This window comes from Pteronotus mesoamericanus, unplaced genomic scaffold, assembly GCF_021234165.1.
Source record: "Pteronotus mesoamericanus isolate MK-2021 breed Mesoamerican mustached bat unplaced genomic scaffold, CSHL_Meso_final contig_90, whole genome shotgun sequence".
NCBI lineage: Eukaryota > Metazoa > Chordata > Mammalia > Chiroptera > Mormoopidae > Pteronotus > Pteronotus mesoamericanus.
This window is the reverse complement of record NW_026555277.1, coordinates 4,990,631-5,134,809: the sequence shown is the minus strand read 5'-3', so window position 1 is coordinate 5,134,809 and position 144,179 is coordinate 4,990,631. Positions and strand designations below refer to the sequence as shown.

The following is a 144,179-nucleotide window of genomic DNA, read 5'->3' as shown; positions in this document are numbered from 1 at the left end:
GGAATGCTAATCATTTTGAGCAACAGAAATTTATGAGTCATATTTAAGCTCAATAACCTTTAGGTCCTTTGCCATAAAATTAGTACGTAACATTTTTTGAGTATTAAGCACGTACCAGGCAGAACGCTGTGTTCTTTATATACTTTATCTCACATTATTCCTCAAATTACTCTATCATTGTTCCTAGTTTCCAAGTGAGGAAACTAGATTTAACACACTGGTTCAATTGCTTGCCCAAGATCATGTAGCAGGGGTGTCCAAACTTTTAGCATCTCTGTGCCACAAAGGAAGAAGTAGAGTTGTCTTGGGCCACACACTAAATACATTGCAGCACGTAATCACAAAAACGTCTCATAATGTTTTAAGTAAATTTATGATTTTTGTGTTGGGCCACATTCACAGCCATCCTGGGCTGAGTGCAGCCCACAGGTCACAGGTTTTAGCTCAGATCTTTCAGAAGACCTTCCCTGCTTCAAGCTGAGGATTTGTTAGTACAAGCCATTTATTTAAAACGTGCTCCTAGGATTAACGGGTAAGAGAGTGGAGGAAGCAGAAAAGATAAGGGAAGAAACTTAAGCAAGGGTGCAGCTTTGGGAAAGTTTGGGTCTTAACCTGATTGTCAGGGGATCTCATGAGTATTTGCACAGAATCGTCCAACTTCAAGGCAATACATCTAGGTTTTTACAGTCTGATTCAGGCAGTAAGGATCATCCCACTCTAGAAGGATAAATTCTCAGACAGGCTTTCTACCGGTTTTGCAAGAGGCTTTTGTAGCTCCCAAGAGTAGTACTCCAAAGGCAGCCACAGGTTCATATCTTTAAAAGAAAAGTAGGTCGAAGCTGGAGGATATGTATACAGAACATTTCAAAAAGAACCAGGTAGATCCGAGTGGGACATCGTCAGTATTTGCTACTACTACTAAATGGCATAACCAGGATTAAACCCAAATAGTATGGCTCTAAACCCCATGCTTTTCTTATACTAGACTATCTGAGATAACCAGCAGATCTCTGGATAGGAAATAGATGTACATGAGCAGTCCCCAATTATTTACAAACACTATTAATATTTTACTCTGTTTTAATGGTATTTTTCTGATAAAATTTACCTGATCAATGACATAACATTTGGCCCTCCTGACTCAGCTTTTTGCTATAATGTCTATGAATTACACATCAGATGAATTTTACATGGGATGTTATCTATGTAAATTACCACCAGAATTATTTTTAAATTCCAATCAAAGGACAACCAATGTAACTGAGGAAATATCTTTGTTTCCCAGTGTGAATTAAGATGTAGGTCATTCAGAAATTGACTGTCAGGTGTGTATGTATGCTCACCTAATGCAGTCTACTACATACATAAAAGACATCCCTGGATACACTGTGTTATTTCCTTCTGTAGAAACTTATACCTCAGCTTAGAAATCATTTCCTCAGGGAAGACCATTGCTTTCAAGATTAAGTAAGGCTATTTCATTTTTTGTTATTGTAACTGAGCAAACTGATTCTCTGCCACCTGGCATCTTGACAGATGACCCAACAATTAGTGTTAAAGGAAATAGGTTTTTATCAACAAGGCTCTAACCTTGGGGTGATGGGGGCTTAGAACACTTTTGCTCAGAGCCCTCCTCTTCTCCAATACCCAGAGCCTCCACTGTTTCTCGAAAGGCTACAAGCCAAAAACATGCCCAGACGTTCCCCATATCTTTATCTGCCCATCAGCTGGTCCCACGAACGGACCTCCATCCTCTCAGGAATGTCACTTGTGGGTCTCAGCGTCGCCATCCTCTTGCAGCAGTTCTGGGGTATATTGCCCTCAGCCTCCATGTAGCAGTCTAGGAAAACATGCACCATATTACACTGGATCATGGTGGAGTCCAGGGAGGCACATGTCCCAAGAGAGTGGCTTCTTCATACATCCTTCAGAGAAGCAGAAGTACCTCCTCTGTCACTACAGACTGCATGGCTTCTCCTCATTTCTTTTTCAGCTCACCCTCATTTAAATGCTCAACCCAGAACTTCCTGTGTGACCTCATATCAGGACTCTCCTATCATGTGCTATTTTTGTCAGTTTCCCTGTATCTTTTACCTTCTTTTGGCTGCCATCTTTAGTCAGGGCAAAGGTTCCCAGCAACTTCCAGGGTGGGCAACTGTCCCCTACCTCTCCCATAGGCACCCTATCCCAGCTATGTCACAAGTCCCTGAACGTTCTCAGAGTCACACACACAATTTGCCTTGGGCTGTGGCCCTCCTCCCTTCAGGAAGGCACAGCTATTAACTAGCAATTGTTATGCAATGTATCTTAAACACTGTGCTTTCTACTCTTCCCTTCCCCTAATCAAGAATTGTGGGGGTTTTCTTTTATTTTCAGGGGACCCTCACTCTGTACTCCATTATATTATAGCATTGTTCCTTCATAACATTTTTCTCACTTTGAAAATTTTAAAAATGCTCAATTATTTTGTTTGACCTTTAACCAGGTATTACCTTCATGTGGTTTAAAAAAATATTTTAAAAATACAATTAAATAAATATATAAAATCTAGAATGCACCCTAATATAAATTATGGACTGTGGATGATAGTGATGTATGTTCAATGTATGATAACGATGACAGACAACATATGTTCATTAATAACAAATATAATACTCTGGTGCACGATGTTGAAAGGTATGAGCTACTGCATGTATGGGGTCAGGGTGTGTGTGGAAATTCTCTCTTTTTTCCATTCAATTTTACTGCAAGCCTAAAATTGTTCTAAAAATAAAGTTCTTTTAAAAATACAGTCAATTATCCTTTCCTACTCCTCATCCCTGTGTCTTGTTTTTCTCAGTCCACATACCACTCCCTTTGCCCAAATACTGAAAAGATGCATGGAAAGTTGTGATGTTAGATAGAAAAACACAATGACACCAAACCATAGCCCAGGAAGGAGGGATCTCACAGTTGCTGGTGCCTCACAGTAGCTGGAACACTATAAGGAACTAGGAACAACAGAGCTCAGGGTATGATCTGTAGAGGTAGATCTACAGGACAGAGAGCAGGGTAGAGAGAAGCAGGGGGTGGATCAGGCAGGGGTTGGCATGCTATCTGTAAAGTCCCAGATAGTAAATATGTGATGCTTCATGAGCTATGGTGTTTCTGTTGTAACCAACCAACGCTGTCAGCACAAACGCAGCCATATGTTATATGTAAATGAATGGGCGTGGCTATGTTCCAATAAAACTGTCTTATGAAATGAGGCAGGAGGTGAGATTTGACCTGCAAGTTGCAGTTTGCCAACCCCTGGATGAGAGGAGCACCCAGAGGATGATTCATTCATCATATAAAGGGTGTTTCCTCCATCTTTAAAAAGCTGAGTTGTATTACATTGTACATTTGGAATAAAAACATTTTTTTATCCTGTTTCTTACTGATTATATTTATATTGTTTCTAATTGTTACCACCACAATCAATGTATAATAAGTAACCTCATACATGCATTATATTATATGTGTAGAAGTAAATGTAACATTAATTCTTAGAAGGGGAATTGCTGGGATAAAGTATATACTCACATACATTTATAATTATGAGAGAGTTTAAACTTGCCTTCCATAAGAGTGATACCAATGAAAGCTCTGTGCAGCAGTATATGCGAGTGTCTTTTCCCCTATCGTCTTAACACAGGCAGGATAATATAAAAATTTGGATTTTTGCCATTCTCATAAGTGAAGAAATATGTACAATTGTAATTTTAATTTGCATCGCTTACATAATGAGTAAGTTAAGCATCTTTTCTTTTTTTAATTTTTTAAATCATGTTTATTCTATTACGGTTGTCGCCATTTTTCCCCCTTTGCTCTCCTCCCCAACCCCCGCCCCGCCACAGTCAATCCCCACTCTGTTTTCCATGTCCATGGGTCATTCATACCTGTTCTTTGTCTAGTCCCTTCTTCTTTCCACCATTGTCCTCTCTTCCCCGCCCCTCTCATCACTTTCAGTCTGCTCCATGTTTCCATGCCTGTGGTTTATTTTGTTCATAGTTTATTTTGTTGAATAGATTCCACTTATAGGTGAGATCATATGATATTTGTCTTTCACCAACTGGCTTATTTCACTTAGCATAATATTCTCCAGTTCTGTCCATGTTGTTGCAAAAGGTAGGAGTTCCTTCTTTCTTTTTTTATTTAAATGCAGATTGATTTCATTTTTTAATTTTTTTAAATTTCAAAATCCATTATAAAAATATTAAAAATTTAAATCCAATATAAAGTCTCAGCAATTAAAATAACATGATACCAGCACAGAAATAATCAAGTAGATCAATGAAATAAAATGAGCATTCTAGAAACAAACGTATATATCTAACAATGGAATATATGATTAAATTGATGTTTCAAATCAATGGGGAAAATAAGGTACATTCAACATAAGGTGCATGGACCACTATTACTTGAAATAAAACAAATATAGACCCTTATTTCATACATTATACAAAAATATTCAGGTGAGTTAAAAATCAATATGTAAAATGTAAGGCATTTTAGGAGAAAATACAAAATAATATTTTACCCTGAAGTAGAATATTCACACCCAGAAACTATAAAGTAAAGTAGTGACAATATGACTATATTAAACATTAAAGACTACATAATATACATTTAAAAAAAGTTAAAGGACAAGTAATAGAACAGGAAAGTATTTGCAGCACATCTAAAACAAAGATAATAGGGTTTTTTTAGGGAAAAATTTCTACAAACATTTAATAGAAAAATGGATAAAGAATACCAAAAAGTCATTTAAAGCTCTTTAAAAATAATAGAAATAGGCAATAAATATACAAAAACAAGTTTAGTTTCAACAAATAATAAAATGACAATTAAAATAGCACATCATTGTCACAATCAGATTAATAAGTATTAAAAATATTGGTAATATCAAGTATTGGTGACTGAAAGGAACTGGGTATTCATAGACTCTTTTTCTTCACCTTTATAAAGCAGTTCCTTTGTCATATCTTGCAATGCTGATTTGGTGGAGGTGTATTCTTTTAGCTTTCTTTAGTCTGGTAAACTCTTTATTTCACCTCCCATTTGAATTGAGAGCCTTGCTGGGTACAGCAGTCTTGGTTGCAGGCCTTTGCTTTTCATGACTTGGAATATTTCTTGCCATTCCCTTCTGGCTTGTAGTGTTTCTATTGAGTAGTCAGCTGCTAGCTGTACCATGGCTCCTTGTATGTTACTACCTCTTTCTCCCTTGCTTCATTTAGGATTCTGTGTTAGTCTTTGATATTTGCCATTTTAATGATTATGTGTCTTGGAGTGGGCCTCATTGGGTTCCTCCTGAATGGGACCCTCTGTGCTTCCTGTACTTGTATGACTTTTTCTCTCCTCCAATTAGGGAAGTTTTCCATCATTACTTTTTCAAACAGGTTCTCTATCCTTTCCTCTTCTTCTTCTCCTTCTGGTATCCCTAGTATACGGATATTATTGTATTTCAGGTTGTCCTGCATTTCCCTAAATGCCTCTTCATTCTTTTTGAGTCTTTTTTCATCTTCTTGTTCTTTCTGGGAGCTTTTTTCTACCTTATCCTCCAGCTCACTGATTGGATACTCTGCTTCATCTAGCCTGCTTTCGATCCCTTCTACTGTGTTTGTCAATTCAGAAATTGTATTCTTCATTTCCTCTTGTCTCTTATTGATAGTTTCTGTGTCCTTTTTTCATGTTGATATAGCTTGCAGTAAGTTCCTCGTAGTTTCCCTGTAGTTTTTTGTAATTCTCTCTGAGCTCATTGAGCTTCCTTAAAACCATTGTTTGGAACTCAATATCTGATGGTTTACTTGTCTCCATTTCATTTAGTTCTCTTTCTGGGGATTCCTCCTTTCCCTTCAACTTAGGGGTATTTCATTGTCTTCCCATTATTTGTGAGACTCTTCTGTTTTACTTCTGCTTCTTTAATTAATCTGTCTTAATTTCCTGACTTTGTGATTGAACTTCTATGGTAGGAGACCGCTGTTTTTACTTTCTGGATCTGCCTCTGATGATGTCAGATGTTGACCCCGTATGACATTAGACAATCTGTTTGAGGCTTCCAGGAATCTACTGTTTGTGGCTGTCTCCTTCACCTGTTAATATAATCCCTGTGCACTCAGCAGGCCAGCTTAGATACCACACAGCAAGGCAGAGTCCCTCCTAGGGCGGGGCTATTGCATCCTCTTGCGCTGTTGCTGCTCAGGGGAGTGGTCTGCCTGAGCAAGATGGCTGCTGCCATATAGGGGATGAATCAGCACCAGGATCCTGCTGGCTACTCTCTCAATTCTCTCCCCAAAGCCTCCTTCCCCAGTCTCTCCCCAGGCATCCCCAGCCCACTCCACCCCCGTCTTTGCCAGAGACCAGAGTAAGTGGCTGCAAATAAAAATTTATGCATTGGCCCTTTAAATGGCTCTTTGCATCTCCAGCTTCCTATCTCTGGCAGAGAGCAACCCTGCTGCTTTTCACAGCTGGCTGCTATCTGTGTACTTTTTGGGCTCTGGTACTGTAGGCTGGAGATCGCCACTTATGGTTTAGACCCCGCTCATCTCAGGTATCCAGCTGGCTGTTTCAACATCCTTCTGGTGCACCTCGCTCGCCTTCTCGAGTCTCTACCGCACTCCTTACCAGTTAGGTTGTGCTAAAACTGAGTCTTCTGTCTGTCTGAGGTTATAAGGCTCCTCTCTCACTATTGTTCAGTTGTTTGTCCCAGGTGATTTCTCCACAATTTAGTTGTAATTCCAGATTGGTCCTGGGAGGAGGTTAGTGTGACTTCCACTCACTCCTCTGTCATCTCGATTCTCCTAGCATTTTTTCTTAAGAGTCATTTTTATGCCCATTCCTGTGAACTGTTAACCATATACTTTGTCCATTTTTCTCTTGGGTTGTTTGTTATTTTCTCCTCAATTTTTCAATATTGGAGAGATTAGCCTCTTGGGATTATGTAGCAAAACTTATTTCACTGCCATGTTATTTGCCTTTTATTTTTTGTGGTATTTTTTTTAATATGCAAGAGTATTTTAATTTTCATTTAGCAGAATTTATTATCCTTTCCTATTATAACATCTCATTTTTTTTTTTAGTTATCAGAGTATCTTTTTAAAAAAGCATTTAATCTTTGGATTCACTTGGAGTTCACCCTGGTGTGTAGTGTCCTTACTGCATTGATCACTCTATTGATCCAGAAAATGACCCAGATCCCCTGACAGTGTTTATTCAATGGCCTATCTTCTCTTTAGCTATTTGTGGGTCCACTTCTACCATGTTCTGAATTCCGGTATGTATTTAGGTCTATTTATGAACTTTCTATTCTGGTCCACGAGTCATCTGTTTATTCATGTACAATTGTCATCCTGTTTTAGTCAACAACATCCTTTCCTCCTACTTGATTTTGCACCATGAATTATTCTTGTAGGTTAATTAATTGAATTGTTGGCTTTATATAATATCTTTTTATATTCAACTAATACAGATGAGGCACCTGCAAATTTATTCAACCTTTAATGTATTTTCTACTTTCTCTTCATTTTCTTAGTTGTAATAATTTCTACATAGTGCATACAATGCTTTTATATTCTTGTCAGTAATTCTAAATTCCACATTTAAAAAAAAATCTTAGTTCTATCATTAAATAATTTAACATTTAGCACCAGTCATTTTACCAGTATTTTCAGTCACATTTTATTTGGTTCATGTGGCCTGAGAAATAGACAAAAATGGAGAAGTATAGAGGATGAATCTGGAGGTGTAAAATGAATACATCCAGTGTCATAATTGGCACGGAAATTTTGCACTCTAAATCACATAGGGAAGAAAGTGAAAACCAGAAGCAGTTCAAGTACCTGAAAGAACAACAAACACCTGTGTATTAGAGGTTCTGGTAAGAAGTGAGGTCTTGATTTTTTTTTTCTAACAAGCTCCCAGATGATGCAGTTGCTGCTGGCCTGCAGACCACACTTTCAGTAGCAAGATCACAAGGTATGCTATGGTACACTTCCATTCCCTGTGTTTTTTTTTTCTCACTATTGAAAAATCAACTGGAGAGACACCAGACGTAAAACTGAGGCACCAGACGTAAAGCCGGCGCCAGACATAAAACCTGGGCAGCAGGCGTGTATAAAGCTCTGCTTCCGGAGACGCGGGCAGCGTGACATTGCCGGCCAGTCTCCACAGTGAAGAGAGCCCTACCAGGCTCCCCAAAGCGAGTCCAGTCAGGTGCCCGCCCCTCAGACCGGAGCTCCAAGACAGGCCAAAGAGCCACCTCCGCACCGAGGCCCGTGTCCCTGGATCACTTCCTCTCAGGGCGCTGGGGCGATGCTGGAACTGGGACATGATCTCCTCATTTACAAGCCAGTATAGCAGAATCAGGACCAGGTAACCATTTCATCAAGATTTTCAAGTTTATTTGCATAAAGCCCAGAAAGAAAAGTAAAGGACAAAAATACTTAACAGACTCTCACAAAAATGGGAAGAAAAAGAAGTTCCCCTCAAATGAGTGGAAAAGGGGACTCCCCACAGAGAGAGCTAAATGAAATAGAGGCAAGGGAACTATCAGATATGGAATTTAAAACAATGGTTCTAAGGAAGCTCAATGAGCTCAGCCAGCTCAAAGATAACTATGAGAAACTGCAGAGAAACTATCAGGATCTTACAGCAAGCTATATCAGCCTGGAAAAGGACATAGAAACTATCAAGAAGACACAAGAGGATATGAAGAATACCATTTCTGAATTGAAGAACACAGTAGAAGGTATCCAAAGCAGGCTGGATGAAGCTGAGGATCGAATCAGTGAGATGGAGGACAAGGTAGAAAAAAGCTCCCAGAAAGAACAAGAAATGGAAAAATGGCTCAAAAAGAATGAGGAAGCATTTAGGGAAATGCAGGACAACCTGAAACACAATAATATCCGTATAATAGGGATACCAGAAGGAGAAGAAGAGGAGCAAGGGATAGAGAACCTGTTTGAAAAAGTAATGATGGAAAATTTCCCTAATTTGAGGAGAGAAAGGCTCTCATGGATCCAGGAGGCACAGAGGACCCCACTCAAGAGGGACCCAAGGAGGTCCACTCCAAGACACATCATCATTAAAATGGCAAATGTCAAAGACAAAGAGAGAATCCTCAAGGCAGCAAGGGAGAAGGAGAAAGTAACATACAAGGGGGCCCCGATACGCCTAGGAGCTGACTTCTCAACAGAAACACTCCAAGCCAGAAGGGAATGGCAACAAATATTCCAAGCCATGAAAAGCAAAGGCCTACAGCCAAGGCTGCTCTACCCAGCTAGGCTCTCCATTAAAATAGAAGGAGAAATACGGAGTTTCCCAGACAAAAGAAAGCTAAAAGAATACATCTCTACCAAACCAGCACTCCAAGATATGCTAAGGGGACTGGTTTAAGAAGATGAAGGAAAAGAATGAGACAGAGAGGAACACAAGTACAAAGAGAAAAGATGAGTAAGTTTCTATCAGTAATATCTCTCAATGTGAATGGACTAAATGCCCCAATCAAAAGACACAGGGTAGCTGAGTGGATAAGAAAACATGACCCACACATATGCTGCCTACAAGAGACCCACCTCAGAGCAAAAGACCTACACAGATTGAAAGTAAAGGGATGGAAAATAATATTCCAAGCAAATGGACATGAGAAAAAGGCTGGCGTTGCCATACTTGTATCAGACAAAGTCGATTTCAAAGCAAAGGCCATAAAGAGAGACCCAGAGGGGCACTTTATCATACTTAAAGGAAGAATCTATCAAGAAGACATCAACATTGTAAACTTATATGCTCCCAATATAGGAGCCCCCAAGTTTATAAGGAAATTGTTGGATGACTTCGAAAAAGATATAGACAGCAACACACTGATAGTAGGGGATTTCAACACCCCACTGTCAAAAATGGACAGATCTTCCAAACAAAACATTAATAAACATATCGTGGCGCTGAATGACACACTGAATCAAAGAGACTTAACTGACATATATAGAACCTTACATCCCAAAGAAGAAAAATACACATTCTTTTCAAATGCTCATGGCAGTTTTTCAAAGATAGACCACATGATAGGACACAAAGCAAGCCTCAGCAAATTCAGGAAAATTGAAATAATACCAAACTTTTTCTCAGACCACAAGGCCTTGAAACTCGAAATCAACCTCAAAGAGAAACTTCAAAAACTTGCAAACTCATGGAGACTGAACAGTACACTATTAAACAATGAATGGGTCAATAATGAGATAAGAGAAGAAATCAAAAAATTTCTGGAAACAAATGAAAATGAACAGACAACTGCCCAAAACCTATGGGACACAGCAAAGGCGGTCCTGAGAGGGAAGTTCATAGCAATACAGCCTTACCTAAAAAAGATAGAAACATTTCAAATAAAAGACCTAACACTACAACTTCAAGAACTGGAGAAACAACAACAAATAAATTCCAGAGCAAGTAGAAGGAAGGAAATAGTCAAGATTAGAGCAGAACTGAATGACATAGAGACAAAAAGAACAACTCAGAGGATCAACCAATCCAGAAGCTGGTTCTTTGAAAAGATTAATAAAGTTGACAAGCCTTTAAGCAGACTCATCAAGAAAAAAAGGGAGAGGACCCGAATTAATAATATCAGAAATGAAAGAGGAGAAATAACAACTGATACCACAGAAATACAAATGATCATCAGAAACTATTATGAACAATTATATGCCAAGAAATTTGAAAATTTGGATGAAATGGACAAATTTTTAGAAAAGTATAATCTTCCAACACTGAAGGAGGAAGAAACAGAAAGCTTGAACAGACCGATAACAGTTGGGGAAATTGAAGCAGTCATCAAGAAACTCCCAGCACACAAAAGCCCAGGGCCAGACGGTTTCCCAGGAGAATTTTACAAAACATTTAAGGAAGAGCTAACCCCTGTCCTTCTCAGACTATTCCAAAAAATCCAAGAGGAGGGAAGACTCCCAGACTCCTTTTATGAGGCCAGCATCACCCTGATCCCAAAACCAGATAAAGTCCCTACAAAGAAAGAAAACTACAGGCCAATTTCGCTGATGAACATAGATGCTAAAATCCTCAACAAAGTATTGGCAAACCGTATCCAGCAATACATTCAAAAGATTATCCATCACGATCAAGTGGGATTCATCCCAGGGATGCAGGGATGGTTCAATATACGCAAATCAGTAAACGTGATACACCACATAAATCAAAGAAAAGACAAAAACCACATGATCATCTCGATAGATGCAGAAAAAGCATTTGACAAGGTACAGCACCCATTTATGATCAAAACACTCAGCAAAATGGGAATAAATGGGGCATTCCTCAACGTAATAAAGGCCATATATGAAAAACCTACAGCCAATATCATACTCAATAGGCAAAAACTGAAAGCTTTCCCACTAAGATCGGGAACACGACAAGGATGTCCGCTCTCACCGCTTCCTTTCAACATCGTATTGGAAGTCCTAGCCACAGCGGTCAGACAAGAGAAAGAGATAAAAGGCATCCAAATAGGAAAGGAGGAAGTAAAACTATCATTGTTTGCAGATGACATGATAGTGTACATAGAGAACCCTGTAGACTCTACCAAAAAACTCCTCAACCTAATAAGTGAATTTGGCAAAACAGCAGGATACAAAGTCAACATTCAGAAATCAAAGGCGTTTTTGTACACCAGCAATGCAATAGAAGAAGAAGAAATCAGGAAAAATATACCATTCGATATAGCACGAAAAAAGATAAAGTACCTAGGGATAAATTTAACCAAAGACACAAAAGACCTGTATGCAGAAAACTATACAACATTGAAAAAAGAAATTAAGGAAGACACAAATAAATGGAAGCATATACCGTGCTCATGGATTGGAAGAATTAATATCCTCAAAATGTCCATACTACCAAAAGCAATTTATAGATTCAACGCAATCCCTATTGAGATACCAATGATGTATTTCACAGAAATAGAACAGACATTTCAAAAATTTATATGGAACCATAAACGACCTCGAATAGCCGCAGCAATTTTGAGAAAGAAACACAAAGTAGGAGGGATCACAATACCGGACATCAAACTCTACTACAAAGCCACTATACTCAAAACAATCTGGTACTGGCACAAGAACAGACCCATAGACCAGTGGAACAGAATAGAAAGCCCAGAAATAAGCCCAGGTCTCTATGGACATCTAATATTCGACAAAGGGGGCAGAAGCATAAAATGAAGCAATAACAGCCTCTTCAACAAATGGTGTTGGGAGAGCTGGATGGCTACATGCAAAAAATTGAAATTGGATCATCAGCTGACACCATACACAAAAATAAACTCAAGATGGATAAAAGACTTAAATATAAGTCGCAACACCATCAAAGTCCTAGAGGAGAACATTGGCAGGAAACTCTCAGATATCCCACGCAGCAATTTTTTCACTGATATGTCTCCTAAAGCAAGGGACATAAAGGAAAGAATAAACAAGTGGGACCTCATCAAAATAAGAAGCTTCTGCACGGCTAAAGAAAACATCAGCAAAATGAAAAGGGAGCCAACTGTTTGGGAAAATATATTTGCTAATGATACATCAGATAGAGGTTTGATCTCCAAGATATACAAAGAACTCACTCGACTTGACTCCAAGAAGACAAACGATCCAATCAAAAAATGGGCAAAGGACCTGGGCAGACGCTTTTCTAAGGAGGAGATACAGAGGGCACAGAGGCATTTGAAAGGATGCTCAGCATCACTAGCCATCAGAGAAATGCAGATCAAAACCACCATGAGGTACCACCTCACTCCGGTCAGAATGGCCATCATAAACAGATCCACAAACAACAGGTGCTGGCGAGGCTGTGGAGAAAAGGGAACCCTAGTCCACTGTTGGTGGGAATGCAGACTGGTGCAGCCACTATGGAAAGCAGTGTGGAATTTCCTCAGAAAGCTGAAAATGGAACTGCCTTTTGATCCAGCGATTCCCCTGCTGGGACTATACCCTGAGAACACCAAAACGCCAATACAAAAGAACCTATGCACCCCATTGTTCATAGCAGCACAATTTACAATAGCCAAGTGTTGGAAGCAACCTAAATGCCCATCAGTAGATGATTGGATCAAAAAATCATGGTACATATACACAATGGAATACTACGCAGCAGAAAGAAAAAAGAAGTACTAAACTTTGCGACAGCATGGATGGAACTGGAGAGCATCATGCTAAGCGAAATAAGCCAGGGGGCGAAAGACAAATACCATATGACCTCACCTATAAGCGGAACCTAACCAACAATGCAAAGAAGCAAGGAAAATATGACCAGCAACACTGAAAGGAAAAGAAATCAACAGAGACAAGAGGGAAGGGGGGGGGGGGCAGGGAAAGGGAAGGGAAGGGGAAAGTCAAGGAACATATAGCAAGGACTCATGGACAAAACCAAAGGGGAAGAGCTGAGGGAGGGAAGGTGGGAGGAGGCAAGGGAAAGAGGTGGGGGGAAGGCAGAGACAAATGTATTTAAAAAGTAAATAAATTAATTAAAAAAAAATCAAGTGGAAAAAAAAAAGAAGTGAGGTCTTCTTCTTATATCAGCAAGAACCATTCAAGATACCAAATGAAAACAGCAAATTCTCTGGGGAAGGAGAAGTGATGTTGGCATTCTCTTCTAAAGCAAAATTGGGCCATTTCATTAAACAGAACATCAGCCATGAAAAGCCAATTTGGTCTGCATTATGCAACAACATTGCTTGAGTCACTGTCATCTAACAACATTTGTCTTTGGGAATTTTGAGAAATTTGCCGTAGAGTGGCAATGAAGGTAGAAGAAATTAAATGGCTGCTTCCTTTATTGGGCACCTGGACCTGGCCCTGCTCCCACCTCTGTATCCCATGCCTCTCCTCTTTGCCGCTGTGGGACCTTCCCTCCTTTCCTTCCTCCACCTCTACTTCCCTCGCTGCCTGCCTTCCTTCCCGATGGTGATCCTGTTCCCCTGATCAGGGGCAAACTTCTCAAGAATGCCTCTACTCCCTCTTTTCTCCCCTCATTCTCATCTGCTAATGCCAATTCTCTCTTCCCCCACCAAGGACTTGGCAGATTCCCTCCCTCTCTCCCTGTCAGTTTTAAGGAGCTCAGAATGTGAAGAACTGTGCTGGCGGTGGTGGTGTGCTGTGTGCTGAATACTGAGAAGTGGACAACTGGCAAGGCTCATGCACAAGAGGCACTCACAGCTCCTAGGCCTGGGGCACGCTGCACAGAGGATGGCTGTGAACTCTGTCACTCTAAGAACCTTAGAATTGGAGGAATCTTGGAGATCGACAGTCACACTGTCTCATTTAAGAGATGACAACACTGAGACCTAGCCGTTAAATGCTAGGTGAAGGTGGCTCTGTGAATATAAGTGAGGGTTTTCTGCCTCCCAGACCTGTGCTCTTTGCACATCAAACTGCCATGTTTAGATGTACTTTGAAGGCATAAGAGGAGGACTGGGGCATGGGGGGACTACAGGACTTGGTGCACTTGTGTGGACCTGCCATTCACTGCAATTTACTGATGAGAGTAATTTTTAGATATTCTCTTTTGTTAAGGTACCCCAAATGCAGTCCCATCGAGGGGGCAATTTTACCTCCAAGAAATACTGTGTGGTTTTTGTTTCGTTCTGATTTATATTATCATCTACCAGGAAATATCATTTGTTTCTTTTTCCTAAGACACTGCCTTTTGGAGCCCTTTCTCTGATGATCCCAAGATCTCTTCCCACATTACATTTCTGTTTCTATGCCTCCTTTTTTTTTTTAACCTCTTAATTTCTTTAGTCAGCTCTATATTTTTATCAAGTCCTGACTGGTGTGGCTCGGTTGGAGTGTCCTACCACAAAGCTAAGGGTTTCCAGTCAGGGCACATGCCTGGGTTGCAGGTTTGGTCCCTGGTAGGGTCAAGTGCAAGAGGCAGTTGATCAATGTTTCTTTCTCACCTGGCTGCTTTTCTCCCTCCCTTCCCCGCTCTCTAAAAATAATAAATAAAACCTTTTCAAAAATTATATGAACAGGTATTTCAACTTGAGGCTAATTTGAAGCTCTTGACGCTGTGCATTTGATTTGAGGCTTTCCTGCCCCGCTCAGGCTCTCTGGGAGGGTAGAGGAGCGCTCCGAAGAAGGCTGCGCCGCGCCACTCCTCCACTGGATCTGGCCCCCCAGCCGGCAGCCTGCCCCAGCACAACCCCTCCGGAATGTGGACAGGCGGAACCCAGGCCAAGCGAGCAGATGATGAAACGGTTAGTTAAGATGAAAGGCATTTTTGTAGCATAGAAAAATTGGAAAATGTTGAGCCACAAAACATATACATTTTTTCCAAATATAAGAACAGAACACATGGTCTGACATGCTCATTGTCTGACGAAAGGAAGATGTAGTTAAAATTCAGACTTTCCCAGAGAACCCTGTTTGAGAAGTCATCGTACAAACAGGTTAGAGAGACTAGGGGAAACCAGCTGGCAGGCGGTGAATCATGTCGGATTTCTCAAATGTTCAAGTGCACACGAATCCCTGGGAATGGTGTAAATGCATCGATTTTGATTTTGTAGGTCTGGGGTAGTGTCTGAGATGGTGGATTTTTAACAAGCTTCCTGTGATGCTGGTGATACTGATCTGAGTATCTCACTTTGAAACCAAGGTCCTCAGGGACATGCCTTACTTGTCTTTGTAGTCCTGACATCTCATAGTGGTACAACTGGCAACAAATATTTGGTAACTGAGTTTTAGGCACTTGGCACGCACACTAACCTATTTAATGTCAGTGGTATTATAGCACAGGTATTCGATCTTGTTTTACTGATAGGTAAACATGAGTTCAAACAGTAATCCAGATCTCTGAGTGATTCTGAAGGTAACTGCACATCATTGGCATACAGGGCTCAGAATGGGTCGATGCATGAAGCATCTTTCTTTCCAACCTACTTTCCTAATCTGTCAACATGACTTCAGAAGGAGACTATACTAAGAATACAGACTCTGGAGCCAGTCAGGCTGGTCTAAATCCCAACTTCAATCCTTACTAGCTATGGAACTTGAGCAGGTTTATTATCCACAGCAAGGCTTACTGTGCCCTGTAAAATGGGAACAATAGTGTTTCTTTCCTCATAGGGATGTTATGAAAATTAAATGACTTACTCCTCATAAAGCAATTAAAACAGTTCCCAGCATACGTCGTACGACAAAGCCTTGGGCCCAGTAAAGGACTAATGACCTATTTCCTGGAGACTAATATATACAGTGCTTTTAAGATCATACTTTTTCTTAGAAATGTGTCCTAGGGTTTCTTGTGGCTTTCAGTTATTGGATGGATTTGTTCTATAAACAAAATTGCATGCTCTATTGCAGTGCTCCAAATCAAAGTGACTCCACCTCCACTTGAAAAATAAACTAGCTTTCTTCTACTGGATACTTAATAATATACTCAGAAAATAGTTAGGGTATTAGTGTCAAAGGGGAGATTAAAATTCTTATAGAAATCCTTTTTGAGAACAAAACACATACTTGCTTAAGTACCTCTCTAACATTTTTTTCTCTTTCTTTTTAGAACAAGTAGGACATATGAAGTTCCTTCTCCTAAGTCTTTTGTCTCTGGCAAGAGGCACATTGTATATTTCCACCCACTGATTTTTAATAACATGCAGTGAACAATGATTCACCCAAGTCAACATTTTAATATTATTGAAATATCTCCCTTAGTCCCCGACACAATTTTCAAAACACGTGAGTCAATGAGAACAAAGGGCATCAAACTGTCTTTGCTAAATGATTTTGTTTTTCTCCCTCTACCCAAATTCCTTCTGATCCATAGCTTATCGGCCAGCAAGAAGACAAAGGATATTCCTAGTTAATTAATAAAAATCAATTCATTATCATGTAGTAATGTCCACCACCAGTTACAGAGTGGCCACATTTGAACCTGTTCAGTTGGGCTTTCCTGGATTCAACTGTACTTTAGCTATGTGCAAAGAGTTACATTGGATCAACTTCACCCCAGCATTTGCACTTAATCTGATGAATCTTGGCCTCATTTGGAAATGATCATGTCATTCTCAAGACACAGTGAGCATGCATGATAAGGAGCTGGATGATCCAAGGAGGCACTGACCAGCAGGCCCTGATTCTCTGATGTCCAGCCTCTGAAAAGGCAAACAAGCCAGAGGAGGGTTTCAAAAAGAGTGCAGCACACCGAGTTTCCATAATTCAGCCACTCAGCCCCAGGAGAAACAGTCTTTCTGTGCCTGGGGCTGATCAGCTTGTGCCCCAGGCTTAGGGCTTTTAAATATTTTAATACTCCTCTTTTGGCCTCCAGCCCTGCAGATTGTTAATAGAAGGCTCAAGTTAACAATTAATTAGCACTGTCACACAGGACTGAAAGGGATTTGGACTAGTCTGAAACAAAAGCAGCTGGAAGCAAGTGAACAGTGTGGAAATTACACTCGTGTGTGGCCATTGCGCTCCTGTCCCTGGGCCTTTGACTCTCTTTATGAAGGGGCTTTGGCAAGCCAAGGAGGAATTTGCTTGTTTGCTTTCTCTTTTACTCCCTTCTCTTCCCTTTCTTATTTCCTTCACTCCCCTTCCTCCTCTCTCTCTTTCTAAATGATGGTAAGAGATATTTTGTCTTCATTGGTGAGTGCTTTGGCCAGTAAAAATAGGAAACTTAGGAGTTTAATAGGATTGGACTTTTTATCAACACTCTGTGTCATCTCATGCAAGTCAGTTTTTGAGGCCAAGAACTTTATCTGTAAATAAAGGAGTTGAATTAATCTCTGAGGTCTGTTCTAATTCTGAGAAGTTATTACTCAGAGCAAGATGGGCACCAGGACAAATGTGGTATATTAATAGTTTGGGGGGACTCTATAAAAAAATAGGCTACGACAATCTCCCAGAGGAAAAGCAGGTCTTGCCCTTGCTTGTACATTGTCAGAAGCAAGAAGAGTGAGGAGCGCAGTCCAACTGATCAAAGCCTGGGATACATGGCCCAACTGGGGTTGGGAATTCAGTCTAAATAGGCTTTGCTTTACTAGATCAGAAGTTCATATTAGGTGTATTCATTCGTCTGTTCATTTGTTCATTTAGTAAAATTCATCAGCCTTATTGCATGCTGACCTGAGCCAAGGGTCCAGAGTGAATTGAACACTGTTCTTAATGCATTTGGTAGCATATCTCAAGGAAAATTGGATTAGAATTGTTCTACCAACTTCCCTGACTCCTCTTTTTTGTTTGGTCTGTATAATTCTCTGTATTGTGAGAATAGCACAACATAAGATGTGTAATGTTTTGTACCCAAAACTTATAAAACTGGAAAGACTTGAAAGACTTTCCTGTCTCATAAGGAAGATTGTTTTTTTTTTCTTTTCTCTTTTTTAAGGCTAAGGCATTAATTAAACTAATAAATATTTAACACTATTTGCCACCTACTGTGCTGTGTATTATTTGATTAATGTTTTCCATTTATTAAACTACATTGAGTTATAATAAATTGTACATATTTTAAGTATAAGATTTGATGAATTTGAAATGTGTTTATATCATGTAGCTACCAATGCAATTAACATATCGACCATTTATTTACCGACAAAGTCCTCTCACAACCCTTTGCAATTAATTACTACCTCTTTGCCCCCATCCCCTGCTCGAAGAATCACTAATATAAATTCTATCACTATGGATGACTTTCACTTGTCCTAATATTTCATAACAATTAAATCATATAGTATGTATTAGTTGGGGTTGTTTTTTAGTTCAACATAATGTCTGTGAAATTCATATTATTTCACATATGAGCAATCTATTCATTTTTATTGTTGAAAGGTGTTCCATTATATAAATATACCATTATGTGTTTATTCATTTATCTATTGAGGAGCATTTTGGTTGTTTCCAGTTTAGGATAATAATAAAGTTACAATTAATATGCATATACAAACTTTCTTGTCAATATACATTTTCATTTCTCTTGGGTAAACACCTAGAGGTGAAAAATTCTGGGTGATACTATAATTTATGTTTAATTTTTTAAAGTATAGATTACAGGTCTTCAACAGTAGTTTTATCATCTATATCTCTGCCAGATATGATGAGATTTCCAGATGCTCCACATCTTTCACCAACATTTGATGTTGTTAATCTTTTAAATTTTACCCATTCTAATGTGGGTAATGTACTTATGGTGGTTCCAGTATGCACTTTCTTGATGACGAGTGATGTTGAGCATTTTGTCATGTCCTCAATAACCATTTATATAATTTTGTCAAGAGTCTGTTCACAAAACAGACCTTTGAGTTATAACAGTTCGTAATACGTCCTAGATACAAGGTCTTTCTGAGACATATGTATGTACAATATTTTATTCTAATTTGTGTCTTGCTTTTCTATTTCTTAATTTTATTTTGATGAGCAGGAGATTTTACTTGTGATGAAGTTCAGGGTATAAATTTTTCTTTGCTTCTATGTTTAGTGCATTTATTGTTTATCTATACCTGCATTCATCAAGATTACAGATTTGTTATTGTTTTCTTTTAGAAGGTTTTAGTTTAGCTTTTACTTATGGGTCTATGATTTATCTTGAATTATTTTTTGTGTATGAATAGAGGTACAGCCTCTTGTTTTCCTTTAAGGATATTAAGTTGTTGTATCACAATCTGTAAAAGAAATTTTTCTTTCCCCATAGAACTGCTTTGACCCTTTTGTCAAAATCAATTAATCATGTATGTTTGGGTCTCTTTCTGGACTCTTGATTTTATTCTATTGATCTAATTGTATAACTGCATGTAAATACCACTTCCTTTACTACTAAGACTTTATAGTAAGTCTTAAAATCATATAGTATAAATTCCACAAATTTAACTATAGAATTCTGAATTGATATTTTTTTCTTTCAGTGTTTTAAAGTTGTAATTCTATTATTTTTTCCTATTATATTCATGATGAGAAGCTGGCCTCAATGCAAATACTCTTTGCTCTCTACGAAAAGAGTCATGTTTTTCCTGGTTGATTTCAGGATTTTTTTTTAGATATATTGGTAAATAGAGAGAGAGAGAGAGAGAGAGAGAGAGATGATGGATAGATAGAATATACTTAATATAAAGTATACAAAATTATATACATATTTCTCTTTAGTGTGCCAATTATAGAGAAATGAATAAGTTCAGTATAACTTTCCAGATGTTGGATTTCAGGATTATTTGAGAAATTCTTTCAGTAAGAATATGACATTACAATTGACATTCAGAAAGCCTCAAACAAAATTAATGCAAACGTCTTGCAAGATTTTTGGCTCTATTGATAAACTAGTATTAATTAAAATGCCTAAGTTGTGTTTGTAGAATCTTTGAGAGCAATTTTTGAAGAAATTCTAAAATTTTACATTCTTAATATGTAACAGCAAATATATTGGTATTTATTTGAATCACTTACTATATCTAAGTAAAATAGACCAGAAAATTACATTCATAACCTTTTTAATGATTTAGTGAGAATCAGATATTCATGAAATTTTATCATGTCTCATTCTCCAAAGTCAAATGCCTTCATTTAGTGAACTGTTTAATGTTTACAAGTAAATGCATTTGTTAAATATACATGAGAATACATTTACTCAAGTAATATCTTTACATTGTGTATTTCATTTTTGTTATAACAACATTAAATGCATTTATGGATTCCCTGTCATTTTTATAGGGAACAATTAATGACGAGAGTTAAATTAAGCTTTTTAAGATCTTCTTCCCAGCACAGTATTGATTAACTATGGACATTTGATATGACTATTGTTTTTAGTAGCTCCCACAAAGTTCCCCTTTAAAATGAAGCTTCGGCATCAGCATGATTTGTATAGCAGCTTAGGTCTGCCTAACAACTCAAGGACACCTTACATGATAAATGCCCTTAAATTGCTCTTCAATATTTTCTCCACAGATGAAGTTATAGTTCTGGCTTTCAAATAAATTGATTCATTGGCTGTATCTGGGTGGAATTTTACTTACCTCTCCCAGTTAGATCGGAGATGGTTTGACAAGCTCCTTGGGAAATGAATGGACAGCCCCTATAATGGTGTGAATATGTCTTGAGAAAGCCAGATCTTTGACAAGAGGCTTTTTTACTTCCTCTTCTGTTAACTAGGAGGAACTTTCTGAAAAGAAGCCAAAGGGAGCACTCACAGCTTCTTACACCAGTAGCCCTGTGAGCAGTGTAATCTAGAAAGATGCTCAGAGAGCTAAACACCTTTGGCAAAACCTCTCTCAAGAACATATTTCAGAAGATGCCTTTATTCATTAGAGGTGTGTCTTCAATCTTGTAATTGTGGCCATTTCTCAGGGGTTATTGTAAATCATGAAGAATCCTTGTCTAAAGATGGTATAAATTTGGATTTCACAGCCACGCAAATAACCAAGATCTCCTAATGCTAGGTTACAAGAATAACTACACTAATTCTTAGACTTCAGATGAATGGATTTGGAAGGCATATTTTCTCAAGGCTTACCTGAGTTCTGTAATCGACACCCAGCACTGCTGAACCTGTTAGGTAGGATAGATAGTAAACCAGGTGGGGAGGAGGAGGGGGATGTGTCTCACCCACTCACTCAGCAGCCCTGCACCTGGTCCCATCATATTGCCAGGTGTTCCCAACATCCCAAGAAACACCATGCTAACATGGGAGGAGGGAAGTCCTTGAAATTCTCTGTATCATTTCCCCTGTTTGGGAAAGAAAGCCTTGGAACTGTACTTTCATCCCAAGGCCTGGGAGAGGAGGGGGTCCACAGTGCCCAAAGAAAAAGCCCATAACACAGCTCTGGTTAATTGGCTGCCTCTGGTTACTATCTGTTTTATGAGCGAGTCCCTCATGCTTACAGGAAGAGCCCATAAATAACTTTGGGTAATTGCCCCAGCTTTAATTAACTGCCTCTTGTCATGTACCTATTTTACAACAAGATGAACAAATAGAGTCTGGAGCAAGATTGAGATTCTGGCTAACAGACCCCCACACATACCTAAGTTTGTTTAGTCACATCCCCCTGGAACACTGGCACCACCTTTGCCTGTCAATCAGTATGTAACTTATTCACCCCCTCCCACCAACTATAAAAGTCCTCAGAAGAAAGGACCTGAGGCTCTTGCCACCCCTGCTCTTGCCACCCTTACCTCGCCATGCTCTGCACCTATGTCTTTCACCCCTATCCGGCAAGACCTGTTCTCTTCCAGGAGAACCTATCACTAATAAACCCTGCTTGTACGCTAACAGACTTTCTAATCTGTAATTCTTTACTGTATCGCAAGAAGAACCAAGTTTCTCCCCCAACAAATCTATAACCCATGCAAAGGCAAACAGTCAGAATCTATCAGCAGATGTTCTAGAAAGTGAAATCCCATAGACACTTGCCATGTGAAAAACAGTTTTATGTTCAGGTGTTGTGGATGAGTTGGTATTAAAACACAGTTTTTTACTTCCATTACACATACTCATGTGTAATTTTAACTTTCTCTTGGAGCAAAATAAGAGACAAATACGTTGCTATCAACATTTACAATTGCACAGGAAGGAGGTCCTTTTTAAACTTTCGGTTTTTGATGAAACTTTATTTTTACCTTTATTTTATTTTTTTCAAAATAGACTTTTATTTTTAGAATAGTTAGAAGATCAGAGAGATATAGACCAGAAACTACAGTGAGTTCTCATTTACCCCTCACATTTGTGAATTTCTAAAAAGCTTACTTCTGTTTTTAAATATTTTAAGATTCATGGGAAGTTTGAAATAGTACAGAAAAGTTCTCACATACCGTTCACCTAGCTTCTCTTAATGATAGTATCTTATGTAACCATAACTGTAGTATATTATTAAAATTAGGAAATTGATGTTGGTACAGTACTGTTAACTCAGGTACAGATCTAATTTCACCAGTATCGCATGCACTCTTTTCTCAAAAAAAAAATGGTGTTTAGTTCTATGGAGCTTATTGTATGTACAGATTCAAGTAATCTTCAACATGGTCAGGGTATAGAACCATTTCATCACTCCCACGCCCACGAGCGCACACACAGACAACCTCACGTTGCCCCTTCATAGTCTTAGTGTTTTTCCAACCTTAACGCTTGGAAACCATCAATCTCTTTTCCATTACTATAGTTTCGTCACTTAGGGAACATTCTATGAATGGAATATATAGCTCCTTGAGACTGGCTTCTTGCACTTAATATAGTATTCTTGAGATCCATCCAAGTGTTGTAAATATCTGCAGTTTTTCATTTTTATTACTGAATAGGATTTCATTGCATAGATGTATTGTACCATAATTTATTTATTCATTTATTCACCCATTGAAGAACATTTGACTGGTTGCCAGTTTTCAGCTTAATGTTGCTATGAATATTTATGTACAGTTTTTTTTGTGTGTAAACCTAACCTTTTATTTCTTTAAGATAAATGCCCAAGTGTATGATCGTTGGTTGTATAAGTGTGTGCTTCGTTTCAATAAACTGCCGAACTATTTTCCAGGGAGGCTATACCACTTACACTCCCAACAGCCATGAGGGATGAAGTTTCTATCTGTTAACTGATTCTTTTTTATTTTACTTTTTATTCAGCTCTTTTTTTTTTTTTAAATTTCAGCCAGTCTAGCCATTCTAGAATTGGGATCTCACTGGGGTTTTAATCTGTGTTTCCCTAATGGCTAATGATATTGAATACATTTTCAGGAACTGATTTTGCCATCTGTAGATCTTCTTTTGGGTGGATCTCCTCTGGATTCTTTATTCTGTTTTATTGATTTATGTGTCTAGTCCTTTGCCAATACCACACTGTCTTGATTACTATAGTTTGACAAGTCCAAAAGCCAGGTAAAGTGATCCCTTTAAATTTATTCTTCAATTTTTTTTGCCTTTTCTTATTCCTTTTCATGTCCAGATAAATTTTGGAATAATTTTGTCTGTATCTACAAAGAATCCTTCTGGAGTTTTGATAGGAATTGTGTTAAACCTGCATATCAACTTGGGAAGAATTGAAATCTTTTACTATGTTGAATCCCCCAATTCATGAACCAGTATGTCTCTCCCAATGGATATAGGTCTTCTTTGATTTCCTTGACTAGCATTTTGTAGCTAATCAAACAAGCATTCTAACACACAATCTAATTCACATTCTTCTCATAATTAAAATGGCAGTGGCTCTGTTGTTTCTCTGCCTGTCTCAGGCTTAAGCTCCTTTCCTCCGGGTCTTAGTGTGCAGGACCCCAGTTCCTCTGGGCCATCCTTCGGGGGTCTGGCTACCTCTGAGGAGTTCTATAATGACCAGGGGATTCAGTGGTCCTCATGCCCAAGAAGAAATGGCAGGAATCCTCTGTCTTCTCCATCTTGAGGAAATTAGCCTTTCTTAGCCTCACTCACCAGTACAAACGCTGTGCGATACCCTCTCGCCCTTTGGCCTGACCCTGCAGTATTTCCCTTCTTTAAACTTTTGGAAGCCTTTACTGGTCTCTCTTTCCTGGAGGGTGAGGTGGGAAAAGCAGCTGCCAATACCAGTTACTTTTTTCTTCCATTTTACCTCTTAATAAAAATAAACATTGACCATGCCCTTTATGATATAAAGGGAGCCAGTGAAGATTTCCCCATACACGCACAATGCAACCACAGGTTAGGGCTCTATCCATAAAGATGCCTACACCAGGTTGGGGACTCTGAGAATGCCTGATGGTTCTTTTGAGATGTGCTTCTTAAACACTTCCACAAATTCATCAATCAGTGCCTGGTTTTAAGTAGAGCAGGACAGAGACATAACTCCTAGGCCTGCAGGCTGGCAGCCAAACAGTAGGCTTCTGTGCAGGCCTTTTTAGATTTTTGCTTTAAGGTTAAAAACTATAAATCAGAATATGAATTCCAGCCAGCAGAATGACTGACCCTAAACTCTTTACTATTCTAAAACACCCAGTTCACCCAAATTCAAAGTTCATGGTGAAAGTGCATTTTAACTGCTCACCAGTAAGGTTTTTAACACAAATAATTTGTGCTGTTGTACAGCTTTTTAAAAATAGGCTTTTATTTTCTTTATTGAAATATATTGATGGAATGGGAAGACGGTCATTAATATCGAAAGTGTTAATAAACCCTTCAATTTGAATTATTTATTAATTGAAAAAATATTATGAATTGTAAGAGACTGACAGCCACCAACCACAGTTTAAATCCTTGTTCTCTTTATTACATAGTGAGTGACAAAATGTGCCCCCAAATTTATGACCCCCAAATGTCTATCTGTAGTCCAGATCTCCATGTCCAATTCTAGGCTCACGTATACAATTTCTAACCTTCATTCCCTCTTGCATATCTTGGAAATATCTCAACTGGACATGTTCAGAACTGAATTCCTCATCTTTCTCTACAAACTTATCTCAGAAGAAGGCAACCCTGTCCTTCTAGCTGACTCTGCAAAATAGTTTTGCTTTTCTCAACTCCTCCCACTTCTCCATACCCCCATAAAATCTTCCAGGAATTCCTGTTCACTCTGACTTGGAAACAGAGCCATGCAGGACTCAATACCTCCAGCACCCCAACCGCTATCATCTGTCACGGGATACCTGAAGTAGCCTTCTAACGGATCTCCTTGATTTCACCTTTGCTTTCCTGCAGTCTATTCACAACCAGAAGCTTAGAATGACCTACAATTGTAAGTCAGAGCATACCCCTCCTTTTTTTCCCTTAAGACCATCCAAAGCTCCTGGTTTCATGTAGAGGAAAAGCCAGAGTCCCTACAATGGTCTGGAAATCTTCCCCTGATATGTCCCATTTCCTGTTGACCGCGTCTCTACCATTATTCTACCTTCCTCACAACCTATGCCAGCTAAAGCTTTGTTTGCTCCTAGAATATTTAAGACGCATTCCAGTCTGTGGCCTTTGCCATGGCTGTTCCCTCAGCCTGCATCTGTTCCCCCACAATTTCATGCAACCAACTCCTTCATGAATTTCAAGTCTGCCCAAATGTCTCTCTTACACCAAGGCCCACCCTGAACATTCCATTTAAAGTCACAACCTTCCTTGACAACCTTCCATTTAAAGTCACAACCTCTCCTCTTATCTTGCTCTACTATTTTTTACATAACTTATAACCTTTTAGCATACCAAATATTTTATTTCTCATATTCTTATTTATTTTATGTTTTTCCTAAATTGTAAGGACCATGAAAGTGGAACTTGTCCGCTTTGCTCACTGATGTAACTTAAGCACCCAGAAGAACAACTGTCACAGTGTAGATGCTCAATACATATTTGATTAAATGACCTTGGCAAGTTCCCAGAACTCTAAGCTTAATTTACAAACTTTGAGCAGATTAAAGAAGGAAAAGCATTATTATCATTATCATCATCATCATCATCATCATCATCATCTGGATGTTGTTGCTGCTGTTATTAACCCCACTTTTATTACCTGTAACAACTGAGCATTTTATGGTAAATACTTTGAAGATTGCTAGAGTTTCATTCAAATTGAAAATAAATAATAAAGTCTGAGAAGCTTTTTCTAGAGTAAAACAAGTAAGCTTCATTGAGAGGATTTGGTGATTTCTGTTTTAACTCCCTGACCCAAAGATTTTTAAAGTGCATTTTCTAGTTCATGCCTATGCCTAGGTAACTGACATTACAGAACTGACATATGGTGAGACGCTGTTGTATCCACTTTTAAATCCTCCCTGACCATGGCTGAGTCTGTTAGATTAAATAGACCTTGATTGATGAAGCCATCCCTGTCTCCTTAATAAGAACTCTCAATCTTAATAAAATTTCCATTTATATTTTGTAAATTATTCTTTTTCTAACTGTCTTACATGAAGAGAAATAAAAGCTTATTTACTTCAATGCACTGTGGTGTTTCAGAATTTTAGAAACATTTATTTAACCATAACCAGAAATGTTTCTAGTTAATATAAATCTTTCTGACAGAAAATAAATAGCTAATATTTCTAATCTTAAAAAACGTGACTCTCTTAAAAAATAATTAGTTAATTGGGTCACGCATACTTCAACTCCTTAGAAATGTGTGTACATGTGCCTGTGTTTAACTTCAAGATATACTTTGCCATTAACTTCAAGTCCTAAGTGAATACTACTCATACAATTCATACATAAATACTATTCCTACAATTTGAACAGTCCCAGTTAATTCTCATTTGTATTTACATATAAGTGCTACCACAGTATAAAAGACAGCCATTAACAATAAATAAACTGAATAAAGATTTTGCTTTTTACATTAAAGTTGGTTCCTTTTTTTCAGAAACTACAGTCAATATTTAAGTATTTTTGATGACTGAAAAACAGAGCCTTCAATTTATTGTATAATTTATTTTTAATTCACATAATTTTTAGAGTAAAGAAGAAAACAGGAGAAATAAAATAAATAGAAATAGAACATTGATTTCTTTTTTAAATTCCTATTGTTTTTAGTTCTCTGACATTACTTCACACGTATCCCCACCTCTCATATCTCTATTGTAAAAGGTGCTGTTGTAAAGTTTAGAATGATTGACTGTGCCTTGAGAAGTCAAAATTCAATTCTATTTTAAAACTCAAAAAAATCACATTACTGCTTCTACTAAGATGTTAACATAGATCTTTTAGAAAGATCTTCATGGACAAATGTTAATCTTCAGGCAACCAACTAAAATATATGTCAAAATTATTAAATTCCTTAACTTTCTTTTCAATTGGAATTCAAAAATTCTATTCTGAAAAAATGTAAAATATAAGTAAAAAGGTGAAATAGTCTAAGAAAAGGAAACAACATTAGCTAAATACCCAAGAAGTGCTAGCATTATCTAACTAGTGAAGTCATTTAATAAGCCTGGAACTTCATGTTCTTATTGATGTAAGCTTTTTGAAGGAAAGAATATGTATCTGGCAAAAAAGACTTGAATCAGAGAAAATCAACCCTGATGAAAAGTGGTTTCTCTGAAATCCTAATTTCAAACTTCATCATTTCACTCTTCTGGCTCCTCTACTTTAAAAAAAAAAATTTCTAGGCAAAGGCAAAAAGATGCACATATTCTAGTTTATATCTGCCACAATGTGATAAAAATTGGAAATAGTGAATCATTTCCTATCTTTTCTGAAGAATATTTGGAAGAGATGATGCTCATCTGATAGAAATGAGACATCATTTTTATTATTTTTTATTATTAAAGTATTACAGTGACATTAGTTAATAAAATGATATGTTTTAGGGGTACAATTCTACAACACAGCATCTATGTATTGTATCATCTGTTTACCACCTCAATTCAAGTCTCCTTCCATCACCATTTATTCCCCCTTTACCCCGTCCTACCTCCCCAAACCCCCACCACCTTCCCCTCTTGTAGTCACTCTACTGTTGTCCGTCTAGGAGGTTTAGGGTTTTTTTTTTTTTTTGCTTAATCCCTCCACCTTTTTCACTCAGCCCCCCACCTCCCCTCTGACAGCTGTCAGTCTGTTCTCTGTATCTATTAAAGTATTTTTGGTAAAAGGGACTTCAGATGTCAACATGATATATTCAAAGTAACACATAACCATGTCCAAATGTTTTGCTAACATAATTGTGTTTGTAGACCTTGGAGCAGATGTGCCCTTGGTATTACTATAGCAACATGAAGACTTATGCTCTTAATTCTCTATGAGCTTGTATTTGTATATTTTCATGACCAACCAGAGTGAACATGCGTAGCTCTAAAACTCAGGCTTTAAGGGTGAAAAAGTTGAAGGTAGGAAATCATAACATTAAATATCTCACTTTAAGGATGAAGAAATAGACAAACACAGAAGAAAAGTGATTTGACAAAAATTATTTTTCACGCTTAGGATATAGCAAGAATCCTGAATCACAGGGGAAAAGTGTACATTGTAAGATAATTATGAATGTATAAAGTCACATTTATAAAACATGCATCTTACGGACAAAATTATGATGTAAGCCTATATCATGTATGTATTGGTATGTGTGATAAATATGCATTTATTTTCAAGCCATGTCAAGAAATGTGATAATCTGGATATTCACGGAGAAAGGTGGCCTCCAGGTCATCAGTGCACTGTTAAATGCCATGGGAATGGTCATTATCTAAACTGAAAAACAACAACAACAACTTATTTCCTGAATATATCCTATTGACTTGTTAGCCATTCATATGAGCTGATCCTATTCCAGAATGGCTCCCCGTATATCCTTCCTATTTCTTTGACTTAAACTTGAAAGAGAAGAAAACTTAGAAGTGCCACAGTTTTTATATAGATCAAGGGTCCCAAACCCTAGGACATCACCTCGCCATCAAGAGCTTGTCCCTTGCACAGTCATCCAAAACTAACCCACTGAGTTCTCTGTTGACCGCAGCAACAGACTTGAGTTTGTATTGCCTGGGCTGTTTAAACCCTCTGCCTTACTTCCTCCCCTTTAGACTCAGTGTGATTTGCTTCAAAACCAGACCAAAATGTTCTTGTAGCTGAGTCAAAACAACCTGCTCACAATGTCGTTTAGATTAAAACAGCCATATCAAAATAAAGAAGCATCAAAGTGTCATCTGTCTCTGATACAACACTGAGTAAAGACCATAGAAGAAATGAGCTTTATTCTTTAGTGAGCATGAGTATCTGATGCCAAAGAACCACGCTCATAATCTCAAGGTAGGTGTCCAAAATGTTACCTGTCACATTTTTGTGACAAGTGAACATTTAACATGTCCAAATGCTCACGGGGTCTGCACAAAAATTTGTAAGGAACATCAACCACCAGTCTGCTTGGGCTTCACCAGGCCACTGGTTGAGAACTGCTCGGTTGACCCTTGATGGTTACAAAAGATACTGAGAGTCACGTCTCACTTTCCTACTGCGTGTCTGCCTCTGAACACATTAGAGGTCAATTCACAGAATTAATGAGGATGTGATTAATTAAGACTGACCTGCATGTAATGATTAGCTATAAACTTGGAAATCAAGATTCCTACTGGGAAGCTGGACAAGTTTCACACATGAGTGACTTGGGTAGTTTACTTTCAATATGTGTAAAAACTCCCTAAATCAAAATATCTCCCTTACTGAACATCTTCTAATATCTGGAATTCACATACTGGTCATTCCTTAAATTCCAGGCATCTTGTGTTCTTTAAATTGAATAAAAGGTAAGGGCTCTTGGAGTCAGAAAACTCTGAGTTCAGATGCTGACTCTGCTGCTTACTCACTGCGTAGCCTATATAGCAAAATACTTAACCCCTTTGACTCAATATTCCCATTTATATAGGGTGGCAATAAAAACAGCTAGGATTGTCAAGAAGAATATGTAAAACAATGTAATGAAAGTCTCTAGCAAAAGGTAGGTGCCCAGCCAATGGTAGCTCTAGACTTTGAAAGATTTTGGACAGCCAGCACGCTGAGCTAAGAAAGAGATGTTACCATCTTTATTTACCAGTTCCTTAGAGAAACGTGTCAGAGAGGCTAGGGTAAAACCTAAGTTTTGAAGAAGGGAGAGTAAAAACTGCCTTGGGACACTTCCAAATAGGAACTTCTTCCTCCATGGAGACCCAAAATTCTTCTAACACTTGACCCCCCAGGAGAAAAGGGAAAGCAGTAGAATATTAGGCTTGATCGAAGAGGAAAGAAACGATAAGCAAAAACACTCTAAGATACACATTAGTATTACATGAAATAATTACAACTTTTAATAAATAGTTCTACATGAAACCAGGTAAATAAATTTTGTCTTCTCTAAAGCAAGAGTTCATAGAAAAGCTCAAAGGAGAAATGAAAATAGAAGGAGACCGTGGGAACTTTGCAGATTTCAGAAACAATTTGTATAAAATAGAGATTATTATTTCCAGGAGGTTTGTTAATTTCACATTATAGTCTCTATGATTTACTGTAAAAATTCATAGACATGATATGATAGATTTCCTGCAGATAAATCACTAAATAAATTCTGTCCATCAATCTTTTGTGCAATTTCTAATGAGTACCATTTCCTGAAGTTGCATTTTATTATATTTTCTCTGTAGACAGACAAGTGATTTAATGATTTTCCTAGTGCCAATTTATAATTGACAATTTGCTGCGAAAGGTAGCACAGTCGTCTTTGCTTTTGATTTATGGCTAGACCTAGGATTAATCTTTGCTCCAGAGTTTTATTGCATTTGAACTGAGCTGCAGCTCACCCCACAGCAACTCCCTTGTTTTAGAGGGTGTCAGGTAATGGCTGTGGTGGGCCGGGGAGTGGGTGTGAAGGTTGCAGAACCAGCATTTACATCTAGCAATGCTCCCTTCCCAAGTATACTGTGTGGAAACAGAGAGAAAAGCATGCCCAGAATTTAAAACACATTCTTCTATTTTCACTACAATGGCAAAAATACTTATTATCAGATACATTGTAAAGAATAAAACTTTACTCAACATTGAAATGCACATGCAAGGGAAGGAAGGGCTTTGTCAGGGGGTAATACTGCTCAAAGGTGGGGATGAGTCGGAGATGCCTGCTCTGCCCCCTTTACTTGGTAATAAAATAGGGCTTTTACATTTTGAAGCAGCTGCTTTATGTGATCAGGATAAAATGATCACATCAAAATGTCATTGCTGTCAAAATGCCATGTCAAAATGACCTAGTCAAAGTGTCTTACTGCGTGTCAGGCTGTTCTGGCTCCAAGATTTCACTATCTGACCCTCAAAATATCACCGTGTTCCTGATAAAAGCAAAAACTGTCTGCCATCTACCACCTTGACCTTTAGAATCCCTGCTCACCATTTCCCACTCAATTCACCCTTTGACCTCCAGACATTGTCAAAGTATCCAATATTGGTTAATTTCTTCTTATCAACAACAACAAAATTAGCAAATATGGGATGCCCATACCATGTGCCAGATACTGAACAAATTTATTTCATGCTGTACAGTTCTCAGTAGGAGGCACTATTTTTACTCCAGTTTTAAAGGTGAGGAAACCGAGACAGAAAGTTTTGTTTGGTATTTTTCTTAAGCTCACCATTAGTATATGGTGAAACTGAGACTCACACTCATAATTCTGGCTTCAGGATTTAGGCTTTCGGGCACTGTTGAAAGTATCATGTACTAGCCTGCACTAGCCTGTATTCACTAAAGAACAAGTACGAATGATTCCAGCCCTAGCCACGCGCCAGCTCACTTTTGCTCGTTGACATTAGGTAAATCTCTGGTGTAGGCCAATTCTTTTTCTCAGATTATTGGTAATGCTACAGATTATTTTGAGGTAGATAAGTATTACGGACTGGATTGTATTTCTCCAGAATTCTCATATTGAAGCCATACGGCATAGTCCCTTAGAATGTGACTGTATTTGGAGAGAGCCATTAAAGGAGAAATTAAGGTTAAATGAGGTCAGATGGGTGGGTTCTAATCTAACCTGACTGGAGTTCTTATAAGAAGAGGAGATCAGGACACATATAGAGAGATACCAGGGATGCACTCACAAGAGAAAAAGCGGTCATGTGAGGCTGCAGCAAGAAGGCGACCACCTGCAAGACAAGGAGAAAGGCCTCAAGAGAAGCCAAACCTGCCAGCAACTTGACCTGGGACTTCCAACCTCCAAAACTGTGAGAAATTGAGTATCAGTTGTTTAAGCCATCTAGCCTGTGGTGTTTTGTTAAGGCAGCGCTAGCAGATAAATAAAATTGGGAAACCTATTTGGAGGTATGTAGATCTATTACGAATGTCTTACAAAATGTATTTTTTTAATTTTTCAGTTTCAGAGATGCAACCTATAAAAATAAGTTTCTCAGGCAACTGGTAAATAAGGTCAGTTCTTTTTGCCTGATGATTCTGATTGACTGGTGTATGTGAGCGTAAGCATGTGTGTATTACATGTATGAGGTTCTAATGAGAGCCATTATTCTATTTCCGGACTGGCTTCCAATATGTATGGTAGTGGATAAATATATTAAATGGATAATATTGGCATTTTAAAATGCAAATTATGTAAGCTGTTTAATATAATACTTGGTTCTATTTCACTTGTGAATCTTGATAGTTGACTTAGCTAATGTAATTGTTAGGCAGTTTATTGTCAGCATTTTATTTCAACAAAAATAAAATATATACACATAACAGTGAGCTGTGTTTTATTTTTTTCAGAGAAGCATCAAAGGTAAATGTACTTAAATTGATATGACGTATAAAAATTCATTTGGTGACAATTAAGTAAACATTATTCCTCTAAAACAAGATTTTCCAAAGTATATATGATTTCTAGTCAATATATTTTGTTTGACTAAGAATATTTTGGTATCCAATGTAAAATGCAAAGAAGAAAAACATATTTGGAAATTGTCTTTCTCATCACTAAAAGTATCTGTAGTTAGTGTCAAAAGTCTTTATTGAAAAGTTAAAAATTTCTTTTTACATTTAAGAACTCTGTACATTTGAATAATAAAGACAATCATATACCTTATCATATCAAAAGACCACTCAGGATAATATAGGCTAAAGTACCTAAATTATAAATAAATGCTCTGAAGTGAAACTTCTTTATTAAAAATTCAGAGGAATTCTATTATAAACAAAAGTTCTGGACTTGTGATTCCAAATTAGCTAGGTATTTCTTTATTTCTCCATTACTCTTAGTTTTGTTTCTAATGTAACAAAATTAGTAATAAAAAGCTGATACCCATAAGAATAAATTAGAATTGCTACTTTGGAGGAGAATTCAATAACATTTTAATAACTATGAGTTTTTATGCTTTTGACCCAGAAATTTCTATTTATCTTTGCACATACCCCAAAATTATTTCAAGAAACATACATATGAGAACGTACAATGCAACATTATTTGTATTATTAAAAATTCCATCAATATGGGACTAGGAAAATAAATTAACATGCAATCAAATGAAAGAATACTAGTAACTGTCAAAAATTAGGTATGAAATATTAGGAATACTACATCCGTCTCAAAAAAAAGGTGGTATTTTGAAAATATCTCTGAGAACAGATGAAAAGAGCAAAATGCAAAATATTTTATAGAGATTGAGCCCTTAAATATAAATTTTTACAAGACAACACTCTAGATAGATATGTGCATGCTGGAAGGGACACAGGATTTTGTTTGATTTTCCTGAACTTAAGTGCGAGGCATTAAGGAATCCCTTTAGAAGAGTGAGTCTGAAGGCGATGAGAGAGGAGGCTCTTGTTTTGTGCCTGTCTTTCCAAGTCTTTGAATTTCTACCAAAACACATAAATTGTATGGAATTAGTGAGCTTATCAACAATTTTATGCATTTCCTTTCAGATACTTTATTGTATTTGAAGAAAAAAAACCAAAAAACAAAACAGCATTGAACGTAAATGTTCTCTCCCCCCCACACAAAAGATGAATATGTGAGGTGACAAATGTGTTAATTAACTTGATGGGGGGATGGGATCCTTTCACACGTTAATGTAAAATAAATAACCGAGTTGTACACTTTAAATACTTTACAGTTTTATTTGTCACTCGTATCTTAATAAAGCCGAAGAAGTAAAGGAAAAATTTTAGGTATTTTTAACGCATAGTTTGCAATTAAAAGGTTTCCCCTGTGCATTCGAATCCTCTTAAAAATGTTTCAATTGTTACTTTCAAATTGAAAGTTGTAGTATTTACTACCATTATCAATGGACTTTATTGTTTTTGGACACTAGGGGGAGATTAGAAATGAGATAAAATACACTGAAGAAACAAAATGGCTCCTAAAAATCTGTGACTGAATCTCCTTATTCCTACTGAGAACCTTTCTAGAACTAAAGCATTACTACAACCATGGTTGACTTTCTAGACATATTCCTAAGAGCCTGTGTATAAATTGAATCATATTTTAAGTTCTCCTAGGGAGATTGCTATTAAGAAGAGTCCTACTGTGAATTGCCTTTAAAAAAAAATGAAGCTGCCATAAAACAGAAAATCACTTCTAGTTTATCATTAGATACAAAGAAACCTGTATTTTATTATCTTATTTACTAGCAGATATTGTAACCTTGAGGTGTGATTATATTGGTACAATCAGTTTTGTAAGCCTTAGAAAATACTGGTACTCAATAAATGCTTAATAGTCGAATTTCCTCAGGTTAGTGGAATAAACAGTTACTGTGTCTGGTTTTTTATACTACCCAAATTTTTAATTTTTTGAATTAATAATTTATTTTCACAGATATCAGCAGCATGGCTATTCATTACCCTGTAGGGTTCTACAAACTTTTTAAAAAATTTTATTAAATTTACTGGGCATGACATTGGTTAATAAAATTATATAGTTTTTAAGGGTTCAGTTCTATAATACATCACCTATATATTCCATGTGTTTAAATTTAAATGACTTGCTGTCTGAATCTTGTCAGACAGCCCTCTGTCTTCATTTACTTATTCAGTCAACAATTTCTTTGAGGGTTTTCTATATGCCAGGCACAGTAATCTTCACTGGTGATAAAACAAATACCTCAAAAATGTCACATTTTAGTGGGAACAGACAAGAACCAAATAAGCAAATAAATACATGACCAGCAAATATAACAGGCAAAAATTAAGTATTCTGTGCTAAGCACTAATAATATCTCGTTCTTCTGTACTTCTGAGTAAACCTCTGCTATACTTCACCCTCTTGAGATTGTGCATGGCCATTTGACTAAGTCTGGCTGATAAGGTGAGTAAAATAGTTATGAGGCTGCCATGCTGAATGACTGCTAGTATTTGACTCTCTAGTTTTTTCTCCCCCTGATGTGGCAATCAGGTAAGCACATGCTGACACCAAGGTGTCACGACACAGAAGGAGACTGAGCCATCGCGTGGAAGGTGGCTTAACTGAAAAGTTACCTGGACTTTACCTGAAAAGCTAAGTTTGTCACTGCATCATAGCCAAGCCTGTCCTGACTGACACGCAGGGAAAGTGATGGGGGAGAGCTTCTCAGTTAAGGTGCTCTGAGAAGGGCTTTCGACAGAGTGGCAATAACAACACTGTTATTGTTACTTGGCGGAGAGGGGAGTTGAGCCAAGAAGGGTTAGCCATGGAGAGGAACGGTTCTTAAATATCGCCCAGTGGAGCCACTGCTTCAGAATCATTGGAGTATTCTTGTCAAATGCATTGGTAGCGTGGCCTCATCTCAGCTTGTTGAATTAGAATCTCCAGGGGGCATTCTCAAGATTCCCTAATTTTAATAAATTCCCTGGGTTATTTTGAGGCACAGCCAGGTCTAGAAACCATTTAATTCAGCTTCAAGTCCTGATTGTTTACATTCTCAATCTTTTTCTTATTCTAAAAGGAAGAAAATAAAGAGAAAACCACATTTTGATTCTCATCAAAAAAACTTTCTTTCTGTAGTTCTGACAGACTACGATTCTCTGTGTCTGTCTTAATTTTATGGAATCTACCTTGTCTTCACATCATAATACTACCAAAACCAGATTTTTTTTTGTTTGATTTATAGTGACAGGATCAAACTGTAGCATGCACAATGGCATTTTGAGAGAAAGAAACATCAAGGTAGTTCAGAATGTTTTTGCTGTTTGAATCCAAAAGCAATAAAGCCTGTTTATTAAATGTTTATCACATGTATGCAATCACCCTGCAAGGTGACATATATTTCTTAATGACATTTTGTTTTCAGAAAAATGTTGGAGCTTTAAAATTGTTGCTCTTTTTCTTTCAGTGATATACTGAGAAAAAATTATAATTTTAATAACTGCATTTTAGGGTGAGGTAAGTAATTTAACCAAGGGGCTATTAAATGATTGATTATTGAGCAGTGGTGAATTTGGTGCTATCATTCTAGTGTTTTTTTGTGTACAAAGACTAAATGAATGAACCTGTATTCAAAGCTCTAAATTTGGGATGAACATTAAAAGCTGGTGCTGGGAGAGCACTTACCATAGACAATTACTTTTAAAGGATGTCCATATTAGATGTTTCCTGCTTTTCTATGCAAAAATATAAGGTAAGTAGCAAACCTAGGCCACATACCTTATTGTGCCTTATTGTTGCAATATTCTATAACAGCACATTTTTATTTAAAATGGAGAGTGAATCTATACAGGGCAGAATGATCAAGTGTTTATCTCTGCTCCATTCCAGAACCCTTTTCAATAACAGTAAAGGATATGAGGTATACCATTTTATGTCCTTATACAAAAACAAAAGAATAGGATAAAATCCTGTTGGCTGCAAATAATAGGAGAGAATTTGATAGCAGTAAATCCCGTCACCAACTACCACAAAGACACTGTGTGTTGTGTGTGTTTGCCAATGAACAATGGCGTGGTGAAGAAAGGGTCAGTTTCTCAGCACCTCGGCCCCATCCCATAGGACCCCCAAATATGCCTCCATAAAAGACGCTCATTGAGGGAGTGAATGCATGCATGCTTCTACATATTTTTCCAAGAGGCCGTAGACAACAAAATAATATCACTGGATTTCTGAGTCAGCTTTTTACTTTATGTACCAGATGAGTCAAGCAAAATAAATAGATAAATATTCTATGTTGATCTACTTGACTAGACCAGGGACTGGGGAAGAATCTAAATGGTAATTTGGAAAGGCACACAAATGCTGATTATTCAAAGATCTTTTAAATCCTGTCTGTTTTTTGGGCTAAACAATAAAATTTATTCAATTACTATTATTGTTAAAATCACCACCAGAGGAAGCTTAACTAACCCCTCCATCAAGAGACCAATAATAGGCTCCAAAGTAGCGATGACATTTCTTCTGATTTCGGTATTACAAACATACTGTATAATTTCTGCCTGGGATAAATGTTGCAATGCTTATTTAGATTTATGCTATTCTAGCTGTCTCAGAAAACAGCCAAGAAACCTTAATCAACCACAAGTTTGTTCTCATATTTATAACCTCCTCACAACTTCCCCCAACTGAAAACCAAAGCAAAAACTAATCTAGCTGGAGAATCACATTTACTACGTAAACCTCTCCAGAATCCTGAGATCCATTCTCTTTAATATGCTTTGATTTAAATTTTACTGCATTTTTCTAAGAAAGCATCACCGCATCAGGATTTCTAGGCCCTTTGAGTCAAAATACAGATGAAGGGTCTTTGAAGGAAAATGATTGGCTGGTTTGTAACTGATAAGACATTTGAATGAAACTGAGGAATTGCTAATCATTAAGGATACAGTTCCAGTAACATAAGATAAATAAGTTCCAGAGATCTATGGTACAACACTTTTCCCTTAATTAAGATTATTATATTGGTCACTCAAAAGTCCTCTACAGGGGTACATCTCCTTTAAGTATTTTTTATCAAAATAAAATAAAAACTAAAATTTAAAAAAAGCTCTGGATATCCCAAACTGAAGTCGTTACCTGTGGTGACATAAAATAAATCTATCTTTGATATTAATGGTCAGTTATATTAAGTGTAAAAGGGAAAAGATCTTACAACACTTATCATTGACCAAATGACTTAATCTGTGACTAATAAAAAAAATGAAGTCAATCTTTTTGTGGGAGAGTAAATGATCTCTGAGGGTAAACTAAAAACAAGACATGGAAGATTATATTTTAGTTTTCTTTTAATGCTTGACACTGAAAAGCAAGAATTTGATGTATCTATGTTCCTTTACCTGCCAGTGGCAAAGATAAGCCCTTTAGGAAGCAGGAATGTTTTTTATATTTTTGAAAGCTCAGTGCATCCGCTATGCCTGTAAATATTTGACTACTATAAATGTCTGGCGCTGAGGAAGGAAGGATATGCTCTTTCATTATTTCCTCCATTTTTATAGTGCCTGTGACCATGGCAACCAAATGCTACACACTGACCCCGATGGAGGCCGCATTGACCACTTTATCTAAATTGCTACTGGAAGCACACAAGCTTTATAGGTTTACTGAATTGCACTTGGATGATGGGCATTTTCTTGGAGGAGTTCAAAATGAGAGAAATGGCTGTGTTTATCCGCAGAAGTGGAATTATGTGTGCACTGTTTACTGCAGGGAATATTTATATGTGACTTGAGGTTTTAAGAAAGAAAGGAGATTTGTAGATGCGTAAGACAGATGGATCACATATGGGTATCTCTACTCCATCCCCAAAATCCCTTCAATAACAGTAAAAGGATATAAAATGTACAATTTTGTGCCTTTATACAAAGACAAGAGAGCAGGAGAAGAGATGACAGCAGGCTAGATTGTCAACAGAATTGTGCAGGTTAGAAAATAGATGGATGAGTCATAACTTATTTAGCAGAACAGAGATGCTGAAATCCAACTGACTGTTGAGGAAGAAGGGGATGGCAATAATAGGGAGGCTGATTCATGCTATGGATTCCTCAAAGGCACAGTGATTGAGGGGACTAGAATCTTCCAAATGAAGTCCAGGATATGGAGTGAAGCTGAAAACAGAGTGTGGGGGGCTGAGTACTCACAGTCTAAAATTCACGCCCCAAACCTTGGATTGGGTTACTCTCCTGGAAAGGGAGGAGGAGGGAGCAGTGGGTCACAAGGCTAAAAACAGGGTAATGAATGAAAATTTGACCACCAAAGGGCTAGACAGCCAGCCTCCCGCCTGGTCCGCTCTCAGGTATGCACCAACCAGGCTGGCTATAGGATGAGACTTCTATTTTAAATGATCAGCCTCATAGGAGTGTTAGTTTTTAAACTATGTAGACATGCCCATCACTAAAACTGAGGGAGTGAGGGGTGGGCTGAGTGGAGGGGGGGCAAAGGGAAAAAATTGGGACAACTGTAGTAGAATAAACAATAAAAAAGCAATAAATAAATAAAACATGAAAATCAGTGATTAATGTCAGGAAGGAGCTGCTTTGAAGATGTGCCCGTGCCCCAAACCGTGTGGATTATGCATGTGCTATATAGTTAGCATGTTTAGCGTTCGGCCCACCCCTGTGGTTACGCGAACCTGACAGCATGCTGCGGGGCTTACCCCATTACCTTGGTGCTAGGCCTGGAGAGGCTTGAGAGAACAGGAGCAACTCTGCATCAGAAGGAGACCCACAAGTCATGGGGGCCAGACATTCTCCACGGTGGACCAAGATGTAGCAAGATGGATCCTGGTGCCCACATCCGCTGTATCATTATATACCCCCTGTCTTTCTATTCCCTCCCAGAGATAAAAGGACAGGGGACTTGGGAGCAAGGATGGAGGGAAAGAAAAGCATTGTTGGGATCCTGAGCCTTGACCCAACCTAGAGAGAAGCACACGGCTTTGGGGAGGGGTGATCTCCGCCTCCGTCCAAGCTAAGGGAGAAGATATATTAATTTCCTACCACAAATCTAGTTGTGCAAAACCACACTGGTAGCAGGAGAGTTTTCCTGGGCCTCTTTTAGAAGGGCACTGATCTAGTTCATGAGGGCTCCTCCCTCTTGACCTCATCACGTCTCAAAAGTTCTCACCTCCTAATGCTACCATCTCTCAGGTTAAGATTTCAACATAGGAATTTGAGGGGACACATTCAGACTGTAGCCCCTCAGTAGCTATGGAGTGAAGTCATTCCAAGTCTACTGGTGACTCTCTGCCTGCTGGAATTAGCTCTTGAATTCTGTGGCATGAGGGCTTACTATTTGTCACCTCTCAGCTTGGTACCCCGGTCCTCTCTGCTGACTTAGCCCGCCTGGCCTCTTCTTAGGGATGGTATTTCCCTGAGGTCTGGTTGTGATGCTCAGATGAGTCTGGCCTAGGGCATCGCCCTGCAGTCTGTGGCCCAGATTCATTCTGACCCCCACTTAATGGCCAATCTGGGAGGTTACAACCCAGCACCATCAACTACCTTGCATATCCCTCCAGGGAAGGCTGAAACTCTCGGGACCCCTCCATTACTGTCACCGAGAACTCGAGAGAGAACTCAGGGGCTTTGACTGAGAACTTCCCTCCGATTTAACAGCTCATGCTGCTAATCTTAGAGCCTCTTTTACTTTCCGCAAGTCACGCGGGGGTCTCCTCCAAGAAACTGAAACATGAATCGGGACAAGGCCCTATGGTTTCTATTTCCTTTTCATTCTATTTAACATCCTCCTCCAACGGCAGAAAGAAGAGACACAGGGTAGGAAAGGGATCATGACCCCTGTGGAAAATTATTTACGAAAATGGCCGCTGTTATTCCCTTTCATCCTCCCTTGTAATATGATTTTGCGGCCTCCCATCAAGAGCTGGGGGTATCTTTCTCTACCCCTTGAATTGGCACTGGCCTTGTGAATTGCTTTCACCAATAAGATGCAGCAGAAGTAAAGCCATGTCATTTCTGACTGTAAGCCTCAAAAGGCCTGGTGCGCCTCTGCCCTTTTCCTTGGAACGCTGCCACCAGCGTATGCGTAAGCCCAGGGAAACGGTGACCAGCCGGTCCATCTGAGGCCATTCTAGGCCAGCCAGTCTACCTAGCAACTGATCACAGACTGGAGAGTAAGTCCGTCCAAGACTAGAACCACCTCGCTGTGCTCTATCAGATTAGATGACAGGCAGAATCTTGAACTAAATAAATTATTGTTGTTTTGAGACAGTAAATTTTGATATGGCTTATTCTATAGCAAAAGCTAATTCATCTCTCACTGTCTCCTCCTTCCCACACTTCACTGGTACAAAGAGGCAGGTTTTCATCTTCTCTCCCTTCTGCCATGGACTGTACTTAAGTGTTTTCCTGATGGCCATTCATCTTCCTGGGTACACGAGGCCTCACAGTGCAGCCTTAATGGCAGAATCAATCTTGTCTCCACACGGGGGAAGGAACTCTGTGATCTAATCTGTCAGGCCTAGTTCATATTATGTTAATGCTATCCGAAGGAATTTTTAAAATTACTTTCTTTTTCTATGAGGGCTGGCTTCGAAGACAGTTTTGTTGTTGCTGACTCAAAAATTCTACTTTGTACGCATGAGTCACCTGACTCCTCTTTCTCTTTGTTTCCCGGCTTTAATGTCCCTGATCCTCCCACGGCAAATGGATGCCCCGGAAAGGATGGGAGTGGAGGAGGAGATCGTCTCCCTGGCACTGATACAAATAGAAAAGAATATTGAAATATGTTTAAAACCATTGTCTGCCTAACATGTATGATGTATGTTTCCTCAACACAATGGGATATGTCTTAACATTCCTCATTCGCTGGAGGAGAGGATCGGAATTCATGGTCTTCTGTTTCTAGCTGGAACATTCTATGACTTCTTGGTGCTTACTGTGAACCAGATGGGGTGGCAATGGGAGAGTAAGTCACAGATTCACCCACCATTACTGACTTCTTTCATATGCTACGATGTCCAATGTAGTGGTGAATAGAAGGGCTGACATTTGACATCCATGTCTTGTTTTGGTCTTAAGAGGGAAAGGGTTCAGTCATTCTCTGTTGAATCTGATGTTAGCTATAGGTTTTTCATAGTGCCATATTACAGGTTGAAGGAGATACCTTTTATTTCTAATTTGCTGAGAGATTGTATCATGGATGTCTAATTTAGTTATATTTTAGATACTATACGTTTCATTTTTTGAATTTCTATTCGGTTTTCATATCCTCCATTCTCTTCTCATGATCATGTTTTTCTGTGACTCTGAGCTTATTGATAACGGCCATTTTAAAATATTTGCTTTGTAATTCAATTATCTTATTTCTGGGTTTGTAGCTATTGACTTTTTTTTAATATCCTGATCATAGGTCATAATGATCTGCTTCTTGGTACTTCTGGATTTTCTTTTTTACATGATCCTGGATGTCATGATTGAGTGTCTGGATTGTGGTTTTTGTCCTTTAAAGAGTATTAAACTTTGTTGTGGCCAGCAAATAAGTTCCTCGCTGAGTAGCTTGATTGTTTCAGGTTTTGATTTTAGCTTTGCGAGGGAGGCTTCTGGGTTAGTGTTTACTTTAGGGGCAAGCACAGCTTCAGTACTAAAACACGATGCCCCGGTGTTGTCCCCGGGGGTGCCTTAGCTAGTTGCAACCTAGTGTCTCCCAGCTGGGCGTGAGTCCTACGCGTAGTTTTCGCTGGTAGTTCCCCAGGTGTTCCTTACCTGCCCTCAGGGGCTTTTATCCTTGGCCAGTGTGGTTTAGCATTCAGCCACAAATTCAAAGGAAGCCCCATGGCCGGGCTCTAAAGCTCATTGTCTGTTTTTGTCTTTTCTTTGGGTCTCTTTTCCCACAAATTCCAGCCTCTTATGGGCTCTTAAACTACTTCCCTCTCTTGTACTAACTGAGCCCATTGTAGTCTTCTTCAGCTAGCCCGCCTCGCCTTTTGCTTCAGAGAGTGCCTCCAGGCAGAAAGCTGCCTGACTCTAAGTCTCCCCACATTTAATTTCCTTTGCTCTGGGGTCCCAGCCTCGTGCTGCCTGTTGTTCATTTTCTTCAAGCAGGTGTTGGATATATTTTATTTGGTTTTCTAGTTGATAGGGCAGAAGGCAAGTTCAGTTCTAGTTACTCTGTTGAAGTAAAAAACAAAATTTCCTTCTATATCCTTGCAGGTATGTTTTTCCTACTTTGTCACTTAACAAGAAAATCTCCAACTATTGTGGATTTATTTCTCGTCTCAGTTGGTCTTTTTTTCTTTTTGTATTTGAAACTCTGTTACTAGGGCATATACATTTAGGGTTGTTGTGTGCTCTTGGTAAATGAGCTCTTTATCATTGAAATATCTCCCTTAATCTCTGATAACATTTTTTGTTCTACAGGTAATACATGACATTAACAAAAGGGAAGAGAAGGTCTATTTTGTTTTATATTAAAATAACTATTCCAACTTTTTGAGTATTCTTTGTATGAAATGTCAATTTTCACTTGTTAAGTTTTAAGCTACCTGTGTGTTTATATTTAAAATACATTTTTTGAAGACTGTAGTATTGAGTCTTGCTTTTTTAATTAGTCTGACAATCATTGCATTTAAATGAAACAATTAGATTATATCTATTTAATACAAGTGTTGATATTGTTGTATTTAAATCTAACATAGTTCTTTGTTTTCTGTTAGTTCAATCTGCTTTTTTACTTCTATTATTCTTTTACTAGCTTATTCTTAATCAATAAAAATATATTTTTAGTATTATATTTTAATTTTTCTGTTGGCTTTTTAACAATAACTTTTGTTTTATTTATTTAATCGTTGCTTCAGGTATTAAAATATGTGTCCTTAATTTATCACATTCAACTTAGAAATAATATTATAGCACTTCACATAAAATGTTAAAACCTTGCAGCAGTATAATTAATCCCTTTTACTCTCCCTTAATGTAAATTATAATTGTCAAGTTTTATATAAACTTTTGGTAAAAATCTCAAACATGATATTAAGTTTTTGCAATAAATGGTTTTTTTAACTTTGAAAAATAAAAACATTCTTTTACTTTTCCATGTGCATATGTTTTACTCTGTTCCTCATTTATTTCTGTATAGCTGACTTTCCCTTTGGTGTTATTTCCATTCTGCCTACAGAATTCATTTTAGCATTTCCTGTGATGTAACTTTGTATGTTGGTAAATAATTCTCTCAGCCTCTGTTTATCTGAAAATGTTTTTATTGGCTTCATTTCTGAAAAATATCTTTGCTAGATGTTGAAATCTGTGTTGATGTCATTTTCTTTTTGTACCTACTGTTCCCTTCTCTTCCGCCTATCCCTATGTCTAGTGAGATATCTGCTACATTCTTACCATTGTTGTCTAATTTGTGATGTCTTTTGTCTTATTAAGGTTTAAGACTTTTTATTGTAGCTTGTTTTCAGCAGGTTGCCTATGATTTGTCTAAGTGTTGCTTTAATTGTATTTACCCTGACTGGAGTTGCTTGAGCTCCTTGAATGCGTTACTTTTATTTTTATGAAAGCAAGAAAAAAATCAGCCAGGATTATCATATTCTCTTGTCTATCCTCTTTACTGTGAAACTTCACACAGGTACCAGCCTTCTGGAAACTGTCCCTTGATGAATGAGTTCACTTTATCTGATATTGAAGTCACGCCACTCTCTCTACCTTGGGCATTTTCTCTGGAATGAGTTTTCGAACTTACTCTCTCTGACTCAGATTGTGATCATTTATAGGGGCCCACGCCCCCCAGGGAGGTTCCAATAATGTAGTATTTACTTCAGTCAATTGTTATTAAGTTAATTATTATATTGAAAGGGCTTATCACATTGCAATTACTAAGCACACAACTAATGATAGCTACCATCATTCACTCTTACAGACCATCCCCAGATATAGGAACACAGAGATTGTTATAAACATTTTGTGGCTGAGGAAACTGAGTCTCACCAAGGGTCACAAAATTAATCAATGAAGAGCTTGGAATTAATCCCGGATCTTAAAAATGCCATATCCTTTGTACTTTTCACTACTGACTTTTTTTCCCCCCAGAGATTCCTATTAGCACAATGATGGCAAAGTTCTTTAACAGACAAACCTATACAAAGTCACATCTTCTGAATGACACAACAAAGGAAAGCCCACGGTGGAGAAGCACAGACCTTTGGTACTCAAAGTGTGGTCCCTCTGCCAATAGTGTTCATCTGTTCAACATGCTAGAAATCAACCATGTGAGAAATACAGATTCCTGTGTTGTACCCAAGGCCACCCATCGGCATTTAGCAAGATTCCCAGGTAGTTCATATACTCTAAAGTTTGAGAAGCACAGCTTAAAACTTCTGCCTGCCTTCTCCATCCACATAGGGTCTCCAAGTGAGTTCAGCTGGATTTGAACTTTTCTTCAAGCTAACTAATTGCCTCTGCATATTATCCTTTTGTTTTAATAATAGAATTCTTTTATTCTAGCAACTCATAGTATGTTTCAAGTTTTTCAACATTTTTCAGAGAAGGAAGGAGTTGGCTTCACTTATTATTGGCTTTTTCATATTTAAACAAATTTTAAACATTACATTTTCAAACATTTTTTCCTCTGCACTCATATTTAGGGCATCCCAGACAATATAGAATAATAAAAGTGCAGCCAAAATACAGGTCTAAAGTGACTTGGGGGAAATACCAAAGTAGTTTTGTGTTATCCTCGAGTTAATGTGGTCGTCCCTTCCCTTGTTCTAGTCCCATCTCAGCTCTTCCTAATGCACAACAGTAGTTCACAGTCTGCTTTGACTCCCAGGGCCGGAGGGCCGTGACGATCACCCACGGCTTCCACCCAGAATCCCAGGGAACTTCAGGCACTATTCTGTCTGCCCCATGTAATGGGCGATAGTCCCCGAACACACTCAACATGCGTGCTGTTTCCTGGTCCCTTCATATTAGATCTGTTTGTTCATGGTTAAAGACACTGGGTCCCAATGCTCCAGCCCGATGACTGGAATACACAAGTCATCTCATTTGATGATGCAGTTTATTACATCGGGACCAATGTGTCTCTCCACCTGCGTACAGCAAAAAAAGCTTTGCTTATATCACTGATTATTGAAACTGGGCCTGGCTGAATAAAGACATGTCTGTCCTCCTGGGAGTGCCCTTGGGAGAGGAGAGTTTTCAATGAAGGGGAAATTGACAGAAAGTTCCCCACAGCCCGCCCCCACGACACACACACCGGGCTCAAATCGAGATAGAGGGGGAGGGTTGCCTCAAGTGTCCTTCTCATTCTGAGTCCACATCCCTTGGTTACAGCGGCGTAATATATTAGCATTTCCACAGCTTTGAAGCTTGAGCAAATAAATTAAATATGAACAAATTAATAGGAAGTGAAGCCAACATTTTCCTTCCCAGGCAAATGTTTAAAATGTATGAACTTTACTATTAGATGCTAGAATAAAGAAATTTTGCTGTTACAAAACACACTTATTTTACATATATGGGACATGATCCCGTATGTTGGATTACTGAGCTTGGTTTGCCACTCTGCTAAGGTCTGACTTCCAAGAAAGCTAAACCCTGCCCTTGTTCTCACCATTCCCGTATGGATGAAATATTTGATATGGCAATATGCGTTTGATAACCTTTGTTTCCAGGCTTATCCATCCATCCCGTATCTCCAAATTAAATATTTATGCTGTGCTTCTAATCTCTGAAAAGGCATTAGCAACAAGATGGTGTTTTCCCAAACCTCCCACGGTCTTAATTAACTTCTTCTGTCATACCAAAGGGCCTTCTTTTTAATTGGATTGTGACATTTATCAGAGGACATTCCAATTGTCTACTTACACATTTGTCCTCCACAGTAGAACATGAGCTTTTGAAAAGCAAGGAGATGTCTTCCTTTTTTTTTTTTTGTAAAGCCAGTGAATGAATTGGGCTGCCAATTAATTCAGAACCTATACTTCCCTTTAATTGTCCTGTTTACTGCTTCTCAATACCTCACACTGGGTCTGTCCTTTATGTCTAGTTTGCTGGAAGGCCATTGTAGTGATTATTGTGTTTGAATCTCTTGCTGGGAGAAGTCCCGGCAAATTACTTGCAACATTTATGCTGAGATAGCCCAAGGTTTGTCAGATTTCAAGGGCCATTGTTTTCATCTTATTTCCCACCTCAGTCCAAATATTTGTTGCCTCTAAGCCATTGAATTACTTGGAAAGTGAATTTGTCCCTTGATGATTATGCTAGTATGAGGGTCTATTCTTCTGGGTTTTTCTAGGTCCATCAATTGCATTTGCCTTTGATGCAATTCCATTGTAAGTTTCTTTCTCCTCCCCTTCCACGATCTTTCAGCTGATGTCTCCCCTTCTGATAATACCTTTGTCTAATACTTCATAGCTTTGTGTTTGGTTTGGAGTATATGGCTGGGAACAAGCAAAAACAGTTTCTATATGTTTGTTTGTTGTGAATAACTAGAATAATTTGTTAAATGGTCCCTCTGTGCATCCATGTCTTATGTAAATCCAAAGATGTGATGTGATTTCTGTTGAGCCTGTGCATGGCATACGCATTTAGAAATAAAGACAGACTCATAGGTAGAGAGCAGGATAATAGCTAAGGGAGGGGGAGGTTAGGGGATAGAGAATTGAGCAAAAAGGAAAAAGGACTCATGGACAAGAACAACAGTGTGGTGATTGCAGAGTGGAGGGTATAAGGGGACTAAATAGTAATGCGAAATATACAGTACAAAATTTAAAAAAAAAAAAGAAATCAGAGCTACTCAAATGAAGAAAACGTAGCATTACTGAAATTCGGTAACTCTTTCCAAAGTAAACCTGATGTTTTACTATTACATTATGTTATTGTTTAACCACAGCAGAAGCTGTGAGTGTCCCCTCTGCTCACTCCTCAGGTCACTGTCCCTGTCTGGGTGTCACATCTTGTTCAACGTGAACATGGAGAAGATCAGAAGCTAGGGGGGTCGATGGCTCAGGGGTGACCCTCAAGCAGTCACATAAATTCCCTAGCTCCCTGAAAAAGACATTCAGGTATTTTTTAAGCAGTCTCCCAGAAGGACCCCAGTAGGACTGAACCCCAAATGTCCAGAGCAATGGCTCACTTATTAATCTACACGTTAATGAACTTTTCCCCTTTCCTTATTACTTATTCATTCTCCAGATAAACTACTTGCATCTATAATCTTATCTCAGGATCTCCTGTTAGTAGAAACAAAAGTATTCCTATCTGTCCAAATGGAAAGGAAATAGCAAAAGCTGCGCGGTCCAACAAACCGCTCACTATTCATGTATAAGTAGGTTGTGGACCAGGATTGTGAACCTTCTTGTTAAAAGAGAGGGACCAAATTTATTGTGCCACTCTAGGTGTGCTGTGTATGGAATATGCCTCATACACATGGTTTTATTTATTCCTAAAGGTACTTTCCTCATGAAGTCAGTGTAAGAATTAAATGAGTTAAAGTGTCTGAAGTATTTAGAATAGTGCCTAGTCATTATTAGTAGTACTTACTTTTTATGGATTAAAACATGAGGCTGAAAGATATGAAATATGTTTCTAAGGTAGTGGATGGGGATTCCAACCCAGCTCTGCCTGCTGCCTCTTGTTTTAGTGGTGGTCCAACCCAACTCTGAGTCTTGAAAAGACTCATTTAATTTACAAGTAAACGCTTCTCTGAAATATCAAATATACACCAGGATTATTCAGCATTTAAATAATACGCTGTCCTCATTTAAAAGGTTGACATCCTCACATGAATCATCACACAACATGTTTTTTTTTTAAATTTCCCTTATAAAAGAGCAGCCTTCACCAAATTCTCCACCGGCAGGGATATCTTTTAAAATGTCACATCTCTAAGGGAAGAAATAGATCTACCTCTATTTTTGTCTCCTATCTTAATAAAATCCAATTATGGCAGCAATAACCGCTCATCTGCTCACTATCAGGATCAGCCAGAATTGGACTCACAGGATGACAGAGCATCTGCACCTCCTCACATCACCATCGCAAAAGGGCCTTTCTTTCTGGCTAACATTTAGGCCAACTTTGAATAATTATTCTCAAGACATTGCAATTTCCACCAAAACTTATTTACGTGTTTCATGTGACAGATAGCCCTCAACTAATTGATCTGATACAATGATCTGAATGTCTTTTTTTTCTCTGTGTTGGTGGTAAATTTTTAATTCTTGTTTAGAGACTGCTAGGAAAGAAGAATTAATCCCATATCCTTTTTTTTTTTTGATATTTCATTTGTTTTAATGTTTTTATTTAAAAAAAAAATTAAAGACCTTCATGGCACAACTTCTTCCCAGCACAGTTATGTTTTAGTTATACCAATTACAATATGATTACAGCCAATAAATCGAGAGGGAGAGGGGGGACTTCTGACTTCAAACTTAAAAATGGGGGGAAGCCCACTTAAAACAAAGTTAAAAATTACTTAGAAAACCTTTCAGAGTAACTGCCAACACAACTGTTTTATATTGGCATTCCATTTCCTGCCATCTGATCAAAACAGACACAGGTAGTGCTGAGAAATAAAGTGTCCCAATACAAGGTATACAGATGAGGTAACTTACACCAACAAAGAAGTTGTTACTCTGTAAACCCTTGCCCCCCACCCACCCACCCAATTGAGTCTTTTTTTTTTCATGCTTCTGCAGTGACTCCTTAAGTAGCATTTTAAAAACTTCTATTTCTTTTAAAAGGCTCTTGGGCGGCATTTCAGAGTCCTCTGCATTCACCTTCAATTTCTTGCAAGGTCTGATGGGTGTTTGGAGGTTCATCTGTCTGTAGCTCCCCACATCAGCCTCTGCTACACCTAGATTCTGAGCTACAAGGATGGGGGTGTGAAGTCTTGATTTACAACAACCCTCCTCCCCACCTAAAAAGAAAGAATTTTATTAGTCATAAGTGTCCTGTTCAAATCACAATCCAGTGCTAATGTAATCACAAATTGCATCTCTGGCACATCTGGTGCTTTTAGCTTCTGCACAAATTCAACATGGTAACTAACCCCCACAGCATTCTAGGGCATAAAAGGGTCAAGAACAGTAAATATCCACTATAAGTGGCCACAAGGAAAAAACCACCCTGCCACACAGTCAGAATGTTTTCCCTACAGTTAAGAAGCATTATAAAAGGAGGCTTCAGCTTTCTCTAAAGTTCACCATTATATTCACTAAAGCCATCACCTTGATAACGTTACTAGAGCCAAGATGGGTTACAAAGTTAGGTAAATTCATTAAATTCAACGCCTCATATAATTACATTTACCTATGATGCCCAGGTGAGAAAGGCTTATGAATCTATAAAGGTAGGAGAATGGGGAACTAAGACTTTAGGCTTTAAAATGTTGGAAGAATTTTTCCTAGTCCCCACAAGCAGCTACTGTAATGAAATTAACAGGAAAAAATACAGAGCTGATGGTTTTGCTATTGTGCTTAAAAAACTAGGCTTCCTCAGTGAAGCACCCGATAAACTTAGGTGGTTGGATTACAGTGGAAAATCCACTTTACATACACACAAACACACAAAAACTGATGACTTTTTCCATCCTCAATCCCTGCATTGCTGAGACACAAAATGAATTTTATAGCAAAGGATCCTTAATCCCCAGAGACGCTTTGGCTTGTGGTGTTTTTTTAAGGCCTCTCTGCCCTTCCCGGTACCATGGGTCAAACGAGGGGTGTATAAAAATGGGGGCTTAGGAAGCCTCCACGATACAGGGCTGCAGGCCCCTCAGATGTGAACGTGAGATACCCACCCAGCGAGACCTTTACACAGGGAACTTAAATCTAACCTTGATAAATAAAACCAAACGTTTATTTACACCAAAGAATTCCAACACTGGATCTTTCACATAATGAAGGACAAAGTATTATATATACACACAGCAAGGGCTGTAACAAGAGAGTTTATAGTTTTCCCATAATTACAGGTCTACCATTTCAGTTTCACTGGAGACAGTGGCTCTGCTCCTACCTCTCAGATACATTTACAAGACTGAGGGGCAGGTCTTCTCACTGGATGGCATGTGAGGATAGGGGAAGGTAAGAGGAAAAGAAGGTAGAAAGCTTAAAATGAAACAGTGTGGCCACATCTCCCATTAGCTCTTAAAGCATTGTTAGCAAGAAACCCATATAAACAAGGTTTTTTCTTTTGTAAAAAGCAGTAAGTTACACCTAGTAACTACCTGAATTCAAAATGGCCAAGTCAAAGAAAACTGAAAAAGATTTTGCCTTCTCCCTCCTACCAGCTATATAGGTTGGGAGACAAAAGAGGAGAGGACCAAGGTAAAGAGCCTGGAAGGGAAGGTTATTCAAGTTTTAAACTAAACTGAAACTGAACTTATAAGTGAGTTAGCTTTAGGGTCAGGTCAATAAGACATGATTTATACTGAACAGAAGTTTTCAGGACTTGGGGTAATTTTTCAGCATTTCAATTAACTATTAAGACATATTTCCATTAAATTCACTAGGAGAACCCCACTGAAGCACTTTTGGAGTTAGGTGATGGAAATGACTAGCAGGATGCTGCTTTTATAGTTGGGTCCCCCTTCCTTCCTACCTCCCTTGAAGAAGCTACATTTTTGTAATCTCTGAAAAACAAAATGAGGTACAAAACCCCCAAAGTGTGGGATGGTAGGGGAGCAATGGTGGGCATGGGAAGAAATCTCCACCCAACTGCAGCTGCTGGAACTGAGGCTGGTTTATCTTTGTTCTTTAGTGATGAGGAACTGAATTTGGAAGGGGAGAAAAAAATTTGTCCGTGAAATATTCCACCTGCAGGTAATTTTTCAGGGAATCCCCTGAGTTATGAAAAGTTTGAATTTAAAAAAACAGGAAAAAAAGATACAGAAAATCAGCCTATTATAATTTTTTTTATGACTGAACTACTATAATTCCACAAGCAACAGTTCAGACACGGTGCTTCTTCAGTATTTCACCCCTCCCTGCCAGGCGCAAGCTGCATCAAGGAGAGAGTGGACTCCTCCACCTCTGCTCAGGCATCAGGAGACAGAAGGAGCCATTACTGCTGGGCGCCAGCGGCAGCTGGGACAGGCATCCCGAGGGGGCTGGCAGCAGCAATCACTGGTGAGCCCGCCAGAGGTCCGAGGGGCGAAGGGGTTGGCACTGAAGAAATCCCTGACATCGTACTGGCGCTGCTGACAGGCGTACGGCCTCCTGGCATGCTAGATGAGCCCGTTCGAGCCTGGTCCTTAACAACAGTATGGAAATAGGGGTGCTCCGTGGCTTCCCTTGCAGTGAGCCATGACTGGTGATGGTGTCGCAGCAGCTTGTCCAGGAAATCCAAGGCCTCAGGGCTGACAAGGTGCTGGTTTTCACTGTGGACAAAGTGTTCCCATCGCTTATGGGAGTGTCTGCCCAAGATATCATTGAAACGTGGATCTAATTCAACGTTGTATTTGTTAATATAGTCATATAAATCTTCTCTCCCCAGTACCTTGGCTATCCTCACCAACTGATCGTAATTGTCCTGTCCATGGAAAAATGGCTCCTTCCGGAACATCATACTTGCCAGCATACAACCCAAGCTCCACATATCCAAACTGTAATCGTACATCTGAGAGTCTACAAGTAGCTCAGGACCTTTGAAGTAGCGAGAAGCAACCCGGACATTACAGTCTTGGTCAGGACGGTAAAACTCAGCTAAACCCCAGTCTATTAGCTGTAGCTTTCTGTGCTCATGATCAATCATGACATTATGGGGCTTCACAGCTCTGTGCATAATTCCCATGCTATGACAATAATCCAGGGCCTTCAGAATCTCATACATGTAAAATCGAGTATCATAGTCTGTTAACGTCTGGTATAATTGCTTGAAGTCTGTGTTGTTTACGGGTTCAAAAACCAAGGCGGAGGTTCGCGACACAGGGTCTTTTACAACGTCTGCCAGTGTGATGATGTTGGGACCGCCTCGCAAATTCTCCAAAATCTTTACTTCGCGCTTGATTTTCTTCTTCTTTACTGGCTTGAGAATTTTAACAACACCTTTTTCATTATTTGTGATGTTGATGGCTTCAAATACTTCACTATATTGACCCCGGCCTCATTTCCGAACCGGCCGGTAGCCATCTTGATTTCCCCATTCCACCCAGTACTCCCGGGGTCTGGGCGGGTTACCGGCCGCGTGACAGAACTCTGGCCCTGCCGGGCACGGGTCCCCACACGTCAGACAGCTTGGCGAACACAGCTGAACGTGAGGTTTGGCGATCTGGCGGTCACCGTGTCCAGAGGCCACGGGGAGCGAGGGGTGTAAGACTTCGTTTCAGAAGGCTTTTCCTCAAGCTGTGGTGCAAGCGGCGGCCATAGCGGCCGCTCTCCCCTCTCCTCACACAGACAATATGGCGGCGGCGGCGGAGGAGGCGCACGGCTCCGCCGCCAGCCGCAGGGACCGGAGCGAGGCTGCCTAATCCCGCATCCTTGACCCAAGGGATCTCTCTTGTCTCTGGGATGGTTGTCATTGATTAAACGCAAAACTTCCAGAGCAAATGAATAAACCTGGCTAGCCTTGGGGGTCCAGCCTTGGGATCATAGTGATGTTGATACTCAAATAGTTCCCATAACAAAAATCACACTGGCTTATTAAAAAGCCTCTGGAAAGTACAGATTGTCAAAAGAAATAATTGATGAGGTAAAGGCAGGGGGAGAGGTTGATCATCTATAATCCCATCAACAAAAAACATTGATATGCCCCAGTCAACATGTTAGTGCATTTTTAGTGGAACAATCACTCTAAATTTTGTATATTTTTAGTTAACTTAACTTTGTATCATGAACATACTTGTTATATATTCTTTAAAACATAAATGTGAAAGTATTTGCAAGATTTAATTGAATAGAGAGACATGGTTTACTCAGTAATTAGCCTATGGTTGGACATTTTGATGGTTGCCAAGTTTTTGGTATTATAAATAATGATGTGAATTTCCTATGTTTAGATTATTATATTAGGCTCAAATCTTTAAAAGAGAATTATTATATCAAAGGCGTAAACAAGTGTAATCCTTTTGATAAATATTGCCAACTTGACAACTCTATCTGTATATACTCAAGCTTGACTCTTGGAAAAATTTTAAAGTTGCCAGTATGGCTAACGTTTCTTTCAAAACTCTTCCCTCTGCCTCTCTTCCCTCGTTGTTTCTTTGCTCTTCATTTTCCACCTTGACTCAGTCCATCTTCTTGCCTCCAGTTGCCCACCCATCTCAAACCCTCCATCCTCACTTCCCTAAGTCATGTCTCTCCTGACTCTGTTACCAGTCATAGAGTTCCTTTCTCATGAAAACTTAGGTATTTATTATTACATGACCTCAGTTACTATCCCTATCAGATCTTTACATTTTAATGCAAAGAAATAAGAATATGGGTGTTGTACACTTTGTGCTCAAAACTATGGGAAAAAAATTAGGACGAGGATCTCTCCAATGGTGTTATTTATATTCTACTACCTAGAAAGTTATTAATCTGCCTATTGGTTTTGAAACAACCTTCTTTTCAACAGGTCAGTTTTGATGTATATTGACATTTTTCTTATGGTCTCTCCTCTTATGGGTACACATCAGCAATATTTAAGCTGAAGGAAATTCTGATTCTCCAGGTGGGAGACTTGGAGGTATACTGTAGAATATTATGAGTTCTTTTTCCCTTTGTACAGTTTGTCAGGAATAGTCAATGACTGATGTGGGTGTAAAATTATCTAAACCAGCTTTGATTCACAGTGTACTCCTGATGGACTTCTAAGCTTGTTCAAATGTCAGGGAACTGGTTGGTGGCTGTTAATGTTTTCCTAGCAACAACTCATATCTTGTTTCCACCAACATGGAGAAGAAAATAATAACAGGAAAATATTAAGGCAAACTTTGAAATCTGTTATTATACAGCTAAAGTCACTTCTAATAGAAGAAAGGGGAAAAAGCCCATACTAAAACATTAGGGTAAATTTCAGACCATAACATTTATCAGTTAGACTATGATTAGAAATGATTTCCCTCTCTATTCCCTATTCCAAACTGTTTTTAGATCCATTTACAGTGTAAAATGTTAACAAATTATATTGAAGTCCATATTCAACTGTAAATCATGTCATTAAAGATGGAACACTGAGTGCTTACCTAATCTAGTCACTAAGTACCCACTCTTTATGACTCAGGGGCCCATGTAGATAGGAACTGCCAGAGACCCTGTGATAGAGCAGATGGAGAAACAACAATACCAACCTGTTGAAAATGGATGAGGGGAAAGCTGTCCCAGGATTTTAAGGTGGTTCCGACAATTGAAGCAAGGAAAATTTATTCCACACTTAAAGATTATAAGACTATAGCCCATCTGGAACATGTCTTGAGCTGCCAAAGGATATTTCAGGCACAACATGTTCATGTCCTCATGCTGTGTGATTTTCCCCTACTTGAATGCCTAAATAGAACCTAAAATGAACAGGTTGTTTAACCTACCAAAATTTTTCCTATGCAAAAACCTACACATGTAGCTCCACGTAAGGCAGGAATCATAGTGGTTCCACTATGGGTCTGGAGCCTAAACTCATAGTTATAACCAGCTCTGTGATCTCAGGCTGATTGATAAGCTTTCTAGGCATCAATTCACTCTTGTAAAATAGGCTTGTGAGTGAAGATTAAACAAGATAAATTATGGGAAGCCCTTGGCCCGGTATTTGTTATAATATAATGAGGTCTGTCCATAAAAAGTCCAGTCATTGTTAATGTAACAAGAATGGTTTGCATGACAATGATGTAACCTGGCAGCCAGGGAGAGTAGACTGGAATGTGCATGAATGAACAATGACGACTTCACTGTACTAGTCAGTGGGGGTTGTGGATGCTATTGAGTGAACATGTATATAGTGTTCCTGTCACATTCAAAATGACTGAGTGAGTAGAACAACAAATCTGCATCAAATTTTGCATTAAGCTTGAACATTCCTCCATGGAAACTATTCAGATGGTTGAGTTCACAACTATGGGCAACTGTGATTGGCAGCATCATCATGACAACCTGACTATACATGCATCACATCTCCTGCAGAATTTTTTGGTGAAACATCAAATCACCCAGGTGACTCAGGCCCACTATAGCCCAGATTTGGCACTCTGTGACTTCTGCCTTTTCCCAAAACTAAAATCACCTTTGAAAGGGAAGAGATTTCAGACCATTGATAAGATCCAGGAAAACATGACAGGGCAGCAATGGTGATTGGGAGAACAGTGTGAGGTTCCTAAGGTGCATACTTTGAAGGGGACTCAGGCATCATTGTCCTATGTACAATGTTTCTTGTATCTTGTATCTTCTTCCATAAATGTCTGTATTTTTAATAGTACATCGCTGGATACTCTATGGATGGACCACATATATAAGCAATCAATGTTATTGTTACTACTATTCCTTTCTGAAAGCACATAGGCAGTCGATCTCAACTTCAAGCATTTTCTATTTAATTCAGTTTGTCCCCCTAGCCTCAGGCAGGAATATTGTAAGAAGGATACTATACATATTTGCCATATTGAGAAACCTGTGCTTTGGACCTGACATGCTGCTCTTCAGGTATACCAGAAAACTTCAAACAAGAGCAGTGAATTTGTAGATAGTTAAAAAAGAAGGATAATGTGCTAGCTAAGAGCTGTGTTCCCCAAATTACAAAGAGCTAAATTTAAAGTCCTACTTTGCCATTTGGGCAAGCTACTCTACTCCCTCCCTGGTGCTTCAATTTCCTCACCTGAAAAATAGAGATGATGATGGCACATACCTTATTATGTCTTGTGAGAATGTATGAAATAATGCATCCAGGTTCTGTAAAGCCTGGAACCTGGGATATAATAGATTCACCACAAATGTTAACCACTTTTATATTAGGGGTACAAGGAGGGGAGGGAGGAAGTTTAAACAAGGAGAGCTATTAGAAAGAATTGCCCTCCCGTGCCTTTAAATGACGACTGTCTATTAACTGAAAGATTTAGCAATATAAAGTCATCACATTTTTTAATCTCTTTATAAATATTTTGTCACTTTAGGTGCTTGCATATTTGACTTATTAAAGAAGTATCTCATCCTGGGAAGATCTGTTCTAAGATAAAAAAATTCTAAGTATTGGTGAAACTAAAAGTTTTTACATATATTTTATCCACTAAATTGTTACATAATTGCTGTTATTTAAAATAGTATCAATATAGTCATGCAAATGAGTATGAACTTATTATTTTTCCTTTTTTTTACCTGTGTCTTATTTTTTGAAGAAAATTGAACACTTATCATCTAACAGTTTCTTCTTCTTCCAAGAGACTTTGATTCTAACTTTCAGTTCTCAAAAAAGAGGAGTAAACTGTGACACTTCCAGGTGAGCTCTGCTTACAAACTAACATTTACTTCAATGTTTCTTTTTTTTAATGCTGAAATCACTGAATTTTCTCTTCATTTTCTCTTTACTATCCAGTTTAAATTTCACATTCTCTGTCTTTTTCAGTCCAATATGACAATGTTTCTACTGATAAAAATTCTCAAAAAACTTGTGTGTCTCCTGTGTATATCATGGAGATTCACTCCCTTAGACAAGAGGTTCCCTAACAGATCTCTTCTAGCTAATCCCATCTCAGTTTTTAGCTTCTCCTGAGATTTCTGAGGGGAACTAACCCTAATCTCTTCATGTAGCCTTTGGTGTGACTGGACACTGACTGTTTGAATAAAAATAGGCTAAAAATATCCCAAATCATCAAACCCTGGTTATTTTGTGTTTAACAGTTATTCCTCCATTTATCACCTCTCAAATTTTACTACAAGATGCAAGAAGACACAAAACCACACCATTGCTTAGAATTTTCAGTTTCATCATTACAAGTTCTGCTTTCCACACTACTAAAGGACACAATTCTGCTCAGTTTATTGCCACTGTATAATGAAGATACTCTTTCCCTCAGTTTCCAGTAATATATTTCTCATTTTCTTTTACACTTTCATTAGCAGAGTCATTAACACCCATATAGTTGTATTTTCAGTCTGTTTAAAGCAATCCAGGCATTTTGTATCTGCTTCTCAAATTTTTTTCAGCCTCTTCCCACTGCACAATTCCAAATCCACTTCCACATTATTAGATGTTTGTTACAGCAGCACCCCACACTCAATACCAATGTATTTGTTTTGGTTTCCTATTACCGTTATAACAAATTACTACAAACGTAATGACTTTACAATACAAATTTAACCTCTTACAATTCTGTCTGTCAGAAAACTGACATCCCTCACTAGGCTAAAAATCAATGCACTAGCAAGCCTCATTTCTGGAGGCTTTAGTGGGGAATCTATTTTTCTTACCTTTTCTAGATTCTACAGGTTGATGCATTCCTTGGCTCATGACCCTCTTCGTCCATCTTCAATGCCAGCAATGAGAGTTGAATACTTCTCACACTGCATTACTCTGACCTTGCTTCTTGTCATTGCATCTCCTTCTCTGAGACTTACTCTCCTGCCTCCTTCTCCTGCGTGTAAGAACCTTTGTCATTGCATTGGGCCTGCCTGGAGATCCAGGGTAACCTCCAGCTGATAAGCAATCCTAATTTTATCTGCAACCTTATTTTCCTTTTGCCATATCACCTAATATAGTCACAAGTTCCAGGGATTGGGACACGGATATTTTTCAGGGGTCATTACTCTGCTTTTCATATCCTATATTCTACCAAATTCCAAGTCATTAATGCCTTACAACCAATCATCCAAATAGTTTAATCCCTGAAAGCTGATACACTCTATTCTGGTGGAGAACTATATAAAATGGGATTGAAGGGTCAAATTTTACCAAGCCCCTACTCTCTGGGCCTGCGTGAAAGTGCACTAGAGTGTTTTAAATGGACAAATGAGGGCTCCGAAGCAATCTCCCATGTTTGTCTCTCCCCTTGAATCTTTGATTATATAGCCTTTGTCTATTGAAACATGTTACATATCATCAACAGCTTTATGTGTGTGTGTGTATAATTCAGAGTTCAGGGAAATCTGAGAGGAATTGAAAAGCTAAATCTTGCCTAGCACTCAGAGTGAAAATTCTGACTCTTTGGAGAAGCACACTTATTGTGTTTCTTGAAAGGTCAGCCCTAGGTAAATGCTGAATTTAACGTAAATGCATTATAATCATTTTTATAATTATCTGAATCCTTTCTCTCTAAAGATAGTTTGGTATACTTAAATTTTTCTTCACCTGTACAACTTTTCCCACTCGTCCTAGGGGAATAGTGGATACTTATTGTAATATTGATAGGTTAAAAGAGAAGAAAGATTTTTTTCTAAAATGTCTTTATTTTATTTTGTTCTACTCTACTTGAAACACTTTTTAAAAAATGGACTTTTAAAAGGCAGTATGATATTAAGAAATACCTGTAATGTGAAAGTACATAAATTCAGAATGGGTTGGGTCCAGAATGTGATAGTCAACTGATTCTAGTGAATTAGCCAAGTTAAGCACTGATTTCCACCAAATATAGTTTTGTTCATGTGTTCTGACATAGTATGCTATAAATAAATTTGGTAATGCTGTAAAGTATTGATTAAATGAATCATAGTATTTATCATGTGTTTGAGTAACAGCATAAATTCTTCATGTGAAATCAGCAGTTATTTATTAATTGCCAAAGCTTTAATAAATCACTTGATCTATTAACCACTGTTTAATGATTAGGTGAATCCCAATGGGCTGCTACATTGCTTTATATTACTGTCTGTGCAACTTGACACCTACTCTTCTAATTTGAACAGCCAGTCGGCTCACATTCTTGTTTTAAGCATCTTTTTAAAATCTCGCCAATGTGAGGAATTATATGAGCATTCATAATGCAATCTTGGACCTACGTCACACCTCTCGTTGCATGAGTTTGAAGTGTTGTCTTTTCTTACTAAACTGCAGGTATCTGATATTGAGAGATTTTATTGATGAGCCTACATTAATAAAATGTGAGAGTATTTTGATTTTATAATCTCAGTCATTTACATTTCTGGGATGGAAGTGCTGTCTACATTTTCTACCCTTATCTCATTAGCATTTTGATTTGTTTTGATTATTGAAGGCAACTCATTTCTCTCTCACCTGTGTCTCTATCTACATAGGACCCAAGACAGAGAACCTTAACGGGTTCACAGGAAAGGCATTTAATCTTGGTGCTTGAAGTCTCCCGGGAGTCATTTTGAGGAAATTATTAAGATCCTTATCCTTGAACTTCCTCACTTTCCCTTTTGCTCTTAAATGCCTACCTATCTTAAATTTATCACAAGAAGGCCCGGGACAGTTTTACATTCCTCATGCACTGGAGGGAGTAGAAAATCCTTACTCTATAAATTCATTTTACTGCCATATAACCATTGCTAAACTTGTAAATAAAAATACCCTAGTTCTTATGCTGGTTTCTAAAAATGAATTGTACCACCCAACATTTAGAGACTTTTGGACTATTGGATAAAAAATTGGTCTGCTTGTCTGCTCAAACATTACAGCTCTCAAGTTAATTATTTTGTAGCAAAGAATATTGAGTAGGAGTTTTAAAATTGTTTCATTGATTTTAGCCAATAGGAATTTTCTACAAAGAACTCAGTAACTGCTCAGAAACTGGAGATGTGAGTCAGGGTGGGAAACTGCAATTTGACGTTCTTGAAAACAGAACAGATTTTCGGATTTTCCCCTTGAATGAGAAAAGCATTTGGGGAGAATCTGGTCTAAGCTATTTAAAATTCAGTTCCATGTGGCCTGAAGAACACAGCCACCACAGTTTAGTTAATTCATTTATCTTAAAGATAAACTGCAGGCTTGAGTTGCTCTAAATAGATTTTACTTAGTTGTTCAACAAATATTACTGCATATTTATGCAACTGTGTTCACAATATATTAAATATTACTAAGCTATAAGTCCAAGACCATAGCTTTAGAATAATAAATTTACTGAAATAAATATACTAAAATAAGTAAATAAATGAGAAAATTACATTTTTTACGGTTTCTGTTTTAAATTCTTTTTTAAAATTTATTTTTGCTGAGAGAGGAAAGAAGGGAGAAAGAGAGGGAGAGAAACATTAATGTGTGGTTGCCTCTCAGGGGCTCCTCACTGGGGTCCTGGCCTGCAATCCAGGCATGTGCCCGAATGAGGAATCAAACCAGCGACCCTTTGGTTTGCAGGCTAAGACTCAATCCACAGAGCCACACCAGCCAGGGCTCTGTTTTAAATTCTTAAGCACCAACATTTAACTACCCTCGGGTTCAAAAATAGAAAACAAACTACATTAGCATCAAAGGACCTGCCCATCCAAATACTATATTATAGTATATAATTGCCTTTGTTGTATCTACAGTGGTCCCCAACCTCTTCAGGGACCGGTTTCATGGAAGACAATTATTCCACGGACTAGAGTGGAGAGATGATTTCATGATGATTCAAGTGCATTACATTCAATCTCATCTCCTGCTGTGCGGCCCAGCTCCTAACAAGCCTGGACCAGTACTGTCTGAGGTCCAGAGGTTAAGGACCTCTGATCTACAATCAACACCAGTAGTTCTCTAATTGGATACTTCTGTTTATTTTTTTTGAATGACAAAAAAGAGCAATTTATATAGTGTCCAAATTAATGAATGTTACTGACAATGAATTATTATACAAAATATTTGTACTGAACATTTTCATGTATAAGAACCTACACTAGGTGCTAGGGAAGGTATAGGGATTAACAAGGTCAAGAAATCAATAATCAAAGTCTACTCAAATAACTCTAATATATTAGAAAAGGGAATGCTTAGCATGGCACTGATATACAGGCTTGATGACAGAGACCCACACCAGAGGACTGAAACAGTGGGGGAAGCAAGTTTGCAGGAATCCAAGAAGAGAGGGTACAGTCATATGAAAAGGTCAATTTTAGACTTCAACCCAGGAATAGCACGTTGGTGTTGAAGAATTAAGTATAATAACAATATTCAATTCTGGCAAGAGCATGGTAAGAGTCATACCATCTTAAGTAGTAGTGGACATTTAAATCCGTGTGTGTGTGTGTGTGTGTGTGTGTGTGTAATATTTCTGGAAAACAGTTTAGCAACGTATGATGAGATTCTTGACAAAGTTCATATTCTTGGACTCAGTAATGCCTCCTCTGGGGTTGTATCCTCATGAAATAAAATGAAACGGTCAAAGATTTATATATAAAACAACTTGATGTCATCATAGTATTATTTATAATATGGGAAAATTGAAAACATCATAAATATTGAACAGTCAAAACATGATTAAGTAAATTATGGCACATCATTGTATTGAAATATGATACTAGATAACATATACTTAAAAAGGAATCAACAAAATAGAAATACTCAAAATATAACATTAAGTTTAGAAAACAAAATACATAATTATATATTTAATTTGATCTCAGTTTTGTACATTGTACACTGGGAAAATAGATCAAAATGTTAAAGGCTCTTTTCTTAGACTGAGTTCCTAGAGACAGACTTCCTGCACAAAGATTATTGGGGTGTGCCCTCCAATACAGCTGCATGGCAATGAGGGAAACAGGGTGGGATAGAGTGAGCACCTTACCTGGAGTGGGACTGCTATGCGTGCTTCTGTCAGCCCCATTGGGTGTTTCAGACCTGGAAAGGCCCTTCGATTATTCCGAAGTTAGGCAGTGAAGCCAGAACGTTGTACAATTTTGTCAAACAGTCATTGGCTTGAGCTACCCCCAGAAAGTGACATAACCTCACTGAAACAATTTCTGGCAGCTGAGTAAAATTTCCAGTGAGGGACAAACCCATGAGCGGTCAGCAGCCATATTCCTGATAACTGGGATCTGGGTATACAAGGTCTGTCCATAAAAAGTCCAACCATCATTAATATAATGAGAATGGTTTGCACCACATTGATGTAACCTGGCAGCCAAGGAGAATGGATTGGAATGTGCATGCATGAACAATGATGACTTCACTGTACTAGTCAGTAGGGGCAGTAGATACAGTTGAGTGAGCATACTATGTAGCCAGCACATTCAAAATGACTGAGCGAGGAGAGAAACAGATCTGCATCCAATTTTGCATTAATCGTAAACATTCCTCCATGGAAACTATTCAGATGACTCAGGAGGGTGCAGCTCTGGGCAATTCGTGATTGGCAGTTTCATGACAACAATGCACCCACTCATGCATCGTATCTGGAGCAGAGTTTTTCGGCAAAACATCAAATCTCCCAAGTGACTCAGCCCCCCTAAAGCCTAGATTTGGTGCCTTGTGACTTCTGGCTTTTCCTAAAAATAAATTCACCTTTGAAAGGGAAGAGATTTCAGAGTATTGGTAAGATTCAGGACAATATGACAGTGCAGCTGATAGTGATTAGGAGAATGGTGTGAGGTCCCAAGGTGCCTACTCTGAAGGGAACTGAGGCATCATTGTCTTATATACAGTGCTTCTTGTATCTTGTACCTTCTTCAATAAATGTCTCTTTCATGCTTCATGACTTGATACTTTCTGGACAGACACCATCCTATAGCCCTGAAGTAGGCATCTGGGCAGATTACGACAGTTATCTATCATAGGTGGTCATTTCTAAAAGTGAGATACAAATGATTTCTACTTCTCGCATTCTCTCTTTAAGAACGCATTTTGATACACTCCTATTTTTAGTACCATTTAGTTGTACAATCAGAAAATAATCATTGGATCTTGGTAAAAAATACCAAAGCATCAGGCCTTTTCATTTGGACTCTTATTTGAATCTCTGTAGTCCTATAAAACACCAGAATAAAAGAGAATCAGAGCTTGGCTTAGTTATTTTTACCAGGTGTTATTTGCATAATGACAGAAATTGCTTTCTTTTCCATAAACAAGAAAAGAATGACATTTATGAATTATAAAAATTAAATTCAGTCATTAAATTTAGTTTCAGATACTATTATAAAGATTTTCCCCACTTTTATCTGAGAATAATCAGTTAACCGTCCATTCAAGATTAGGGCCAATAGCCATGAAGAGCAAATGGGCATGAGATGGACGTGAAGGGTGAGTCTGAGATGTCCTCCTGCCCCACTGTTCTTCTGATCCACATGTCTTAGCCTCAGGCCCTTTGTCCTGATGTTTCCTACAAATATTTGTGCATCAATGCCATCCTTCACTGAATCTTTATGGCATTTGGTAACAATCCTCTGGCCATTACTGAAAATAGACTGACTGTCTATCCGGCAAATCAGGAAAGGAAACGAAAGGAAAGGAAAAGGCAAAGGAAGGGCAATAAACACATTTTTTTTCATAATACCTAAAGGTGCTAAGGATGAGCACTGGCTAATAAGACAGAGCATACTATTTTCTAACATGAACTATTAAAGAATTTTATATTTGAGCGAGAAACAATGAAAAATTCTGAAAAAGCAATTAAAATAAGAGCCACCTATACTGACCTTTAGCTCTTTTCCATTTTTATGGGACAGATAGCAACAGTGACTTTGTTGAAGGATACAGGAAGGCAATGATGAGAACAGGCAAGGGGAACACAATTTGAGAAAGCATGTCAGAATCTCCAGGATAGACAACAGAGTGATATACCTGTCCTTCCAGAAGGTCACCGCCAACCACACTTTTGAGTAATTCTAAAAAGTAGCAACAATCAGAGTTGAAAAAATGGAATATTTGAATATTATCCTTGATTCTCACATTGATTTTTTTCCCCTCAGCATTCCTAAGGGCAAACGTTCTATGTACGGACATGTATCTGTTTGTCTAAACTCCTACTAAAGGGAGAAGACCTCTCAGCCCTAGTGTAGCTAATATTGGTTTGATCCCCTCTCATTCCAGAGGAGGGTGAACATCTTGTAGCATCAGGGGCCAAACACTGAGGGTAAACAGCTCGTCTGCCTTGTAGTGGGAGACAGTCCCCCCTAACTCCATGTGATTCTATCTTTTCTTAGTGGAAGTGAATGCCACTTGATCAGTGATTGTTTTTCTAAAAAAAAAATTGTAAACTGCAGTGACTAGGATTAACCTTGAAGAACTACATCTCTTGGTTGCGCTTTTATTTATTATTTAGACCGCATTTTAAGCCTGTTCTTTTTGGAAAAATGTTATGTTCTTTGTGACCTTTTCCAAAATGTCACACTCTAGAAAAGGAGAAGTCTTAATGCTCTGAAGGTCTCCTTTTATGTTGAATGGTTACCAGGGGACCTTTTACCAAAAACAAAATATCAACCTGATAGTCCTGATTCTTACTGCAAGGTGATACAGACAAGTTAGAGGTCAGAAAACTGAAAATTTACTCCCAAGAGCCCAGATAACCTTGTAGAGTCTTGTTAAGTGCAAACCTAAGTTACAAAGATTTGGCACTAGACAGAGAAGGATAATGTGTTCTTATTGGATTTCTGACATTGTTTGCTTAAGATACAGGCATTTTTGAATGCTCAAACAACTTAATGTAGTCTTGGGGAAAAACACTTTTCAAAAAAAAAAATTTCAGTGGAAGGACAATCTAATTCTGGGCAAACCTAAATGTCACAGTGTTGTTGTTTGCTATTTTTTAGGTAAATACCTTAAAAATGTAATTTTGAATGAGGTTGACTTGCTTAATTTAGGATTTAGTAGACATAACCTGAAAAATATAGAAATGCCCAGTAGATGGCAGATCCAAAGAGTCAATTTTGGTGAATGAAAGATACTAAGCTCTTTCTAATACTAAGGAGTATTAGAAGCCGCATGGATATAGAATTTATGAATCAGATCATTAAGGTTCTGTTATGATACCAGCTCTAGGAAAGCATTTTAAATACAAATTATATTGCAATGAGGGCAAATACTTCAGTTTTGCGGAATCTAAGCCAAAGATAAGAATGACAATTTGCATTCTGATTCTATCTCATATATTCCATGTGGCTTTTTGGGAAAAGATCAGGAAGACAGAGAGTGTACTGGTCAATTGCTTTGGGTCACAGTCCCTGGGTTAGAGTCCCATTTTTGTCACCGTGGCAAAAATGACTGGCTTATCACCAAACCATGTCCTTTCTTGGCACAAGACTAGACTACGTGTCCTGGTCTCCCTTACAGTTACGTGTGGCCATAACGAAAGTCTAGCAATGAAACATGAACGTGAGTGTTAAGCATGTTTGCTTTGCCCAGAAAACTTGAATTATTCTTCATGTTCTCTTCCCATCTGTCCCCTTGAGACAGACAAGTATGGTGACCTTGGAAGCCAGATGCAAAAGGCAGTGGAATCACAACACAGAAACAACCCAAATTTTTGGATCACTGCTTGGAGGAGGGCTTCCTACCAATCAGGAACACCTATTTTGGATTTTACATGAAAAGTAATATTTTATTATTTTAAGCCACTAAGATCTCTATGTTCATCTTTTGTTGACGTTCACATGATCACAGTCACTAACAGGTCCAGTTGGTTTTTTTTTTTCTGACTTTGGTCAAATTACTTAGCTTCACCATGCTTCAACATTTTCCCATAAAATAAGGATATTATTAGTGCTTACCTCAAAGAGTTGCTAGGAAGATGCACATAAAATACATTAACAATGTCTGATATGGGGTAAACTCATAGCAAATGGTAGCTGCTATCAATCATGCTTGTTGGGTGCTTAGTTTGTGTTCAGTAAGATGCTAAACATTTGACATACATTATCACATTTAACCCTAAAATGACATTGTAATGCAGGCATTACCATTCTCATTCTGTCCATAAAAATAAGTATGATAATAAAACTCACTGGACAATGTCTACGTGTTTAGTACTATTCCCAGCACTTTATATGCACTAATCTCACAAGCAACACTGTGAGGTAGGTACCATTATTATCCCCACTTTACAGATAAAGAAATAGAGACACTGAGCTTACTTTTAATTCCCAAGCCCATATAATTAGTAAGCAGCAGATCCAAGATTCAACTACAGAATTCTGGCTCTTAACTACTGCTGTCACTGAGGCGCCAGAAGCTTAATAAGGTCAAAGGAATTATTTGATATCCTGTGTATGAGAACTCATGGCCTTCGAACTTGAGGGATCAAATAAGAAATGATGGCAATCACATCCGTCCATCCTAACCAAGGGATCGGTGAAATAGGTTTAAATGTCTTGGAGCAAAACTGCACAATGGTACTCAGCAGCAGTCCCATGGGTTTGGCTGGAATGGAGGTCAGCAAGTCAGTGGCGTGATGCAGCAACTATGCAACGTGGCCAGCTCCAAATACCGATGTCTTCTAGAATCTCATTTTAACCTTAGAGCATGTTCCAAATTCCACAAATTTCTGCTGACAAGGATATGTGGGTGGCCTTCAGCTTCTGTGAAGCTTTGTGATGGGTGTTACTTTTAACCCAGATATGGCTGACAGATCACTCCAGCAGCAGGACCCAGAACAGGTACCCAGAGACCAGACTTTTGCCTTCTGCATCTCTGTCATTTGATCTAAGATGAATCATTGCTCAAAGCCTGCAAAGCAGTCTGGTCCCTGGATTTCTGGGGAGATTCTAGAACTTAGCGATGTTTAATAATTTAAGCACAGATGTTGCATGGACTGTAAGTGTGACCAATTAGCTGAATATAATTTTTCTCAAGAGGAATGTTATGACGTTGCAACAGTGGTGAATGTCGGCCTTACAGCTCTTGCATAACAGGTCCATTTTACTGGTGAATGTTTTTGCTTTTATTAAGGCAGAGAAGGTTTCCTTCTGTGGCAAACCCTGCATTTAAATTACCCATTGAACATTACAGAATGACTGATTCATTGTCTAAAATATATGATTAAGTTTCATCATTTTGAGTGAGTTCATTATCTGCCTGCTGCTCCATTTCAGGATAAAAATAGTATGAAGAATAAGATGCGTTGAAATATAACACCATATTATTCCGTTCATGAGAAGCATGCTGTGCAAAACCATTCCATCAGTCCCCCCCAGGTTCACACAGCAAAGAGATATTACTCTGTTATCAATTAAAGGGGCAGCTGAGCTCTAAGTTTTGTAGGGAATGGCTCCAACCACTATCTAGGTCACACAAAACTGTATTTATTACAGGACATATAAAAATTAGGAAAGAGGTATCTAGGGCCAAGATTATATTAATGTCTTTGTTTTATAAAATAGGATTATATACCAAATATATTATTGTGCTCTTCTGACACCTTTTATTTATATATTAAAAATCCAAAGTATATAAATATAGACTGTTAACAGCTATGATGTTTGCTTGGGATGATGCGAGGTACCCCCTTAGAGTTCATAGCAGAGCCCTAGGGATGGATCTTGTGCTCTGGGACCTGTGTAACCTTGGGCAAGTTGCCTGGATTTTCTGTGTCTCAGTTTTCTCATCTGAAAAGCAGAAATAATGTTATCTCCTGCATAATGATGCTGTAAGAATGAACCTCATCAATATATATGAGTTTAGAACAATACCTGACCTAATGTAAGTGCTTGATGAAGTTTGCAAAAAGAATCAATGTTAGTTTAGCTTTTCTTGATTGAGCATGCATTACTATTTTAATAAAAAATTAAGACTTGTCTCATTAAAAATAAGTGCACTAATTAGAGAAGATGCTTTGGCTTCAATATGTGTGAAAGAGATAATAGGACAAATAAAAAAATCATCTACCTTCTTTAAAAGAGACCATATATGAAGGGAAATTAAAACCAAGATGGCAGAGAGGTCAATATCTTCTATTTCTCATTTGTGATTGTCCTGGAAGTGTTTTGAGAAATGAAAAACAATCTAGGTATTACTCCCAAGTTCGAAAAATTAAGATTAATTTGGGAAAGTTCTATTTTTAAATGTAACTTGTCTCTGGGAGAGTCATCAATGTCTTATAGGAACTTACTTTACCTGCTCAGTTTTTTTTTTTTTAACTAACCCATTCAGAGAGTTTGTGCTGTCAAAGAATATCAACTGTAAATTTTATAGTGGGAAACTCTATGTAAAATTATGAGAGAAGGTCAGAGTAGCATTTTGGGCAGTATGTTATTACCACTTGCTACTTGCAAAGCCTCCTCAAGATTTATAAGCATGAAACAACAACCATTAGCTGAGGTCATATTTCTGCGGGCAACAAAGTAGACTGAATTCATCAGGGTAATTCTTCTGGTGTAGCCTAGTTGTGAACATTTTTGGCTGGTTTAGGTCACATTTATAAACCTTAGTTGGAACAACTGGGTTGACTTCTCTCTATAGACACTAATTCTACAGCAGTTTAGCTCAAGTTTGTTCAAATGAGGCACATGGCAGTCCAAGAACAAGGGCAAGCATGAAACCTATTTTTGGTTCTAGGCTGAACACTGGAATCATGATGCTTCCACAACATCTCTTTGGTCAAAATGAGTCACAAGACTGGCCCAGGTTCTAAGACTGAAGCAACAGATTCCACCACTAGAAGGAAGGAGCTGCAAAGTCACATTGCAAAAAGTGAGGATGGAGGCAAGGGTAGACTTTGTGCTTGTTTCAACAATCTACCACAGGCAGCCAGTCATTTCTATATCATGGAAGAGACTGCTAAAGATAAAAAATAGGGTCCCTCCAAAATTAGAAAGCATCAAAAGTCATTTTACAAGTTGGCTAAAACTCTCATACATGGCATTACTGGTCAAACCACAACAAGCATGAATATATGGTTCACTCTAATCCAATCCATGTAATTAGAGAGTCAAGAAATTCTTAATTTCATTGTTATTAAGGAAAAATTAATAATTCTTTAAAAATACAGATAATAAATAATTTGCATAATGTTCTTGCTCCCGTGTGGTCAGCTGAGAGACAACTTCTCATGAACTACTTCCTTACATCAGAGAGGGCTGAGAGCAGAGCAGTTTCAGCAATTCCATGTATTAATTTATTCGTACAGTGTAATTTCCTAAAGTAAAGACACATCTTCAATGGGCACCTTTAGAACCCTCACTTTTGAGAGGGTTACATAATTGTGTTATAAATCTTATTAGGTTTATTTTTAGAATTTCAGCATTTTAGCAACCACATCTATCAGTCAAGAGACTATAAGGCCACATCTTTTGAAAAAGGCCCCAGGAACATACAAAATTAAGGTTGTTGGTAATGCCTTTAACTGAGCCACATCAACACCTAATAAAATGAAAAAATAATTCTTCAAGTCACACACAGACAGAAAAGATAAGCTTCAAAGGTTTAGAAAATGTCAGGTGCTTTAAAATTAAATTGTATTAGAAAAAACTAGAGGCAGTCCAGAAAAATAGTAAGAAAAATCAACATTTATTAAAGTAAATAGAGACAATAATATTAATCTTGGAGTTGCCTGTGGATCTTCTCCCTGGGATAATAAATGTAGATTAGGTTCTCTTTGTCTCTTCAAATCTCACCATACAGAAAAAGAAGTAGGAAAACTTTAGAAGTTATAGATGGGTAATTTTGATAGTGAGAGATTCCAGACAAACTTCTAATGTAATTTTTTAAAAAAATACTCAAGCCAATTTCACTGGTAACAGATGACTCATTTTCCTAATAAATTTTCCTCGGGCCTGATCACAATTGCAAAGTAAGTCCCTAGTCATGTTCATGAGCTTTTATAACATTATTTTAACATGTGCAATATATTAAAATGGATTTCTGAATATTTTAATAGATTGGAACATTATGGGCTCACAACTGGGGTAAAAAGGCTTTCTCGAACTTCTGCTTCAAATCTCAATTTACCTCATACTGAGTTTTTGCAGATGAGGTTTGGCTAAGTTTGGATTACCAGAAAAATGTTGGAAAGGCTTCAGCTTTTATATGCATATTCAGGTACATTCCTCTTCCTGCTCAAGGTCCCACCCTGCTTCAAACTGGATAAATGAGCCATAAACTCAGGCAATCACATGGGCAAAAGAGGCCTTGAACTTTTCATTTGTGCAGCATAAATGGGCGCTCAATGTTTTATCAGCAGTGCTTAAATTGTTGATTCTATGGGGACAAAGCCTTGCCCATTAGATGGAAAAGCCACTGGGCAAAAAGGATCTAATCACAATACCAGGCAGCCTCCACGACATAAGAACTTACCCCCATACCTGGAGGAAGCAACGCTGTTCTCTGTATTGGACAAGTAACGCACATGGGGAAAAATAAGAAATGGGGGAGAAACAGAGGATTAGACAGTGAGAGAGAAATGAAAAAAAAAAAATAAAGAGCAAGCATTTGGCAATCACTTTGGGAAGGGGAGTCAAAAATAACAGAGAGACCAATAGAGGTGCTGGTACAGTGGAAGCCATGAGAGGATTCTAGAATGAAATGTAATGTGAGAAGGGGACATGAGGTGGTGTAGTTATGGATTATAATGAATTAGTCTCTTTTGTCATTATTTTTAAGAAATAGATAAATATATATATGTGGTGGAGCAAAACTAAGTTTACAGTTGTGTTTATGGAAAATAATACAATAATTAATAAATAGCAATACAACAATAAACTGTGTTTTTTGTACTCACAACTGTAAACCCACGTCTGCCCCACCCAGTATACAGAGTTTTATTACCATTACCTTCTTGATGGTAGTTCTCTGTATGGAAAGCCTTTCAGAGATGGGTCTCGGGGGAGCCCTGACTTTCACTGGGTGGCATCACCCTGTCGCTCTCCCAGTCTCCCACTCACATTCCTACAACGGCATTTCCTCTGCGCAACCTCCCGTTGTTAGAAACAGCCACTGGCTCTGCCTCTGGATCCACCCCTAACTCTGCAGGGTTGTGCTACATGCACCTCTCTGTTGATGTGGAGAAATGAGAAGCAACTGCTTGATAGTACAGCTTAAAATAAGCACTACCACAGAGAAAAATTAAAATAAGAGGATTTGGGAGGAAATATATCTGTGGGAGACAAAGGAAGTGAGAAGACTGAAGTGTTGCTATAACTAAATTGCTGATTCTAAATCCGTTTGAACTTAAAAACTCATTTTTTTCTGAGCAATCATATGGCTCATATTCTGAAAGTGTTAGCTTAGGCATGCTGCTTAAAATACACTTTGATTAATTCTGAATTATTCAGCGTTAATCAGGTGTTTGCTTCAATTTATCTTCTTTGTGTGTAGCATCTCTTGAAATCACAAAATTGACTACAAATGCTTCTGAATAAAATAATCCCTAAATGAAACATGCACTTGGCTCTACCGGCAGCTTACCAAACATCAAGCGTGTCAGATATGCAAGACCAGGTTGTTGGAGGCGCGGCTCAGAAAGAAAAGAAAACTATTTCTCAGAAGGCGGTGAACCCCGTCTCAGGACAGGGTTCTGTTTTAGACGGTCCAGGTGCTCCAGCGCTCAGAGGCAGCAGTGCTCATAGGTTGTGGGACTGACCGTGTGTTTCTGGACGGTGTGCAGCACTGCGGGTTTCCTGGTAGAATGACGGTCCTGTTTTGGTAAAATGCTCTGGCAAAAATATGCTGGGGAACCAAGCTGTCTGCTACTACTGAGGAGCTACTACCAAGAGGTCCGCTACTTCCCAGTGGAGAAGCAGTGAGATGCAGTGAACACAGCATGATTTTTGGCATGAGTTTCTCTGTGTCCAGTTCCGACTGTGCTTCTTGTCAGCCATTCACTTGCACAGGCTGAGTGACTGGACTTTGGTTTATGTTCTTTGTGACACACAGTGGATACCTAAGCATTGACAATGGTCAATATTGCTTTACCATAGGTCTTCAGTGCATAGAACAAGGGTTTGAAGTCGTCTGCTTCTCCCACATGGATTGAGCTGTTGTGCATGACAGAGTTCACCTCTTTGGAAAGGGGCACAATTTCTTGCCCCTAAAGAGGAATATCATTGCCAACCTCTGCCACCAATCATCCTGTGTTATAAGGAACTGAGGGGTGGTACTAGTGCTCAAAGACACCATCTGAATATGAGCAAGGTCTGGGAAGAAGGGATCAGCTTCAGAGTCGAGAACTGCAGAGAAGCAGAGCTCAAACTCCTTGGCTCTCCACGCCTGTGCAGATGCAAATAGCAGTGAACTACTGTCAATAATATTGTAATAACTGTATTGGGCCAGGCAGGTACCAGATTTATCGGGGGATCACTTCATAAGTTATGTAAATGTCTAACCACTATGCTATATACCTGAAAATTAATATAATATTGGATAGCAATTGTAATTAAAAAATAAAGGAAAAGTACTGCACAAAAGTAGTAGTGAGCTGGGTCAGGAGCAGCCAGTAGAGGCAACCATGCAGCTTGAAGTCAATTTTATTTGAAGTATTTGTGCTCTTATCAGCTTCTAGGTTTGACAGCATCAACACCAAATATTTAAGATCTGTATGTTTATGCCTGAGAATGTTTCTTCCAGGCCTCCAACCTATAAAAAGTCTTTAAAGATCAGATTGTATATTTATATGTGAGAATATTTCTTTCAGGCCTCTAACCCATAAAGTCTTAAAAGATTAGATTCTTCCTAACTCCATTTTCGATTTTGGTCAGACAATTTATCCAGGGGGATATGGAAAAATATAAACTGAGTTCCATGGGCCAAAATAATTCTCTAAGCTGAGATTGTACTATTTCAAAGCTGTTCCTTCTAAATGTCATTTTTTTTTGTTTTCTTGGCTGGACAATTTATCCTTGCCTTCTTAATCAAGTTTGACTCATGTGAAGATATTTTTAAAGATAAGTATATTCTTTTCATCGTTTATACCACTCCTGAGCTAACTTTTTATTTTCACCAAACAGTGGAGGTTTCTTGTTCCCTGCATCCACAGATTTACTTCCCACGGCAGTAAATCTGTCTGGCTCCCTTTTTGTTTCATGGTATCTCCCTGCCTAGTTCCCTTTTATTCCCAAAATGACTTTGGATAAAAAGTCTTCATCCTCTCATAAGTTATACAAACTGAAAAGTTCAAGTTCCTTTTACTCTACCCTTACTTTCATACTCCACTCTTACAATGTCACCAAAGTCTGTCCACTTTACTTGTTGAACATTAAAAACACAGCTTTGCTGAGATGTAACTCATACACTATAAAATTACCCCTTTATACTGAATGTACCATTCAGCAGTTTCCAGTATATTTTGTAGACTTGAACAGCCACCCTCGGACTCCCTCCAGACCATTTTTATTACCCCTAAAGGAAATTCCACACCCACAAGCAGTTACTCCCCGTACTTCCTCTTCCTAGTGCTTGGGAACCATTAATCTGTTTTCTGACTCTATGGATTTGCCTACTCTGTATGTTTTATGTAAATGAAATCATACACTATGTGGTCTTTTGTATGATATCTGGCTTCTTTTACTTAGCATAATGTATTCAAGGTTCATCCACATCATAGTGTGTTTTAGTACTTCATTTCTTTTTTTTTATAGCCAAATACTATTCCATTGTATGGATAGTTTCTTTTTGGTTTATCCATTCATCAGTTGATGGACATTTGGGCTGTTTCTGCTTTCGGACTGTTACGATTAGCATTCATGCACCAGTGTTTGTATGAATGTATGCTTTCAGTTCTATTGGGTGGATGCCAAGGAGTGGGATTTCTGGATCATACAGTAACTCTATGTTTAACATTGTGAAGAACTGCTGAGTAGTTTTTCAAAGTCACTGTATTATTTTTTAAATCCCACCAGGAATATATGAGGCTTTGACTTGCTGAATACTGAGTTCTCAGTATGCTCCTCTCTACCCCAACTATCACTGTCTCCGTTCAGGTCATCTTCCACCTGGACTACTATGATCGCCTCACTGGCCTTGTCAATGCAGCCCAGCCTTCCCAATGCACCCTTCCCCTTCCTGACCAAATCGCTCCCTGTTGAATACTGCAGATAGTGCGCATGGCTGAGAGGACAACACGCAACCTGGGGCCGGGTACGGAGCCTCCGCCTCACTCCTCACACATCCTTCATGGTCCACTTTCAAGTCCCGTTGCTTGAAATGAATTATATGAATCTCTAGGACAACTTGAGACTATTTTTACATTAAAATATATCCTTTACCTTTGGCAGTGTCAACCAATAAATACTTATTGAAGACCCACTGCTGTATTCGAAAATGGGCATTTTCCCTCTGATGGTGTCCCATATGTGGACCTGAGGTTAAAAGTAGTAATATTTTGAATTAATCTAAGGCATTTCTCATTCGTGGCATTATTTGTTGAAAACACTTTAAAAATTTTACTGTTCACGGGACCTGTGCTTAAGATCTATTATTAATTGACATTATTTGATTTATTTAAAAAATATTTGCTGAATATATATGCTAGAAACTATTTTAGGCACTTGGGGTACAAAACACAAAATTTCCAGTTATGAGTTCCCTCTTAAAAGGGAAAGATAGGCAATAAACAAATAAGTGAAACAGAGTATTTCAAATGGCAGGAAGTGGTATGGAGACTTGTGAAGCAGGGTAGGGTACAAGGAGCTCTCAGAGAGGGCCATAATTTTAGAGGGGTGGTCAGGAAAGGCAAAGTGGACATCCGTGAGAGGGACGGCCCCACCGAGAAGACCTGCGGCGGCGGGGGGAGGGGTGTCTGATGTGTTCTAGTGACAGTCAGGGGACCAGTGTGCTTGGAACCACACAAATAACTTAATATGTGTTCAATGATAAGAGCTTGTTCTCTTCATGATAAAACAGAATGACACAAATCTGCTCAAGGGTTTTCAAGGCAGGCAGCCATAAGACCGTCTCAGGACGTGAACTCAAGAAATGGTAGGAGAGCAGGCCCCGTTCTGTTGCTATTTAATGAGCATCAAGACGACTTGGGCTAGAACTTATGCCGCAAGATGCGTGGAGCCCAGTCATTTCCCTGACATTTGTTATTTCTGTCACTCCCTGTAGAAGGGGGATATAAAAAGCCAAAAACCACAAAAGGAGTTTGCTTGCTTAATTCAGAGACAGCGGGGAGACAAGAAGCTGGAGAAGATTTCCGTGCATCCCGGCAGGAGTGGGCTGGTGGTGAGACCCTCATGGGGAAGTGGGCGGTGGCAGTGAGGGAACAAGTTGTACTACATCCCCAGGGTCTGGGGAAAAGAAGAGGAGGAAACGGGGGCTGGGCAGGGAAGAACGGGGAGCTCCGGGGTTTGACTGACAACAGTTTTTCTCTGGCCGGTATTTTGACGGCTTCTAAGGGTGACCCCGCTTCCCTGGTTATCATCCTTGCATCTCTGAAACAAAAGCTATTTCCTGCACTGAAGATTCCAGTAGTGGAAACGTAGGTTGTCGCCATGTTTAAATCACAAATTTGTGCTCAAACTGGAATATTCCAATAAAAGAAACCCGTGCCTGACAGAAGCCTAGCAATTGCTCTTGTCTTTGCTTTTCAAAATGTAATTGTTAAAAAAAAAAAAATGCATGCCCATAATTTCTGCAGTCAAACACTATCTGGTTTATGACTAAAAGAAACATTGCTTCACCCCTCCTCTTCCTACTCCTTTTTGTTGGCATTCATTATCACCTCTTTCAGCTATTTGTTCTGCTCCGTACCTCAGGAGTTTCCAACGGCATGATTGCCAAGCTATTTGGTTTTTTCTTTTCCCTCCAGCATTATATGCTACCTATTTAACTCTTTCCTTAAAAAATAAATGGAACTTTATCTCCCATACAAGTCCTCCTACCATCTTCCATCCTCTCAAATAGTTATATCACCCTTTTGGATTAAATCAAGTCTCAGTGATTACATAAATACAACTATTTAAGTGGTATTCCTAGTTAAGTCATAGAGTATGTTATCATCATTTTTTTCTCTTGCAGATTTAGTCATGACCTTTTTTGTCGTTGTTAGCTAAACTTTAAGTACTTTTGTTCATTCATTTTAACTCCTACTGGACAAAAAAAAAATCTTTTCAGTATGTTCCCACTCATTGATATTGTGTCAATTTCTTTGTTTTTCCTTAGAGACATCTTCCTCAGGGATGGATCCTTCTACTCCAATGTCTCTCCTGGCTTCTGCGTAGGTGACATCTTACGCATCCACCTCAGAATTCCATGTACCTTTGTCTTTAACTGGAGCCCCTGTTTTCTAGATCCTTATTATCCTCCTTAATTTACTCTATTAATGTCCTGAGAAAACTTTTTCCCCTTACCACCATATCAAACAACTGATTTTATAATATAAACAATTTATGAACATTTCAATTGTTTATTACATTTAGCCCTACTATTCATTGGGATTGTTTTCTTCTTCTTTTTTATTAAGCATGGGATCACTTGGGGGTTAGGGGGTAGGGTAGCTTTGAGTTCCAGACCTATTCAATCTAAAAATAGATATAGTGACTATCGGACTCTGGCCTCAGCACTCTACTTGATGTCTCCTATGCTCACTAGACTCAACAAATTCATATATGAACTCATGACATCCCAACATCTGCTGCTAGCCTAGTGTTTCCTGCCTTGAGAAAAGGCACCAACTGCAGCCATTTTAACATACCAGAAGCACCCTTAACTATTTTCTGCTCTTCAACCTCCATACCCAAGCTTCTTACATGCTTGGATATCTCTCAAGGTCAGCGGCTGTTTACCATCCCTGCTGCCTTTCTCCTAGGCCAGCCAAGAACACCTCACTCACACCACTGCAAGGGCCTGCAATCCTCCGGCTCCACTCTTTCCCTCCTCCAGGAGGTTCTCTACTCTAAGGCCAGAGGATCCTCTTAAAACTCAAAGACTGAAGTACATTGGGCTTCTGATTCTCCAATGAGTTTCAATTTCTCCATGAAAACCATACAAACTGCCTACCAAGACCAACACACCTGTCTGCTTCCCTGGCTGTGCCTGGCATCCCTTCCCCTCTTACTCTCTGCCTTCCAACTGTACTTTGTATTGGTTGATGATGATGATGTTGTTTTGCTCTTAAGCCCTGTTCTTCTTTCCATGCCATATTCCAGCCCATCTGGGTTTCTCAGTTTGCCCTTCATCGTGACCTCTCCTGGCCCCTGGGAGAGTCTCCAGACTAGATTAACTTCCTTCAGGTATCACACTGCCCCTCTTCATAACACTTACCCTACCTGTCAGGCTTCATAAGAGTGGAGGTTGTTTCAGCCTTCTTTCTCAGGCCAGCACAGTCTTGGACACTTAGTAGATTTTCAGTAAGTATTTATGGAAGAAAGGGAAGGAAAAGGAGAAGGGAAGAGCTCAGGGAGACAGGGAGGAAGAAATAAAGGAAGAGTGTGTATACTGATTACCTAAATTATTCATAGTTGATTCCATCCTCTATCACATTAAATAAAATTTTCTAAGTGTTTTGTTCTGTTATGACCACAATAACATTGGTAACAAAAAACCCCAAAATTCAAGTCTTGCTGCTCATTTGTTCTCCTTGCTCGTGCATTTGTGGGGAGGCTGAAACAGCTCTGCAAACTTCAGGTCACTTGGGCTTGATTGAAAACTACTGGCCGGGTTTATGTCTGCCCTACATGACTCTTTATTTTCCACGATAACAGGGGTATATTCCTGTCACAAATCACAGAATGCAAAACTCAGCCTAGAACTGGCACTGTCACTTCTACCCACATTCCATTTGTTAAGTCCAATACAACATCCTTGAGTGGGAAAAGAAATCCCAACCACACTGGAGATGGATATAGATAGACATGATATGGATAGATGATATAGATATAGATATGGATAGATAACATTCTTATACAGAGCAAGCATGAAGAACTTCAAATAATAATTCAATTCTGAACACTTAGCTTCTCATGCTATATCATAGTCATATTTTGAAACCTGCTATTCTTAATTTCTTTGTGTTTCCATCTGCAGAAAATCACAGGAGAACCAGTTATCCTGCAGAGAGTCCCAAAATAGGTCGATGCGGGGGATGAGCAACACTCTATTCTTCACCAGACCATCATGTTAAAATCATGCTACCACTTTTTTTCCTGCACTGGTTTCTGTGTCTGTATTTGACCATGACTCTATATTACCACTTTTATTGTTCTTCTTTTTATTACTAGCTGATAAGAGGTTTGTTTTGCTGTTGTTGTAAATGATACATGAACAGTGTGATTGATCATCTCACACTAAATTTGCAAATGCCTAGTGTCTATTGTAATTAGATAAATTCATGAATGGTACATGAATAGCAGATTATTTAGAGAAGTCGGGACATCTTGACATGCACCCCACCCTTGAGGACAATAGATAGAAGGAAAGCGAAGCTCTTCCTGGCCCAGTCTTATGGTTATCGAGATGGAGCATAGGTCTGGACCACTGTGATCAAGTCCCCAAGTCTCATCCTCTTATTTTAAACAAAAGGAGGAAGCCAGCATCCACAGAAGTTGAGTTGTTTATCCAATGGGGTCATATGGGGAACAGATTCAGCTCCTACCGCTGGGTTTTGGGACCTTTATTTGAGTGATAGATGTTCTATGCTGTGATGGGTTGTGTTCTGGAGAAGATGGTGGAGCTCGATGAGAAATTCATGCACAAACCATGGAAACCGAAACAATCCCACTAAAACAATATGACCTCTCACTTCCATGATTTAGTACTTTAATTGGTATGTGTTAGTAGAAGATAGAAACTAGATTACCAAATTTTCCTAAATCAAGGGCATGTTTTTGGGTCTGAGTCTTCTATTATAGTGAATTATTTGGCAAGGGGCCCACAGACTTCAGTTTTAAGTGTCAGATGATGAGGTAATTTGGAATAGGAAAGAAGAGAAAAAGTTTAATTTTTACATTAACCAAGTCTTCACTGGACTAGTGAGAGTTTTTGTCTGTAACAAGAACAACAATAGAAGCTCTCTTAGGGCTTTCAATCTCAGTGTTTCTCATCAGTATGTAAGGAAAGACTTTATAAGCTGCTTTTCTTTAATCCTAAAAGTGCCCATAAAGATGATTAAGAATTTATCTTCATCATCATTTCAAAAAACCAGCATTTTCTAATCTAAAAACATGGGGTTTCTAAATGGCCTGTACTATTATTGCTTTTAGAACAGCCACATTATGGATTAAATAGATGTTTGTGAGCTGGCAGGGGAGCAGAACCACCCTTTATGATGGTGGTTTTCAATCTCTTCTCCCACACAACCGATGATTCACAATTAGTCTTGTCTCAGTTGTAGGGGTGTGGAGAGATGGGGGAGGGAGGTGGAGTAGAACCATAAACTGGAGCTATTTTCTCCATTTAAAATTTTTCCATTAATATAGCTTGAATCTATGCCAACTATTGCTTTTTATCTTCAATTAAGCCTAACAGTGACACAGTATCAATGACTGAATGAGGAACTCATGGCATAAATGAAAAACACTATTTTCATGGATACACGGGCTCTTGGATATGATTTGATATTAAATACGTATATTTAATTCATGTTTCCATTAGTTGAATATTACTAATTCCTATGAGAAAATTAAATATGTCAGTATTTCATGGCATTTTACATAAAGCACTATGCCTTTCTGGCACTCCACCACCTGAGCAAATTTGAGAATTTTTTCCGGATTTAATTGTCTGTGAAATATCTTCTATGTTCCAAACAACTAATTAAAAAATGAATCTTGGGAAGGTAACCTGTTTACAATAATATAACCACATAATACGTCTTTGTGCTTTCTGGTTTCCAGATTTTTCACTTCCACTGTGGCAGTTGAGTTCCAATAACACCTCTCTCTTCAACAGAGCATAGGGTCTACTTCCACTCTCCAGATGAGGGAAGCAGAACAGAAAGAATTTAAGTGGATTTTCAAAGCATCCACAATTAGTTTGTGCCAGAAGTACAATTCAGCTTCTCTGATGCCAAATCCTGTGTTCATTTCTACCGCTTATGTCATTATTTTATTTGATATGATAGAAAAAGTACTATGTAAAAACCAACTTATGGAAAGAAATGGTAACACACCAAAATCAAGTTTTAAAATCATCATATCCCTTTTAATACCTGGAGGTCACCAAGCAACTTCAAGTAATGTCAACTTTGTTAACTTATTTTCTAGAGAGAGGAGTTATAAATACCATGAAGAAGAAACACAGTCAAATACCACTACAAAGAGACATTCTGTAAAACAAGGCAATTCTCACATCTAAAGGGACAATGCAAAGAGTATATAGCTTTGCCAAATTTTTTAACAACAAATTTTTCCACAAAAATAATTCTGTTCATCAGGAGCTTTCTTTGATTCCTGTTCATATAACAGTCATTCTATACTGGGGAGGGGGGGTGAACTTGATTCTTACAAAACAATATTTGGAGGGGGGAAATCCAGGTTAAATTAAAGCTTTATTCCTTATACTGTCTTAGGTTTATGATAAAAGAGAAATCTTTCTAATTCCTTTTATATCTTTCCTCCCCAAAACAAGTCAAGTCGTGACCATCTTAATAACACACTGGTGAAGAGATTCAATTCTGATCCTCACTTTCACTTCCCAAGGGATTCAAAGCACTTCTTTACTTTTTAAAAATAATTATAAGAGAACCAGCATATACACTGTTTAGTCATAGGTCTTGGGCAATTATTTATGCAGAAGCAAATGCTTTAGTAAGTACTATTCTTTCAAAACAATGTGGCGGTTTCTGTGGAATTCCTTATAAACACATCTGAAGCTATCAAACCACAGGCCTAGGAAACAGTTCCTAAGTCATTCAGATAGTCTTGAGAATTAGCAACATTGGCTCTGTCACACTTAAGGGTTGGAGTCTGTTAATCTTTTTCTGTACTTATTTACTCCAAATGGCAATACTATAATGTTTGTGCTTATTGCAAAAGCAATAATCCGCTTTAAAATTAAATTATCAGCAAGTCTCTGGAGCAGAAAACTCCCTCCTCATGAAGAGATGGGAATATACTACAATTGTTATTCCAGTTTGGACAACTTTCTCCCAAATAAGACAGCAGAGAAAAACTTTATCTCTGTTTTAGCATCCATTTACTCTCTATCTTGACCCTCATTTACTAATTATTACCAACGTTAATATTAAGTAAAAAGAGAGAAATTTTAATGACTGACTTGGCTAAAAGATAATCAATGTTACCTTAGAAGATATATTATTTGACACCATTTCAGAGATGGTTAGATGACTTCCAAGGAGGCTTGACCAGGGAAATCAGAGGTCCCACCACTAGGAAACTGAAGCCACAATAATGGTGGGTCCACCATGGATTACAGGTAACCAGAGGTGACAAGGGAGCCTCCTGGACTTACTCCTGTTTGCAGAGGTTGGTAAATAAGACATGGGTCCTTTAAAAAAAGGCATCACATATAGATGCTCTGCATCAAAGGATGCCATACCCAGCAGCCAGAAAAGGATAAGACAACAGAGAGAAAATTTCTGAAGGAATGAAGCACAGACTTTCCCTTCAGGGTTTGCAGTGTCCTTCAGGGGTGAGAAAGATGGACAGTGAGTGCAGGGTTCCCATTGCTGATGTCTGAAAGCATTGTCCTTTTGTTATACACAGTGATTAACATCTTCAGAATCTTTACTAGCAGAAAAGCTCAGATTGTCAGCTAGGTTTTTGGGTAGAGTTATATTCACTTGACTGTTGGCCAAAGGAAGGTATATGTGAAAGGTCTTTGTAAAATGAACAACACTACACATTTAAGACAATATTTTTGTTATTAAGATGTCAATGCTATGAAAATCACTGGCATAGGGATTGGACATAAAACCTTTTTCTCATGTCTCTTGGTCTCTTGAACTCTCAACAAACTCATCCCCATCATGTGAAACTCTTACGCTATTTTAGACTCACTGAGAACACTGTGCCAACTCACTCCACTTTATTAATGTTGCAGTGCAATACTGTGGGTAGCAAATATCTAGGTTTCGGGCTGGCTGTTGATAGGGCCTCTCAAAATATTTTCATGAGCAACATAGAAAAGTTTAGATTGGCAAAGTGGCTTCTTAACCATTTGGAAAACATTACTGCCTAAGTTGCTTATGGTATTAATTTTAGTTTAGAAGTAGGTTTCAGTTGGCCTACCAACAATAACAAATCTTTATTGAATATCTGTAAGTGCCAGGTACTGTATTTAGTGCTTAGGATACAATGGTAAACAGGACAGAAATAACCCCTACCCTCTGAGGAGCCTAGTGCAGAAGACAGGCATTAATAGGGAACAAGCAAAGAAATTACAACATGTGGCAGAAGCACTGGATTGTAAGCAAGAATTAAAGGGTGAGGATTTGGACACACAACTGTCTCACTGCAAAATCTACATGGTGATTTCTCCATAGTCTCTATCATACAGAATTCTACCCAACTGTTTCTTCTGCTCAAGATTCAAAAGCACCCAGTCAATCAAGATTAGGTCAAGTACCCATTCCACTGAAACACAGGAAGAAAAATGCTCTCCAGGTAGAGGCATATGGAAAGAATTATCATCCTATTAAAAGATATAAAACGAGAGAGAGAGAGGTAAGTCTCCAAAAATAAACTGTAATACTATTGGAATTGAATGTTGCACAGGCAGTCAAAGAATGTCAAATACTCTTTCTATACATGCAGTGCATTTGTTTGATTTAATTAAGGCCTATTATAATTTAATCCTGGCCACCTCCGAAATCAAATTTTTCTCTAGTTGTGACACTGTGCCACCTTTGTTTGTCTATTATACAAGGGAATAGAGCCAAGATTCTTGCCCCAAAATGTGGAAGGAGCTTGTCTTTATAATACTTTTCCCACTGTGAGTCAAGTGGCCTAGTTTCTGTTTTAGACCATTATTTTAAAATCTGACTGTCTCAATGTACTAATGAGGTACCATAATCTGATTGCTCTTTTTCAACTGCCCTGGTTTCTTCTTTGTAGTATTACTGTCATCTCCTGGCCTAAATATTTTTTATACATAATGATGTCTTTGTGTTTTTATCTATGGCTTTTTAACAAAGAAACTTAATTTAAAAATCAAATATATGTCTTTCTGGACTTCTAGGTTCTAGCTCAGCACTAGAGCTACTAGAAAATTACCTTCCATAGACATAAAGCTAATAAGATAATTACCTTCCTTAGTTGTGAAGCAAATAAGATATAAAATTTAATCATCTATTTAATGTAATTCAGACTATAAAAGATCAAAGTAATATAAAAACACTTTTTTGTTGTATTTTTTTGTTGAATCTTAATTAAGAATCAAAGTTTCTTTCTCTTTAAGTTATGTACAAAAAGAAAGACTGCAATTTCCAAAACTAATATCTCATGAATCATAACTTAAGCCAGTTGGTTTAGCACCATGCAGGACTATGACTCATCTCTTGTCTTTATTTCATGCTGTGATGCCTTAAGAAAGTACAAGTTGGTCAACAGAGTTCATTTGGGTAAAGGATTTGAGGACTAGCCTAATCTAAGGCCAATAAGATCACTGTTTTTGTCAGCTCTTTCTTATTTCCTTAGCATCTACTAATCAGAGGAAGACAGCACATATTTCTATAGATTAGGTCAGCAGTTACCTTTCCATGGAGTTACTGTTGAGGGCTGAATTTGATTAAGATTATTGATAGCCTCCATAATGCTAATTTTTTATTTATCTTGCTACCCTGAACTATCAGGAAGTCAATAAGTATTTCCACACCAGAAGGCTCTTATAATTTTCAGTAAATATATTTTGAAGGAAGGAGCAGAAAGCATATGTAGAGTAAGTAGAAGAATCATGAAAACTATATAGCCCTTTCTCTATGGTTCGTTTATATCCACCCTCATTCCAGAAAGCATTTATGCCTCAGTGGTTATAAGTAATAATTAGGATCCTTCTATAGAAAGTGTAACTGGAACCACTGATATTGTCTTTGGAAACAAGGATTAAAAATATCCTCCAGAGCCAATTAAGTCCATATTAAAGCAAATTTCCCAAAGACAGTTGCCTCAGATCTGGACAAGCTCCCAAACCAGGCTGCTGTCAGGCTCCATCCCTTAAGCTTCCCTAAGGTTTGGATTTGCAAGAAACCAGCAAAAGCAAACAATGTCCAATGTTCTCAATGCACATTCTCCAAACCAGCCACTTAAATAGATATTATCAGAGTTGTATCTTACAAACATAAAAAAAACTGTATATATTTTGAATTTCATCAAATATAAGTTAATTATTATCTAATTCTATTTATATGTGGAATAATCTTAATATAAATACCTTTGGTCAATTAACTTATTTCTGCCTTTCTCATCCACTTTACTATTAAGATATCTGGTTCTGTGTCTGAGGATTTCCTGGTAATCTGTAGCAGACAGATTTTATGTCATGGTAGCCCATAGAGATTAAAATATATCAAAACACTCCAATAGAATTGCTTAGCAAGGGCATTAGCTGCAAAATGACTCAACATTGGTATTGTTTTGGTCTAACTACACTATCAAAACATTGATTTCCCCATCCAATAGGAGTATATTTTTAGGTTCATCATTTCTGATAACTAAATGAATTCCTTGGTTGTATCCCAAACTTAAAATTAGACAAGTGAAAAAAATCAGACAAATGATGTTTTCTTGAAGCCATTTGAGGTTATACTGAGACAAGTACTTGTAGGTATAACACCCAGCAATATTTAAATATTACTTTACAATTTGCAATGCTTTGCACATATATCATGCCATGTGATACTCTCAAATCACATGAGGTTATTCAAATTAGCCATCTTTTTACTGATGAGGGTGTAAAGCTCAGATTATAAGGGCTAGGAATGTACATATTATGCACTTAGGTATAATCTCCTATTGAGACAACCTGACAGTAATGTTGGGATATTTGAAAAAATGTCCCACAGGAGAGTGTGCTATAAGTAAAACATAGGATCATCATGACCCCTCAGTGAGATGGGTTATTATTATTACTGTTTTGTAGCTAAGGAAATTTGAATATGTATTCCAGTCTTGATGGCACACTGATTCACTTGAGTCAGTGAGCAAATTACCATCCATTCTGGAACTCTGTAAGAGGAGATTAGACCAGATCAAGTTTTCTCTCTGAGTTAAAATTCTGATGCTTTGTCTTTTGGGATACCTGGGGCTTACCTAATTAGGCACTGGTATTTTATTTCCTTCAGCTCATGCTGGTCAGCTATACGTAGTTTATTACCTTAGAATAAAGAAGATGCTCAGATGGTGAAGATAAACAGATATTCTTTCCTGATCTGACAGAAGATATTTTCATAGGGGGTAACACTTCAAATCTATCTGCCAATATTCATCTAGGTTGGTTTTACTTTTGGTCTAGTACAGGCAGATAGAAGTACAGAAAGAATACAAATCTCTTGGTCAGAAGAAGAATATTTAACACAAGGTGGGACAGCTTGTCACTAAAGAACTTCAGCTTAGAAACCCTATCTGCATTTTAGCTGAAGACATCTATTTGTATGTTGAGTTGAATTCAGAAAACCTATGCTAGGTACCAAAAATGTCATCAGCATTGTTTAACACACCTTACATACTCTTTATTTTGCAGTGTCTCATCTATAGGGGTCATTGGAAATGTGGGATTTAAGCAGACACTAGCAGAACCAGCTAATTAATGGTAAGAAACATAATTATAAACAAAACAAGTAAAAATCTACAAAAAATTTAAGTAACCACAGTGCTTGGAAACTTATAGGTAATTAGAAATTTTCCCTCAATCTCAGCCGCATCAATCCCAAGAATATATTGTCAATGTAGTTAGTTATATTTTAGAACGGTTCACTGATCATATTCATGTAAAGGAACTGGATTTTGGATTTTGAAATGATTTGTGGAATTTTGGAATGGTTCACTGGTTATATTAATATAAAGGAACAATTCCAGAACCTACTGCATAATTTTATTAGATATGGCCAGTATTCTGAAATGTAACAGCTAAAACTGGATCCTTAAATCCTAGAAAGTATATATAGAACAGTTATGATATATTGCATTAGGTTTATAAATTGATGTTTCTTAATATTAATGTTCCACACAGTGTTCTCCTTATGTGTTTAAAGATTAAGTGAATAAAATCTTGGCAAAGGAGATTCACATGCATGGGATCTGTTGGTTTACTTCAACACTTTTCTGTTTTAAGAAATACACAGGCATCAGGGAATAAATTGTGGTGGTTTTGAAGAGTTTATTAAACATACAAAGTTCATCTAAGTTAGGTGTAATTTATACTTCCATGAATTTATATATGTTATGATAGGAGTATTTTCAAAATAAAATAATGATCAATCCCAGGTCACTGGTTGATGGCTGATTCATCTTACTACATGGTTACGTCTTGTCACTAAAGACAAATAAGGAAATACAAACAGCTTACCTTGTTTGTCCTAAAAATTCCATAGTGTATGGATGCCATTTAATCTGGGATTGCTCAGATTAACAGCCAATGCAGTCCATGAGTACTAATGGATAGTATGGCAACAACGAGGTTTAAAATGCCAACACGCTCTGGGAGATGAAACTGTGTTGGTCAAGGAGAGAGGCACTGAGGAGAGAGGGCACCCAGCTGGCCCACCCATCTGACCTTCACTGACACCTCAGAGGGTCATATCTGGTCCTGTCCTCCAGTGGATCTGCTAAACCCTAAAGTCTTGGGGTATGAGGTTGCCCACTCACTGACTTTCGGTGTCTGTCACAAGGTGGAGAGAGGTCCTCCTGCACCATCTTCAGTACAGGTGTAACCTTCCCCTGGCTTTCCTGCCAGGAGTCCCGATTTTACCTGCAAAGAAGCTCAGTTCATACTGCATTTAATTTGTGATAAGAACTGTCTTTCCAGAAGTAGCCTTTGTGTGTGTGTAACACACTGTTGAGTTGGCTCTGAACCCTGGCAACCCTATGAATGAGTGACATCCACAATGTCCTGTCCTCAACAGTCCTGCTCAGAGCCCATAGGCTCAGGCCTATGGGTTTTTTCATGGAGTCGACCCACCTCATATTCAGTATTCCTTTTTTCCTGTTGTTTTCTATTTTTTCCAGCATTATTGTCTTTTCCAAAAAAACCCCCTGCTGTCTCATGATGTGCCCAAAGTAGAACAATTTTAGCGTTGTCATTTCTGCCTCCAACAATATTTCAGGCTTAATCTGCTTTAGAACCCACTTGTTTGTCTTCCTGATGGTCCGGGGTACCCAGTGAGCTTTCCTCCAAAACCGTATTTCAAGAGAATTAATTTTTTCCTATCAGCCTTCTTCACGGTCCAAACTTGCCTCCATAGATAGTAATTGGGAATATGAGAGTGCAGATGGTCTCAGCCTTGGTCTCAGTGATATATCTTTGCTCTTAATGATTTTCCCTAATTCTTTCATTGTTGTCTTTTTGAACCTCAGCTTTCTTTTGATTTCTTGTCTGCAGTCTCCATTTCAATTGATGACTGAACCAAGGTAAGCAAAACTTTTAACAATTTTAATATCTATGTTAAAGTTGTATATTTCTTCTGTAGTTCATGATTTTCAATTTCTTGATGTTTAAATGCAGATATGGAACTCAACAGTCCTGGTTTATGTTCTGCTACTCAGGATTCCTGAGACTCCAGCTTTGTGATTTCCCATCTTTAAGTAACAATCTTTACAAAGCTGGTGTCTCAGAAATCGTAAGTGGCAAGACCCAGAACATTAACCAGGACCCCTGACTTCCTGGTTATCTGAGCTCCCTCTTTCCCGAAGATTTTATCAGCTCTGTTGTTGCCAGGCATTTGCCACTAACAAAGCAGGGAATCCGACAGACATCAGGTGGGTTCCTGTGTTTCCTTTGCTAACTGCCTGGTAATGGTTTAAAACACCACTTCCAGCACCCAGGTAGAGCAATGCCCAACGGTGGAAGGATTAGGGGACAAAATCTTCATATGGAGTGGTAGGTTGAAATAGCAGCCTTCCACCCTCATATAAAGAGCAACCTTTTAAAAATCATAGTACAGAGGCAATAATAAATGCAAAGTCTTGGAAATTTCTTTTCACATGTTAAATTCTAAGCTCAACTGCTTAATCACCTCTTTTTAGATTTAGCTTTTGACTGATGAAAGGTTGGAGATGATGCATTTTGTTCAAGCAGCCCTACTAGATTAGATGCCATTTATCTTCAGTGAGAAATTTAAAGAGAGATAGAGATGGAGAGAGAACTAATTGCAAAATTTGACCTTATCATTTATATTTTCTATTATTAATTGGCAACTCAAGAAAGTACCACAGAATTTACCAAAACGTATAACATATATTGGTATTAAGATATCATATAATGTCTAAGATTCACAATATTCCTGAAAATTTTGTATTTTTCTCTTTTATTTGTTTGGTAGCTTCTCATTATTTTATTTTTTTTATCCAGTTTTTGAGATATACTTGACATACAACACTGTATAAGCTTAAGGTATACAGCTATAATGATTTGACTTACATATATTGTGAGTTAACAACCATCTACTCATATAGATACAAGACAGAAAAACATTGTATGCTTACATATACCTACATATAGACATAGATATATAGAGAGACATATATCAGAACTTCTTTATCAGTTCATCTGTCAATGGACACAGATTATTCCATATCTTGGTTATTGTAAATAATGCTGCTATGAACATGAGGGTACAAATATCTCTTCAACATAGTGTTTTGGTTTCCTTTGAATATAGACCTGGAGGTGGAATTCTAAATCATATGATAGTTCTGTTTTCAATTCTTTGAAGATTCTCCATATTATTTTCCATAGTTGCTGTACCAATTTACATTCTCATCAATAGTCCACAAAGGTTCCCTTTTCTCCACAACCTTGCCTGCATTTGTTATCTCTTGTCTTGTGCCAAATATTTTGCATTTCATTAACATATTTCAAATTATGCCAGTGACAATCAGAAAAGCCCAGTCAGATACCCCTGTCTTTCACTGTACATGACTGCTTCTTTTAACTATACATTATTAAGTGCTTACTATATGCATAGCATTGTGGTGAGACATTTACTGTTATAACCTCTATAAAATCTTATCTAATCCTCACAACTGTCTTTTAAGATAACTATTGTTACCCAATTTTTAAAAAGTAAAATAAATTTTTTATTTCATGTAGTAATTAATTTAAATTCCGATGTTCCCAATGCCAGGGCTATTTTTTACGCCAGTACAAAAACAGATCTGATAGCAATATAATCACAGAATTATTGCATTTTGGCATCACCATTATCTTTATAAACACTTTTGTTATTTTCATTGCCTTCCCCTGGTTCTTAAGGGCATTGTAGCCTAGTTTGTCATTAATTTCCTGTGTAAGGAGAAGGTGGCATTTCCAGGACAAAGAACCACTTCATCATTGCCAATAGCTTGGCATTGCCCCGTGATGTTAAGGATGTGTCATTTTAAAAATGAATCACAGACATAATCAAATTCCACTTGTGGCACTGGGGAAAGGAATACAGCTGTGTGTAACTGAGCAACTTCTCTTGTACATGAACATCATTTGCTTTCTGTTGTTTTCAATGAAGTTTTTCATTTCAGGCTTTAAAAATGCTTTCATTCAATAGTTATCATTAGAAGAAACGTGACAGACAAAGCACGATTTTTTGGCATTCCAGTCTCTTACAAAGTAATGACATGTCAGTAATGAGCTTCACTTACATTGTGACATAATAGGTGTTCTTTTTAATTATCAGCCAGCTCTTACAGTTATTCTGGAAGACTTTGAACACTGGAGCAAAAATCTTGTTTCTTTTAGTCCAGTCCTGGCCCCTCCTAGGACATCGCCAGTGGCATTTACACAAATGGATCAATGCTCTGGGCAGAGAGACAGCTTGGGCCATGAGGGTCTTTGCCATGACCAGCTGCTGCTGACAGATAACACAGAAGAACATTTAGATGACCTTAGGGTTTTTAGACACAACTCCAAAGGCACAAGCCATGAAAGAAAGAATTGATGAGCTGCACTTCATTAAAATTAAAAATTTCTGCTCTGCAAGACATTGTCAAGAGAATAAAAAGACCAGTCATAGACAGGGAGAAAATATTTGCAAAAGACATAAACAAGAAAGAACTATTACTGAAATTATACAAAGAACTCTTAAAGCTCAACAACCAGAAAACAAAAAGGGGGATTTTAAAATGGGCCAAAGACCTTAACAGGCACTTCACCAGAAGTTATACAGATGACAAACGTTTATACAAAGATTTTCCTCAACATATTTTATCAGGAAAATACAAATCAAAGCAACAATGAGATACCGCTACACACCGGTTAGAATGGCCAACATCCAGAACAGTGACAACACCAAATGTAGGCAAAAATGGGGAACAACAAGAACTCCCATACATTGCTGGTGGGAATCCAAAATGGTGCAGTAACTATAAAAAATGGTTGGGCAATTTGTTAAAAAACTAAGAATACCCTCACCACATGATCCAAAAATTATGCTCTGTAGCATTTTCCCAAAGGAAGTGAAATCTTATGTCCACACAAAAATCTGCATACAGATGTTTGTAGCATTTTTATTCCCAATTGCCAAAACTCAAAAACAACTAAGATCTTCTTCAGTGTATGAGAGATAAACTGTGGTATGTCTAGATGATGAAATACTATTCAGTGCTCAAAAGGGGTAAACTACCAAGCTGAGAAAAGACATGAAGGAATTTTAAATGCATATTGTTAAAGGAAAGAAGCCAATCTGGAAAAGCTACACACCTAATGATTCCACCTATAGCACATTGTGGGAAGGACAACACAACAGAGATGGTAAAAAAAAAAAAATCAGGATTACCAGGGGCTAAGGGCAGGGGAAGGATGAACAGGTAGCTCACAGGGAATGTTAGGGCAGTGAAACTACTTTGTATGATAATATAATGGTAGATACATGTCATAAATTTAAACCCATGAACTGTACAACACCAAGAGTGAACTTTAGACTCTAGGTGATAATTTGTCCCAATGTAGTTTCATTAATTTTAACAAACATGCCTCTTTGGTGGATAAGGGGAAAGGCTATGCATGTGAGGGCACAGGATACATGCGGAATCTCTGTATCTTCCTCAAAGTTTGCTGTGAACTCTTAAAACTGGCTCTAAAAATAAATGTTATTCAGGACGGTATTGATATCATTAGTATTGTCTATCTGCTGCTGCTGACCATTACTTTATCCCCTTATAGGTGGTCCCTGCATAGCTGTGACCTTCTATATTCATAATATTCTCTCAAGATCTCAAATTAGTGCAAAAAAGCAGTATGCATTAATTGCCCATGGGCAAGGAATTCCCACAATTTGGAGTAGCATCTTTCAGTCTTCTCACCCCTCTGACACCCATAGCAGATGGCTTTTACATTTTGCACATGGCCAGACTTCTATAGTTATAAACCAGCAACCTCATCATGTACACACATACCTTTCTTTCCTAATGAAGGAAGTAAGTAGGTGAGAGTAAATGTTTTCCATCTATATTTTTAAAAGGAAACAATTCAACAATTTTAACAGTTATTAACAGAAAATTACTTGTGGCACTTTTGTGTTAATAATCCTTGGATAAGACCACTGCTCAGGAGAATAAATTGAAATTTCCTGACCTGTAGGTTTGTTTCTTTTTAATTATGAAACATAAAGCCTAATTGAATGACACCTTACCAATGGAATTATCATTCCATTGATTCAGTTTTTTTCTAATTTCATTTTAATCTCTTCTTCATGCTCTTACAATTTTCTTAAAGGATTTATTATACATTCATTTTATTATGAGAGAGTAGGAGCTCTTTTTGAAAAAACTTGGGATTTAAACACTATGTGACAAACACATATATTCTGTAATCTTCTGGTTCAATAGTCCAAGCAGTTCATTTACTATCAATGACTAACAATACAAATCATGTTATCAAGCAGGAGAAATGGCTGAGTTTGAAATTTTCTACTCAGTGTGTTTACTGTAGAGGAATATGAAATTGACCATTTTCAATTACTTTTAAAACAATGAAATGGAAATAATAATGGCCTTCTCAAGGAGGGAAATAGTGAAGTGTACATTTTTCACTGTGTTTATACTGTATCTGTGAAGTAAGCCCAGGGTAGCTCCTAATGGAGCTTTAAAAATTTCCCATAGGTCATCCAAATCTCACAATTTTTAAAAAATGCAGCATTTTTTCAATTTGAAGTGACAGAAAACACCAAAGAGTAACTTTATAGAGTAAGAAGATTTTGCTTGCTTTAAAATTTTTTTAAAAGGCAAGAAACTGGAATAAAATTATGGGATTTTTAAACATTTTTTTACTATGTAAATAGAGATCATAGGAAGAATAGTGGTCATAAACCATATGACAAAATGAGTCTTACTGTTCCATTATTGTCTGTTGTAGGCGGCTTGCAAAAAATGGTCCCACAATTCTCACTCTTCCCTGTGTCCATACCCATTACCAGATGACTTCAAAAGTCCACCAATCAAAATCTCCTATTCCCCCATCCAAGGGCAAGTGAGAGAGATACAGGAGGAGCAAGCAGCTGTGGAGGTTGGCAGGGGTAAGGAAGGAAAAGAGTCAGATCGAATTGTGACAGTAGAAGTGACCCTAGGACGGGGTAGAGTTAGGGTTAGGGTTAGGGTTTGGGTTTGGGTTAGGGTCAGGGTTGAGATCATCAGCATAACAGAGAATGGCTGGACAATCTGGGATGGCTTTTAACTAGTTTGGTCAACAGAATGTAGAAAAAATGAAGAGGTGCGAGTTGTGAGCCAAGGCCTCCAAAGACTGGATTCTCTGCTCTCCCTGTCTGCCTTTGTCTGAGAAAGAAGGCTGAGGTAACGCCTGGAACAGAGTTGAGTTGCCCAGGTGAGGGGCTCCTGGACCTGTAATAGCTGACCACAGACACATGAGTGAGCCTGAATGAGTCCTTCCCTCCTTGGTGCATCTCCAGGATCATTGGGTTTCCTTTTTTCACCAATAGTGGAGCAGACTCATGAGTCACACACAGCTTTTGACTATGGAACTCAAAAACCTGATTACAATCTAACATGCTTGCATGTATTTCCATTCAATGCAGGTAACCTTTAACACTACTAGAGGCAGAGTAATACAATGGGTAGGAGCATGGGCACTGCCACTTAGAAGCTATGTAAATTTGGGCCCACTTCTTAAAGAGACAACAATGATAATAAGGACACCTTCCTCAAGGAATTGTTAAGGACCCTACTCTGTTCTTGGTTCTTTCCCTACCTAAATATTTCTTCTTCTCAGGATCTATGGATTGCTGTTCCTTATTTCTGTGGCCAGATTCTCACAGCCCATGCCCCGGTACAGATGTTTATAAACATACCTTTTTCCTTTCTGGACAGGTACCCTCCCCACCCCCCTGCACCTTGCTGATTCATATCATCTCTGATCCCAGTTGGGGCCCTAAGAAAAATAAGTATATTAAATGAATAATAGCCAAAGGTCACTATAGCAAAGACCCTAACAACCATATGAGCCACATTATCATTCTTGATATTTTTATTATCCAATTTGGTAACACAACTTGACATTTCATGTCCCAAAGATATACTTTTGTTCATCATATATACACAAGGAGACTGGTCCCTATGTTGTAGGCTGAGGAAGCTATTTGTATTAAAATAAGATTATAGGGTATGTTTCAAGTGAATGGAAGCTATTGTTAGCATTCAACCTTGAGAGAAAGACTAAAAATTAAAACACAATTATTTAGATGTTTCTTAATACCCATCTCTACTTATGTCTTATACAAGGTATAAATAAGACAAATATTTAGTTAAATGAGGGATAGCTCTAGTCTTTCCCTACTGTCCTCTTTACTTCTTCTCTGAGGAAGCCGAGCTCAGGACGTGTGTAGTTGCTATTCACTCCATCTGATAACAAGCCTCACAGTTCTAGCTCTGCTAAAGGGCAAGCTGAGTGCTTTACTTAGTGAGATTAATCGTCTATCCTGCCTATATGGATGGGACTACAAACAGGGCCATGTCCCAGGTGACAGCCAATTTCCAAATGAGGCCAAGAATATTTAGAAGTGGTTACAGTTCTGACTTGGGATTTGTCTCCCAGAGATGCCATGGTGCCTATTTAATTTCCTGACATTTTCAGATGTGGAGAAAGAATCCGGCTGATGAGTCACCGATATTAATGGGGTTTTGAATTCTATTTGCTTCAACAGCTGCTTCTCCATTAGTCATTCACACACACACACAAAAATCATCTGGCAAACTCAGGGAAAAGGCAGTGTTGACAGCTACTCAGGTACCATTTCCATTATCAGACCTTGGCTGGTGCTTCATGGGAAAGGGAGTTGTTTGTTTCCTTGCTTTGTGTGTATCTGTTTGAGAAGCTCAAAATAACTTATTTAGATACTGCCTTGATAGAGAGGGCTTCATTCATTTAATGGACAGAAAACACCCTCAGAGCTTGAATAGTATGAACCTGCTTAATCATAACAGGGCAGAGGGTTACATAATATTTCAATACTGACTGTTTTTCTGGTTTTGGGGTTTTGCATATTTGCATGCCCTGATAAGAAAATGAAAAAAAAATACAATGAAGCATTTATTACCTTATTATTAGGGTAATAGTTTTCATTTCACAAATGTTCACACAGATCTAAAGTTTGAAGTTGAAGTATTAGAATATTTGAATCCTTGCTACCTGTGAGGTTCTCCAGCTGCCAACATCTCAAGTGGATTTTTAAGAGGCTCCCAAAAATGGCTGAGCTTGCTGAACAATCAAGTCCCTTCATCCTGTCTGAAAAATATAAGCATTGCCTATCCTTCTGCAGGTGTGTCATGGGGACATCTCAATTTCCTGCTCTTTCAATGCTTGGTAGACTGAAAGGGATGTGGTTCTAGACTGCCCTTATTGTGAGAGAACAAATGTAATTTTTATTCATAAAGCAACACCTCTTGAGTTCTCTGTCCTGAATTATGAGCCCATACCAAGGTTCTCAGTTAGTTGATCTCAACTATTAACATGCAAATGAAACACCTGGAGAGTCTGTTTACAATCCATAGTTTCAAGATACACCCTAAAAATTCTGGTCACCAATTCTGATGTGTGCTTTACTCAGTGAGATTGAGTAATGCACACCAAGTCAAAGCAATGCTTTGACATCAACCGAATGGCCTATAGTTCAACTAAGTTCTGACACTTTCTATACAGAGATAACATTAGATTCCATAGGTTAAGGGTTAAGTCCTACAACACTGGCAACTTCAGACACCAGTAGCAAGTGCAGGTTATCACCTGTGCTTCTGACTCAGTGGCCATAGATCGGAGGTTCCATAGAACCTCCTTGTTGGGTTTGATCAATTTGCTAGAGTGGCTAAAAGAACTCAGAGAAATAGTTTCCTCGTTAAGTTGCCGGTTTGTTGTAAAAAGATATAACTCAAGAACAGTGAGGTGAAAGAGAGGCATTGGCCAAGGGATGGGGGAAAGGCACCAAGCGTTCTTGCTCTCTCCAGGTGCCCACTCTCCCAATACCTCCACGTGTTCACCAACCTGGAAGCATTCCAAATTCTGTCCTTTGTGGTTTTTTATGGAGGTTTCATTACATAGCCATGGTTGATTGAATCATTGGTCATTGGCTATTGAGTCAACCTCCAGCTCCTCTCCATTTCCCAGTTGGGGATATGGCTCTGAAACTTCCAACTCTGTACTCCTGGCGTGTTCCCTTGGCAACCAGCCCCCACCCTCAGATGCCTTCTAAAAGTCACCTCATAACATAAACCTAGTTGCGGTGGAAAGGGGCCTTGAATAACAAGACCTCATTTCACTTTTAGGTCTCTGAAGAAATTTCCGGAACTGAGGATAAGAGACCAACTATTACGGCAAAGGTGTCTTTGTTACTCTTATCACTCAGGAAATTCTGAAGGATTTTGGAAGCTATGAGCCAGGAATCAGACAAAGATGAAATATTTATTCTTTATAAATCACAATATCACACACCTCTGGTAGTTCCTGGATAAAGCCCAGGAATCTTTAGTTTAATGAGGATATTAGTGATTCTGATTAAGGCGGTGCATAGTGCAAATGTTGAAAAGCACTGGTCAACCCCAGTGCAGTCTCTGGAATCTGTCTTGACAGAAAAAGACAACCCATTTCTTCATCAATACTTTGCTTATCAATAAGAAAGCTGGCACCACCAGTTTAACTAAGAAAGTAGAATGTTACATGGAAGAATCCAGGTTAAGAACTATATATCTCCATCCAGAATCCAAAACACTTCCGAGAGCCCCACTCAGGAAAAATCTAGAAAACAGATATCTGAGCCCTCAGATTGTGCAAGGAGTGATCGTCCCATCTTCAGGTGACCTAAAGAGCTATGTTATCACCCTCTTGTTCTGGGAGATCCTAGGTTCCGTATGATCTTGTTGGAAATTTGAGAACTCTTTGGGTTCTTCCAGCTCCTGACATGCACCCCTGCAAGATGGGTTAGGAAGAAGATTATTTCATTTATTTCGACTTGCTTGTGGAGAAAACAAATCCTGGCAGCTCCCTCCTGGATCCTGCTTAGAAAAGGAAAGGAACAGACATCTAAATACCACTCAGAGAATGTAGTGTGGTTTCTGCCACTGATGCTGCCATTGTCACCATGAAGAGCCATGTCTTAGGCAGGAGATGAGCTTGTATCTTTCCATAGCAACAAGGCCCTTCCCCTCCTCAGTGACTCAGGACTGCAAGGTAGCTTGCAGTATAAGGCTCAAGAAAGCTTAGAGTAATAGGGATGGGGCATAGTAGAGCCCCTTACAACCATAATTTCAGTCAAAACAATTGCCGTACTGCCCCTTGTCACCTGTGCATCACCGTGTCCTAAGAAGCTGAGGACCGTCCATGCCTACTGGCTCATGTTCAAGATGTTCTTCCCAATTATAAATTCTCCATATTAGTAAAAACTTCCAGATTATAAGGAACACAAACTCAACCCAAAGTAAATAAGGTTGTTGAACCAGGTGTGTTTGGGGGAGTGTTTATTGCTTAAGACACGGCTGTGCAGGGGTTTGAAGATGTCACCAGCTAACCCCCGCCTTCCTGTTACACTATGACCTACCTCTGCTCTGCATCTCCCTGCCGGGAAGCCTCATTCCACAGACAGGCTTTCACAATGCAGAGGGGCTATGTCTGCCGCTACCCACAAAACAACGTGGTTATTATAACTCCTGATGTTAAAAAAGAGAACGGATTATATTAAATTTGAGTGAGAATTCTGATTAGCACTGCTTGGGCCCTATACCTACCCCTGAATCAAACACTGGGTTAGAGTTTGGATCTCCCTGATTATCAACCTTGAATTATGACCGAACCTTGAGAGGAGGCGGGGAGGGTGAATAGGAGGAGAGGGAGTGAAAGGAGTGGGAGGCCAGCCTGCAGCAAAACAAAAACCTCCAGCTACTCTGCCTTTCTCCCTCTGCCCTTTACTCCTTGATCACTGACACTCAGCTCCAACGCAGCTGCCTCTAAGAAGCCTTGCAGAGCTCCCTCAGGCAGAACAGCTTCTCCTGACTGCTGACTATTCTTCACAGATTGTTTACTTATCTGACATTCCCAAAGGACAGGCCTCCTTAGGACACAAAGCAAACCAAAGACAAATTTATTTTTGTGTCTTGAGCACTTACCACCCTGGGACACCCCACCTTGATATTCTTTCTGGTAAAGCCCGATATGAAAAGCAAACATCATTCAGCAAGAAGTAGCAAAATCTGTGGTTTGGCCCCCTAGCCAGAGTGAAACTGGTTTAGATGGACCACTCAAGTATTCACCTGTGCAACTTTCTCCAACAAGGAATTGCCTCCAGAGCTTCTTCTGTTTCCATTTCAAATTTGTTATAGGAATAAAGGGTTCCATTTGCCTGCACACATCAAAGTCCAATCAAATGCAAATGGGGGTTTGCAGCCAAGAAAATAAAGGTCTATTTTTAAGGAAACGATGCCACGCCCAGAGTCACAGGTAAGCTAATCCGCAAAGGTCTGGCTCCTGGATGGCTTCCAGGGGATGGGTTATATAGGGGAAAATCATCCACCATGGTGAGGGAGTCGGGGTTAACAGTCTCATGACTGGTGGGGACCAGGGTAGGGAGTATCCTGTGTCAGGTCCTGATGTCAGCCATGGTGTTGTCCCATCTGGTTTCATGAGACTGTGGTCTGTAGGGTCATCTGCATTCAAAGGTCTGGGGCTGAAAGACAACTGAGATCTAGGTGTTCTCTTTAGCTTGGCTGAGACTCTGTTTCTGTGGTCAACAGACCTGAGGCTTTGTTCTTAAAACAGTTCGGTGCCGACCAGATTCTGCTGTCTTAACAGCCTACTGACTACAGAAGGGAGTGGGCGGACAGAAAAGAGAAAGGGTCATGTTAAAGAAATGGAGTTCCTGCATGGTTACAGGTTTCTTTTTAATTTCTTAAAACATATTTATTGGGGTATCATTTATATACCCTAAAATTCATTCATCTTCAATATACAAATCAATGATTTCTAGTAAACCTATAAACTTGTGCCGCCGTCATCATCATCCAACCTTAGGCTATTTTCACAACCCCCGAAAGATCCCTTGTGGCGGTCTGTGGTCACTCCTCCTTCCCCCTGCAGCCGCAGGTGGGCACTGATTTACTTTCTGTCTCTCTGGATTTGTCTTTTCTAGAACTTGTATGTATGTGGAACATATATATGCGGTCTTTTGTGTCCGCCTTCTTTCATTTAACATAATGTTGGTTTGTCCATGTCGCAGTACATACCAGTATTTTATTCCTTTAAGTTTCTGAATAGTTATCTATTGGATGGATGTATTACACTTTGCTCATCCAGGGCCAGGTCTATCCTGTGAAAGAGACAGCACATCCATGGAGAAAGGAGAGAGCAGAAGCGGCTATGGTCTTGACGGCCCCAGGTTTCGAATTCCTTGCTTGTGAAGGCCAACATTCTTCTCCCACTTACTAGGACCCAGTAAATGCTGCCACTCTACAGAGGAAATACAGTCAATAATAAGTACGTACAATGTCAGATGGGTACTAGATTTATTGGGGGATCACTTTGTGAGTTTTATAAATGTTTAATTACTATGTTGTACACCTGAAACTACCATAACACCGTATGTCAACTGTAAGCAAAAAATAAAAACAAATTAAATGCTGCCACTCTGACCTACAGCCCATCCTGGCAGAGTGCTGGGGACAGACGAGCAGACCATGACAACAATAACAGGGGAGCCCAGCCCAGAGCCTTCTGTGAGGGAATATTGTGAATGCAGAGTCCTTCATATGCTGCTGCAAAGAAAGATAGAGTCAGTTTACAGAAAACGGATTTGGTTGGAACTCAGAACTTTTACATATATAACTGGAGAAAAGTGTACCAAATTTAATTCAAAGAGTAATTGCTCTGAAGAAGGTGATTTTAACTTGTATATTTATGTTTCTAAAAATTCTGCAAGAGTCTTAGAAGCATTTTATGGAGAAAGGGAACAGTTTCCTTTCATTTTTCAAGGAAAAGGATAATGAAGGCAATCTCTTACAAGATAAAAGTGTATTCTTTTCCACGCTAATTTTTCAAGAGTATTCTTTTCCAACACACCAACACAATGTGCGTGCACACACAGGCACGCACACTCCTTGCTCTTTGTTTAAACATGCAAACATCTTTGACGTTTCATTCTTCCCCATTTAGTGCCATTTAAACTGAGCTTTGTTAATTAAATAAACAATTAGTTCTGAGGTCACATTGAGGGTATAACGGGGGCTGCGGTGAAGAGAGCGTTAGGAAATGAGCTCACACGTTATCTGCAATTTTATTTCAGAGCACGCACACCACAGCGCTCTGCATCCAGGGCACAAGAGATTCCTCATAAAATAAATTTACAGTGAAAAATAATGAGGGAGATTTCAGCCAGTCATCCATCTGCTGTCTGTTCCTGGAGGGCCCTGGACAGACAGCGCACGGCCACGCTGAATGGCAACAAGGTGACATTTCGTGTGCACGGCTCATTGAAAAGAGCGAATGGAGGCCAGCCCAGCAACAGCGCCTTGAGGGGGAAATAAACCTTGTTATTGCTAGCACCATTGTTGTAGCTGGTGAGTTTATCCCAGCTTTCAATGCCCTGTGGCAATGTGGGGACACTGCAGAAAACTAGAATAATGGTGGTGTTTACTGGAACAGCAGACCCAGCAGGAGCCAGGCGGGGCAGCAGGCGCGATCTCCACAAAACTGCGCACGAAGGGCCTCGGCGATATTTCCTTGTCTTATTCATGTCATACTCTACTTTTTTTTTTTTCTGCACAGGTTTCAGTACGAAAGAATTATGGATATACTCTTAATGTAAAAAGCCAGTTTTAGAGAGGAAAGGTAGTTACTGGAAAAAGACTGGATATTTCATTGTTTCATTAAAGAGAGCCGAGTTTTGAAATGCCAGTCTTGTGATTGACCCCAAGAAAAGGCCCCCAGGAGGATTGACATATGTGCATGAGAAGGTCTGTTCTGACATGGGACCCCCCTCACACCCCGAAGGTCCCCACATCTTCAACCCGGTTTCCTGCTAATGCCTCCATTACACAAGAACAAGTTATATGAGTTTCTTGGGAGAAAATATCGAGAAAATCCTAGTTTTCTGTGATGCCACCAATCAGTGAGGACCATCACTAACATTTTATCTATAATAGTCTGAACTTCTTTTTAGTAATCAGAATATGTAAATGTACATACATCTATTTAGGGATTCTTTTTACAAATGAATTCATCTTGAAATACATTTTGCAATTTACTTTTCTTCACTCAATAATAAAGCATGCACAGTTCACATCATTAGATACACATTTGCATTTTCATTCCAAATAGCTATTTTGCATTGTGTAGGATGGAAATTCTGTAATTCACTTAAACTCAGAATTAGAAAAAAGGCAAAAGCCTGACAACTATAAGTGACAATTCCCAACTTTCACAGGTACTCTGCTCAAAATACCACGTGACACATTCCTGCACACACAGCTGCGCACATGACTACATCACAACGTAATACTAGAGAGAAGGCCGCAGTGAACCTTGAAGGTTGGAAAAATTCTGAAAATATTATAAAGTGTATTGAGTGCGGACGTGTGAGTTCATCGCACACCATCTTAAATGTCCTTGTCTGCTGCAAACCCTGCCTCAGTTGCTCTGCACAGAGTAGGTAATTAAAAGATATTAGATTGGAAATGAATAAAGGAGAGGAAGTCACAGGTGATTCTTGCCATGAGCTGGAGAACTCTGAACTTAAGCATGTGTTCTTTATGTCCTCTCCCAACTAGGGTTAAAAAAAAACAACCCATAAGATACAAAGAAAGCAACTCTTGTCTCAAACTGTAAAAAAAGAAAAATGGAGAGAAGATGAGAGCTAGCTTAGTATTTGCAAGCTGCAGTTAAGGATATTATGAGGTCGGAGTACTTGAATATCATCAAGTTGCAAATTTGCAAATGTTCATTGTAATCAGCTTCACTTTATGTACAGAAAAACATTTTCTTGCCTCTGTATAAATGCCATAGCATCAGTGCAAGTGATATATGGAATTGGCAGGTGAAGACTGCAATTTTTATTTTATAGAGAAATATAGATCTATGGCTCTGGAAAATGTATGATGAGCATTACCTGTCTATGAAATCAGTTGAAAACCTGTAAGGTCCTTGTGCAAGGTGGGAAGCATCTATCTTTGACCTACATGGTAAAGCATCAAGCCATGCCAAGACTTCCTACCTTTCCCTTTCTTATTTTTTAACATCTAACAGAAATCTCACTTTTCGAGCAATCCATAACAGGATCCCAGCTGATTTTACATCATCTTTTTCTTGCAAAATGTTTGCCAACCTTCTATTTTATATAGAAGCTTATAAAGTAGCTTCTATATTCCTTCCAGTAAACGGAAATATTCTTAAATGCACATACACTATGGACAGACTTCAGAGATATTTCACCACAAATGTCAATGGGAAATGGGAAAAGCTTTAAAGTCAGTCATTGCATCCGTAGCAAAGGTCAAAAACGCTGCTGAAGTTGCCGATTTGATTCCAGTATACTCCGGTTTTCTGCTTGGTGAAAAGCCGCTGCTCTTATGTCAAGTTCTTCTGTTCAAATGTTTACTGAATGTAATCCTTACTTAACCAGTGGGCCTTTGCCATAGAAACTATTCTAGCAACCAAGATGAGCACCAGCAGAAAGATGAGCAAACACTGGAAAAGACATCTGCAGAAACACCACGGGTCCTGAGAAGATCAACTTCTGTGTGTGAACTGCTGGGGAAGTGAGTATCTGTTATGTAACTGAGGGTCCTCATAATTTTGATTTGATTTAAACTGTAGTTTTTAAACAATCACTTTTTTCTTCTCTCTCAGCTCCCTTCGCTCACCTGACTGACCTTAGTCTCTCACCTTGATGATTGTTGACCCGTGAGGCAACTGAAGGCAGTAAGCGCCTGTGAAGCTTAAAGACAACATCTTCATCTAAATTTTGTTTCAGCCCCTGAACCCTAAGGTTGGATGACACCCTTGGCTACTTCTCCTTGAAATCAGTTCCACATGCTAGAGCTCACCTCTGAGTTGTCTCGGAGATCCGAAGAAATGGTTTATTACACTTATCTCACCTTTGACCAATCAGCTCCTAACACAACACCCAACCTATAACCCACAGTGTCTTATTATTTTGTCTTATATCATTTGTAACATACACACCATTGGGTAGTTGGGTCTTTTAGAGCATGACTTCCCCTACCTCCAGATTGGTCAATTCTACTAAACAAATTTCTTTCTTTCCTGTAAACTCCTGCTCATACATTTTTTGGCCAGAGCATGCAGACAGAAGGAACTTAATTACTGGCTTTTGGTAACAGTTACACATTCATGAGCACACTGGGATCAAATGCTCTGCCAGCCTTTTGCCATCATCCTTGGTTTTCAGCATAGAAAGCCAGACTAAGGATGTCTGTCTAAAGATGCTCTCCTCCATCTGTGATTATATACCACCTGGAATTACAATTATTGAGCTTGTCAGTCTTCCTGCTCAGCCCTTCCAGTTTCAGGCATAATAACCTGCAACAAGCTAACTCAATTGCATTTTTTAAATATAATCCATTCATTCTTTCAATCACTATTCATTGATTACCTACCAATGTTGGGCATTCAACTAGGGGCTGAGGATGCAGTACTGAATGAGATAGAGAGGATCACATTTTCTGGGAAGTTTAAATGCCAGTAAATGAAGAAAGAAAATCAATCCAGCTATTCATCCATCCATCTATACATACATCAAACATAAATAAGCAAGCAATCTCAGGTACTTGTAGTAGGTATTACGAAGAAATTAAACTAAGTGATGTGAAAGCAAAGTAGGTGGGAGCTAGATTTAGGTAACTTGGTCAGTGAAGGTTTATTCATGTGTGATCCAAGCAGAAGGAAAAGCTGATGTGAAGGGACCAATGTAGAAAACAGAAATAAGTTCAGAGAGTCTGAAGTGTAGTGAGAGTGTAATGAACTACTGAGCAAGGGGTGTCCGGGGAAAATAGGAGAAAATCCCCACAACCCATGGTTTGGTAGAGCCACAACTGGACAATGTGGCTTAAGATACTTTTCAAAACAAAGGCTAGTTTAATAGCTGTGCTATTGCCCCAGGGCAAGGTGAATGTGACTTACAGACTGCATACTAGCCAAGGGAGGCAGGTTTCCCCAATCACTGAATCACTCTTGCCCTGACTGGGCATGGCAGGCAAATAAATGTAAACAAGACATGAGAAATGGCAAATGTAGCTCATTGTGGGAGGAGTCAGAGATGAGGTCATGCAGGAGACTCTGGGTCAGGATTTAAACTAAAGGCAGGCAGCCATGAGGGGATTTGGCCACGTGGCTTAGAAGGCGATAGAAGAGCCATGAGAGAGGAATGATGTAGCAGCCTTGTGAGCAGGAGAAGTAAGCCAGCAACTATGTGCTTTGTAGTCAGGGTCCAGCCATGCAGCCTGGAGTAGTAAGAAAGGAGACATGTTGCTGCTCTGACCGTGCCTGTTCTAGCTGACTCCAAAGGCTCTCCCTCCCAAGCTGCTGACCTGCTGCCTTGCAAAAGTGGACTCTATCTGGACTCTCAGGACTTATGTCTTTCCTGAATTTGACCATGATTCAGTGCACCACGACGCATGCTCTCTTGAGCTATTACATTGAAGCTGATGACAATGTCCCCCAGATTCTGAAGGAGAGAGCTGCTGTAAGACTGTGCAGTCAGCTTAAATTCAGATAAGGAGATGGGGAACTTTTGGGGCTTTTGGCTTATAGCTTGGAGGGAAACCAGGGAAGCGCTGGGTCTAATGGAAATAACGAGGCCCTAAGCTTAAATGCTCCCAGCCCCTGACAAGGTTGGAGTATTGTAAATAAAGATCTGCTCCTTCCAGCATTAATTGTTGGGTCATTCACCAAGGTGCCACAAGCATGGGCTCCTGTTTGTTTGGTTACAAGAGTAGTCCTGCCTTGGTCTCATGATTTAGGCTGCACCTTGACATATGATGTTGCTTCCATGGGGTCAGACCCTGTCCTGTGGTTCACGAGGCTGGCCGTGTCCTATTTTAACCAAGAAGTATAGCCATTTCTATTCCCCATGAAGAAGATTCTACCTGAGTGTCATCACTGTTCTGAACTCACATCCCACCAGATCTGCGTTCTAGGAAATCTGGTCACATCATGTCAGTTACTGCATCTTGGATTGCTGGCCAGTTGTCCCAGGGTGGTTGCTTGAGCCTTGACCATGTCTAATCAAATTCTGTTCCCATTTTCCCACCAGACTAGGATAGGGTGTTATACTTTATACATATTAGGTTTATGGGAGTATGTTTACATACAGTAAAATTCACTTACTTTTGTGAACATTTCTGAGTTCGACAAATGCATATAGTCACATAACCACTACCATAATAAATATATAGACTATTTCCAAAAACCCTAAATTTTTTCCACATCACTTTGTAGTCATTCCCTACTCCAAGACTTTGGCAATCACTGATCTATTTTATTTCCCTATAGTTTTGGCTTTTCCAGATTTTCAGACAAATGGAATTAGAGAGTACATAAACGTTTTGAGTCTTGCTTCTTTCACCTAGCATAATACATTTATTTCATATATCAGTGGATCTCTTTCTTACTGAATAATATTTCATTGTGGGTATGTACCATAGTTTATTTTTCCTATAAGTAGATGAAGGCTTTTTGGTTAGCTCCAGTTTATAGCAATTGCAAAAAAAGCCTTTATAAACATTTAAGCACAGATTTTTGTGGGAATATATGATTTAATTCCTCTCGAGTAAATATCTAGGGGTGGAATTTCCAAGTTGTATGGCAAGCGTGTAAACATTTAACATTATGAGACTGACATACTTCTAATGATTAATTCGTCTGTCTGAACAGTGCAACTTTGTGTAACAAAATGAAGATTAACCCTGGAATTAAAGACCTTGCTTCAAGTCACACATTCAAAACTAACAACTTTCATGACTGTAGGTAAATTATTGCATCATTTTCCTGGACTCATTTCTTTGTCTATGGAATGTGGATTATCATAATTTACAGAGGCATTGCTATTGCAGCACAAACTGACTGGGAGGGCTTTATAAAATGTAAATTGTGTACTCTGGTTTCTCTTCAGATCATACAAATCTTTAGTCTTTTACTAAAATGTAAATTGTTATATTTTATTACAAATTATTATTATATTATTATATATTTTACTATAATATATTATAAATGAGTGGTCCTTTTCATGTTTGATGCATGCTACAAGTACAAAACTGTAATCATACATTTGTTTCCTTTTTAGAAAATAAAGTTTCAGAGTTGCGATGCTCAATAAGGTAGCCACTAGCCACATTGTGTATTTAAATTTAGATTAATTAAAATTAAACACAGTTAAAGATCTAGTGTTCTTAGTTGCACTAGCCACAAATCAAATGCTTGATAGCCACATATAGCTAGTGGCTACCTTATTGGACAATGCAGATGATAAAACATTTGTGTATAAATTGTAGATGGTGCTACTCTACAGAACAAATAGTATGCCTCTGGTCTTCTCAGTTAAAAAAATTTAAAAAATTCTAGAACCCATTTGCAACTCAATAATAATAATTTTGCTGTGATGACCATTATTTGCTTTGATCTTGAGACTTTTAATCAGCCCTCTATGCCCACACAGCCAGGCAACCAATGGCTTGTGAAGATGAGCCCCAGACACCTGCTTACAAGCGATGAAATTATCCTGCACGTTCCTGGTCTGCTCCCATTTAGACCCAACCTTGCCAGAGCCCTTACTCCCAACTGTCTCATTTATTATCTTGTTCTTGCTCCTTTGGGCTTGACATTGGCTTCTAAATTCTCTAGCTTGATTTGGGGTTTTCCCCCCTCTATTTTTCTAGAGTACCTACCTCTAACTGGTACAGCGAATAGTCAGTTCCCCCAAGACTAATCCAATTTATGGTGCTGACCGCCCTCCCCATGTTCACCTACCCAACCCCGCCTGGGATGGGAGAGATGGGTAATGATGCTCTGAGGGCGGCAGCGGCTGCTCAGGTCATGTCAAGGTGGTTGGCTATTGACAGGGGTCATGAATTCAAATGCTCTCAGGAGGCAGGCGAGCAATGGCGATGAATGAAGCAGGCTGGTGTCACAGTAGGCAGTGGAGAAGACTGAAACAGACCGGCAGATGGGCAGGCAGTGCCCCATCATGAGAAGCCAATCGAATAAAAATGCGTAACAGTCTATAGGCAACTGGAAGTACAGAAATGGAAAAGGAAGGGCTAACGCTATTGGTTTTTTTTTTTTGTAGATAATGACATAGTGTCTTGGGAAAACATGAGCGAATCAATGCTAAAACCAATAAAAATAATAAAGAATTCAGTCAGCTGGAAAGAAATAAAACTTGCCTACAAAAATTAATATGCTTCATATATACAAACAACAACCAACTAGAACATATAATGGAAAAGCACATTATTTACAATAGAAGAAAAAAGAAAAGAGAAAAGAAGAAATAAGCTGAACAAGTATCTGGAAAATCCAAATAAGGAAAGCTTTAAAACACTAAAAAAAAAAAAGACAAAATTAGATTGGAACATATGAAAAGACAACCTTGATCTCGAACAAACCTATTTAACTTCATTAACCTGACACGTGTCCCTCCCGCAATGTATAAAAGTAAGCAGATCTCAATAAAAGCAACAGTTTACTTTTTCTTGAGCTGAGTTTATTTTAAAGTTTACATGTATTTTTACCTTTTGAGAAAATCTTGTAAGACTCAGAAAGAAGAGCAATATGAGCAATCAAGTTTTGCCAGATTAAAACATAGTATGCAACTTGCATAATTAAAGCAGAGTGCTCCTGGGGTCCAATTAAGGGGACTAGAATGTTCAAAAATTGAAGGAAAAACATTGGTAATTCCAACTACAGAAATTTAACTTAAAACATTTTTAATGGAAGAATGCTGTCAGAAAAGTCAGAAGACAAATTACAAACAGGGAGAAAATGTTTGCCACATAGAAAAAAGGCAGACCTCCTTAATTTATAAATAACTCTTAAAATGAGAAAAACAGAACCACCAAAAACCTTACACAAAAATGGACGAAAAACATGAACATGTAGTTCAGAAAAAAGACAAATAAATTAACATGTGAGCAAGAAAGGATGCTCAGTTTTTACGTATAATAAAAATAAATGCACCTACAAAACTTAGATACCATGTCTTACCTCTGTTGGCAAAAATCAAAAGCTTGAGAAATAGGTTGTGAGGTGACACACACTATAGTCATACCTCGCTACTGGTTATACAAAATAATACAAACCTAAGCTGGGCAGTCGGCATTCTGTTACATAATTATATGCATTTCCCCTCTCAGCTAGCAATCCTAATTCTAGGAATCTACCTGAAGGCATACCTCCACAAAATGAAAAAATATAAACACAATTTTTTATTGAGGTATCATTTCTAGTTGCAAAAGACTGAAAACAACCCAAATATTTGACAACTGGGGAACTGTTGAATAAACTGTGGTATATCCACACAATGGAGTACTTTGCAGCTTTGGAAAAAAAAATAAGAGTTTTCTGGAGGGGTACAGAGTAGATTCCAATATATACTCTAACATTAAAAAGTCGAGATATAAAATATTGTATATGGCATAATACGCTAATTTTTGTGAACAACTTATTGGGGTTTACTTGATATGCTAAGAACTGCAAGTATTCAATGTGTACAATTTGAAGAGTATGGACATGTGCAAACACCCTTGATACCATGACCACAGTGAAGGTAATAGAGGTATCTAACACTTCCCAAAGTTTCCATGTGTCCATTGGTTTTTGTTTTGTTTTGGTAACAACACTTAACATGAGATCTACCCGTTTAACAAATTTTGAAATGCACGACACCATATTGTTAGCTATAGGCACTATGTCATGCAACAGATCTCTATAGAGTTTATTTATCTAGCATAACTGGAACGTACACCCATTGAATTACAACTCCCCATTTCCTCCACCCCCAGTTCCTGGCAACCTCTACTGCATTCTCCGTTCCTATGAGTTTGCAGCATTTGTCCTTTTGTGGCTGGCTTATTATACTCAGCATCACGTCCTCCAGGTTCACCCATCTTTGCCAATAGTAAGGTTACTATCTTTTTTAAGACTGAATAACAGTCCATCATATGGATACACCACAGTTTCTTCACCCATTCTCTGTTGATAGACACGTGGGTGGTTTCCATACTACATTTTTTAAAATTTTTTTATCATTCAAATACATTTGTCAGCATTTTCCCACCACCAGTTACATTTTTCTATCTTTTAAAAAAACAGATAAAACAAACGAAAATGGTTACCAAAGGGGGTGGAGGGAGTAGAATGGAAATAAGAATTTTATGGGTATACATCTTTTAAAAAAAAAGATTTCACTTATTTATTTTTAGAGAAGGGGAGGGAGAGAGAAAGGAAGAGAAACATCAATGTGTGGTTGCATGTCGCGCGCCCCCTGCTGCAGACCTAGCCTGCAACCCAGACATGTGCTCTGCACTAGAAATCCAACGGGCAACCCTTTGGTACACAGGCCAGCGCGCAGACCACTGAGCCACACCAGATGGGGCAATGGGTATGCATCTTAATGTACTTTTGAGTTACACAAGTGTTTCACAAATTCAAAAGTAAAATTAAGTCAAAAAGGATGAGACAATTCACAAGATGCCAGCAGGCTGAACTGATGTACCTATTGACCAGGGGGGACCTAGTCAATGACCTGCAGGCTCTAGGATATCATTGACTTTCTGAGGGGCATTTTGAAGCTGTGGATGAGAAACATGGGCTTGGGGAAGGAAAACTGACATTTAAAATTAGGTGAAACTGATTTCATTCACCTTCATAAAGGCTAATCGCCAGTTACATTATAATTAGCTGTTCAATTCTGTTACCTTCACAATGTGCAGAGATATTAGTCACAGGTTTTTCATTCTGACTTTTAATTTTTTTCCCCAAAGTGACTTTGATCACATACCATGTTCAAAAACTTATTATTCCGTTTCTAAGATTTCAGGAAACAAGGCCAAGCTTTCTCCTCATTTCCATCATCTGACTCACACACCATGCCCCTGAGGCAGCAACAGCAAACATACGGGTGTCAGCAATTACGGGCTGACTCATCAGGAAAACGTGGACAATTAACCTATTGAACATCTCTCCCGCAGGCATTTCAGCCTCAATAGGACCATCTGCACCGCGTGTGCCCAGTGTAGGAGCCCAGCCAACCTGCCCTGCGTTCTCACGCATTTCCGCTCTGATGCCAGCCCAGAAGAAATCCATAACCCCACAGTGCCGCTGCCTCAGCAACCAAGCAAAAATTCAAAACATTCCTTTTAAGCTGAACAGACTGTTTCTGGGTGACTCTGCTCCCCCCGTGCTAACCCTGAAAGCACCCCAAACCTTAAGGTAAGGATTCCCTACCATTGCAATCTTTCCCATAACAGTTTACAAAATACCATCAAGATTAAGAGTCTATTAATTTTTGTTTGAGTACAGGTTTAGCTCTTTGGCTTGCTGAGCGGCCATAGAAAAATCACATACTCTCTCTCCATTTCAATACCCTCATTTGTAAAACACCCAACTAACAGGCTTTTTGGTAAGAATTTAGTGAGAGACTCTATTTGTACCAGGGTTACAAATGAGTATACAGGCTCTGCTCTTGAATACACTGAGAAAAGGTAGCTCCTATTTCTATAACTGATTGAAATCCTGTTCCCTAGCAATCACCATCTTCCACCCACCATGAGAAGTGGGGAACAGAAACAACTATTGAACACACAAGAATAAAACAGTAAACTCTGCTACCTAAAATACCTCAATGCCTTCCAGTTTACTGTTCCCTTTTGGGTAACACAGCATATTTCATGAAAACATTGTCAAATCCTCCCACCCTGCTTCTTTTCTGCAAGATGGATTTCTAGGGAGACTTCTAGTTGAGGGGAACAAGGAGATGGGACTCTGAGCTCCGGTATTCACCGATCTCTTTCTACTGCAGAGGGGTTGGGCTGGTCTTACCTCCCCTTGAGCTCTGCAGAGGTACTGTGATAGGGCCCCTAGTTGGAGACCATCCTCCTATGCTTCTCAGATCTGCAGCAGATGTATTTGTGATCTATTTCTTTGACTCAGTCAAGACTTGCCTTGTTCATTGGGCCCTGCTTCATTGTGCAGGTTTGCTGTGACACTGGTTTTGACCCCCATTTTCCTCTGTCCCTGGCAGCTCCTCCCCTAGTGTAAGGGCTTGTAGGAATACCTGGGTCCCCTCCTGGAACTAAGTGCAGCTCAAGAATGATACATATGTTAAAATTTCTAAGAGATCAAGATCAGCCAACTCTAAAGATTTCATCTCTGATAAGGAGGAAAAAAGAGCTAGACCATTAGAGATCGAAGGAGGATTTGGGCAGAGTGGTTTTGAAAACTGTTGGTTTTGCTGAGTTCTGCCCCTCAGGAGGGCAGTAAGGAAGCCTGGGTCTCTGCCCTTCAGCCTGGGGAGTTTCAGAGGGATCCTCAGAGTATAGTTGGGTCGCGCAAGTTGCTACTGTACTGAGAGCTGGAAATACAGAGGTGAAGAAAGCATGTGAGACACCGCCACTGTACATATTCTGTCCTGTGAACGACTTTGTTCACCTACTCAGTTTTATGTATTGATCACTCACTCATAAGGCTGAATCTGGCGTGGCAGGGAGGGATTCCACGTGAACTGTGGGTACATTGACGCATATGAAGCATGTATCCACTTTCCCCACCCCAGAACAACCTGCTTCAAACATTCCTGTATAAAGAAAAGCTTCTAAGTGCCTGCTTTTGAGTTTTATTTTGCTGTTTCTGCAAGCGATACGCACTCAACTAAGTGTTTTGTTCATCTCAAGTCCTGTTTACCAGATTGCTTTCACCATGGAAAAAGACACCTCTTCATGGCCTTCTTAAAAGATCAAGATAGAACTCTCAGCAGAGCATCAGAGTTTAGTCTGGCTTCCAAGGATAATTTCTTTTCATAAAACTTTCTTTTGGAGCCTGATCACCTCTGAAAAACAGTATTCAGTCTCCTAAACAGAATTCAGCCGGTTCCCTGCCATCAGCAATGGGCATGGAATTCAACGGGGAAGCAGCGAGCCCAGAGCTGCGTGTGACTGCTTTCATGCGTCTCCAGCTCAGGTCTCTGCGTCCGGATGTGACAGAGAGAATGGAGGGCGAGGCTCCCTTCAAAGAGGACAGCATGCGGTTCATGCAGAAACTGGAGCTCTAGTCCGTTTATCCCCATTCCTGTTATTTCCATAGTCCATTTACTCCTCCTGCATGCTGGACCCCTAAGAAGGGCATGGCTGTGAGTGCCTCCCCTTTCCAGGGGCTTGATATGGGACAGCCACCCAAATAAAGCCCCCCAGCCTCCAGGGACTGCTCTCCCCTGTTTTCCTTCTACATGCATAAAGCCCTTTCATGAGACTTTTCACGTGTAAGCATCCCCGAGGCTCCGTGGTAGACACACACAGCACCTCTCAAGTGCCCTCCATCTTCTCGCTGATGCCGCAGAGAGTTAACAATCTGTCTATGGCAAGTCCTTTATCAGCACTTTCGTCTCTGAAGCAGCTGTTGCTGGAGGCAACGCTTCATTCAAAGCCATCGGCCCTGACTCTCAGCATCATGGCTTTCAAATAAGGAGACTAAGTGGGAAGAGTTGGGAATTTATACTGATGCCTAGGGATCTATGAAACACAAATTAACAATTTCAGGAAGAAAGGCTCCATTCTTGCATTTCAAATGATTCTCATGTTATCACAGAGCTTATCTTTCAAGAGAAGGAAAGATTTATGAGGTCAGACAAAGAGGAGAGTGTCAGAGTGCATTAACCTTCTTATCCCAAGAAGATTTTCTGTGTTTGCCTGATATCTGCCCAAGTGGTTATACCCAGCTCCCTCCACCTTTGAAGCCAGGGCCTACCCTCCGTTTTCATCACGTACCAGCTGATTATTGATGCCAGGAAGAGGAGTTGAGGGGGTGAGGAAGAACAGCTTTGCTAGGACAATCAATTCCCTCTGGTGATTCCTTATATGCAGTGCTTGGACAATTTTTGCTTGCTTTTTCTTAGGGAATTTTTATTATGACATAATGTCAAATGTACAGAAAAGTTGCAAGAATAGAATAAAGAATGCTTGTACACATTGTATCTAAATTCATTGACCATTTACGAGGCCTGTCCAGAAGGTATCCAGCCAGATAATATGAAAAATAGAGACATTTATATTGAAGAAGATACAAGATACAAGAAACATCGTACTCAGGACAATGGTGCCCGCGTCCCCTTCAAAGTAGGCACCTTGGGACCTCACACAATTCTCCCAATCGCTACCAGCTGCTCTGCTGTATTTTCCTGAATCTTGTCAATGGTCTGAGATCTCTTCCCTTTCAAAGGTAATTTTAGTTTCGGGAAAAGCCAGAAGTCTTAGGGCACCAAATCTGGGCTCAAGAAAGGCTGAGTCACCTGGGTGATTTGATGTTTTGCCAAAATATACTGCACAGGATGTGATGCATGAGCAGGCAGGTTGTTGTGATGAAGCTGCCAATCACCAGTTGCCCATAGCTGTGGCCTTCTGAAGCATCCAAATAGTTTCCATGGAAGAATATTGAAGCTTAACATAAAGTTTAATGCAGGTCCATTGCTCTATTCTCTCAGCCATTTTGAATGTGACAGCCACACAGTACATACTCATTCAAGGGCATCTACTGTGCCGCAGTGAAGCTGTCATTGTTCGCACATGCTCATTCCGGCCCACTCTCCTTGGCTGCCAGGTTACATCGATTTCACACAAACCATTCTCATTATGTTAAAAATGGCTGGAATTTTTCCAGACAGACTTCATATGTCACTATTTTTCTGTATTTGGTTTTGGTTTGTTTATTTGTATATCATTTAACATAGAAATTCCAATTCTATGTATCTAACCTACAAAATTGATCAAGGCATATGCATACAGATACTTGTATGAGGATGACCATATCATTTGCAATTTTAAAAAACTGGAAACACTCTAATTATACATAATAGTCTATTGGTTTTATAATATGTGATAAATCCATTCTATGGACTACTATGCAATCCTACAAAAGATGAGAAAGATGCATAGAGACTGGTTAATGCATCTCCAGTCATAATTATTATATAAGCTATCTTATACCCATTATATCCCCTTTCCTTACTGATTAAATTTTACTGAAAGTAGAAATATACCCAGCAAGGTAAAGGCTTTCCTGCAAAGAGGGGTAGTCAAAGCTTGATGGGCTTCCAGAAAAACTCACGAAAGGGAGCTGACCCAGCCCATTAGCTTGTTTTCACATTGTCCCCACCTCTTTCTTCCTTTTTCTTGTTTGGAATAGGGATGCGACATTGACTGCTCCCATGGCTACCTTGGGTTATGAGGTGATCTTGAGGATGAAAACCATGTTTAAAAAGGTGTAACAGAAAAAGCAGGGAGTAGGAGGGAGTATTTTTCAAAATAATATGTATAAAATAATCTGATTTGTGTTCTTAAAAACCATGTGTGCTTGTGTGTGTGTATGTGTATGTGGGGGGAAGGGACATAGTAAAAAAATTGACAAGCCCCAAACTGTTTTCCCGCAGTAGGAGGAACCCAACGTGATGTGCTATGGGAAATGCCCCCCCCCTCTCTTTCTCTCGCTCTCTGTTTTTACTATCAAATTGTTTCAATTTTTAAAAGCTCTTTATATTTCTTTGACATTTTAAAAATAACTAGAAATGTGTAGCCTGACATTTCAACTATAACTTTAGTTCTGAATATTCATTTCATTCCTTCAAGAACTGTAACCTTGATAAAGTGATATTAAAGCTGAAAGACATCTTATGGATGTTCTCATTCCATCTTACAAGTTTACAGATGAGAATCTGTTGGCTTTAAAAGATAAATAACACACCTCCAAGAAATGCAGCTACTTGGTGCAGTAGCCTGGAAGAAGAGTTAAATGAATTAAAATCTAATATGATCTAGATGTTTTCTTTTATATTTTATCATGTATTCTTTATTGCAACCCTACAAGAGACCCATGATATCTCTGTGTAACAGATGAGGAAAGGAAAGTTTGGACAGTTTATGTAATTAATTTCCCAGAGGCCCTACATCAGCTAAGGCAGGAGCCAGGATTCAGAATCTGATATATCAGCTCCAGCTTCTTTCCACTTCATTATGTTGCCTCTCACACAGGCCCTTGTGCAAAGCTTTTAAAGCACAGTGAATCCATGCAGTTCCCAAGTTAAATATTCCCCGTAATTTGTTTGCTGAGTGGTTCTGCAACAGCCACCAGAAGGCCTCATCCCCAGGGACCCTGTCACAATAGACTGCCCATGTGGGCTGTTTGCTCTAAGTTTGATCCCAAGTTGCCAAAGGAAGAATGTCAGTTGTTCTATTAATTGAAGTGTAATAACATAAAATGTCAATGATGCATGTCCAGAAGTCTCACAGAAAATAAGGGAACATGAATAAAATAGAGTCCAGGGATTTCAAAGTTTCAAGAAGAAATCGCCTCCACTGGGGTCCTGTCAATCAGTTAGCACTTGGTCACCAAGGGACATAACAACCCCAGGACGAAAAGCAAGCAGATGTTTTCTTAGCAGATACCAGTCGGCAGCAATACGAAGGCCACACAAGCCCTGAAGGAGGGATCTTGTCGCACAAGGAGAAAGTCAAGAAATTGTGAAATTCCTTGAATGTGTTTTGTTTTGTCAGAGGACCTCTTTTTCTGTTCCCATCTGTCTTTGTTTTAAGAGTTTAAAGCGTTCTTTCCCCAAATCTTTAGCCAAAATGTAACCAGAAGATATGTCAGGTTTCCCTTGAGCCTTGAGTTTCCACAGCACTGCTGCACACCCAGGAAACTCTCCCTCCAGCTTGAGAAGTGCGCTTCTCACCAAGGATAACATGTCATCTTCTGACCACAAGGCACTTCACCATGTGGCCCCTGCCTGCGCTCACGGTCTTGGTTCCCCCTCCCATCCCCACACACTTTTCAAGAGGCAGTCTCAGTGTGCCATTTGATATTCCGATAACATTCCATTGCCCGTACTTCTCTGCACCTCTGCGTACACTGTAACCCTGCCTGGAAAACCCTTTTACCTATTCTTTGCCTAGCAGTCTGCTGCCTACCTTCCAACACAAGGGTGAGGATGCGCCTCTGTTCTTCCCAGCTTTCCCAGATGTAACATAGTATTCCACAAGGACTGTCTTGACCTAGTTTGGAAGTCATGGAAAAAAGCTCCATTCCTATTCCTGGGCCGTTTACCAAGCCTCCACCTCAGCTACTCTTATTCTACTCTCACACTCCTGGGCTGCAGTGCTCACATGTCCAACTGCCAGAGCCTCCCCCGAGCCGAAAGCCCTAACCCAGGAATGGACCCTTCTTTTTTGGCTCTGCAGAATTATTCATAATATCCCATCCCAAAGAAGCCCTTGAAAAACCTAGCTAACCCTACTCTACTTGCCAGACAGAAGTCACCACCTAGAGTTATAGCTTGCTGTTACACTGTCACCAGATGCCACACTCTGTGTGGAGCCTTCTCTTGTTTACAGCTGTAAGTAACAAAAAGTTCTGCCTCTGACAGCTGGTGCACATGCACATTCACATGCTAACACACAGGGAAGATGCTCATTCAATGGCATCTACCGCTCCCACTGACTAGTACAGCGAGGTCGTCATTGTTCAAGCACGTGCATTCCAGTCCACTCTCCTTAGCTGCCAGGTTACCTCCATGTCACACAAACTATTCTCCTTATATTAACAATTGTTGGGCTTTTTCTAGACAAACCTCATATATTCTCTCTCTATATGCATACATATACATGTAAGTACATATATATACTGTTAGAATGCTACCTGACATAAGGTAAGCAGCACGTAAATCTGTGGCTCTTTCTGTTGTTAGTAGAATATCCGTGAACAGATGCAGATAGTAGTGAGGGAACAGAGGCCTTGCAAAAATCTTAAAATCATGTTTGTAGGCAACCCCTTTCTCAGTCTGCAGTTGAATCCAAACCTATTATTTAGTTCAACCACAATTAACATCTTTCTCTCCATCTGGTGCAACCAAAACTTTTGTCTATGCATCTAGGTAACATTTCCCTTAAAGTATTGTTTCCTCCTCCACTCAGGACTCTTCACCTGAAGGCCCTCCCTAAGTGAGAGCCAGGGGAGAAGAGCAGAACTGAAGACTTCCAGGATCATCACACTCCACAATCTTCCTCAACAACATATTGATGCTGCAGGAAAAAAAATTACCCATCAGGAAATAAAGACTTACATTCTGTTCAAATACAATTTAAAATCAAGTTTGACAAAACCACATTGATAATTGATATGGTATTTATACTATGCATTCTTTTGGGTGAAAGTAACCAATTTCCTGCTTTAAGTGAGAGGGGTTGGGATTGTTTCTTTTGCTTTGTCAGGTCTGCAAGAGAAAGGAAAATCTGCAGGGGAGAGAGGAGTGGAATTGATTCTTTTATTCTCTTAACAGGAGCTAGACCTATTATTTTAAAGGTGCTAGAGCTTCCTCTATCCTCTCTGCAGGTGGCATGTTGGAGTGGACATTTCCATCATTTGTGTTTATCAATTTCTCACTGCTTCCTATGTGTGTGGGAGGAGGAGTGATTCATCTGATTGTTTAGCGAGAATCCAGGACAAAGGAGCAGGTTCTGTGTCTTTCCATCTGCCTTCCAGAGAAAGCCTGCTATTCATTCTCTCTCCCCATTCTCTCTCTCCTCTCCCCTTTTCTCTCCCCCTCCTTGCCTCCTGCCCTCCCTCCATTATCTCTCTCTCTTCCCCCATCTCCCTCTCTCTCCTCTCCATTTCTCTGCCCTCAAAACTGGTGAGTAAATCAGGCTGTCCCTGTCCCATTTGTCTGACCTCCTTCAGTTTGAGGTAGAAGCCAGGAAGGTTGGGCCTTCTATCTTTTTAGGACAACCAGAGACTCTCCACTTTGATGTATAAAGGGACTTGCCAATACATTTTTAAAGCCTACTGTTGGCTTTCCGTCCTTGTGAACATAAATTATCACCCAGATCTGGGAAGGGAAGGGGTTGAATCTTAGGTTTCTTCCCCTCTAATACATACAAACTCATCCCTAATTTAGAATTAGTAATATTGAATACCATACAAACTGTGTTTTTTGCCAATACATAATTATTTGACTTATGTTAAGATGATGAATTAATAAGCAGCCTGGTCATAATAACCTTTCCTGGAAAGGTCTCTTTTAATAAGCCAGACTGATTATTAACTCAAAATGTCATTAGAGTTGTGTTCAGCAATTCCAGTAATTTCCAATCATTTGCTAACACAAGTGAAAAAAAAACACAACCTTTTCGTAGATGAAGTAAGATTAGATATTGACATTTCTTAAGGAAAAACCAAGAAATTATACATGAAGATAAAACCATAAATGAAACAATGGGGTAATACTCAGACTGATTATAGACAACCAAAGTATCCAATGAAGGTAAAATGCAAACCATGGAGCATCTTTTAAATGAGATTTAGCTTGAGGTCCTCTTCAAAAATAATACTGACAGATTAAAAAGAAACTATGCAGTTAAGTAGAGGCTTATGGGAATGTCCTCTAATGGAACAATTTTTTTCTTTGGAGTAACTGCAAAGAAGGCAATTTAGTGATTTTTATTGAACAGCACAGAATAATTTAAGGATGTAAGAGCACGTGCTTTCTATAAAAGAGAAGGGCTGCCTCTGCGTTGCGTCCGTTGCTGGGGGCATTCCAGACACCCTCTATGGCTTTGATTAATTACTTTCCTTGTATTCGATTTTATTAGGGAGTCACACAGTGAGGAATGAGGGCTAATATGATCAGAAAATAGCTTCTGGTGAATCAAAAGCTTAAAATAGTATTGAAACATGGTGAATCAGGGAAACAAATGGGCGTAATGAGGACTTCAACAGCTGCTTTCATAACATGGGGTCTCTCTCACTCTGCGTCCTTCACCCCAGCTCTTGGGGTAAGAATTCAGCCCAAATTCAATTATTCTTCAACTATATCATCTGTACACCCCTCTAGGGAGAGGAAATGAGAACTTAAAACACCAAACCGATGTTTTAACACTTCACGTAGTCTAAGCTGATTAGACTAGTTATAGAAGACAGCTATGGATGTTGGGTGAGCAACCATTAAAACCTCCGATGGTCAGATACTGTATGATGTTTTATACAGACCAAGAAAATCTGAAGGGTGTTGATTTCCCACACTGGCTTGGAAAGCAGTAAACAGTATGAACGTACATGGAAATGAACTATATATGACTTTCTAGGTGCATGTGTCCCACCTTGCCAGCCCCACTGAGCTCCCCCTCTTTGCTTTTACCCTCAGTGCAACTCTTGGTGGTCAGAACCACTTACCTGGCCTACCATTTTGTTAATACTTGAAATTGTTCATTGATTATTTTGTTTGTTTCTTCTATCATCCCAACTAACCTAAAAGTTCTTCGGGGGCCACAGAACAGATGTTCTACTTTATTAGACTTTCCATCAGTGTTTGGACAGGGATTGCCACAAAAAACAAAGGTGATGAGCACCAATATTCTGTGTTGCTCCCTGTCGTCTTCAGGATAAAAGCCAAAAAACTTAGCCTGCGGAAAAGGGCCCTTCACCCAACTTTGCCAACTCTTCAGCTCCATTTCTCAGCACTGCCAATGCTTGCCTCACCAATACTATGTTCCAAGCATAGTGAAGCTCTTTCAAAGTCTGAATAAGTGTCACACCCTCTTGATTCAGGACCTTGCACGTGCAGCTACACTTCTCCCTTCTTCCCCCTCCCCTAGGTATACCGTTATTGACCTGACCGAGATGTTCCTCATTATCACACTTTCAGGAGGCTTATCCTGAGACCCAGGACTGGGATCCACATCCCTCCAGTGCATCTCTGTAATACCCTACACCCACCACTGTTGTACCTCTTACCGGACTGCATTATAAAGGCCTTACCGATGCCTGTTTTCCAGGACTGCCTGAAGGCAGGAGTTGTGTCTGGTGACAGTTTTATCCCTTGGAATCAATAGTTTTTGCCAATACCCAACCTCTGTTCATATTTACTGACCTAATCCATGAATTAATGATTGAACAGATGGCCTTGGTGGGTGACTCTCAGTGATCTCTGACAGTACTAAAGGGTAAAAGAGGTCAAATACAGGGTGATAGAAGGAGATTTGACTTTCCGTAGTAAACAGTACAATATACAGATGGTGTACTGTAGAATTGTACACTTGAAAACTATAATTTTATTAACCAATGTCACCCCAAAAAATTTAATAAAAAACAAAATTCTCATGCTTGAAGGATTCCAAATATGTTGTCTCTTATCTCAGATATTCTGCTTTAGGAGGTAAGTTGTTCATTTTGACATATTGTGGGTACCACATGAAGGTTGTCCTGGAAATTAAAAATTAGAATACAGGGCTTTATAAAATTGCAGGATTTGGTGCTGATAAGCTAATGTTGTGCCTTCTATGAAAATTATTTTTAAAGAAGCTCTATACATTTTTACAGGGAAATAATAAAGTTTTCAGTGTGATACCTTTAACAAAGGAAGTACTTAGTAAATCCTGGCCAAATGAATAAATATCCAAAATAAATTTTGCTCAGGGAAACACTTTGCCTGCATCTGTAAAGTCTTCACTTACAGCTAACTTGAACAAATTGAGACAAACTTGTAAGATTAGCTTGAAAATTATTAACCAGACAGTTCCCCAAGGGCTTGATTTACCTGACTTATTTGGCTTAGAAACCAATTTAATGCAGTTGTTAAAAATTATTCTTATGTTTTTATTTGTGTTCATAGTAAATATACAATGCTTAGATTAAAGTTTTTAAACAATTAAATTTTTTTTTCTGCTTACCTGCTTTGATGGTCAGGTAAACAGGTAAAAGCATTTAGGCATGCAGTTTTGCCTAGCCTGATAAATTGCTCACCTCTTTATTCCCTTTTTCATTTCAAAAGATGGAGAAAACTAGGAAACCCTGACTATCATTTTGTTCTCTCTTCTTGAGGTTCTTTTGTAAACACCCCAAAGTACTGACTCTGCAAATAATATTTCTAGACAGTCCTCGATTTTCTGAAATCTTCAGGAAAATTTGGTTTAATCAGAGATTGTTAAAGTCTGTTGGCATTCTGGAAGTCACCTGAGTCATGACTGAAGAATTCAAATGATGTCAATGGGAAGGCAATAATCCAAACAAACTCATCTTTTAAGGGATTTGAATTAAATTTTCAGAATTTGAGAGATGAATAATGGAATGGAAAATACTTAACCCTAAACCACAAGGGTGAATCCCCACATCAATAGCAATGGGAGTTTTGCAAATGGATTTTCTTTCTTAGTCAGAAGGCATGAGTCTTTTGGGAGTCCTCATGTAGAAGTTGTCTGTTTCCCCATTACCTCATGCCACAGACTCAAATTAAAAATCAAAAAATTCATTGAATTTAGGAGAATGTGGCAGGTAGGTAACTGTGTCATGTACTACTACTAATAAAACTGAAGGACGAAAATCCTAAAGAAATGTAAAAGTCCAAATTACAGTTTAGTTTGAGCACAAAAAAACTTGTTCAATCCTTTGTAAAGCTGAAGAGGAATTTTCATACCTTGCCAGATGGAAGTTAAAAATGGTCAAATCAACATTTTATAGGATTGATATACTCTTCAAATTTCAATGGTTTATAAAAGAGTTTAGAGATATGAATTGTCATAATGTAAATAATAACTGATAATAAACCATAATTATATAACTTCTTTTATAAAGCATTTTCATATTTATTAACTTTGTTTGCCCCTACAATATACTTGTGGAATAGTCAGAATATTTTTTCTATTTCACAAAAAAAGAAACAGAATTAAACAAGAAGGTGAAATGAGTTGGCCAGAGTTACTAAGTCTTCTCCCTCTTTCCACTAAATCCACAGAAATCTAACTTTCCTCTGGTGGACAATCTGGAGTAAAGCAAAATACTTTTTTGCCAGTGTCATTTTAATTCAGTTTGATGATAGGTGAAAATCATTTTGCACTGCAAGCCAAGTTTCTACAAGGACAAAATAGATTGTTTGTCTTGCTCAAAGTGGAAGAGCAATGAGAACAAAACAATAGATTGTTCTATCTTAGTTTCACAAAGTCAGCTGGCTGGACCCTCAGGGTCCAAATGGGAACCCAGAAGGCACCTCCTGTGCACCCCATGCGCCCTGGGTTAATCTCATCACACCCTCCCATTGCTCATTCTCATGTGAGACTTCCATGCCCTTCGAAGGAAACATTTCCCAAATAGTTTTCTTTGCCTCATTTGATTAGTAATAAGCAGCAAATACTTTTGACATACTAGTTGGAAGGGAAATGGTGTTTGTTATTACTTTTAGACTATTACGTTTGGGGAAATGTGACCCTTCGAGACAGACTTAAAGGATGAATAAGTACAGAGAGGAGTTTCTCTCCCCTGTTGTCCGGTTTCTGTGAAGCGGCATTTGCCAAACAGAAAATCTAACGGGGTGAAAGCTTGTGGGTAGTGAGGGATTTTTTTCGAGACCCAGGATAGTATTTGTAAAGTCCCTGTAGAATAAGCAATTATAGCGTACTTGGAAGGTTCCAAGTAGGACAATGAGCTCTCCCAAAGAAACATGTGGGAGCATGGCAGATGAGAAGTCTGGAAACAGAGACAGTACAAGACCATGAAGCACTTTCAGTGTCAAGATATATCTGGATGCCGTCTCATAGGTGATGAGGAACTACTAAAAACTTTCGAGCAGTGGCGTGACATTTTCAGATTAGGTGTGCTTCTGATTAGGTTAATTCAGATGAGAGAGGATGGTTTGAAGCTGGGTCAAATTGGATGCAAGAAGAATAGCTAAAAATCTATTAAAGTAATCAGGCTTCCTTAATCTATGACAGAATTTACAATATCTGTGGGTTATAACTTTCAAGAGAAGAAATTGTGGCAGTTTGATACAATGGCTACATTTATTGCCTTCTCTTTATCTAAGTCCCTTTGCAAAATGACTTTGCAGCCCTTTCCATCAAAACATGGAGTCTCTCCACCCGCTAGACTTGGCCTAGCTCCATGCCTTGCTTTTGATCAAGAGAATGAGGCCGAGGTGATGCTGTGCCACTTTCAAAACAAGGTCTTCTCACTCTGGAAACTGATGTTCTCTGTTCTTTCCTAAAAATCCACTAACATAAAAGTGATGGAAGAGGTTTTTTTGTTTTGTTTTGGGTTTTTTCCCAAGGCATCAGGGGAACAAAGACATCAAAAAAAATACAAAAATATAGGAATTAAATGAATTCATTTTCTAACAAAATACCTAATACTATATACTAAACCGATATAATTTGTTTGCCAATTCCTTCTGTTCATGGTGTCAAAACATTAACAACTATTACTTCGAATTGAAATGAGTCAAAGTAATTTACAGGTGTTGTAACTTGATCTAAAGGAAAAGTCACTATAAGTATCTAAACCTTCTATAACAACACATTCAACCATTGCTTTTGGGCATAGTTTCCACATGATAACTACTGACTTTTGAAATCACTGCTGATATGAATTCAGAAGATGTACATTTTTTTACGGTCAGTTTATTACTAGAACTCCCATGGTGGGTGCCAAACATGGCCAACATTTTGAGCCAGTTACAAGTATATTATCAACTTTCTTGATAAATTGTAAATTTGTCTCTAATTATTAAGCGTGCAGTCTAGTCTTTCTTTAGCTCATTTTTGGTCTAAAGGTTTGTTGTGAAAATTTTAAAATATTATCAGACAGCATAAATAAGCAGCTATTGACTTGCAACATACAACAAGTTATGAAACTGAGGCAGGATAGCGAGACAGAGGCTCCCGGCCCCTAGGCCCTCCTGGTCATGGCTTGCAAGAGGAAACAAGCTTATGAAGGAAAACCACAGAGCTACACAAGGTCCAGTTCTACCCCACTGGGCCAGGCACCCTGACCCAAAAGGTGAAGCCAATTATAATGCACTATAATATCATTATAGTATATAGTGTATATTATATACTGTACATTACTATACTATATACTATACTAATACTATACTATACTAATGTATAAATATAGTATAGTATTGCAGATAGTCCAGTACCATCCTGCACCAAAGCTCTGACAAGTTCCGGAAAGGTTCAAATAAACAAAAAACCTCCCCCTCTCTTTAGGAAGGAAATGCCTGGCCTGCCCCACCTCAGCTCCACCCAGATTCACCCCTTTCCAAGTTCCTCCCCACTAGCCCAAAATATAAGCCTGGTCCCCAGCACCCTTGGGGCGACTCACTTCCCCAGTCTGCTGATCTGAGTGTGTACTTTCACTTCAATAAAATCTTTGTGCTTTACTGACTCCATCTCACTCTCAAGTTCTTTTTTGTGCAGGAACAAGAACCTGGACATCTACACTGGACTGAGGCTTCCTTCAGCATCCCCACGAGTCTCCAACAGCAAAACCGCCATAGCAAGAATGTTCCAGTAGCCTTCTAAGCACTCTATGTAGATATTTTAGTCTCTGTTTCCCACATGTACTTTGTGTTCACCAAACCTGCCATTTCTGACATTTCCCACTGATTCCAGTTCCCATCAAATGTCAGTCTGGTAACTTTCTGAATCTCATCAGTCATAGCTAAGATCGCAGCATCACTGAGTCCTGCAGCTACAGCTAGCAGGTGCGAAAAGAATGAAAAAAGTCCTCCTGTACAGTAATTTTATTTCTTTTGTAAAGTAATATCCCTTCGGGTCAAATAACCCCATCTTCTTCTCATTCTCAGCTCTGCAAGAATTATTTGTCCCTAGTGATCCCAGGAAGTTTCTTATCAGAATGAGGTAGAGAAGGTTGGGGATAGAGAACATGTATAGCTTGCAGAGTATGCGCCTGGTTAAATCAATTCTGTGACTTTATAGCAGAAGAGGCGGTGCTTCCTGATGCTCAGTGCCCCATCCTGAGTCACCTATTTGTTTCTTATAAAAATCAATATATATGATTTTCACAGAGTCAGGATGTTATTCCAGAACCACAAATATGTGCCCTCTCACCCATGGCCTCCCTATCTTTCTTAAAGGAAAAAAGCTTCCATGGTGTTTTTCCTAAAATAAATAAAAATTTAAAAAACAGTGGAATTGTTCCCTCTTTTCTTGTTCCCATCCAAAACCATATGTTGCACCTTTTGGAGATAGAGACAATTTCTATACAGAAAGTTCAAAGACATTAGGAAGGGTTTCCACTCCCACTCACCAGTATCTGCAGTTAGAATAGTCCATTATCAGGGATTTAAGCCTCTAATTCCACCATTAGAGATAAGTGCAAATCCAGTGCAGTCCTCCTGGGGAGGAATTAATACCACAGTATAAAATGACAACAGTGTCCTCATAGACGGAGGCATTTCAGACCCACAGAAACCTGTGCTGAAGTGGGTGAGCCTATCTGGTCCCTGATTATTTTTACAAAGGAGGACATTGAGCCTGGAGCAAGGGAAATATTGCCTGCCATACTTAGTTAATTATGACCTGAGGTCTTCTGATTTCTCAGCCATTGTTCTTAGAGGAAGAAGATAAAGTTGGTTATAAAAGATGCGGGCTAGCGTTCTAATGGAAGCCAGAAAGAAGTCCAGGAAGATAAAAGTCAGAAAATAGGAAATCTAGTGATACCAAAGAAAATCCATCAATGCCTCCACTTCCCTGGTAAATTAGAGGGTTGGCGGGAGGAACGGGGCTGCAGGAGCGCCTCTCTGCTCTCCCCCACCCACCAAGAAGCGGTGTGTTCCTGGGCCTTGCCGCTCAGGCTAGAAATTAGCCCAGCCACACAGGCCTCACCTAAGGATTTGTTAGAAATGCACACTCTCGGACTCCATGCCAGAGCTCCTGAACCAGAATCTGCATTTCAGCAAGGTCTCCAAGCGATCTCGGTGCACATTAAAGCACGGGGCTGAGACGCAAGGACAGGGAAGGTTTCCAGGCAGCAACTCAGATCGCTCCCCGCACCAGACTGTCCTCCCCACCATCGTCCCCCTCCAGAAGCCAGGGCCAGCCTCTGGCTGACACACACCTTGTTATTTCACGACCCCGATACACAGGATTCTTCTATGTGGCCCCAGAACCCTCAATGGGGAGAAAGGGAGAGTCATAATACGTGAAGGTAGGGGCAGCCAGCAAAAAGCACTTGGACAGTTTGAATGAAAGCTGCTAGGGCGCTGTGGCCTCAAGGGGGTAGGTGTCATGGTCACTAGCTTCAACACATATGCATGGGCTGGGAGAGGCAGTCCCCAAAGCGGGTGTGAGGGTGTGACGAGAAGAAAAAAGGGATGGCGTGTGGAGTATACAAAAAACAAACAAACAAACAAAAAAGTGCTTCTCACTATGTGTTCCCTGTTCTTAAGAAGCTTGACTTTTTATTAGTCACATATAAGCAGATAATTATACAATACGGTAAGTGCTATTCAAGGAGTAGTTACTACAACGAAGAAAAAGACTAATCTGATGTCTTTTAGAGGATGTGAAGGCAGGGTCTATGGGGTGAGAAGTAAGAGAAAGCAATGTGCAAAAAGGCTTCAAAAAGTTGCACTTTAATTCCGGGTCACTGAGTTAGAAAGCATTGTGGTGGAACACCCATCCTTCCCTGAAGTCCCAGTTGGAGCATCTCCACAGGAGTTTATGAAGTTTTGGAATGGACTGGATATTGCATATCTCCAGTCCTAATGCACCTTTCCTCCCAAGATGCCTCCAATTCATAGCAAAGAAGAACAAACTCTGCATTGGAGAAATCAGGCTGGTCCACTGGCTCACCTGTTGGGTTGGCCAAAAGCTTGTTTGTTTTTTCCATATAATGGCCCTAGTGGTGCTTAGTTGTCTTTAACTTCATTCAAAATAATTTTGTTAGATTGTATTGTGACAGCTGTCATATCAGTGTGCATTTTTAAAAAACTTATCAAAGTGGTAAATATTTGTGCAGCCATTTTAATATTGAAGATGGAAGAAAACATACATTTTCAGTGTATTATGCTTTATTATTACAAGAAAGGTAAAATGCAACTGAAATGCAAATAAAGATTTGTGCAGTATGAAGAAGGTGCTGTGACTGATTGAATGTGTCCAAAGTGGTTTGAGAAGTTTCACGCTGGAGATTTCTCTCTGGATGTTGTTCCGCTGTCAGGTAGACCAGGTGAAGTTGATAGCAATCAAACTGACATATTACTTAAGAAAAATCAACTTTATACCACATGGGAGAGAGCTGACATAGTCAAAATATCCAAATCAATAAAGTTATTAGTGAAAATGAAAAATGTATCTCTATTTTATGGAAAAACCCATATGGACTTTTTGGCTAACCCAACACCTTTTGAGAGCTATTTCTCTTTAATGTCATAGTTACAGATACATCCACAGAAAAGGTTAGGATTTCAACTCAGTAAAGAAGGGATAATTCTATATGAAGAGAGACTAGGGAGGGCATTTTAGGTGATATAGAATTGTTATACTTATTAAGACTTTACATATGTAGAATAAATGATCGATGTACTTATGTATACTTACATATGTGTACATGTAAGAGTAACATATGTAGAGTACATTACATGAGTCTATTCTTTATATTAAAAATGTTATTTTAAAGCATGTATATTGTATATAGGGGCATAATATATTCACATGTATTATATATCATATGTAAAATATATTTACATTTATTTAGAAGGCATTCACATAGTAGGCAAAATCAAAAGTGACATTTCAAATTATATTGAATACTGTGCTTCGAGGGTTCCAATTATAATACAGTCTCAGTATATCTGAACAAAACATATTTAAAATTAAACCTTTTGTTAGCTCTTACTGGAAATGAATAGAAATATAAAACACACAATTAGAAACTCTTCTCATTTATTTTTTGTTGCATGTAACTTTCCTTTAATAATATGAGTCTTGTGAGGAACAAATCTTAAGTACAATGAATGAAAAGCACAGGTCATGGCTTACTCTATCCACACTCTGGAAAGGCTGTTAGACCATTAAAGAGGCTCAGGTTGGCACTGATGCCTTATTTTTACTTTCTTCAAGATGTAGGAAACCTGAAGGTGAAAGCACAAAATTGCTTTCACCAGTCTCATGAATGCAATCCTGCCTTTGAAACAACGCCTCCTGCACCGTGCTGATTTTACATTGCAGAACGGCTCGGCACAGTAACCCTGACTCTGTGGCTACCATAGCAACCTGTTGGTTCAGAATGAAATGAATTGTGGGATTATCACTACGGGTGCAAGGGGAGGGGCTTCTGCCTTATTTATTTTTCAGTCAGTTCATTGTGTAGTGCCTATGAATGGGAAGACCAAGAAGAAATTCTCCTGTTGTTTCCTATAAAATACCATGTAGGATTTTTAAAAACCACCATGGTTATTAAATATCCTTGTTAGGTCTATAAGGGTTGATTTGTCATTGCATCATCATTAAAATGTAGGGAACAAATACAATAAGAATTAAAGTCTTCATTATCTCATTGAAAAATCATTTTTAAAAAAGATGGGATTGCGGTAGTATGTAGAAAGGACAGTCATATGAAATTGGAACTTGGTCTTGTCAGTTTTCCCTGCCCATATTGGGTAAGTTTAGCATAAATTGGGATTTTAAGCTTAAAATAAACCTGAAGTGTTGGTTCATCTCGCCTACAGACTTCTGAACACTCCAGTTCCTGGGAAATGGCCCCAGCTAAATTGGAACCCGTGACAGATGGAATCAGAGCTTGTTGCTTCATCACAGACCATTTTCTCAAAATAGCTGCAGAATGAGAAATAATCCTGTTTGTTGATGAGGCCAAAGTGCTTTCACAATATAGTCTATTTTTGTGCAAATACATTATATGCACTTCTTAAATCCTTTTCTCTACATAATGTCTAATACTAGGATTTACACACTGCAAATGGTCAGTGGTTGTTTATTAATTGATTGGGAAAGTCTGCCTTATACTTAGCAACTCTTTAGTTCTGGACACTGTAAAACTACTTCACACACATATAATCCTACCTCAGATCCAGCTAGAGTAAGTGCCTGAACCAATAAATAGCAAAGCCAGGATTTTACTCAGTTTTGTTTTTATTAGCCCCAAAGCTTCTTCTCCAAGTTAATGTTCCATCCGGTCAGAAGACCTTCTGGAACTGAAATCTGAATGCACTTTGAGCTGTGATACAGGAATTGATATGCCAGCCAACATTAGAAAAGCTAAATTAAATTATTATGTGATGGTCCACACTCACCCCATAATACATGAGTGAAAACTTACTTTTTAATTAAAACAGCAAGCTCTTGAGTGTCTCTCCATCTCAGGATTAGAAAATTGCCAGTCCAAATGGAATGCCAGTGTGAGAATCCAGGGTTGAGTTCAAACTCAAATTAAGGCAAACATTCAATTAGATACTCTTTAATATATAAAACATGGAACCATCCTAACATTTCGGATATTCTGAAAACACCAGGGTCAAAGAGTTTCTCAGATGACCATGGGGGATGCACAGTACACACTTCATTCTTTCCTATTAAATTGAGCTGAGGTTACAGAAGGTACCTGCGCAGATTCCACAAAGCATGAGACAGCAAAAAGGGAGGGATGATGATATTGCCCATTTACTGAGCACATGCTTATTGAGAAGCTCACATGGAAGAAACATATGCTGGCCACTGTAGAGGATGCTGAGAAGCCCTGACTTCAGAGCTTACAATTCAACAGGTGAGGCAGACAAGTCAACACAACTAGCTAGAGCTATGCAGCGAGACCGAGAAACAAATACGGCAACGAAGGGAAAAGAAAGTCACTGGGACAGCCAGGGAAAAGGAGCAGTCAGTGCAGTCTTAATGGAGGCAAGCAGCATGTGCACTAAGCCTCAAAGAATGACTAAAAATGCAAAGAGTCTGTCAGGCTGAGGAAGCAAAAGCACCAAAATATAAACATGTGCTGGAGCAACAAGAAGTAGCCATGTGACTTTTCCGTCATTACGTCATAGCACAGTCGTTATAGGTCATCCTTCATCCCATCCTTTCACCCAACCACCGCTGTTCCCCTACGCTTTCCAGGAGGCATGTCAATGATAATAACTTAATAAAAGAGCTTCAAGGGTCGGGGGGAGAATCTAATAAAATAACAAACCTCAAGGTATCGGCACTACATATTTACTTGAAAAGATCGTGAGAACAGAAAACAGTGGATATAGGTATATGGAAATGATATGGAAATTAATTATAAATACACATGTGGCTTCAGCTCTCCAGAAAAACTTGCTGATGATTGCCGTAATAAACCTTCTGGAAGGTAAATACTATCTGAACACTTGCAGACAAATTGTCATCTTTGTTCCAAATCCAAAGGCTTAGGCTTGCCAGGAAACCCCCCCTGGCTTTTCAGTCCCTGGTTCTTTTCACTCCTCAGATGTTCCCTGAAGAAAACCCGCAGGGCTTCCTGGGCTTCCAACTGTCAGGAATAATAGTAGCAGCATAAATAGCTTTCACTGTAGTAGCTACATATTTGGGCCAGCATAACCTATATCAGCATATGACTAATCTCCATCACATTTGTAATAACAGTAATCTTTTCATTCTGAGGGTGTGAAATAACTATAACTCTCCCTTATTAATAAAAATGCCAAAATTGCTATAATTTGGTAACTCTAGAAAACTACGGCATCTTAAAGGCTTACCTAACCATGGCATAGGCCCTTCTGATCATGCATAAGTGAAACTGAAAAAATACCTGGGCCCATTTGTCACAGGCTGACAGCTTTTACCTATTCCCTTCCTGCAAGTCACAGAAGTAACTGAATGCAATGCACTGCTAAATTATCTTTAGGTGAAGATAAAAGACTTGGTATAGAAGGGCATTAAAATTTGGATCAGAAATTTTATTTTTATCAATTTTATTCTGTAAAATGTTAGCATTTCATTAATTTACATTTAATTTCATTCTGTAAAAATTTAAAAGTGGACCTTAAACCTGTACTGATATAATGAAATTGATGTTTATTTTTTCAACAAGAATTTACCTGTCTTCACGGTTCTAGATACAAAATCTATTGCCATTGCTTTTATTTTTTTTCTTCCTTTCTTATCCCTCATTCCCAATTTATTCATTTAGTCAATAACTAGTTTCTATGAGCTTTCTACATTCCAGTTATGGATCTACAGATGTAACAATAACTACCCTCAGGGAGATTACACTCTAGTGATGGAGGCATAAGCAATAAATGAGATAGAATTGTAAATGAGGAATGTTAGATGAAATCAGTGGTAAGGAGGTAGAAAGTATGTAGGAACTGAAGGTTTAGCAAGAGTGGCATTGAGACATCAATATTTGCACAAAACACTTGAATGAGGGTCAGGAAAAGAGCGTGAGGAAATAACACTTCCAAAAGAAGAAATAGCAACTGCACAAGCCTGGAGCTGGGAGCATGCTTGTCCTAGTCAAGGAACAGTGAGGGGCGGGCACAAGTGCGGAGGGAGAGTAACAGAAGAGCACTATGAAGGAGTTCAGGAGTAGATCATGGAGGGCATTCCGTACCATAGCCGTAACCCTGGCTCTCACTCACCAGTATCATCTGCTCTGATTATAACTGGATCCTGCTGGTGGCTATTCAAAATTCAGTGACATTAGAGTGAAAGCAGGTAAAACTGACAGAAGGATATTCCAATAACCCACAAGAGAGGATGATGGTTGGGAGCGTGTTGGTAATAGTGGAGGTGGTAGGAAGATGGACCGTGGAAATCTTTTGAGATTGAGACAACAAATTTGAAGCCAATTCATAAATGGACTATAAGAAAAAGAAAGGAGTCAAGGATAAAACCATGGGTTTTGGTCTGAAGAACTGCGATGCAAAAGTTCGTGAGAGAAACTGGAATTTGTCAAGGAGCGGAGAATGTTACCTTTGAGCTATCTATTAAACATCCAAGTGGGGGTGTCATCTAAACAACTGAACCAATAAGTTTGGAGTTCAAGGAGACATTATGAGCCGAACACACAGATTTGGAAGTTTTGGGCCAATCTTTGGTGGTAAAGCCGTGGCTGGGATCACATAAGGAATGAGTACAGACAAGTAAGAGAAGGGTTTTGAGGTCTGAGCTCTGACCTCCAGTGTCCAGAAGTTATGGTGATGAGAAGGGACAGCAAAGGACACTGAGACAAGGCCAGTGAGGTAGAGGGAGAGCCAGGCATGCATGGCAACCTGGACACCAAGAAAAGGAGGTATTTACAGTGGGGCGGGGAGGGGGCGGTGATTATGTTGTCATATGCTGCTAAGTCAAATAAGATAAAGACTTGGAATTGATCATGAGATTTAGCAATATGGAGGTCACAAATCTCCACAAGACCATTTCTATGGAGAAGTGGGGGTAAAAGCATGACTGAAAGGTTTGAGAATGTAAAGGGAGAATTTGGATAAGTATGCACCACTCTTTAAAGGTTTGTCAGTAAAGGAAAGAGGCATGGGGCAGTAGGCAAAAGGGAAATTGGGGTTACAAGAGGTTTTTCAAAGTTTGCTGGTTCATTTGTTCTGCTGGTTTTGCAGATGAAAAAACATTGCAACCTGTTTGTATGCTGATGGGGATGATCCAGTAAAAAGGCATAAACTGATGCACAGAGAATGGGAGAATTACTAAAACCAGGTTCTCAAGTAAGCAAGAAGGCAGGATTTCAGGCACAAGTAGAGGGCTTCATAAAGTCGGAAGCACAGACCAGTTACCCACAAGAAAAGGAGAGCAAAGAGCATCGCCCCAGATGCAGGTAGGTAGGTAAAAGGAACATGGGAGTCTGTAGACAGTCTCCTCAGGTTGCTTCATTTTTCTCAGTGAAACATGAAGCAATATTATCACGTGAGAGTGTGGACAGCAGAGGTAGGGTTATATATTTGCTGACAGAGGGTAAAATATGATATTATCTAAGGAGAGACTGAAAGGGCTAGGGGTATATAGGATTCCAGGAGAGCATTATGGGCCACTTGCAGTCAGCATGAATAAAGTAAAATCAATCAGTAATGGTATGTTTTCCTGTATGTTCAGTTGTAGGAGAGAAGGTACGGGTGGGTGGAGAAATGGGCTTAAGTAGAATTCTTGTTTAGCAAAGCAATTCCAATAAAACATGAGAGCAAGGAGTTAAGAATATTTACGAAGGTGTAATTATAATGACAAACATGAAATTTAAGCTAGACAAGGTGGGTGGTGAAAAATATAAGGAATGAGAGAGAGTGGAAAGATGGTAGGACCCATGGGTTACATTTTTGGTGGGTGTGGGGAATTATTGAAACAAGATACAAAGGAAATATAATGGAAACAAAGAAGGTGGCTGTTAGAGTGAAACGTCAAGCATTTAGATTTAGGGTAGGTTGCACTTGTTAATTAGCAAAGAAAAGATCAAGGGCATATAATCATGCAAGTGAATAGCTGATGGAGGATGGGGCCTGGGAAGTGTTGGAAAGGCCATCTTCATGGATATTGAAATTGACAGGTATTAGACAGAAGCAGTGTTAGAAAAAGCGACGGTGAGCAGGAGCCACTTTTTAAATGCATGGGGGGGAGTTGCCGGGGGCAGTTAGGGGACTGCGACAGCAAGGGGTCATGGATGGGTGCTGGGTGACAGCGTGAAATTTAAAGTAGCAAATCAATGCAGGGTACACCTTAAATTTACCTAGTTCTAGATGTCCGGTATTTTGGCTTCACCTTTGTTTGAATTTTGTGACCCTTTACTTATGTTTTTGATACATCTCATTTGACTTGGTTTTACTTTCACTTGCATCTAAAATAATCCTCACTAACAATAAAGCTGTGTATTAACATACCACCTCCCCTCAAAAAACAAACAAACAAACAAACTTGGAGTTAAAAATTTCCCATAAGCAGCAAAAAAGAGCAAGGAGGAGGGTTCTGGGGAACTAGAAACTTGAGCGGAGAGATAGGTTTCCCTCAGAGCAAGGTGAAGAGAGTGTTCACAGAAGAGATCTAGGATGCGGGGGATTTTGCTAGTACCTGACCTTGAGTATTAAAGGGTGTAATGGACGTTATAGAAAATGGGAAGGAGTAGGAACTGGGGTTCAAACAGCTGGTAAAATTTGCAGGGGAGCTTTGAGTGTGAGAAATGAGGGATGGCTTGGATGTTTTATTATAATTGGTATAGTGCTAATTGTCTGCAAAGCAGGTAGGGAGAAGAGGTTGTGAGCACTGAGGGAAGGGAAGGCTGGGTAGGTGAGGTGCTCGCTGAGATCATACAGAACACAAGGCGCTTATCTGACTCCTGATGGAGGCAGGGACTCAGGAAGAGGTGGTGTGTTGGTGTGCAGGCAGCTTCTCTCTCCTTCCCGTGGAGACCCCAGTGGCATCTGCTCAGAGGGCTCAAGCTACTCCGTGACTTCTGCTGAAAGAGACTTCTGCGTAGGAAAAGGAGGAGTGTTGTCCTAATTCCAGCTAATTTGTAACCCGCATCCTTGAATGGTACCTAGAGCTTTATTTCTTATGCCAATGAGCCATGTATGTATGAAAAAAAATCTTTGGATCAAAAACAAATGTCTGATGACTCAATAGCTGGAGATGCAGTGGTACTGCAAAAAGGCAGAGATGCTGACTGCTGTCTGAGCGAAGTCAGGCAGAGAATATATATCCCAAATTAAATATCTCCCCAACTGCCCATCTTGATGCCTGAAATGTCATCGTTAAAGAACTGTGGGATTTCAAGTTCAGCTGAGACTGTAAGAAAAAAGCATCACTTAGTGGTGTAGCAAAATGAGTACAAGGTTTGGGATCCCCCTGATTTGTGTGTAAATCCCAGCTTGGAGCCTCATCAGCTGTGTTGTAGCTGTCTCTCACCTGTCAGGATAGGAAGTTTCTGTTGGGCAGAGCTGTGGCAAGTTCTCATTTCTGCGAAGGGCTTGCATGAAAATAGTCACACAATGGACCTAGCACACTACGAGTGACTTACTGCATGAAACAGAGAATTGAAGAGACTATCCAATGGGCAGAAGACGGATGTGGACATCTGCAAAGCACAGCATACAAATATGAGCCTGAACCTTTTAAGCTTCACAAGTATCCTGGCTTTCAGTTCACACTACTGCCTTGTGGGGTAGTAACTCTCTACCTTCCAAGTATTTGAGTAAAACCCATGTATTAGAAACACTGTAGAGATAATTCAACTCTAAGGATTCTTCCACTTAGATTATTTGATTTCATAAAATTGTATGATAATTGGACAGAAAACAGTCAAGGCAAAATTATGAAGTAGGCAAACCTACATTCAGTGTTTTCCCTCAAGGTACGCAGGCTTTCTCATCGCTCTCTGGTGGTTCAAGGATCACCCATCCTCCCCGCCCCGACACACATGCAGACACACCCCCCCCACACACACACACTTGTGCCCTCACTGGGGAGTGGCCCATACTGAGACCTCATGAACTTCTCACCGTCTCACCTCCAGAGTCCCCAGTCTCAGGGGAAAGGGTACGTCCCAGAGAGTTCGTGTAGTGGAGTGGTTAAGAGTGCAGGCTTTGTCAGCGTGCATACTGAGTGACATTGGAACAGTTATATATAACCTTTCTGAGTTTTGTGTTTCTTGATGTAAAAGAGAAATCAAAGACACTTGACAGCAAAATAGTAGACACCCAATAAAGTAAACTGTGTAAAGTGTTTAGTGTAATGCCTGGGGCCCAATGAACATTCAGTCAACAGTGATGATTATTTGTGTCCCTGGTTTTTAATGGCCATTGTCATTGTGTTGCTCTGTGCACTTTCTTGCTGCTGATGTTGATTTCCTGTTGCTGTGTTAGGATGCTGATATGTTCCCCAGCCCCTGAAGTGATGCACATTGTCACAGTTAGGTACTGCCTATGTGCTTCAGGGTTCTCTCCCAGCACTAGGGCAAGAGAGGGGGCAGCTGATATGTTCTCACTGTATGTGCCTGTTCACTTAGCTGACAGTCAGTCTGGGGATCTTTTAACCTCTCTCAAGTGATACAAAAGAGGCAGAAGCCTTGTATTCTGGGGACCAAGGTGACCTGGGAATAGGTATATTGCTTCCCTTTTTATAGTCATTTCTGATTGCTCTGTACACAGCTCTTTCTTTTTTCAAAGTTGGTTATGTATATGGAAGACTTAAATGTTTTTATTTATACAAATCAAGGATAAAAGGTATAAATAGGACAAAAAAAGGCTTACTCCATAAGTGTGTATGTGTGTGTGTGTGTGTGTGTGTGTGTGTGTGTGTGTGTGTGTGTGAAAAACCTGAGGCAAGCATTAGCTAGTGAGCTGTTAGAGGATGCTGCAATTTACAAGCAGGTAGCATGATCATACATTTATGATTCATGATTTCTTACCTGGGTTGGCTGTGAAGGTGATGATTTCCTCTTTTGGCTCCATACTGCTTGCTCCATAGTCATTATTTCTGGCTTTCCAGAATGAAGAGTCCACAGTTGTCCAGAAATAACATTTATTAATCAAAAATAAAACACACAATAGAAAAGGCCTTGTAAATAAAACTATATATTTATAATGCTTTATTTTTTTTGCTTCAATACTCCACAAAACACTACAGACAGTAACAAAATAATTCAATAAATGTTAAAAACTATCAAGAGGATTATAAGACACTCTTTATCATATATGAGCATCCACAATGCCACAACCATTAGATACACTATTAAACACTACCATAGATATCTTTCTTAAAGAAGGGATATAATTACGTTTTTATCCAGAGTCATAACATTTACACATATCAATACACAAGTGAACAACTCAGAGTGAGTGAAGCAGACCCCCAGTGAAATGGAAACATCTGCCTATACATCACTTAAAGATATTACAGTGTTAACAGGGGAGAAGTCAACACACTAAAGAGAAATGTTGGGGTTTTCTTGCGGTATGAGGAATGCAAGTGGGGCATTTAATGAAAGCCTCTTACATATTTTCCATTGCCCTCTTAGTAATATGCTCCCTTCCCTTTTCTGCCTTTTCTTGGTTGAGGTATTCCAGTACTTTCATCAACAAAAGATCTTCATCGAAGTACTGTCTGTTCAGGGTATTCTCATTCTTCGGGGGCCCCACGGGGAGCCGTTTGCTTACCGAGGCTGGCTTGTCAGTCTCCTGGGAGCTGCCTTGATTCACATGTCCTTTGATGGCCTGCTCAATGGGGTCTTCTTCCTGTAGGTCATCTTCGGACATGACTTGACTAGGAACCCGTTTCACCTGGTTTGAATTCATGATCTCGGGGTATTTAACTAGCATTCGGGCCAAGTACTCTCCTAATTCTTGATCCCTGTCATTCAGGTTTTCATATGCCATTTGTCTGTTTTCAACATCTGGCATCCAGGCCCCTTTGGACACCTGGTTTGCTCTCGGTCTTCCAGGACCATAGAGGAGTCTCGGCAGAACCTTCTCTCGGTTATACTGACCAGAAAAATAGGGAGGCTTTTGGTTTGCAGCACTCTCCACGCCTAAAAGATTTAAAATGTCATCAACACTGAGCCCATCTGGTACGGCCTCTGTCACAGTACGACCAGGTGCTTTGGGGTAGCCATTCTTGGAGAGCATCTTATTTTGGAACATCTCTGGGCGGTCTAAATCAACCTCTGAGATGTCATCTAGGTCAACAGGAAGTTCAAGTTCCTGCTCTGGTTCCACTGATCCATTTGGCTTCTCTCCCGTTTTGAGCATGTCAATTAAGTCTTCAGGGGGTATCTGTAAATTCCTTGAAATTTCAATCAGCTGATAAATAGACTGAGAATCAAGTGGTTTCTCAAAAAGCCTGGTTGCTCTTTCCCCATTTTGCCCATTCTGGGACCTCCCACTTCCTGCAGCATTCACTAACCTTTTCAGATAGGCAATTACTTTGGAGACATCATCTGAGAGTTGATCTTTATTCTCTTTCTGGAGATCTTCCTCCTGGAGGCCCAGCTGCCCTGAACGCTTCATTTCATTATTGATTTGTTCATTTTTTTCTGTATTCTCTTTGCTGTCCCTTACCTCTTCCTGGGTTTGGCTCTCTATTTTTTCCTCTACTGGGTTCCAATCTTCTCCCCCAACCACATCTTCATAGGCAATATTATTGGCTTTGTAGATATCATCATCATCATCAGAGTAAAGTTTTTGCTCCTCCTCAGCCCTCTCACGCTTCTGGTTGTTCGGTCCTGTCAGTTTCCCCAGCTCTTGGAACACAGATTCCAGAGTAGCAAGACTTTGAGGAGTATATTGTTCCTCCACTATTTCATTTGTGCGCTTGAAGGGATTGTCCCTGGAATTCTCTTCATACATAGGAGGGAATCGCATGTGCTTGAGCTTTCTTTCTGGCCACTGTTGAGTCTCATAATCATCAGGCAGATCAATTGGAAAGTTCTTCTCTGAATTCAAGGTGTAGGGTTTGTTTTCATTTGGTGCAGGCTGAGGCTCATTTTCCGCCTTTCTCAAAGCTTCAAGTATTATCCTCATCCACTCATCTTCAGTCAGGGAATCCCTTGAACTTTCTGGCAGGTGACTGTCATCACCATTTTCTTTTTGCTGAAAAGGGACAGATATACCTTGGTAGGGATCATAGTCTGGGCTGCTTTCTTCCTTGTGAGCTTGTTGTCGGAGCTTTTCAATGTACTCCAAAGCCCTGATCATTTCAGGACTGGGAAACCTTTGGATATTTTCCAATCTGAGGTCTGGTTCTTTCTGAAGCAGCTGGTTTCGCTGAAATGAAGCGGCCTCGGCCCCAGAGATGAGGAGAATTAAAGGGATGAGAGACAGGGCTGCTCCAAGCCAGTGTGTCTTAGCTTCTGCCATGTTTGAAAGATTTCCTTAAAGATGGAAAACATGAATTAACACAAATGAAGCAGACTAGAAACACTATAGAAAAAGAAGCAATCAACCAGTAAGAGGAGAAAAATCATAGTAGAGGTTACTTCACATGAAACTTAGGATGACAGTTTTTGAAATCTATAAATATGTCATCCACGATTCTTACAAGCTAACCACAGGAATCTAGCAAAACTGATGTCTCTTCACATCAAATTTTCATAGTACACACCTGGTTAAAATAATAACAAAAACACTGATATGGTGTTTCTCAAATTTTATTTTTTTAAATTAAAAAACATGTAGTTTGGTTTTAGTATGCATTGTTTCTGTTTAATAAAGGCTTTGTGAGTTGAGTTTTTATTTTCTTGTATAGCAGTCCTATTGAAATCATTGGCAAAAAGATTAGTTGGTGTAATTTAAAACATGCATGTATACCTGCACACACACAAACACAAACACAAAATAACTTTCTTAAGATTGTACCAAAAAAATGTGGTTTAGTTTCTAAATCATCCACCTAACTTTATTGTAGAAATATAGCAGTAATAATATTGTTACTTATGATAAAGTGATACAGCACATCAATGTCAATCATACTGTGCATTACCTTGTGGATCCCACTCATTTGTATTTTTCAAAACTAACTTAGTCTCACTCTGGCACCAAATCCAACTATCAATTTTGAAAGCAGAGTACCTTAATAACCTCCACAACATGTGTTTTCTCAGGTCCAAGCTAATAGACTAACCCAATGAAGTATTTTTCTATGTAATCATATTAAAATAATAAACTGTTTTTAAAAATCTGTGCTCCGTGTTTCTTCTAATAATTGTATTGTCATTGTCCTGTAAAAATGCAATCCTAGTTATATTTTTCATCAGCCTTCAAGAATGTATAGTAAATAATAACAGATGTACAGAGAGAACTTGAGTTTACTTAACCAGTCTATTTCTGAACTTGTGAGTGTTCCAATTCAGCTTGACTTAAGACTGTCTATTTTGGTCTGGACCTGTGAAATTTTAAACCACTCATGCTGTTAAAATATCTTAAAATAACCACTATGTAACTCCCAATTTAGATATACACAGATGATATGTTGAATTCTTCCTACTTAAAAATCTTCATTCATTTTTTCTCTACTGCCTTATTATCTCACATATGAATCAACAAGGACATTAGTTTTTCAAACTTTTACATTTGGCATTATTAACATTTAAAAACTATTTTAATACTTGTAATTTTGTTGAAAATAAAATAAATGTAAAGAAACATAAGTTTGGTCATGTTATCTTACCTGGATCCTGGTTTTGTAATATATAAGCTATGTGGGTACAATTTTCTGTTAGCTTAGTTAGCAACTGTAGAAAATATCATTTTTTACTAGATAACATTTGGGTTTAGGCCATTTTTAAAGCCCCAAAACATTTGTAGTTATAGAAATTTCTTTAGCAAAGATGCATATATTTATTAAAATGATTCTCATTACCAGGCTACTTAATTCACTGAAAGAAAAATCTCTAAAGGCATGTCAGAGAAAACTCATAAAATACTTACTATGAATCAGTGTTTACTTAAAGAAATTTGATTCATAAATTTTTAGGCCTAAATAAAAATACATTATACATGGTTCTTCATATTATTTCAGGATTAATTTAGCCTCAGTAATCTATTTTCAACCTTATCATTTGAAATAGTAATTTTAAGGACCTTAGTGAGCTCATTTTCTTTTAAACCATTATCCTGAAGTATTCTTAACATATGTGCTTGTCTTCAAAATCACTGTCTCGTAGCGGTGGCTTTGGAGTCCAGGCAGACTACTCAATGCAGTTATTTAAACCACAGCCTAACAAGCTCTATGCTTTAGTCATTTATAAGGTTCAGTTTGAATGGTTATTGTCTTTGAGTAAGACTCAAGAGATGTCTTTCTTGGGTAGCAGCTCTCTGAAGTAGTAAAGATGGTTTCAACAGCTCTAATACTCTATATAAGGTTTAAGTTAAAGCCTCCTAAGTAAAATTGTCTTTTCTATTGAAATTTGACTGGAACATGGACAAATACAGGTTGATACATCTAATTCAAGAAATTAAACTAGCCAATATATAGAAAAAAGGAAACATTTGGCCCATTCAAAATCTTTAGCAAAATATTGTACACCATTTTTCAATCAAACATAATAAGAATAGTTTATACAATTATAGATGTTTTCCTCATGTATTCAAAGTAATTATCTCTCTGTAATTCATGCTCATATCCAATCTATAAGCCAAGATAATGTTTCACTCTGAATAAAGGAAGAAGCCTATTTTCGAGATCATTCTAATCTTACTTTCCTCGAACTAAAATTAGCAAATCATAATGTAAGCTCTTTCAGAATACACCAATTCAGAAAATGATTGTATACAGTTAGGTAATTTTGAGTTCTTGCAAGGTAAATTTCAAAGAAAAAATAGTTCCATGACTGGTTGTTAAAATTTATGACTAATGTGGTTTATAGCCTTTGAATCATTGAAAACCTATTGTTAAAAATACAAGCATAGAAAGGCTTTGTATTTGGTTCTTAGGAGGAAAAACAATAAATTAAAGAAAGAAGCAAAATATTGAGCTTGGTTAACTTTACATTAATATATGCATTGATACCTAAATTCTGAACTTTTTCCCACTTCTCAAGACTAAATAACATTATGGTTAATAAATATCTAACAGTAAGTGGCATATAACAGATTCAATCACATATATACACACACAGTGTCTTTATATTGGCCAATGAGCAGCAGGTTGCTTATTCAGTTACTCAGTAGATATAAGCTTGTCAAACGATCTTTTCATCTCAGCTAGAAATTAATGGAAGAACAAGCAATTTAGAACTTCCTGGTAAATCAAACAGAAAAGCAGTCTTACCTCTTTTTTATATGGCAGAAAAGGTCCTCAGCATGTTCCGCCGGGTGCAGCGGCTGAGCTGGTCGGGCCGTTTCAGCACCCGGACAGCTCCTGGGCTTATAGGGAGCCGCCGCGCCTGACTCCGCACTGCCACACTGACGTCACCGTGCCAAGTCACAAACCGGAGCGCAAGCGAGCTTTCTCCAAGAGCCCGAGAGAAAATAATCATTTTATAAATTTTTTTAAAAATGTTGCCTGCTTACGCCACCTGTCTTTTTGTGGCAAAAATTGCAGCTGTCTTTTTTTCTTTTATCAAAATCTTTGAGGCTTGAAATAAAATGCTCTTCACAATTTCCCTTACAAAGAATTCTGCCAGACATGAGTAATTGCAATATAATCTCATCTATGTTCTAATATCTTGTGATAAGATCTTTTTGCTGCTTTACTTGTCGTCTTTATAAGAAAATTTTACAGACAAGGATTTTTTTTTTCTTCTTTGCTGCTCACAAAGGAATCATGCTACCGTTCCTTGGTATACGCTAAGAGGAAAAACAGACACATTATGAACATGAAGTCTCATTTCGTATGATGACCACAAGTGGCATTGCTTCTAAATTTAAATTTATTTGAATAAAAAAGAAACTTTGCTCTTTTTTAAATAAGAGTAAACTTTAAGGCCTTAATGACTTGATATTTTGCTTCCTCGAGTTGGTTGGTATAATTTTGAAGTGAGCATTCGCTAAGATTTTGGGTATAGCAGTTGATCATTCTATATGAATCTGTTGTCATCTTTTACAATATATTGTCTCAAAAAGGAAAGCTGAGAAGTTGAGTGTTAATGAAAATACTTCCATTAAGTAAATAAGAAATTCTTCAGTTATCAAAAAAAGTGACATATGTAATTAGAATTCATTTGCAATAGAGAAGAAGTTAGACTACAAATATTTTTCCTTCTGTTGAATCTGATGAATTGAATACCTTCCCAAAAATGACCAATCCAGGAAATAATATATCAATGAACTTCCAACCTCTCAGATTTGTAATTCATGAACATTGCTGTGCTAATTATATATTTTAATTTATAATTTATAAGTGGATAATTATATAAATATAAATATTAACTTTATTAAAGTTATGAGTTTCTAAAAATTATATAATTTGGAGTATACTTTAAGTATGCAAAGGAATCTTGTTGTATAAGAGATCCCTTTACATCTCTGTTAATGAATAATCAGCCCCTGATTTATCCATTCAATAAATTTTAATAACTCTTAAGTATCAGATATTAAGATGAATGATAAATAATTATGTGTGTGTGTGTGTGTGTGTGTGTATCTTTTGAAGATGCTTCAGTTTAGTGGAGATGCCAGACAAACAGATTATTCTGATATAAATTGGAAAGTGCCATGAAAGACATTAGCCAACAGTGTTTGGGGAACATTGTGGAGAGTCTGCTTCTTAGTTCAATCTAGAAATTTAGGGGGGAAAATTCAGGAATAAAGCATCATGAGAAATGAAGCCTGAGCTGAGAGTTCTCCTCCTCAGGTTTTAATAAAATGAATCTAACTATGCTAGATAAACCACAATACTCTTGAATTCTTCAAGGCAATAGGAATAGTTTCAAACCTTAGGGGAAAAAGTCTTGGAAAAAGTGGCTTCTGATTCTCTCTCTTTGCTCCTCTGGTGAAGATATTTGAGTTCCTGAAATGGCTGTTTGTGGACTGGCATGGAACTCATACAGGACCAGCCTGGAGTCCAATGTCCAATGTACCCAATATGGCAGTCTCATGTTTTGTAATGGGTTTTTAGAGCATGGTGAAGTTCTAGGTTGAAGAAACCCGAGTAAACCCTATTTCTCAAGCACCATCTCAGTGATGTCAGTTTATTCGCTGACATTTTTTGTTAGCTCTACACACTCAACACCATTTTCTTAAGTTTTC

At 38.8% G+C, this 144,179-nt stretch overlaps 2 protein-coding genes across 2 annotated transcripts; both read right to left on the bottom strand.

The window, feature by feature from the left end:
* Nucleotides 1-52,285: 52,285 nt before the first annotated feature.
* Nucleotides 52,286-110,791, bottom strand: LOC129080585 (casein kinase II subunit alpha-like). The gene is given in 2 exon segments (XM_054586118.1): nt 52,286-53,538; nt 110,638-110,791. Coding segments are annotated over 2 exon segments (1,407 nt in total).
* Nucleotides 110,792-137,109: 26,318 nt separating this feature from the next.
* Nucleotides 137,110-142,348, bottom strand: SCG2 (secretogranin II). The gene is made up of 2 exons (XM_054586131.1): nt 142,261-142,348; nt 137,110-139,363 (listed from the first exon to the last, which is right to left on the bottom strand). Exon 2 carries the CDS (start codon nt 139,347-139,349, stop codon nt 137,487-137,489), a length of 1,863 nt encoding a protein of 620 aa, XP_054442106.1. The 5' UTR covers nt 139,350-139,363; nt 142,261-142,348; the 3' UTR covers nt 137,110-137,486.
* Nucleotides 142,349-144,179: the final 1,831 nt, after the last annotated feature.

Bases quoted from the DNA above. Each gene is read 5' to 3' on its own strand.
- SCG2 (XM_054586131.1), bottom strand. From the start codon at position 139,349: ATGGCAGAAGCTAAGACACACTGGCTTGGAGCAGCCCTGTCTCTCATC.